Here is a 144179-nt window from a genome sequence, read left to right on the forward strand (position 1 = left end):
TGCACTCTACATATTTGCATTTATACTTCTTCCAAACTGAGCCTAAGGTTCTATTTGGAAGAAGTACAAATACAAATTTGTAGAGTGCAAAACCTTGTATTTTGTATTATTTTGTATGTATTTTGTATTTTGTATGTATTTACACTGTACATATCTGTATTTGTATTCTTTCCAAACTGAGCCTAAAAAAATTACCAGAGGATCGAAGTACAGGAATGTTTAGGCCCAAGCCTAGGAGGTTCAGCAATAGAGTGTTTAGGCCCAAGCCCAGACCTTGTTTTTTCACAGAGGCGCTGGACCTGGCCCAAGAAACTAGTGGTGTCCGACATACGATGATGGACCAACCCGGGGCTTCAAATATCAGACAACTCTCCCTTGAATGCCTATAAAAAATTGGAAGTAGGAATGGCGTTTAAGACTTCAAATACAAACGTATTTTTATCTTTAGTCACTCACTCTCTCTCTCTCACTTGACACCGGACCCTATCAAGGCTAAGACAGCATTCACATCTAAACCTGGGCTTTGGGCTTTGGCCCATTCAAATTTTATCAAAAACTAAACCTGAACTCAGCTCATGAACAAATCTATTAATGGTGGAATTGGTGCAGTGGTGGTGACCCAAGGCAGACAAATTTTTAGTTCCCAGATGTTGGGTAATTAGGATTTGGGTGGACTAGTGTTGGTGTTGGACCACCATTCAAACCGGTGAAGCGTAGCGACAGCGAGTGAACTGGAATAACGGATGCCTTCCTGTTTCTAGTTTTAACAAACAACAGAGACAGAGGGTGTGATTTCTATCAAAACCAGTTAATGAATGGGCACGGCACGTCTGTCCCCACTCCCCAATCAAATAAAAGATGAGGGATGGAGCACTTTTGATTGTTAGCAGTCAGTTTGTTTGTATAGCCAAGGATTTTTAAAGCAGAGAGAGAGAGAGCGCAAAGGCCAAAAAAAAAGCAACAACATCACGTGAACACACTCATTACAAGTAGAGAGCAGAGACACTCGGGTGGAACACGCAATCCTGCGTCGTCTCTTTCTACTCTTTAGGTCCCTCTCTCTCTCTACCCAACAGGCCAGCACTGAGAGTTGAGAGTTGTTTGTAAGAGTGGAGGACCGACCACCTTTGGCTTGATACATCATACGTGATGGTAGCAGTAGGAGGAGAGTTAACATCTGTGCCCCACAACGTTTCACAGTGTATCCCCGCCTTATATTGGAAACATCATCGTGTCTGATACTATCACTAAAATGTTTTCAATACATGGTGGGGATGCCCTATTGGACATTGTGGTGCGCAGATGTGAATTCGCAGTGTAGGATGTTATTTGTTAATTAATTGGGGTGTGGGGGACTCGGGCCTCTCCAATTCCCAATTCGCTTCTCACATCCAGATAGGGATTAAGGATTAAGGTGCATTTTCTATGTTTAGGGTCGGTCGAGATCGGGATATACTTAGAATTTGATCCTTATGGCATCTATCATACCATCTTATTGCTTTTAAGTAAACATCCTCATCTGAGACAGAGACTTAGAGGAACCTTGTCCTATCACCCACCACCCACAGATTCCACCCTACCTTATGTTTTGCTTAACTGTTTCTCAACAAATCAATAATATTCTTTTTGTTTTTAATTTTCTGTACTTATGGTATTTCACAGATAGGTAGATATCTGTGAGATTCCCGGGCCCCTAACTCTCAATATCTATAGTTTCACAATGAGGATATGTAATGTATGGATACTTTGGGAGTAGGATGGAGTTGATGGCCTCATAAAGTAGTGAACTATGTAATATTGGGCAAAAAATGACCAAGGAAGGAGGTGATTTGGCTATCAGTAACAACGGGAACTGAACTGGCTACTTTCTGTTGGCGATAATTTGCTCATATTTGTAAGCGGTGAGAGCTGAGGGACCTGTGAGAACTAAATCAGAGAACTCGGGGGTGTTTACTTGGCAAGGACACTCCGATGGCTAAGTTAGCACACAATGGAGAGCGGAGAATGATATTAGAGAATGAGAGAGCTAGAGAGTAGAGATTACCCATCCCTTTTTTTTTGCCTCTGGGGGGTGAAGTCTTTATATACTGGAGTCTTCGTGGGTTAAGTGGAGCAGTTCCTGGATTCCCGCTGTGATGGGACTTGCCTTCGTGTTAGGTGGGGATAAAGCTACCAACTGGTAAGGTTGCCCATTTCCGCCGGACTTGAGGAGTGGGTGAACTAATATAGCCGTTACAAGTCACAATCTCGTAAAATGTAGGGTATGTTGGTGAGCTCCTCGAGGTTGCCAGGTTGGTGCCTGTGTCAGGCCGCTAGGTCGCGCCTGGGCCAGGCCGCTAGCTCGTGCCAGGGCCAGGTTGCACCAAGGCCAAGTTGCCAGCTCGTGTCAGGGCCAGATCGCGCCAGGGCCAGGCTGCCAGCTCATGCCAAGGCCAGGTTGCGCCAGGGCTAGGCTGCCAGCTCGTGCCAGGGCCAGGCCACCAGGTCGCGCCTGGGCTAGACCGCACCTAGTGGGACACCATCAACTTAGCAAAGGCAAGGTGTTGCCAAAGTGGTCTCGGTGAGGGGAGGCACCCTTTTGTGGGCTGATTTCCTCGACAAGAACAACGATGCCCTTCGCTAACGCTATCTACAAGCCTATCTATGCTAGAACTCGACATAATTGGAAAATGGGAAAAAGCTAATGGAGAGTCACCGAAAACGAGGAACGAAGTGGGAAATGGAAAGAAAACCGAGCTGGAAGACTCTGACGCGACCTCGGGAGAGCTCAATCGCAGAATTTGTGGCGAGGAATAAGTCGCGGACCCTTCTATTTATAGCTTCTATGTCCGAGAACTAAGAATCGAGATTGAAGCAATCCTACGGCTCCTAGGAAAACCGGTTGCGCGACCCCCAAGGGTAAATTTGGTTTAGTGCATTTTTTGACGTCCGCGCGTAAACCAGACGTGACCTATGTTTTCCTGGTTGAGTCAGGTGGCCGAACAAGTTTGACCCGTGAGCCATCTGACTAGCTGGCCGGTCCTTGGACCAAATCCACTTGGCTTGTCATGAACTCCCCACACCAGGTCAGGACCCCTGGCCCGGGGAGTGGGGGGCAATTGATGTAGGGTGATTTGGCCCGACCTAATAATAGAGGGACACGTGGACACGACCTAGTTGACAGAACGACAGCTCATCCCAACGTACCCAAGTCTGCGATGGATCGAGTTCGGATAACCGAACTACCTCGGGGCAGGTTCACCTCAGAAGTCAGTTCACTTCGGGACAAGTTCGCTTCGGGGCACAATTGCATCAAGATCACCTCGGTTACCAGACACCTCGGCGTTCGTAATAGGTCGGACCCGGGGGCATCAGTTCGGGTAATATTGACCGACCTCCACTTGTTGACCCCGAAGATCTCGTCACCAGATTCCACATTTCACGGGATCATGCCTCATAACAGCTGGAATTATCTCCTTCGACCGATTCGGACGGCAGTGATATGCCTTATCGGCTGGTGACATTATCTCCTGCTAATACGGTAACGGGCCTCATCATGACAAGAATCCGAGAACCACTCCGAAGAACCCACGAGGACTCCAGTATATAAAGACCCCATCCCTTCGGGGGCAAATGTACGTGCAATCACTGCTTACTAGCTCTCTTGCTTTCTAAATTATATCCAGCTTGCACTTTACTGACTTAAACATTAGAGTAACCTCACCGGATAAGCAACCCTAGGTTCTCTGATTCTTTCTGTATAAATCAGTCGTCTCTGTGATGTAATGAAAGCCAAGTCATCTCTAGCTAGGAACAGCAAGATTGGGTCGCATCACAACAAAAAAAGATATATGTCTGAATTCTGATGGTAGCTTCTTTTATTCCATTTGTATTCTTCTTTCTTCAGCAGCCGTTCTAAAAAGGAGTTCATCAAAACCGCTCTTTGGTCCCTTAATTAATAATTTATTTACTAAAAGACAAATTAAAACCACCACAAGGTCTCTCGGTTCAGCCTCTTAAATAAATCTTAATGACAACCTCTTACTAACAACAATATTAAGAATAGACCCAAATTATCGATCATTATCACCCAAACCACAAGGAAACAAATTAAAATGAGATGAGAATTGAAGCAGCAGAGACCGGACTTTGACTCTTAAATTGGATAGTTAAAAGTCTTTACTCCTTTAATCGGCGGGCCGGGTAAACCACCCTGGACCCCTGGCTCTGAGCCTCTGACTGACTGGAAATTGAAAACAGGAAAAAAAAAATAAAAATAAATAAAGGCCCCAAATAGAAATAGCTTTTTAATTAATGGAAGGGATTGCCCAACCCCATATGGCCATACATACATATTGTCTGTGTTGTAGAAAGTTTGGAAAACAAATTAAATCAAACTTTGTTATTGTAGTTGTATTTGACCAGCTATTATTTTGTACAGCAGAACAGAACAAACAAATGTCTCCTCTCCTCGTCTTCTCTTCTGTAATGGCTGTCCTTTGTTGGCCTGGCTGGACCGAACCAGAGCTCCCAACCTCAACATGTGAGTGTGACATTCACATGGTCCGACTTAAAATGAAGAACAATTAGCGTGTGAGAGAGGCGTGGACGATTCAAACTGTCGATGCCACCGTTGTCCTTCCTGTCTGTCCATCAGATCAGGGGGTACATCACATCTGGTCCCAACCAGTCCCCAACGATTAGATACCCGGAAGCTTGGAGATGCCGATATGCCGACTTCGACTCCGGCGCCGAGCCCAAGGTCCAGGGATGATGCAAAGCCCAAACCCCCCAAAGGGTGAAACCCCATCCACTTTTAAGGTAATTACAACGCTATCTCACAACAATTTCCTCTTCTACCCACATAAGGCTGTCACCATTCACCAATAGCTACTGACCAGTAATGCTACATGAGCATAAGCAATTAAGCATAGTCTCTCTCTCTCTTCCTATTCTCCTTCTCTTCCTTACTATATTGTCAAACCACAGAAGGACTCGATTCAGGATTCTTGTCGAACCACAGACGCAACGGTTCTAGCCCAGAACCGGAGATGTTTCTTCATTTCGGCGGTGGCAGAAGCCCGTGGCAACCTCAGATTGAGGAGAGGTGAATCGGGTCTTTTTATCAACCACGCCTCGGATAGATACGGCCTTCTCACCCCTCTCTTCTCTTCTTTCTCCACTTCAATTTCCTCATCATCATTGTATTTCTTTTTTTCAGCTGCTTCCATTCCGCATCTGTAATCGTCTCCTTCATCTTCGTGGTCGTTGTACTTTCCAAGCCTCTGTAGGCCGGGAATGACACTCATCATTCGTGGGGTCAAGTATTCCTTATCAAACGTGAAGCCCAGATCCATGAACCCCTTCACCTCTTCGTATTCCAGCTCCCACAAACTCTTGCAGCTCGTGGTCTTCTGCAATATTCTTCTGCTTCTGTCATTGTTGGAGTATGTAAGATGTTTCTGGCCTTTCTTCATACAAGGAGATGATGAATGAGAGCGGCTTTGGCTTACGTCGAGATCCAACCTTGTGGGTCTCTTGTTGTTCGTCTCTGTACCGACCTTCATGCGGTGATTTATATTAGATATGGCAAGAGGAAGCATGATGAGTGAAAGAATTTCGCTGACTAAGCTTAAAGCTAAAATTGTTGTAAATAAGAGGAAAGGAAAGGAGAGAATTGATTACCTGGAGAGGGATAAGGGGCGAGTCTGATGAGATTTCTTCCTCCGAAGGAGGCGTGGAAGGGGGAGTTGATGAAATTGAAGGTGATTTCATTGGATGAGTTTCTGTAATGAGTTTGGAGAGTTGGCGCCGAAGTGACACGTGTTCTGAGAAAAGAATGGTGTGATGAAACCAGAGAAGTTCCATGACTTCTACGAGGTTTGGTAATTGATGGTTGTCGGCCATGGCGACGACACACACATACAGAAAGGAAGTAGTAGTAGTTCTTCGGTTTTCGGTCTGGAAAATCTTATATTTAAGATGGTGGATGACTGGATGTAGTAGTAGTGTTAGTGAGGTGTGAAAGAAGACTGGAAACGAATGAAAGAAAAATATAAAATGAGGATAGAAACGAGGGGTGGGTCCGGTGGGACAGGTAATCTTTGGGCCTTTGGGGGCCGGCTACACGGCCTACACTAGACTAGACTACAGACTAGGAATGGAGTGTTGACTGACCCAGACCCGCCCCTTCTTTTTTTCAGATCAGATGGTGATGGTCTACAAGATGGAGGGCAGTGATCTCCCTCTTAACCCTTAATCAACACCCGATTTAGCAGTTATAGTATTCTATTATTTGAACAGAGTAGTTGAGTATCTTGTCTATATCTGCTCTTAATTAGGGATGGGGGAACTCCACTTTATAAAAGCAAAAAGAGAGGACAAAAAGGAGGGGAGGGGAGGGAACGCCTGGTCTGTCCCCAATACCTGGCTTTGGAGGGGTGGCGTGGGAGGAATTGTGTCAGACTTGGTTTTCACCTTCCTGTGTGCGGAAAATGAGAGAAGAGGAGCGATCACCTCCTTTACTAGTATGGAGTATGGCCCCCAGCTTTCTGTTTCTCTCTTATTTTGCATATAAGAAAGCCAAACACTGCCTAATAAATTGCAGTTTTGAAGCATACCAGTAGTCTCAGTACCACTCGCCTAGTCTCAGGGTCTCAAATGGAACATGGCACAATTAAACACAGCTCTTGAGCCCTGTATTACATGAAATCACAGCGAAGCATCATTGTATCATATTTATAATGATCTGGACCAAGCATTTATAAATCATCATCATCATTTAAGCCTAGCTAGGGTCGGCTACTTGAATTCTATTTCATCATTCCGTCCTGTTATTTGCTGTTAAATTGTGGGTTTTTAAATCATTTCTCAGTACTTAGGTGGCCTGCCCTTGACTCTTCTACTCCCCTCAGTGAAGGTATAATATAAGATGTTGTAAATAGATCGAGGTTGCCTTGTGAATTAAGCCCCAGTGATTTCTTCTCTTTCTCTTGTAGTGCCAAGGGACTGAATTGTTTTGGTTTGGGAACTGTGGGTTTAGGTGGGGGGATAAGGGAGTAGAAAGTAGAAGCCTATGTGAGAGTGGCATCGTCGATGCTCCCAACTTCGGAGATTTGGCTGCAAGACCTTTACTGTACTGTTTCAGCAATGCAAGTACGATTGTGCTGTGAACCTCTTTCTAAACAACCACCCAAGTCATATCAGGTTTCACGCCTTTCTTTCTTCAAAAATTGCTCTAAACATTTAATAAAAATTTTAACTATTTCCACATCAAAACAGGGGTATTAATTTATTCATTTGTTTTTGGGGCTGAGAGATTCAACCAACATGATTTTAGCCCATATTACTTCTATCTAATAATAATAATAATAATAATAATAAAATAATAATAATAATAATAATAATAATAATAAAGAACAGGATATAGAAACAATCAGTTACGATGAAAGAGAGACCATAATTAGTTAATTAGAGACAACTGCTGAAGAGATCTCTTGTTTTTCACCATAAACAGGGTAAAATATAGAAGAGTCAAAAGACAAATTTGGGTTTTTTGAATATTCCTCTGATAATGGTGGTGTTGTCCTTTATTTGAATAGACGTTGGTACCTGCCGGGACTTAGCCCTATCTACAAACGTAATAAAATGTCATTCTGGGTGAAGTAGCTATGTCAGTAGATAAGTTTGAAAGACAAAAAGAATTCATGGCCACTTGGTGATACCCACAGATATACATTCCATCCTGCTTCAGTTCAACCAATTTCCTTCAAGAGAAATTTATGAAGATAATGAATGATAAGAACCCACTCTGTAGTCTGTAAGATGACAGCCATCTTCTGGCCCACTGGACCTGCGCTGAGGTCACGTCCACATTCTGGTCCAAAATCAGCGGGCTTGGAAGATTGGTTGTCCCAACTGGACAGCCCAATCCAAGGATCGCTTTATATACTTTGGAAATTGAAGACTACTTGTTATGTTTGTGTTGGAATTCCTTGTTGTGATCCGTTTCTTGACCCAATCCGAATGAAATCGAGAAAAACCGCAAAACTTTATAGTGGTTTGTGATGGAAATTATAGGGCCTTACGGCGGTTTGGACTTCAACCTAGGATCAGTTTGAAAGGAATACAATATAAATTTGTAGAATACAAAATCATACGTTTTATATTATTATTATTTTCTATATATTTATACTGTACATATTTCTATTTATACTCTTGAGCCTTAATGAAAATACAAAGAGTTATGTATTTAGAGTGCTTTATCTTCTATATACTGTTTTAATGAGAAGTCAAGTGACGTGGGTGTAATTTATTTTTGGTCAGAGTGATGTAGGTGTATTTGGGGTGGGGTTTAGGGTATTCTGTGTGTGTGTGAGAGAGGAGGTATGCATGATCACTAGAGAACAATAATGGCAGCCGAGTTAATAGCCCTTAAAGCCACTCAAACCTAGACACTGACTAACTTACCCAACAACAAATCAATTGTGAGTCGTAGATGGGTCTTCAAGGTAAAGACAAATCCTGACGATAGCATTGAACGCTACAAGGTGCGTCTAATTGCAAAGGGACACACCCAAGTTGAAGGCGTAGACTACACAGAAACATATGCATTGGTAGCAAAATTGGTAACTATGAGATGCTTATTAGCCCTTGTTGCAGCCCACCATTGGCATTTACATCAAATGGATGTAAATAATGCCTTTTTGCATGAACAGTTGCATGAAGAAGTGTACATGAATCCACCACCTGGACTACTCCCACCAGGAGATAACCGGGTCTACAAACTCAGCAAATCCATTTATAGCCTTAAGCAGGCCTTCCGCAATTGGTTCAACACATTGGATAGTGCCTTGAAGAAATGGGGTTTCAGTCAATCTAAGGCTGACAACACTCTGTTCACCCTCCACAAATCCGGTCATTCCCTCATAGTATTAGCCTATGTTGATGATCTTGTGCTAGTTGGTGATGATCTCAATGACATTGAGAGTCTTAAGAAATACCTCGACAACTATTTTCCTATTAAGGATCTTGGAGCCTTCCATTACTTCCTTGGAGTTGAGGTCATCAGTACACTTGAATTCATTTTTCTTAATCAACGAAAATATCTTAAAGGAATCCTTGAAGACACAGACATGACAGATTGTCGACTTAGTTCATTTTCTATGGAACAACACCACCATTTGCAGCCTAAAACTGGCCCTCCAATTAAAGATCCAACACAATATCGACGCCTTGTGGGCAGATTGTTGTATCTAACCATCAGCTATTCGGTCAACACACTCAGCCAGTTCATGTCTGATCCTCGACAACCACACCTCGATGCAGGAATGCACATCTTGTGATATCTCTGATCTTCTCCAAACCATGGGATATTATTGTCATCTTATAGTGATTTCACAATTAGAGCTTATTGTGATTTGGATTGGGTAGGATGCCCCACCTCTAAGCGCTTGACCACGGGATACTTCACCACCTTGGGCTCCTCTCCTCTGTCATGAAAATCCAAACGGCAATCCATTGTCTCTCGCTCCTCAACGGAAGCCGAACATCGATCCATGGTGGCCATAGCAAGTGAGCTGGTTTGGCTCAAACAATTATTCTTGAATCTTAGACTTGACCATTCACAACCTATGCAACTTTTCTATGATAACAAGGCAACGTTGCACATTGCGGCAAATCCATTTTTTCATGAATGGACCAAGCACATCGAAATAGATTGTCACTTCGTACGGGACCTGATTCAATCACAGTCCATTACTACAGCTCATATTTCTTCCAAGGGACAACTTGCACGCATATTCACCAAAGCATTTGGTCGCAATCAATTTCACTCCTTCTTACCCAAATTGGGCATCCATCCACCTCCTGCTCCAACTTGAAGGGCGCATGTTAAGGTCTAAACAAACAGATATTTGTACTTTGTTTAGACAGTTGCGAAATTGCTAAGTTAGTTAAAATCCAGTTGTTAGATCATTTTAAAAAATTAAAACCGATAAAACTACTTTGTAACCTCATCGCAAATAGAGGGATGTCACCTCATCACAGCTTGCACTTTGTCTATAAATATTTTTCATCACAAATTAATAGAGCAAACTTTTTCCCTTCATTCTGAAACTTCCCTTTTCACAGTCTCCCTACTTATATGCTTTATTTCTGGAGAGATATTTCTAATGTACTAAAGATTGCATTATTTATTGTTGTATTAGATGCCTTTGTATAAAGGAAAGCCCCACGCCCAATGCAAAAGTTCATTCATTTCGTCATCTATCTCCAACAATATTTTTGTGCTCCGTTTGGGAATTCAGAGGACTAAGCTTAACATTTAACTTAGCTGATGGTTCACCTGTTCTGAGGCGCTTCCCACAAACAGACAAACTATGTTAAAAGATGTCCAATTTTAGGCTATTGGGATTTCCCCCCGCAAATATAGCTCAAGATGATCCATTCATTTATAGCACTTCAGCTTAGGGGCGTAATCGAGCCGAATTAGCCTTCCAAAAAAAAGGTAGTTGAGCCAAACTGAATCGATGCATTGCACGAGCTCAATTCAAAAGCTTGTTACTTGAAACATGAGTATAACTCGATTAAGTTTTATTTTTCCTATCGAATTTGATTCGACGAGATACTTGACGTACTTGAATACCAACTTCACTCTATAATTATAGAAGATGGAGAACAACAGAGTGAGGGTGGATTTCTGGTTGCTGGTCGGAGATGGAGAAGTTTGGTGGAGGTGAAGATCAGCAACATTAGTTCAGAGAATAGAGGTGGCAGTAGAGATCGTAGAGTGAAAACTAGAATATCCTTATTTTTTAATTTGATTTCTCGCTAATTGTAAGGACGTATGTTTTATTTAAATAATTAGTTTTCTCTTCATTCAAATCTCTTTCATTGAACCTTATATTTAAGGTATTAATTCTCATTAACATTTATTGAATCCTGTTATTGATTAGAATACCATTATTTTTGAATTTGGCTTCTCCTTTGTGAGGGGCACAAAATGTAATTTAAAGTACATTTTTCTTCATTCAATTCCCTATCATTATGTCTTATATTCACAGTATTAATTCACATTCTCTTAATAGTGCTATATTAATTAACCATATTAAAGAAAAATAAATGTGACAAATAATATTTATTTTTAGGGTAAATTTCTTAAACTATCCCTGCTGTTTAGCTAATTGATAAACTGTATCCTTACTATTTAACTATTTTCTTAAACCACCCCTATTATTTATGAGAATTGACTAATTATATCATTGCCGTTAATGTTTCGTCAAAATTCGTATGCACATGACACCGCTCACCAAAAACAATGTTCCAAAGCTTGCCTGAAACTTGCTTAAAACCAGAGCTCGCCTGAAATAGGGTTGGCTGCATGCATCTCGGACCAAAATGGAATTATTGTTCACTAGTGACGACTTTGATGACTCAAACAAATCACACATTCTCTTCACAAACTCATCTTGGACTAGGAATGAGTAAGGCTTCTTTGGGGATCTCAAATGGAAGCAGAGACGGCGATCATCCAAACCTTTTCTCTTTCCCCTTCTTCTTCGAATGCAGCTCAGTTCCCCTGTTTTTTTTCCTCTATATCATTGGGTTGGGGGGAAAACAACCGCTATAGTTGCATCATTGGGTTGGGGGATAATGGTCGTCGGCTTGCATGCGAACCATGGAAACATTAACTAGGTTGCCGATGACGGAAGCTTGTTTGAGTGATTTTGATCCCAACAGAAATGGGGCCAACGTGCAGTGTTGGAGGTGATGGTGGTGGTGGGTGGATAGCAGTTTGGGCAACAACAGTATCAATCGACGGAACCTTTAATGGAACAAACGCAACAACATCTGCTCTCGTGCTCTATTACAATATCACGAATCCAGACAAGTTCAATCAACTCTACTGCTCCAATTCATCCCACATCTTACTCTTCCCTCCACCACCATTGAATACCCTCCACTACACCAACCTCTCTCTTAATCTCCCATTTACCTCAATCCCTGATTCACAACCATCGACAAGAAAGGAAGATGCACTAACGCAGAGAGAGACAAGAGGGAAGAGAGGAAGAAGAAGAAGAGAAAGAAGGAGGAGGAGGTGGCGGAGAAGAAGGAGAGAGAGACCAGAGGCAGAGGGGGTTGCTGCCAACAGCGCTCGTGATCGTGAATTCAAAGAAGATCAATAGTGATTTTATTTGAATTCGGAAAAATGGATTTCAGTTTGACCCTATTGCCACCATCATACAATGTTGTTGTTTTTTTTCTCTTTGTTTGCTTGTTCACCCTCATCAGAAGTTGTAGTGGTAAGTGGAGGGCAAAATTGACATTTTATTTTTTTGTTAGCGTTTTAACGATGATATCAGTTATTAGAAACAATATGGATACTTTAAGACAATATGTAAATAGTAAGCATAGAGTTAGTCAATTAACTAATAAACCATAGGGATAGTTTAAGAAATTTACCCTTATTTTTATTGGTGATAGAAATAAAATAAAAATTAAAGGCCCACCTCCAAAGTATCTATAATTTTTTTCCCAATTAAAAAGAAAATATTAAATGGAATATTCATTTTAACGTTAAACAATCGCGCAAATATGGTCTCAGCTGGCGTGATGGAACAAATAAATTAATATCACATGTATTCTAACATTTCATAACATACATCACAAATCAATAAAGCCAACTCTTTTCCTCCAATAACTTTTTGTTAGGTAATTACAAGAATAAGGATTATTTATTAAGAAATATAAATTATCTATTTATGTATTATAATTAAGGAATTTTAAGGGAAATGATGAGTGGTTGGCATAATTATATTATTTCATTGCTGGGATATAATTCCCAATTTCTGTACAATTTAGATACTAGCATGCATATAGAAATTTGATATATGAAGTAAAACAAATAATGAAGATATAACCAGTGAATTAAAAGAATAATAATAACAACGAGTATGCTCCATCATTGATTCATTGTGACTTGTGAGTGTATATATACGAGAAAGGGATACCGGATACAGATGCAATATTTGTACTGGAAAGACCAAAGACCAGCTGTTGGGTTGTTTCTCGTTCCGCCGAATATCGTTCTCCCTATTGGGTATTGGCCATTGCCGTCAGTCAATCCTCATCTTCATCATCCATCAGTCACTGCCGCCATCGATCGTGTCGGAACTGTATATGGTTGCTTTGCTTTTGCTATATATAATATTATTACTTCATTATGCAGATCTTTTGGCGAAAGAGAAATCGACGGAATCCATGTCGATTTCATGTTGAGTGCGGATAGGTGGAGGAGGGGGCGGACTCTGCTCATAGGCGTCTGGTTGCTGCTCATCCAAACGGTGTTCATGGTGATCAAAATAGTTTTGGTGCGAACTCCGTTCACCGTAATGGTAGTGGTAGGAGGGGGATGGTGTGTCTTCACCCTCCCATTGTTCGTTGTCGAAGTTGGAGAATCTTGGAGATGTCTGAACGCTGTCGTCATCACTTCGGCGTTGGTTCTGCAACAGAGAAACCGGGGAAAAGCCATGCCTAGGAGTTGTCGGCCTACTGGACATGGGCGTCACCGTTCCTGACTTCTGGTTCTGCTTTATCTGCTTTCTCGCCGTGTGGTGCCATTTTCGTAGAGCTATAGCCACCCTCTCGTTGAAGATGGTGGGCTTCATGGTCGAACCCATCTATATACATACCCAAAATAGTTATCAGAAAGCTAGAGCAGTAGCTATTCATTCATGAAGAATAATTAAGGAATTAATTAATGAAGTTGTTTCGGTTTGATTATTTTGTATCTAACCTGTGTTACCAAGGCGTAGAGAGGGAGAGTGACGTAGCTACAAAGAAACTGTATGATGACTCTGCTCAATCACCATCAGGCATCAGCAAGTTAATTTGAATTGCATTTATTAATTAGCAGCAGCTCAGCTATTATATCCTAGCTATATTTCAATTCGAAAATAACACCAACACCTACGTACCCCATTGTGATTTTGATGACCACGTCTTCAGTGTGCTCGTGAAAGCAAGATTTCATCCCGAATTCGAACTGAGAAACAGATCAGACCCATGCATACGGAGGGTTCAATTCATTAATTATACTAGATCTTTCAATTCGTGTTAAATTATTCAGATCAGATTAATAACAATCTAACATCTGTACGTAGTGTAATTAAACAAGTAATTAATATAATTGGCGGCACTGCAAGAGGAGGGATCACGTGGCTTACCCAAGTCCATGCAAAGAAAGCGAGTTGGAAGGCGTTCTACATTCATGGTGCAAAATAAAACAAAGGAATTAAGCGATCGAAGTAATTAAGCACAGCCGTAGTAGTAATAATCAAGGAAACTAATTAACTATGAGATTAAATTAAATGAAGGTAATTAATTAGTACCTGAAAGAGAACAAAGTGGATAAGATAGAGAATGAGGCGGGGGCGATTGAACCAGAAGAGGTCATCACCCGGTTCAACCACTGGGACACCTTTCACTACCTCTCCTCTGTCCTGAATTTTAAGCCCCATCTTTGTTATGATCACCTGTAGCTTTGTTCCTACCAATAGGACGATCTGCATGCATGGGTCCAGTCAGCGGTCCATAAGAGCTAGGTGTCATTTATATATCAACAAACTCAGATTTACGAATGGCACGTAGCTAGATAGAGAAATGAAACTTACAATCAATGGGAGGAAAGGAAGCCATAGATAAGAATACCAGCCTGTGTACATGCATGCATATGAGATCCAAATCAGTCTCGGTCAAAAATCAAAATTGATACAAAGTCAAAATCATATTTAGGGGTTTGGGTCATGACTCAACCCCTTAATTAATTAGCTTGCCTTTGGCCCAACCCCTTAATTAATTAGCTTGCCGGTGCATGTATGATGCCATCATATTCATACGATCACTATACATTCTAAGCGATGCACGGGTGAAAATAAATGAAAAAATAATAGTTAAAAATATAACAAAATTTATTAATGTAAATCAAATATCATAAAAAAATATATAATTTGGAATGAAAATATTGACTTGACCCTAAGTTGAAAAGAACTTGGATTTAGGCCATTAGAAAGTTGTTCGATTGATAATTGACAATTTATGATTATTTTTTTGCTATTACTTTCTCATCTGTTTGTATGTGTATTATCTAATATCTTTTATGACATTTTTTGTATTGTCTGTAATCTTCACTTTTCACTACTTCATCAGAAAATACAAAGTGGGTTGTGTCGTGCCAACACAACATGATTTTACAGGTTGTCTATGCTTTTAACAGGATGTGCCATGCCAACATGTGGTCCTGGGTGAGTCATGCCTTACCTTATGAATTTTGATGTATACAATTGTTTATATATGAAATTATATATATATATATATATATATATATATATATATATATATATATGCCTGTTCTGTGATGGGTTGCAGGTCTATACTAGCATGGTACATCTTTTTGTTCTATATAGTGCCGATGCACGAGCCTCAAAACCCAAGCCCAACATAACCCGGGTGTATGGGCTAGCCAAATTGCTACAGTGACCAGGTTGTGTTGGGTATAACCGACTTTCTAGTTTCACATTTACGAGAGATCAAACATTGGAATAGCAAAAAATGCTAAAGGTAAAAATGAAAGGATGCGATTAGTATCCATTTTTATTGAAAAAAAAAACTTTGTTTCATAGTGTACATCCCATTTAATGATAGGTTAAATAAATATTGGAATAACAAAAACATAGAGGTGAAAAGGGATCATGATTCAATCCGATCCAAAGTCTGATCCTATTTTATCAGATTTGGATATCTTCATTACGGATTTTCGGATCGGATTGGAAAATTGGATCCGATTAAAAACCGAATCAAATTCAGATCACCCCGATCCGATTCAAAAGAATCCAGTATGTTATTTATAATATATTTTTATAAAATTTTTATATTATTTATTTATTATAAAAGACATGTATATATGATGAAATAGTTGAAAAATACTTTCATTTTTTTATTATTTAAATTGTTATATTTTCTTTTTAATAATTTATTATTTAAAAAAACTAAATGTGATTGAATCATATTCAAATATCCAACATCCTTATCGAATTCAAATCTAAATGAATATTTGTGAGATCCAATTGGATTGGACCTATAATTTATTAGATCGGATTCAGTTATACCCTGATTTGAATATGATCTAATCCATTTGCATCCCTATAAAAAGGGAAAGTGTAATGAGGCTTTTTAACAAAACATTGTTGCCATCCTCATTTTTATTATAGAGACGATAAAAATATATAATGGTTATAGAAAAATTAGGATAACAATGGCTAAGGATGGATAATAATGAAAATATAAAATATTAATATAATATTATAAAATACAATTAGAATAACAATGACTAAAGGGGGCAATAATAAGAAGAGATATATAATTAGAATAGTAATGACTAAAGAGGGGTAATAATTGAAAAAGATAATCGGATTACCCATCTACTATTCTCATTTTTACATATGATAATAAAATGAAATAAAAACATCCTATCTTTGTTCCTCACTTTGAATTGTTGTGTGGTAAAAATCAGTCATAAAAATTAGGTGTAATGACTGAGTGGCAATAGTGGAATAGAAAAATCAGGTCTTTTGACGAAAACCTAACCATTCTCATTTTTATAAATGGTAGAGATTGTAGAATTTAGGACTTAAGGTACTCACCATGTGTATTGAATAATAAGAACACCACCGCGAAAAACCAGATCGTTGGACTGTTCACATTAATTTAAACCCGTTAGTCAATAGACTGACAAGCCACAGAGAGAGAGAGAGAGAGAGAGACGACCTTATACCAACAACCACCTTGAAATCCTCTTCAAGTGATCGGTTGATGTACTTCTGGAAGTTAAATTGAGCATGAGTTTGAGGTGACAAATGTGCCTGAGGTCAAAGAATAAGAGCTTGTTTAATAAATATTTGTGCCCGGCCGCATTGCCTTAATGGATACCATTCACAAGCTAGTTTTGCTGAAGTTCATTAATTAATTTTCTCTATATATATATGTGTAGTAACAAGTTAACAACTCCAAGCAGGTTGATCATGAAGAAATTAATCCAACTTAATTACCATGATGAACCCATGTCGCAGTGTCAGGTAATCAACCTTTGGAACCGATCTAACAAATTGTCTGAAAAAACAAACCTGAAAATAACAAAGGAGAGAAGCCATTAATATATATATATATATATATATATATATATTATGAATAAATTGATTTCTGCTGAATTTATCTTTTATTTCCATTTTATTGGGTGCTTGTGTGTGGAGTGGAGATGTAATTAAATAAGAACAAAGGATGCTGGGGCACTCTCTCTCTCTCTCTGTGTTGTGTGTGTGTTTGTGGCTCAAAGTATGATAATTGACGGTATAACTTTGGTTCAATTGTTTCCATTACATGGATGGTCCAGACTCCTAGAGAGTTCCGTGCCCACCCAACAACAAACAAAATATTCACTCGATTAACAATAATAATACTTGTTTGTAAACAATTGGTCGTAGCAATTCTTGACCCGTAAGCTAGCCTTATAATGTTGATTGACAGCAATTGAATATGAGAAAAAAAGGGATAGGTGGTTGTGTTTTAATTCTTACGATCCAGAGGAGAACAGGAGTCTTGCTCCAGAAATTCAAGTGCCTTCGACCGAAGGACGTGTCCCTTGCGAATCTGAACCTCTCCGGATCTGTATCCACATTCATTTCAATTTATCAAATAACAGTACTAATATCTAATTCACCGGAAGTTGACATTATTGTATGGACTCATCAACATTAATAGATTTAGATTATATCAGTACGAACCCACTATAGAGAGAGAGAGAGAGAGGGAGGGAGAGAGATACGTACCATGGGTGAACTGGTATTCCACCGTTCTTGTTTCTTTCTCCCACGCCTTCCATCTTCTCATCTGAACGGACCAAGCAATCATTCAACACGTTGATCAACGTTTTTATTATTTTATTCATAAGTCTTCTATTTTCTTGTTTAATTATTTGGGTGGAGAGAGAGAGAGAAAGAGACCTTAGCTCTACCCAGAGCCATGGTGATGATGCAGTAGAGCACATGGAAAACAGCCAAAACAAAGATGAAGATGTGAAGCTGGTGAATTCCATCGGCCGACACAAATGGTACTTTGCCCTGCAAAACCAGAATTCCGAGCAAACATTAATAACCAATTCGTTAGCCATTCCATTTTTTATTAATTTATTACATTAGTTCAGGACTGATCCGTTTGATCCGTTGCAAGAAAATTGTGGATGAAGGAAAATATCCCAAAAACTTAGGCTTATTTTATTATTTAAGTAATTTTATGCTTGATGACGATTACTACATATTTGTTTGCATTATAAAAATTAAAGAACCAGAAAAACACAAAAACAAAGAAGTATATATATATATATATGATAATGGGTTTTACCTTTTCTGCACATTTGTCGGTTCCTCCTCCTGCTAAGACACGACGGACACTTCCAACAGAATCTGGTATCGCTAGAAGTCTCCGGCGGTGCTCTTCCGAACTCTCTTCTTCCTTGGCTTCCTCTTGCTTCTTACTACATGGATGCCAAGTTCTTCCTACCTTCTCTGATATACAAATCTCAGAGATGTGTCCTTGTAATACCGTAAGCAGCAAGGATATGAACCCCAGCAGCATAAGCTCTTCAAAACCCAAATTGAAACCAAATAAACTCGTTAAGCTGACTCACGTATTCAATCAAATAAACCATCATATATAAACTTAAGATCCAACCTATATATATATATAAATATATATATATATTCATAGTCACAAACGTGAGAAAATTTCATACCAGATTTGATCTTTTCCAGCGATTCGTATAGGGCTCGCTTGTGTTTAGATGTTAACCACTGCAAAAGGTGCAAGAATAATTTTAATTGAGATTCTTAAAATTGAAACAGGGAGAAGAAAATTCAATCAAGTCTTGTTTTGTTTCGTTTTAAAGAGTTGGCCGGATTAACGGTGTCTTACTTTTCCAATGAGGTGAATGATATGCTCAATGATAACCGAAATGAGGACCAGCGCGAAGCAGACAACGGCAACTGCCCATGTCGGCGTTTCCTCCAAAGAACGACCACCTCCTGCTCCGGCCATCCTTTGGGATTTTTTCTATTTAAACCTTTCCTTGCCACTCCGTACACAGGTACTCAAGTCAACTTTCCGTGGAAGTCTTGAAAGTAGCGGAACTAGGGCACTGGCACTGGTTCGACGACTAAATCCAGAGAGAAATGGTTGCAGAGTAAGCTTTGGGACTGACTGCATGCAGTGGCAGTTGGAACATAAAAGAGGGGGAGGAAGATGTTTCTGTACTAGTAAGAAGGAGGTTAATGGCGGTAGACGAAAACTCTGAGTCTGTAACTGTTTATATACAAAAGGCAGAGTCGTATCATTTATGTGAGAGGAAGAGAATGGAGAGGAAGGCCAAATTTAAAAGTAGACGACCTTGACTTTTAAGCCGCGTTTGAGAATCGAATCGAGACTTGGCAGAGTAGACCACATTGGCAAATGACAAGATGCGGGCGATGCCTAGAACGCGATGGATCCCGGATCCCGATTGATGACTGAACTGATCAAAGAAGTGATGATCCTTGGATTTGGATATAACACGTGTGGGCCTGGCCTTTGTAACTTGTCAATAATTAGGTAGGTTTTCACCACCAATCATTTCTTCTTCAGGTCCACCCCTTCCAAAATTCAATATTAACAGGAAGAAAATCAAGTAATCAAAAGAAGAGTGATACCCTCCACGAGAATGGAACCCATCATATATGCCATGGGAATGGGATGTATGATGTGCGGACACAGATCAACACAGGATGCAGAATTCTGAATGCATGCATTCCCCTTGTACTTTGGGGTTAGAGAATTCTGATCTGGGCTGATTGGTACTTTTCTCTTTTTTTTTTTTTTTTTTTTTCTGAGCAGATTCGGCAGAACGGCAGGACTTCTATTTTCTAATTAAAATAAATAGTAAAATTATTAAAAACGAAATGAATAAATAATGGTTTTAAATTATCTATTAAACTTAGCTATTTTACATCAGAATAATAAATTTATAACAACAAATATCGGACAGAGGTTATGACTTGTATAACACCTATAAACATCTGAATCTGAGATAAGTTTGACCAAATCAAATACATTTTAGACAAACAAACAACCGGAGAACCCTTTTGACTGAAGCTCCCAATTCTATGTTGGAATTATATTGCATGATTTGCGTGCAAAATCCCTTTCGGATACCTCCTTTTATCACCTAAATTTCTACTACTTCTAATAATCATTATCTGTTTTTTTTTTGTCGGCGCCATTTCTCTGTTAAAATCAATCTTATAAAGGTATTTAATGTAAGTATATTTTTATATTGTTTTCTTTTTATAAATTTAATAATTCAACTATTTTGTCAAAAATATTTTAATGACGAGATATGTTTTTCATGGAAATTTTATGGATTTTTCCTTTCATAAATTTTTATTGGTTTTGTGATGTATTGTCCCAAATCCCATCTATGCTATAATACCTCCTTTGAATTTTGATAAATTCTTTCACATGTCACTGGTCTTAATTGTACAATTCTATAAAATTTTATGAAATGTAGAAATCTATAAAAGTCCATATCCATATCCAAAATTTCAAATTCTCTTTTTTCTATGGTTATAAATTTCATTTGCACTGGTGTAAATGCCTAGGAGTCCATATCCATGCAGTATAAACTTATCACGGGATAAGTTTGGATGCAAGAAGACATTGCCCCGACCTTGTATTAGAAACCGTTCAAATAAGACGAAGGTGATGCAAAATTGATATCAATTTTTGGGATGCAAAATTTGTGCTATTACTAATGGACATACACACACAAAAAAAAATGTATCACGTAGAAATGCAAAGCATAATTACAGACAAATAAAAGCAAAATTGAATGGGATAAAAATTTTGAACGAAGTCAAGATTTTAAGTGCAACCAAATGCAACTTAAGAACAAAAATACAAAATTCCCCGTGAGAACGATCAAACGTGAGAAAGAAAAAAAAAAAACATTAATAAGCATAATAGGAGCCTGGATGCAACAAGGTATACTTATCTAAGGAGGTTGACCTTCATTGCTTAACATTAATAAGCATATATATATTTAATAGGAACCAGAATATTTTGATAGTTTTCTGCATCTACAACTGATTTTTTTATCGAGCTTTACCTTTATCGTTTATTAAAATAAAAGAAGGAAAAGAAAAAAAAAGAGTTGCAGCCCCATAAGCCGGGTTCAGGTTTGATTTGACTCATTAAAACATAATTTGTTGAAGACTCAATTATTATGATAGAATAGCTTAGTTTGTGAGGATATTGAAATGGCTCTACCCGATTCAACGGAAGCCTTTGAATCCCGATGGGTTGTCCTGGTCAGTTCCGGTGGATGATTGGAGTTTAGACCCAACTCATGGCTATGAGCAAATTTTCGGTGGTCAAAGTTTCGATGCGGCCTGTGGGTACAGCGAAAGGTAGACCACAGAAATGAGTCGTTTATGACCGGCTCGACCCAATCCTCTGATTTGTGACTGCTACGGGTTTTGACTTTTGCGCCCTTGGTTTATTTGCCCTTTCCTTTATTAATTCTTCGGAATGGTAGTATGCTACATGGAGAGGATGTGGTCCTTTTTTTTCGGGAGGGGGGTAGCTTTTGTCTTTATTTGATCAATTGATAGAAAACATCGATCAGTGCCGTCTGATGTCTGAATGGATACCTACCACATATTTGGAGATCTTGTGGGACCCATCATATACAAAATGAAAGGGATTGTGCCTATTCTATCCCAAGCAATTATAAAAACCAGATTATTTGTCCGGTCATGGATCATATAAATAAACATAAAATATATTTTGTAAATTTTATCATTTGTCAATGTTAGTGGCGACTGCTAGAGTCGAAATGGTTAATTTCTTGATTTTAATACAATGATCGATTAGGTTTTAAGTCTCATGGTTATATATATGTGATGATGCGCAATTTGGTCGCTTCCTGTTAGGTTTCGGTATCAAACTACTATTTAATCGGGTTGAACCGTAAGACAAAAAGATTGGAGCTTTTAGGGTATTTTATCTGGTGTGGATATTTTGATGCTTAAATTAGTAAATGAAATTTTAGAGAGCTGATTGTTTGAGAGTAATGGTATGGGAGAGCTAAATCGCACGTACTTTGTGAGACTAGAGGTAAAGCTCTTATATAGGCGAACTGTCGTAGGCCTCATGATGCGTGTCCGATATCACCGGCCCACCTAACTCAGAGTTAGTCCCGCACCCGAAGATGAACTCCAAGTAAGTTGATAAGGCTTATCCAGGCCTGTCCGGTTCGGGTGAGATGAAAATAAGATCCGTTGGCATGCGGATTGATCCCAAGGGAATCAGAAACAATTGGCTCGTTTCTAGAAGGAGGCTATGTGGCACCTCGATAGGTCAATGAGTGTGGCAAACTACTTGGGCCCCGGTGTATTGGCTGAGTGACCCGAGGTGCCCAAAGTGACTAGGACTGCTAAGATATTCGGGGATGTTAAAATGTCGCCAAGTCAATGGGTCGCTCTGTGTATCATCATGTCATTACTCGGACCAAATTACCCCTCATCAATATGTATGTATATTTATTTATAAATCTATAAAAGGTCCAACCTGTCTTACAACATTTCAATAGGTTGTATTAGTTCGAAGTGTTACAAAGCCATGCCATGTCACCATTCCCTACAGGGAAGTTGCTTAGAGGCCTAGTCCGGTCAACTAGGTTTCTAAATAATGACGTGGCTAATCCAAATGTAGGGGAAACAGATGGGTTAGTGACGTGTCAAATACAATTAATACAATTGACTTGGGAGTTTTTATATTTCCCACTGTGATATCAACCATCGATTATACAAGGTAGGGGTGCACGTCGGGTACCCGATTCTAAGAGTTTGCATTGCATTGGGCTTGGGCCCATTCAAAATTTGACAAAATCCCTCCCCAAATCTGTCCAAGTTGCACCGCTAATAAGGCGCCTGTTTACCTCATAATAGGGGTGATCACGGACTGATCCAGACTGGGCATTGGGCTAGAGCAACAAAAATATAAACATCATGAAAATGTTGAAGTGCATGGTTGGATGCTTTCATCAAACCATGGTAGGAGTAAAACCCCTCATGAAAATCATGAGGTGCATCGAGGTCCTCTCATCCCCATGCTCTCACAACCTTAGTTTCTCATTTTCTCACACATGTGGATATTTATTTATAAGTTAAATTATTAAAATTATAAAAGGTGACAATGGAAATTCCTGTTAAGACTCAATTTTCTCTCTTTCTCTCTTGCTAAAGTTGATATTTGTGATAACTCCCCTCTCGTATTAAATCTTGTATTTCTTTATAGGGCCCGTTTGGTTTGTAGTCAGAATTGGAATAGTGTATTCCTCTTGCTCATTTGGTTTAAATGGGATCAAAATTAAAATTATGATTAGCTGACCAATAAATTAGAATCATAAACGTGGTACAAATAAGGTGCTATTTATCAATTTAAATTCAGGGTGGTTTTGATTGGTCAAAACTCTTTCTATGCCATATCCTTTCTGCATGATAGATTTTTCCTAAATTGTTATGTATCAACAGTATTTAAGCCATTTTTTGGGTTTAAAATCTTTCCGGTTTCCAATGCGTTGAAATTATACTACCTATTTTCAGGAAACCGGATTCAGTCGGTTCAAAACCCATTCGAACAGCCATTATAACCTTGCATTAAAAATATCTCCCTATGAAATAAAGCAAAGAAGAATGGAGATATTCCCACTGTTCGAACAGTATTCGAATGGGACTGAAGCCGATCACTATTTTCAGAAGTTAAAAAGCACGAGATTTCAATTGCTTTGCAACGAGCAACGGATTCAGATTGACTGGCGAAACTCTAGAACTAACTACTGAGTCTTACTGTAATATAATAAAAATCGTTTTCTTTTTATTGCCATGGAAATGTGGAATGAAATGACCGTCACTTTGAATTAAATTTGAAAATCTGCCACTATATTTTATTTGGGGCCCATGTTAGAGAAGGGTAGCTGATTTGGACTCTTATCATTTTTCACCAAACATGGAATTATGGAGGCCGTCCGAAGCCGTCCCAAATGGACACTTGGAGACAACAAATAATTTACTCGTTAGCCGTTACCTCAACGAATAAAGTGGTAAGCGAATTCGGATTTTCTATTAATAAAACACGTTCTAACCCTCTACCAATATCATTTCACACGATGCATCTTAACTTCATATTGACACCCACCATAAAAATTGCGACTCGCCATGTATGAGATGTATGCATGGCGTGAGATGATGGAAGAGGGCTTGAATATATTTTGGCGGTGATATTTTAGATAAATATTTATTATAAATAAATGTTTTGGAAATTGGAATACAATAAAAACGGGGTATATTGAGTTTTGAGACAGCGATAGAATCGACCCCCGGTCCCCAGCAATGCCGGCTTCAATAGCGGGATTTTTCAGTCTATTGGATTAGGCTTATGCATTGGCCAGGTCAAGCTGGGTGGGCTGACGGGGTTCCTTTCCATTTTCACTCCGTTGGGATGGGACATCAGGAAAAGCAAGTCAGTCAAGATTCGGCATTCATGTCACCTTAAAGATGGCCTGGCCGATATCTGAATCTGAGCTTTATATACATACATTGTATTTGTAGTCTGTTATCTGTATCCCTCAAACTCAAATCCATGTCAACTGTATAAGCCCATCTTGTGTTGGGCTTATAGAGGTTTTGAATTGAATTTGGTTGTGTGAATTGGGTGATAACCGAAGAGTCCACTATGGGCTGTTTTGGGCTCCAAACCATTTACATCATCAATGTTTTGTACACATTTCCTGAATCATGTAAACGTCTTTCTTGAACGAATTGACAAACAAACACATTGCTGTGAGTCTGTGACCCCATTTATATTTACGTGGCTTCATCAAATTCAAGTTGAGGACCACGTAAATACGTGGAGGGCTGTGAAGCTGATATTTGAACATTGTAGGTGCCAAGTTGGAGATGTAATCATCAATGACCACGGGTAGAAATTAGTATGAGGTGGACCTTATTCTCTCGTATTATGGCCGGGGAAAGGGACCAAAATAGAAAAACTGAGGGGGTGCGTCATTGCGTGAACATACAGAAGGGAAACCATCATGACTTAAAACACTCTTCTCTTCTGCATTAAAATCCCATATACATGATTTAATTTACACAAAATACACGCACCTGCAGAGAGACTGGAGTATTTGAATAAAAATTTGCTTCGTCAATAGTATTCCTCCAACGTAATCTTGAGGATGATACCCAACTATTTACGGTTTCGTCTGTCTCAATCAATTCACCAGCGGCAGCTAGCCGGCCATGGAATTTACGGATAAATCATTAAAGCAGTACGTTACGTAAGATTTGCAGAAATTTTTTCGACAGTACTACTTACGACATGGCGGGGAAATTAAAACGTTGGGAGAGAGGATGAACTCACAAGTCACAAGTGGTGATGGGTCCTCATGGCAGTTGGCGACGGTCCCCGACGAGTGATTTGGCCCGACCTGATAACTAGAGGATACGTGGATGCGACTTGTCAGCTAGACGATGACTCACCACCTCTAGCCACCTCGGATAGCATTGAAGTTTAGGTACCTCGATGATCAAATTTGTTGAAGTGACATGTAACCGATTCAAAAAACCCATTAATTGTCTTTGAGTGAGAAACTCGAGTTTGAAGGGAAAGATTTTCTTTCTATATCTTCTATCAGCCGATCATTACAAGATATATATATATATATATATATATATATATATATATATATAGGTAGAGTTAGCTCCCTCTTGCGATTAGGATACAAACTCCTAAATGAACAATGAAAACCAAAGCAAGAACAACTAAGATACATACACCCGATAGAACTCATACGGCAAGAGATAAGGCTACGCTAAAAGGGCGTAGGCTTAATACCCCCCCTCAAGTTGGAGCATGTAAACGGAAAATGCCCAACTTGGCAAGAAGATGCTCGAATGGTTGCCTGCACAGGGCCTTCGTAAACATATCGGCAAGTTGCTCGGAAGTCCTGATGTAGGAATGCCGTATATTCCCATTCTGAATTTCATTGCGGACAAAGTGACAGTCTACTTCAATGTGTTTAGTCCTCTCATGGAAGACCGGATTCACAGTGATATGCAAGGCTGCTTGACTATCACAGTGTAATCGCATAAGATCAGAATGACCAACTCCTAACGAATGCAACAATCCTTTTAACCATTTCAATTCACATGCAGCTGTTGCCATAGACCTGTATTCTGCCTCAGCCGATGATCTGGATACTGTAAGCTACTTCTTTGTCTTCCACGAGATAGGTACTTGTCCCAATAATACAAAGTATCCAGTGAGAGAGAGTCGTTTCAGTGACACCTAGCCCAGTCAGAATCACAGTAAGCATAAAATCAAAGATCATTGTCAGCCAGAAGGAAAATTCCCTATCCCGAGTTACCTTTCAAATATCGCACCACACGTAAAGCTGCGCCCCTGTGTTCTTCACGGGGGTTCTGCATAAATTGAGCAAGCACATGTACACAGTAGGACAATTCAGGACGGGTAATGGTTAAGTAATTTAAACGACCCACAAGCCTCCTGTAACTCTCTGGTTTCATCATCAGAGGACCATCTGCCAGAACTAGTTTATGATTTTGTTCGAAGGGAAGTCCAACTGGCTTAGATCCCAGCAATCCAATTTCTGATATGATATCCAAAGCATACTTCCGCTGACAAAGGACAATACCTTTTTGGCTTCTGGCGACCTCCACTCCTAAAAAATACTTCAAAGCTCCCAAGTCTTTCATGTGGAAGCATTGACTCAGATTCTTCTTGAATCCCCATATGGCATTGCCATTATTTTCAGAGATGACAAGATCGTCCACGTACACCAAGATATTCAATTGTTCCTGCTTCCGTCGAAGTGTAAACAAGGAGTAATTAGATTGTGACTGGGTAAAGCCATACTGTTTCAAGGCTGTCGTTAGTTTAGCAAACCAGCAATGAGGGGCCTGCTTCAAACCATAAAGCAACTTGTGCAGCTTGCACACCTTCCCAAGTAGTCTCGAAGCAAATCCAGGGGTCATCTTCATATACACTTCTTCTTGCAGATCTCTGTGAAGGAACGTGTTCTGCACATCCATCTGATGCAGTTCCCAATTTTTAGCCACAACCACTACAAGGAATGTACGGACTGTAACCATCTTTGCCACAGGCGCAAATGTTTCATTGTAGTCTATCCCTTCAACCTGTTTGTTTCCAAATATCACCAAACGCGCCTTGTACTACTCTACTGTGCCATCTGAGTGGTACTTTATCTTGTAGACCCATTTACTTCCGATAGCCTTTTTCCCTGGCGACAAGTCCACCACTATCCAGGTTCTATTGTTTTCTAAGGCTTCAATTTCCTTTCTCATTGCCTCTCTCCAACGAGAGTCTTTGACAGCCTCTGAAATGCTCTGGGGCTCATGATTAGCTATGACAACTGCTAAAAAAGAGCGATGTCACAAAGAGAATTTATCACAATTCACATAATGTGTTATAGGATAGGGAGTACCTGAGGAGTGAAATTAGCGAGATGAACTGGCAGAAGGGCTCAAACTGTGGTTGGAACACTATGTGGTGTGTATGATGTAATCCTTGAGACGGGTGGAAGGTTGCTTCACTCTATGGCCTCGTCCAAGTTGCTCATTCCCTGCATTCGTTTCTTCCATAGAACCCTCCCTTACTTCATGCTCCCCTTCATTATTTTCACACATGTCGCCTTGTTCTGTCTCTTTTATGATCTCACGAGTACCATTACCCCTTCCTCTCTCACTATCCTCTTTGCCATACTCTTCAGTCTCCTCCTGGTTATAAGCAAGATTACCATCATCGGGTTTGCGTTTGAATTGTTTTTCTTCAATAGCATAAGGAAACTCAGTTTCTGAAAGCACCACATCCCTAGAAACAAAGTATTCATTATTTTCTAAGTCATAAACTCTCCATCCCTTCTTGCCAAAGGGGTATCCCACAAAGACACAACGTTTGGCTCTACTGGCAAACTTGTCCCTGGTCCGATTCAGGCTTCGTGCATAACACAAACACCCAAATGTGCATATATGTTTGTAGCTTGGTTTCTGCCCATACAACATCTTATACGGTGATTTACCCAAAAGGAGAGTGGATGGGGTCCTGTTGATCGGATAACCAGCTATCATAACACATTCTCCCCAAAACTCAATAGGGAGATTGGCCTGAAATCTAAGAGCTCTGACAACATTTAGTATATGTCTATGCTTTCTCTCGACACACCCATTCTACTACGGTGTTTTAACACATGAGGTCTGATGTATTATACCTTGCTCAGAGAAATATTCCTTCAAGCAAGTAAATTCAGTACCATTGTCGCTTCTAACTATCTTCACCAATTTTTCATATTGGCATTTAACCATAGTGAAGAAGTTCCACAGTGTTTTTCCTACTTCACTTTTGTCATTAAGTAAGAATATCCAAATGGCTCTTGAGAAGTCATCAACAATGGTAAAAAAATACATGGCACCACAAGACGCCCGTACCAAGTACGGACCCCATAAATCACAATGAATCAAATCGAAAGTCCCTTTAGCATTGTTTTCACTAGAATCAAACGTACCTCTTGTCTGTTTGGCTTTTGAACAAACACCACATATCATATTTCCACCATCACATCTAATGTTCAAATCAGAAAGAAGTTTAATTACTTTCTCAGAGGGATGACCCATTCTCTTGTGCCATAACTCGTATGAAGCTTCAACATTTTCTTTGTGAACCTTGCTTGAGCACGCACCTTTGAAGCAGTAGAGCCCTCCGCGTAGTTCACCCGCACCAATCACCATCCTCGAAATGTGGTCCTGTATAACACAAAACTTATTAGTGAATTGGATATTACAATTTGACTCTTCTAATAATTGCGACACAGATATTAGGTTACAATTCAAACGAGAAACATAAAGCACATCAGTAAGCTTCATGTGCTCATTCAAAATGACGATCCCTTTCTTTATTGCCATGACATGCTTTCCATCGGGCAATCCAACCTGACAACCGGTCACGGTCTCGGTATTATGCAAGTGGTTCAGGTTTCCTGTCATATGGTGCGAAGCTCCTGTATCAATTATCCAATTCATACCTGTCAACTTCTTGTTTGTGATGGGTTTGCAAGAATTCAACAGACTAAGAAAGGTGGACCACTGTTCATTAGTCAATCCACCAAATGCAGTGCAATCTCCCTTTGTCGCGTGGGTCGGTTCAGAAGTTTGCCCTACCACTTGTGCAGCATTTGCTCTCTGTCCGCCTCTTCGTCCACGACCAGATTTACCTTGTGTTCCTCGGCCTCGAGCTTTCCCACTCCTAGTAGATCTCGGCCGGTAAGTTGGAAGCAACTCTCAACCTCATGTCCTGTTCGTCCGCAATTTGTGCACACTCCAGATTTCTCTTTTGTATCATGTTCCGTTCTTTTTGTGCCACCTCGTGCTTGCACAGCAAAGCTCATTGCCTCTTTTCTTTCTTCTTTGCCGCGGGTCATGGTTCTCAGCCGCTCCTCTTGTATCACCATGGCATAGGCTTTGTTCAAGTTTGGCAGCGGATCGGTGCCCAGAATATTGGAACGCACTGTTCCGTATACTAAGTCATCCAAACCCATTAGAAACTGATGAACTCTTTCTTCTTCTCGTCTCTTTTCCATTTTTGCAGTGATTTTGCAGTTGCAGCCCGCACAGACGCATGTCAGAATTTGCTCATAATTAGCAAGTTCTTCCCAGATTTGCTTTAGTTTGCCATAATATGTCATGATTGGGACACTGGCCTGTTTGCTGGTCGCAAGATTTGCCTTGAGTTGCTGAATTCTTGGCCCATTGCCCACTGAAAACCGTTCTTTGATGTCGTCCCACAGGTCCTTCACAACCTCCATGTACATGATTGTAGAGCGTAGGCTTGGTTCTATCGTGTTGAGGATCCATGAAACCAGCATCGAGTTTACAGTCCACCAGTCTTCCAACTCCGGTGAATCATTCGCATTGCTCGGGCCCATTCCTCGTAGTTATCTCCTTTCAATTGGACTTGGGTAATTATATTACCCGGATTGTCGTTGGCCGCCAGGTAGTATGGTGAGACTACCTTTCTGCTTCTGCCCTCACCTTCATTTTGCTTCTCTCTTCCATCTGCCATGATCGATCGGCCAAAGCAAGATGTCTCCATTTCCTTCTTGATTTCAGCGAAGAACAAATACCGGCTTTGACTGACTATCGTAAAGAGAACCCTGCAGAATCCTCAGAGATCTGCTTCACGAGCAATGATCCGAAAAAACATCAAATATCGCAGCCGCCAACTTTGACAATCGAAAGCAAATAAAGTTCTGCAAACTCTTCAGCGATCTGCTCCACGAACAGAGGTCAGAGAAGATCGAACGAGCAATGATCCGAAATAATCAAATATCGCAGCCACTAGCTTTGACAATCGAAAGCAAATAGAGTTTTGCAAACTCTTCAGCGGTCTACCCCACGAACAGAGGTCAGAAAAGATCGAATATTGCAGGCTCAAAAGGCAGTGTGAAAGTCGAACGAACCTGGCTCTGATACCATGAGAAACTCGAGTTTGAAGGGAAAGATTTTATCTTCTATCAGTCGATCATTACAAGATATATATATAGAGAGAGGTAGAGTTAGCTCCCTCTTGCGATTAGGATACACACTCCTAAATGAACAATGAAAAGCAAAACAAGAACAACTAAGATACATATATTGAGCCTTTTGGAATTATACCGTGCAATCGTAGATTTCATCCTCATCCGACCTGAATCGAATGGACATGATGAGCCTCATTAGCCAATACTTCATCCCCCTCCCAGAGTGGACCAGAGCGATAAATCTCAAAAAGATTTCGTAAGACATTCGACCATTCAACTAGCATCAGCCCCTGACATCAAGTACGTGCGATTAACTAAATTTGAGTTTTAATTTGGGGCGCTGAAATTGTAATTACTGGTGTTAATTTTATGCAGACACCGTTTCTAGTTTTCTTCCAAAGAAATCGAAATTTTCTTCGTCAGGAGGGGACGGTGAACGGGTGAAGAAGGAATGGTCTATGATAACTAGAAACTTCTTTCAAAAGACGACACCATTACGTACGTGGAAGTTGTATATTCCAGTTTAAGCGCCACGTACGAATCTGACCATTTCTTTGTCGTCGAGGACTTTAAAGTGCATGAGGGAGGTTTTACCTGAATTCTAGGTATATGACGATTGACGTCTAACCTCTCCCTCAATCATCACCATCTAATCATAATCACACTAGTTTATATATGAGGAAGATAATATATAATATAAAATAAAATACTTAATTATTTTAATCCATCTATTATTCTCAACAGACAACAGGGATAATAATAACTACTCAAACCCTGTTTTTAGAAAAATGTCAATACTACCTTAATCCAATCTAATCCGAATCCGATCCATTTTTGTTTTCTCAAACCGGGTTTGAATCGAAACTACAATAACAGCAAGCTTTTCACGTAGGATGACACACTTTATCCCAACTCGAGCCAGGTTTTATCGTATACATCAATCATCATTCCATATATGTATAATTATATGCATACAATATATATATATATATATATATATATATATAATATCTTTATATCAAATTTTAATATGGACTGATTGAATAATTCAAATCCAACCTGAACCTAACCTTGTGTATTCACTGTAGAGTAAGCCCAAATTAAAAGATTGAACTTTACCTTGGGTTTGGTTCATATTCATGCCTTTATGCCCAAATTTTAAGGTTAAACATAAGTTGAGTTTAAAACCGGTCCATCCCGCCTGACACGAACCCCTACCAAGTCATATGGATTTTAGGAATACCGTACTTGTAAAACATGAAACATTTTGTTTTGAGACTTAAAATTATTAATACAAATGCGTGCATATATATAAATTCGAGTTGGGTTGGGCTGCCCAACGTCTTAACCTTAACTCAACCCAAAGTCAAATCCAGTCAATCCCGACACTAACCCGATTGAACCTGACAGTAGAGAATCGAAAATAACTGCTCAAAAGTCCATCTAGGTAACATAGGACAGCTCCCACGGGAAGTCTGAAGATACGCAGAAGTCTCATTGATGCCCCAAATTAGAAATCCAGTCAGCTAGCTGTTTGGTTCCTCTTTCTCCACGTGTGGCTATTTCGAACATGAATTTGATGAGTTGTCTGGCTGTCTCCATGGTGAAATGGCAATCTTTAACTAGAACTTTTGACATCTGGGGAAGGTGGGGTAGCAATCATCTCTAGGTTGTCAACTGCGATCTTGGAATCACTTTCCATGCATCCAAAGTAAAAAGTCCAAACTATTCTGTATTCCTTCTGCGCTGCAATCTCATGGGCTTTTCTTTTCTGGCAGCCCATATTTCAGATTGACCCACCCTTGCATGAATGATACAAGAGTTCATCTGGGTTTTTTATGTTGAAGGAGTATTAGGAGAAAATATCAGCTGGTGCCTGGTGGAAGACAACCATCTTATCACGTAGTCAAGAGTCTCTCAAGCACGGTATCGTAAATTTGTTATATATCTATGGTTGAAAGTTATTTCATTATACCACTGGGATATTCTAAAAACGGATTCTGTGCTTTTTATATCTACATAAAAATTAATATGAATGTAATAGTTAAGTTGGTTTCGATGTTATCTGTATATACATTAATTTACTAATAATATACAATATGTATCTGAGTCCTAATTAGAGTCCAATGATCTGAATATAGCAGATGAAAATAAGCACAGTGTGATCAGACAAACATGCATTCATGACAAGGACACGGGACACCGGCTGTAGAGTGTTGAGCTTACCGCTTGCTGCTTGCAAATGAAATATAGTTTGGTTTTATTATTATTCATCCTTAATCTGGGCGAAGGATCCGAAACCCATGTCAGACCGTTGAAGGTTCTTCCTTTAAAATTTCTCCATCTCTCTCTATCTATATAATATATATAGGATCCAAGCTCGAATCAATTGACAACATATAATAGGGGCGATGAGGATCGAACAATATTCGAGTCAGGTCCCTGAATGTGTTTTATTTAGTTTTGCTTTCCACTTATTTCAACATCATAATTCCAAATCGGATGAATCATGCATGTGCAATAAGTTATTTCATGTACAAATTATATTTCAAAGCATAACCCGTGAAAAAAAATAAAAGAAAAGAAAAAAAGTGAGCTCTCGCTCTAAGTTCTAAAATTCAAGTGATCATGTTATACCTCAATAAGAACCTTCTATATATATTAATTGCGACTTGGCGTGCTCTAGCTGATAATATGTGAGAATTTGAATAATCAAAATAATTTATGTATATCCTTAATGACTAAGAATATTTAAGAAAACTTTTTCTAACCAAGTGGGAAGCGTGGATTGTGGCAATCCACACTGTAGTACTGGTACATTCTCTGCTTTGTTTTAAAGCATCCACCAATTTCATAAAGGTAGATAAAGATAAAGCAAGTTAAAGAATGTTGAAATAAAGCTAATTGCCTAGGAAAAAGAAGAGATAAAGTTAATTAAACCCTTTATTTACAAAAGAGAGAAAAAAAAATCTCTTCAAAACAAAAAACAAAAGAGTTAAAAAAAGATGGCCCAACGTCTAGACTATCAAGACTAGAAGCAGCAAGGATGCAGAAGTGAAAGACACAGAGAACTAGACCTAATAGAGCTGCTCTCTTCTGTCACGCAACCATCTCCACCTGAAAAAAAGAATAAACCAGAGGCATCTCTCAGTCTCGGCACTAAAAAGATCGAAACAACAAAGAATTAATGCAGAGCTGAAAAAAGATGTTTCAACTTTGTGTTTCAAGTAATTAAGGCGATGGCTGAGAGAAGGAATTAGAATTAGGTGGCACGCACGGAAGTCCACTTACCAGTAAAAGTCCCATCTTGGTCGGACTTTGCTCATCCGATTCTCTCCGTAGGGATAGTCAGTTTCGGATCTTCTGCTGTTGCGGAACGCGCAGCATCCGATGGAATAGATACAGATGAGCAAGACAAGCATTACGACATTAAGAACCGACAGTTTATGCCAATCTCTCCTCACTTCTTCCATAACCCCAGCCTTGCATGAGTCGCATTCATAGCAGAGCAAAGTGGCCACATTATTCCATCGATAGCAGTCTGGGTCTTGAGCCAACATGGTAGCTGTGCCATAGTTGCATGACGTCGGGGGCTTGCAGCAGCCAGACTGAATCCAAAATCACAAATAAAGTTGTAAGAAAAAACCTGCTTAATTTTGGTGAATCTCTGCTTATTGGGCAGTAGTAGTTGGGCACATTTCATTCATGTAAAAAACAAAACAAAACAATGGGAGTATTTAAATCATCTTCCTTATTCCTTAGAGTTTTTTGCAATTGAAGAACAAGCAAAAAGATTCTAGGTAACTTTACTATCTTTTTTTTTTTTTTTCTCTCTCTCTTAGAGACTAGAGAGGAAGTATTAATTCAAGAAAAGAATAAAAAAGGGAACCCCTTTACTTGATTAATTCTCAGCCCAACTGGGATTTTTTGCGACTAATAAATTGTCAACAAAAAAAAGCAAAAAGAGGAAAGAGAAAAAAATAAAAGAAATAGCTAGGTGAAGCAGAAAACGTACAGCAGGAGAAGAGAAGATAGAAGGAGGAGAGGATCGATGAACCTGTATGGGAGAGAGGTCCCTCTCTAGATAATCAAGAGGCGTCCAAAAGGCGAGCTTGGAGCAGGTCTTGGAACCCAAGATACAAGTCCTGATGGTGGTCCAGTAATGAGGATCCTTAACTCGGTTTCTCAACCAGGGTGAGTAGTCCTGGAGCCTATATTCTTTGTAAACCCGACCGGGCACCTGCACCCCTCCACCCTGGCTGGTGACGACGAAACCGAAGATGGTGAAGGAGAGTAAGGTGGCGATGAGAACCAGCATCACCACCAGGTACACCCACAGAGCCCAAGCCACGTTGAAGCAAGCCCCTATAAAGCCGGTCAGAGAGACGATGAGGACCACAAACCCGATAACCAGAAGCGGCGTCTGTAAGAACCCTTCGCAGCTGGTGCTATTTCTTGCCATCCACAGCCCTCCACCTATGATGGGTATGGAAGCCAAAAGCGTGAACAGGTTCAAGAAACCGATCACTGTATTACTGAACCGATACATCTCTTCCCTCTTTCTTTTGAGTTTTGTCTTCCTCCTTACACTAACAACAAGTACTTATATTCTCTTCTTCGATCGCCTATCTATCTTTTTCTTCTTAAAGGCTAAAGTTCTCCGGCTCTCTCTCTCTCTCTCTAAATGAAGGGCAGTGCTTGCTGCTAGCCTGCTGCTTCTTTTCCTTATTGAAGACCTCGCTCAATTATTCTAAATTGTATGGAACCTTTCTTTAGTCGACAGTCGCGACTGGCCGACTGCTGCTTTCCCTTCATTCATTCATCCACATACATTTAATTTTATATGCCGATAAGTGGGAATCATCAGTAATTTCATAAATTGCAATTTGCAACGTAGGAGATGTCAGAATGGACTAACAAGAAAGATGCAATTACCAAATGGCCCTTCCATCATTGTTCGGGACTTTGGGTTACGTTTGGCAGTAGTCACAAATTTGCTCTCTAGCTACTTTTATTGTTTGGGTAGGTTAGATCAGTGTTGTAATAAGACTCAGATCGGAGTACCGGACCTGATGGTTGGACCGTGAAAACCAGGAACTGGTGGCCTTTCTGAGTTTCGGTTAATATGATGGTTTTCACGATCGAGTTAAATGGATTAACCAGAGAAACCATGATCGATGGGGAATTCCAATTTGTAATCCAGTTCAACATTGGGTTAGATACAGGAAAAGCAACTGTTTTAACGTTTTACTTTAAGTGGACACGGGCTTAAAGATCCTTGAGTTATAACTGGTCTAGACCACAGAAGGCTTAAAAGGGTGGGATTCAGTTGGAGTTCCAAATGCAGATGGGGGTTTTGGATAAATTTAAATCCGAGTTGGTCAGTGGAGGAAATTGAAGCATAGTTGAGACTCGGGACAACTACACTAGGTATCAAATCAGCGGCGTCGTTCATAAATGAAGTTTGGAGTAGGACGTATGTGTAAGAATTAGAATGAGTGGTTGAATTGGTACATGATGAAGAATTAGAATTAGAATATGTGGACCTTTAATATTTATTTCCCCAATAGAATGGATTTGCATCTGTTAGGTTACTGAACCGAACAACCCTGGAAACCCTAATCTCCTAAATATGGGGCAACCAAAGTAGTGGGACACTTTGGTAAAAGAAGTGAGAATGGTGGGTACTCGGTGTGAAACAAAAGCAAGTTGCTTCTGGGGCTTCTGATTTGGTAGAGACTAGAGAGATATGTTATTTTCTTGGAAGGGGAAGTATAAGGAGGAGAATTTTTTTTCTTATCTCAAATTAATCTAACCTCTTTTAATTTCTTCAAAGTTGATGGCTTTGTTCAAGCTCGTGGTTTAATGTTGCAGCCCTGCAGGCGGATCCACTGAATTGTTTATTGAGCTCTTCCGGTATTATTCCTTTTCTGGCAGCATAGATATTGCCTTTTCCATCATCCATCCTTTTTTATTTATCACTTCTTCCCTTTTAACCCGTGTGTGTATTATTAAAAACTATATATGTAAAACAAATGGTAAATTACATATAGGCACATGTACTTTCCGGTAGTCACAAATAGATATCTTGAACTTTCAATTGCAATACTTGAATATTTTGAACTCTCAAAAATAGATATTTGGGACCATCTATTAGTGTGAGTGTGGTGGTAAGGTTACGTACGGGATCTCCTTGAAGGACGAATGAAGGCTAAAGGCTCCAATTGATAGAATGATATCCTCATTATGAATTAGACCTCTATTTATGGGAGAGATCCCAAGGTCCCGAAAGCAAGGAGCTAAAAAGGGTTTGATTCCCACTAAGAAATGGAATATTTAATTCAGTGTCAGTTATCAAGGAACACCGTTAGGGTTTCTCTATGTGTCTTATGAGATATCTCAAGGACAATGTTTCCTTTCTTCTGATGATTCTCATAATACATATATACTACTTTCTTTTGCGAGTCTCTTAGTCTTATGCCTAGACTTACTAGGCATTCTATCACACACAACATTGGTGAATCATATGTTTCTTTGCTCATCTCTGACCTGCAGTGAACGTGAGTTTATCGCAGTTTTGCTATGGCTTTGAGCTCATTGCTAGGGATCGCAATTTTCCCCATTTCCCCAATCCTCGTGGGGATCCACTATGAATCGGGTGAGGATGGGGATGACTTTCCCCCTCTAGGGACGAGGATGGGGAAATTTTCATCCCCGTTTGCAGGGACGAGGCCAGGATGGGGAGAACACTCCCTGCCTTGCAAGGACCCCAATCCCCACCCCATGGGATTCCCACTAATATATATGTACATATGTATGCATACGTTATATATGTATATATGTACATATACATCTATACATTAATATTTTTAAAAATATGGTTGAATATGTTTGAATTTTTTTCTAATAGGATTGTCAATATTAATTATTTTTACTTTTATTTTTATTTTTTAAATAAAATAAAAAACAAAAACAAATGGTTAACAATATAAAAAATCACAAGGAATGGGGATCCCCTCGGGGATGGGGATAACCTTGTCCCCATTAGCCGAACAGGGATAGGGATGGGGATGGGAAGAGGCTCCCCGTCCCCACCTCGCCCCGTTGCCTTTCCTACTCATCGCAAACTCGTGATGGCTCTGAGCTCATCGCAAGTATGGATCTGAGATCATCACAGCCTCACAATGGCTTTATGCTCATCACAAGCTCACAGTGGCACTGAGTTTGTCTTTGGTATTGCGGCTTTGGGTCTATTGTAGGCCTAAGGTGGCCTTGAACTCATCGTAAGCTTGTGCAAGCTCAAAGTTCATTGTTGGTTTGTGTTGAGTCCTGAACTCGTCACAGGTGCCTTTGCGCATTGGTTTAGCACCTCTGTGCTACCATGATTGTGGTGATCAACATGTACCTATTAGTATTCTATCAGTTAAACATTACATCATGTAAAAAATACCCTTCTTATGTATTTTTGTGATAATTCTAAGGAGTAAAATCATCACCTTTAACTCATGGAATACTAAGGAATGAACCCCAAGTGTCTATTTTTTAAAGTTCAGGGTACTCACGTGTTGCAATTAAAAGTTTAGAATACCTATATGTCATTATCCCTAAAGTACTGGATACCTATTTGTAATTTATGCATAGGATACAGTTTTACTTGTATATAAGTATGATCAGTATCTATATATTATATATAATAAAATTGGATGTGCTATGTCAACACATCTCTCCTTTGAGAGAAGCTATTTACCTATTTTTAGGGGTGTAAGTTGGGCGGGTTGGGCCAGGTTTATGATCAACCCAGGCCTGGCCCTAAAATTTGGATTTAAGGCCCGAGCCCAAGGTTAGGCCTGATTTTTCCAACCTGCACAATAATTTGATGAACTCGGGTTGGGCTCAGGTTGGTCAATGAACCCACTCTAAAATTATACATATATATGTATTTATGCAAATATGCATACATATATTTATGTATATATGCAAAATATGTATGTAAATAGATGAATATGTATACAAATGTATATATATATATATATATATATATATATATATATACATATACATATGTGTGTAGTTGGGCTAGGTTCAGGCTACCTAAGGGCTAGGCCTAGGCCTGAGCCAAAAAAATAGAAAAGCCTGATTTCTTGGGCTCGAGCCCAACCCAAGGACCGAAAATCCAAGCCCAGCCTGTGTAAAATTTCGGGTTGGGCCAGTTCGGGCTTAGGTTGGGCCCGCCTAAGTTACACCCCTACCTATTTTCTCCATTTTTTTTGCATTTTTCTATTTTCTTTTATTTTAAAAATATAAAAAAGTAATCATTGCTTATCTTGATTAGATCAATAAAGTTGCACACTATTAGAGAGAGAGAGAGAGAGAGAGAGAGAGAGAGATTTGGGTTTTCCAAGGCCTCTTATTTTAAAGCATGTTATTATTACATTTAAGAGAGAGAGAGAGATAAGTAATAATATAAATCAAATAATATAAATAAGTTGAGGTTAAACAATCAAAAAATTATTAATTTAAAAATCCACTAAACTTTCACTTAAAATTAATATTCACAAAACTTAGTTAATATTAAAAATGTGTTTCAATTCCACTTAAAAATAAAACTTAATAAACACTAATAAAAATAAGAAATTTAAATATAAAAATATAAATTGATAATTTTAATAATATTATTAGATAACTTTATATTAATGTATTTTTAATTAATTATTTATTTTTATGAGTTGAGACCGTTATTGTGCATAATGAACTCATTAAAAATGATAAAAATTAATGAAAGTTTAAAATATAGAACCCATTTTATTAACAATATTTTATTACAAAAATTACTCATATGCAAAAATTACTGAATAATAATGAAAAAATTACCAACAATTAATTAAAAATCTGAAAAATTCGGAAAAACCTAAAGTAATTAAAATACTGAAAGTAATTAAAAAAAATATTGAAAGTTAATAGTATTTTATGTTAATAAGGGTATTTATTAAAAATAATTAAAAAGTACAATTAATAGGATTTTATTATTAAAAAAATACCAAAATGTATTAAAAAAACTAACCAAGTGATTATTTTAAACAACATTGCATTCTTTCCTTAGTTATAAGTATTGTTTATTTTACTTTAGTTGATAAATCTAGGAATGGCAATGGGGCGAGGATCATATTCCCCGTTCCCAACCCTGATTATGAAATTAACCTTTGCCCTCATCCCCGTTCCTCGTCGGTGGTAAAATTTGTCCTCCATCCCCAATCCCCAAATTTTTTTAGATAACAATATATTATTTGAAAAATAAATTTACTTAAAATAAATAAAAAATAATTATTATAAATATTTTTTAAATATGTTTTGATATATATATAATATAAATAATATATATATATATATATATAGGGTCAAGGCGGGGTAGGGACCTCAATCCAAAACTGCCCACCTGACCGGTTCCCGGTTTTTCAGTCTGGTTTTGAAAACCATGGTATTTAGGGTACTGTGGACAGAATAAATTGAAAAGAGAAAAAAAAAATATGACGGGGCATTCCGAGAATTGAACTCGGGACCTCTCGCACCCTAAGCGAGAATCATACCACTAGACCAAATGCCCGTTTTGCTAAATTGGCTTTTGTTTATATTTTATTATATAATTCATCACAAAGCAATATTATTCCTAATTCTTATTTTCTGGAGGGCGAAGTACCGAAGTATAGGCTATTCGACCCTTTGTTTGGTCGTGACGTGATTGCCACACAAGGCACCAATGGATGCTAGCAATTTCTCAATCAACGTCTCGGTTTACAAAGAGAGGATATATACAGAGTTTATAACATCATGGATGAGAATCATGGGATGATGGGATGAGGAATAAAACATTTACAATTGCGTTACTTTCTTTCCTACTTCATCATCCTTCTCGGTTTAGGGATTTTTGGTGCATTTTGGTTTCGGATGATTTTTCAGGAACCCGAAAATAAGAAAGAAACAGAAAGTTGAGGGGGAGTTCTAAAGGATTTAAGGTCTGTTTCTCTCTTATTTTTCATCAAACCCTTTAAGGTCCGCAGCACTCGGCACAATTGAACAAATGGGGTTTGAGGGGAAGGTGGGGATCCTTGAGTTGGTGGTTCTGCACTTTCATCTCACGGAGATGCTTTCTTGTATAAATATTCAACATCAAAATGAAATTAAGCAATATGCATTTCAATGAAGCAGAGGCCTTGTAAAGAATCAATTTCATTAATATGTAGTATGACATTAACTAACCTCCAATGCTTCTCATGGTTGTGCCTTCTAACAATTTCTAATCATGGCAAAGCCTTGAGCAGTTCAAAATTTGTTCAGAGTGGACTATATTGGCTGAAAATTTTACATATGTATAGAATCATTAAACTACAAAGATAGTGGAAACCATGCGATTAAAGGAGATCAGAATCCTTGCATGAACGTAATGCTATCACCATGCATGAACTGGGTGTGCAGGTCCTTTATATCCTTTTATTTCTTTCTTCTGGAGCCCCCACTCGTTAACTCTTCTATAAATCAATCTTCCTTATTGTTGGGGGAACACGTACCAATCAGATTGAATGCGTCAGCTAGGCATTGGCTTATTCTCTAAGAAAGATTTAAATAATATAAAAGCTTCTCGAGGACGATGAAGTGGAACCTCATGCCCTGCACCTGTTACTGTCACAAAGGTCAGGCCTTTGTACACTTGGCTCCACCCACCAACCTACATCACACAGGACAGATATAAATACCATGACAAAAAAATGAAGGGACTGTAAGATGGGTGTAATGTAGCATCCCATATAAAAATGGAGATCCTGAGATTGCAGATTACAAGACTAACCTTTCCATTGTCATACCAGGGATACCAATTGATAACTGTTGGTAGTTTTAGAGCATCAATAGAGTATCTAGTTGCAGTCACAGGCACCACTGCATCGGTGTCTCCACTGCAGGATGTGTATAATCACGAGCCACAATCAGATACAGGAAGCATAAGAAATCCAAGAAATTAGGCAGCTGAGATTCTCTCCTGATATACTGGCCAACTATAAGAATTCCATGTTTCTACATTGTTTTTTTAGGGTTTTGTCATTTGGGCTTCATGCCAAAACAAAGTGAATAATGGGGAAAATCTTGCACCATACTGTCCACAACATGATTGAGACTCAATGTCATCAAAATTAGTCTTAAAATGTTGCTAAAAACAAAATTTACCAAATATGGATTCAGTACCTGTAAAAGCATTATAATGTGAAAACAATACTAAAAATAATGCCCATCAAAACGTCACTCAATCCATCAAAAAATGGCAGGTAAGGGGAAATCTTGAAAAAAAAAGGCATTGAATCCTGAAACTGTCAAGTAATTGAGTGAAATTCTCTAAGAAATTGAAGTCATGTGTTGCAGGGAAGTTTGAGCCGTGGAGCCAAAACCAATATTATAGTGATCAGACCAGATTATACTAATTCTTTTTTCAGGAATGAAGTCAAAATTTTCCCATTTGAGTTGGGGCTTGTTTTCTACAAGTTTCAAGCAATCCTCATCCATCCACTTCAATTTAAGGTTGTTGGTCCCTTGAGGGGAAGCATGGAGTTGCATTTAAAGACATTCTGAGCCTAAATCTGGAACATAAAATACAATCAACAATTCTTCTCATAAATCAAAGCACAAGGTGGATTATTTGGTTTGGAATTTTATTTACCCCCTCCCGAAAATCTTTGTGCATTAGAACTTCCGAAAAATCGATTGTTACATTAGTAAGGTAAACCCAACCTTAAATGTCTGATTTAACTCTAATGTATGCACTGCTGAATGTGCTAAACCTGTATATCTGCTCTACATTTGGTTGGAGTAGACATGCATATCTAACAGGATGTGGGTCTTGTGGCTCTTGGGAGAAGATTGTTTGGACCTATGTCAAATACAAAATAATGTGTATCACAGTTTACCTTCTCTCCAGTGAAGTTCGTGCTTAAAGCAATGCATTTATCAATGCCAGTCGCTATAGTTCCAAATGGACAAGAACCCTATTGTTTTGCACTCACCAAGAAGTCACTTGTACACTATAGGCACCCTCATGATACATGAACCCTCTCCACATAGATGGGTGAACAACCAATCAACCTGGATGTCATTATATTTGTCTTTTCTATCTCTACATTGTAATGGTAAATAACTAAAAGAAAGGAAGATGCAGTGAAAAAATGTAATAGAATTTGCCAATTCCTTACAAATAATCTTTTCTGCATATTGAGAAAATTAACATCATTTGATAATAGTTTTCCGAGCATCAATTAGTGTAACACAGTTCATGCTAAAAGTTCTTACTCACCAATAAAATTATCAACCAGTCTCAACATCAACCAGTCTCAATTATCAACATCACCAATAAAATTCAGATGAGTTAGATGCAAAACTTACTCTGCTCCAACAGCATACATGGTATTTTTGCACAAAGAAAAAGAACAATTGTCTTTTCTGATGTGGCAGTTGTTTTTGTTTTATGAAGCAATATGATACATATTAGCCAACACCCTCAAAATTAAACAGGATAAGAAAGGTACAGTAACCAAGGAGATTGTGGTCCACACATCCACCCAAAGCCTTTAAATCTTTTACCGGTTACCACATGTTTGGGAGTGTGTTAATATGCTCATTTATTTATGATGGGGTTTCTGCATTGAACTGGTAAAATGTGCAGAATGATTTTTTCCTCCCCTTCCTGCATGCTGGTGAATTTTTCAGAGATGCCAGAAATGAAAGAGACAGAGATGATGTGTATTGAACATATTGGAGTTTTATCCAAAAATTTGACTGTGGGGCTAACCACTTCTGGGAAAACGAAGTTTGCCATTCTTCAGTAAGATTACTATCCTGAGTTAATACAGTCATCACCCCTTTTAGGGAAGGTGGCACCTTGTGGGAAAAAAAGTTGGTGCATGATCATTCTCCAAAGGTTGAACTTTGAACCACTGGAGATGAACTAATTTTACCTATTCAGATGATGGGAGACAATTTGGGCCCTACAATAGATTTAAGTATGATTTGTATAAACCACAAACAGTATACCTGCATAATTTGAAACAAAATAAAGGAAAGAGACCAAGGTTTATTACTAAAAGTTATGCTAAGTTTAAGGTGTGTGAACTTCTGACATATGAGAATGACATTGTCACATGGATCAAGTGTGAGCTATCAATATTTATCAAGCATAATCAAAGTATCAAGGAGACCGTGAATTGTTAGAACTACCATCTTTTTCTTCCCAATTAAAAAAAAATATCCGATTGATAGCAAGTTACATTTTTTTTTGAAGTTCAAAAGTGGACCATGCAATGCATGATGTTTTAACAATGTTGATATGAGAAACAATGTCTATTCCAGTATTCATCTCTACACATATATAAACAGCTTGATTTTTCAGATTATTGGTATTTGTACCTATAAACCATTGAACTTGGTAAGGTAAGTATCAAATCACACCTCTTCTGTTTATCAGAATCATATATGATTCATGAAAACATAATATTTAAACATACCATGCTGCTTATTTCACAAGTGCCAGTCCAGATCTGGTAAGCACACTCAGTGAGCACTGAGCACACTGAGTAAGCACACAATAAGAGTGTGTCAAACCTGTCCCACTAGTGTGCCACCCAATCCACCTTTGTGACGACTTAAGCACACTTGCAGGGTTGGTGTCACACACTGATCATGTGCTTACTCAGTGTACTCACCAAGTGTGCCTACAAAATCTAGGCTCCACATGCACATCGACCAGCAGTTTTAGAAAAGCCAATATCTACACAAATATAGCTAACTCATATTCAGAGTTATAAAAATAAAGCAATTTTTTAAACAAAAGTTACGCAATCAGGTGATGTAATGGGAAAATAAATAACACCTTATCAGTTACAAGATATCATTTAAAAAGTAATTGAAAAAAGGGGGTTAAAAAATGCACCTGAATACCCAAATTCGGAGGCCAGCTGCAATAAGCTCTTGATAAATAGGAAGCATTGATAATGGAGAATCTGCCCAATAGTCCCCAACAATGTCACTGCAACAAAGACTCAATCAACTGTTTTATCACAAACTATTTTGCAAAAAAAAAAAGAATCCAGTCAACTTCTAAAATGAGACTGTACCTGCATGTTTTCCACGGATAGGAAATGCCAGTTACATTGGCATGTAGTGATTTTTGCACTTCTGGTTGATTAAAGTACATTGTAGAGTACCTTTCAGTGCAGGGATCGTATGCTCTGGTCATCCAAGGCTGAGATTGAACAAAACAGTGTTAATGTAGCCAAGAAACCACTAAGGAGTTTCTAACAGATGAAACCAAATAAAGAATTTTTAACTCCAATGGTGAAAAAAATATATATATGATCATCCCCCCAAGAGGGAAAAATATTGATTATTGGCATGCAATTCAAAGGGGAAGGACAATCAATATGACCTTTGGCCACCTATATCCAAGTAAAAAATGGACAGGATAACTGCTTCAGAGAAGGGTACATCTATGCCTGGATGATCCAGACCAAAAGCATGAAGTTTCTTTACTTCTTTTCCAACTATTCTTGGCATAAAGTAGACACGTTGCTTTCAATGACAGACATCCTTCCAAGAGCTCAACGTCTATCAAATATGTCTCTACAACGCAGATGTATAAAGTAAATACCCTCCTCTCCTTACCCCTTCTGCAAGTCCTGATCTGCTGACCACAACACATTGCCGGACACGTTTATTCAGCTGCACATCTGGAATATTGGTGATATAAAATACAAGAGAATTTCCCAACGTGCAGCTGGATGAACATGGCCAGCAATGTTTTGTGGTCAGTAGATTCAAACTCTGTTTCTTTACCACCACCTGAAAAGTTGAGTGGGATAAATTTATTGACAAAATAATTGGTTTGCACCTCCTGATCAAAGCCTAAACCAGTTTGTTGGTGTCTAGTCTTACACTACCAGGGAATATTTGTGGCAAAGTGTTACCATGGTTTGGGTGAGCTACAGGCATACTACTTTTTCTTGGAGATTGATAGTAGTCTCTTGACTCTCTCCCTATGAGCTATAGGGAAGGTGGCATGCCATATCAGCAGTAAATCACTAAAAAGAATCATTTGAAAGGAAGACTATCTATGTAGGTCAGGTCTGTCAAAATAAAGAAAGATGAGATGAAAGAAAATTTGCATTGCATGTCAACCCTTGCTTCTCTAAAGGTAGAAGTCAGCACAAGGGGATGGGACTTGCACAAGTTACACTCAAGAAACTAAAGGGTTTAAAAAATTTGTGCTTGTCTGTAAGTTTAAAGGTCCTGTACGGATAATTGCAGGCTACACTAAGAAATGGTGGCCAGCAAATAAACTGTCCAAGGAGAACCATGAATTAAGATATTCCGGTGAGAGATGATGTTGGCACAGGATTACTTCGGTTATGAAGAAACCCGTGTTACAGTAATGGCACAGAAAACAGCAACAATGTGTAGTTAAATGCAAGACATTCTTGGTTTAGATATCATAATGGTCATGAAGTAAATGCAGATAATGCTTAGACGAAGCCTTCAAGTAAATTACAGAAGTACGTGAGGGGGCTTACATAATGGCCCCTTAAGTTGTGCCTGAGAGATGCTGTGTTATTGCAAGGACGTGTAAATATGCTGTAAGGATCAATATCTCCGTCCTCTTTATCTGCAGCATCAAGAGCCTTGATGCATGCAACAGAAGGATGCTGTGATGATCCAAACTCACATGCAACTCTTAGATTTCGATAAGTAGCATCAGAAATCAAACCATGGGTCCACCAATACTCGAAAGTGCCCACATAATCGTGGTAATCATCAGTAACAGCATTTCCCACCTGAAAAGGCAGAAAGGAAACCAGCAAGCGCATAAATGTTTAACTGCAGTTAAGTACCAAAAGCCTAAGACATATCATGGAAAATTCTCACTGGCTTACCAAGAAACCTTTGAAATTAATAAAAGGATTCTGAATTCCCTTGTTTTTCTCGTAAACGAGTTTAGACAATTGAGGAACATAGTGACCTGAAACACGTAGAACAAAAGCAGCTCACTCTGCTACTCAAGGGATGAGTTTCAGGGACACCAAAACAAGAATTCATTAACTAATTAATCGATTTAAAAGGAGGTAAAAGATTTGAAATAATTATCAGACCTGCATAACTTTCTCCAGCAATGTAGAAGTCTCGGTGCTTATACTGGGGAAACCTTTCGATCCAATTGACAAGGAAAGCATATGCATCTTCAGCTGCAGATTCGACAAACAGAAATCCCAAAATTATCTAGAGATGCCCAAAAAGTAATTAACTTATCCTCCAAAATCCCAAAATTTGCAAAGGCCAATAACAGAAAAAGGTTCAAATTCAAACAGAAACAGAGAGAACTGAAAAGATATGCAGCACGAAGTAAAATGTATATTTATAAAAGCACCTGTTCTCTGGTCACCGGCAGTGTACAAGTCAGACGAAGTATTCGAATACGAGAAACCAACTCCTGCTGGAGATTCTAGGAAAAGCAGATTTGCCACTGTAAAAGAAAATTAAAGATAAAATAACTTGGATTGGAAAAGGCATCAAACGCGGCGGGAATGATCTCCCCGAAAGTTTTAACGAAAGAAGATGAGACAGTCTCAAATTTGACTTACAATTGTTCCAAGCGTAGGGGTTGAGGAAAAGGGTCTTTCCGTCCGAACGGATATGAAAAGGTCCGATCTCTTCGGCGGCTCCATAGGCCACCGATGAACACCCAGGCCCTCCATTGAGCCACAACACTAGTGGTCTCGACTCGGGCCGACGACTCGCCGGTGCCTCGACTAACCAGTAAAACAAGGCCCGGCCTGCCTGTTGATTAACTGTGACGTATCCTGAGTACTGAGAGAACCCAACATTGTTCGGCTGTCCCGGCAACTGGATGATCCTGTCTCTCTCTTGGTCTTGAAGTGGAGAAGAAAAACAAAAACAGGAATCCAGTAAAAGAAATGCAAAACCCAAAACAGGTAACAGAGAAAAATCCATAATCAATTAAACAATCGAAAGATAAGCAAAAGCCCAGAAACCCAGATCCCAAAACTTTTCTGTGTTTCTATAAATAACTTTTATTTACAGAGTCCAAGAAGATGGAACTTGCTGCAAGTAGTGCCTGTGTTTTCATCATAAATGAACGGAAGGGAAGAAAGAGAGGGATCAGACGGATGGGATGGGACTGGAGGATCAGTAAAGGACGGAAACTGAAGTTGCTCTTTGGTTGATATTTAACGCACATTAATCATACAGGGGCTGATACGCAGTCGGTGTGATGAGTTGTGATTGAGACCAGTAGCGCGAAGCATAATTCGTGTTCTTTTGTTGTGTGTTCCTCATTTTCTTATATTTATTAAAGTTTTTATCTGTTTTGGTAGTCGCTTTGAGATCGGCTTCAGTTCGAACAGAATTTACCACCTTACATTGGGAATATCTCCGTAGAGAATGCACTTGACTGAATCCGGTTTCAGTCGGTTTAGAGAGAGAATTGACTAGGTGATATAAAAAGGAAGGAAGAAGCACATGGGGTTGGGGTTTCAATCGCCATTGATTGCGTTTATTGCAGTAAAAGATAAGCTGGAGCCTGGAGCATGCATATGCAAAACAAAACACAAGCAAGCATTGCCTTTTTATTACAGATTTTTAAAAGAAGAAAGAAAATCGAGTTTTCAATAAGTCTAAACCGCTTAAAATCTTCATAATATTAGTCCAAGTAGTCAAACTCAATTCAACTGAGATACCAAAAAAGAAAGCTTTTAAGTTTTAACTGGAGTACTACTTTGACAACAATGAACTCCCCTGTCTGGTACCACAGTTCCTACTCACCTGGTTTAACCCCACGGGTTGGACCAATTTCCAAGGGATTATTAAGATTTCTCTCTCCGTGGTAGAGCCGGTTTTGTGGTGGTGGACGAGTTCCGACTTCCGAGTTGGGTAATGGGGTGGGTCATGGTTGTCCCCAGCATGTCTCTCTCTCAGCTTTCACTTTTCCTTTCAAAAGAAAAAGCCTTTCTTTCCAATGGGAATATTCAATATTCAATCCGGTCGTTTGGTAAGAGCTGAAGTGGCTCAACTCAATAACAACTATTATTACTTTGTCTTTTACTCGATATATCACTTGTGACAAGTGACAACCCTCCATTTTTTACTTTTCCCAGTGCCGACATGCTACCAACAAGGCAGTGTAGGATGATCAAACATAAATTTTGACACCTGACATTTAAAATACCCGACCGGGCTGGGCCCATGCTTATATTTTTAGGCCCATAATGCGGGTCGGGCCAGGCCTGGGCCAAACCTAAGCCCATTGTTATTAAGGCAAAGCCCGGCCCAGCCAATGATCACCCCTATCATCTTATCTTTTGAAAATTACTAGTAGAATGGTTTAAACCAGTGAACGATTAACCATAACTAATATAGAACTTACCAAGTTGGCTGTAGTCACTAGGGTGATTCTTGAGTGGTTGTGTTAGCATCAATTTGTTTGATTATTGAAGTTTTGACCCAAAACAAAACTAAACTTCAATTTCTTTAATTCTAATTAAAATTAAGAAAATAAAACTGACTAATGATTCCACTTGATATATTATAATGTAAATGTGCATATATAAAAGAATGCAAAAAGTGTAAACGGGTACCATAATTGATGCATCTGTATTTAGTTTGTGCCTGTTGTATATGCATAAGGAGGCAAATAAATTAACAAAAGCTTAACAAACCACCACGTGTAGTAAAAGATCATGCTTGCCATATTCATGGGTAATTCCAATAAGAGCAATTCCTCCACAATAACTTGTATGAACCATGTGAATGCTCAAAACAAAACACTTATGTGATATGTTTCAAAGCAAAAATAGTAAACAAAAGAAAAAGAAACTTCAATGTATTTTTATAGATCAAACAAAACCTTGAATGAAATTAATTTAACTTGATACATAGTTCAATTAATAGAATTATGTTCAAATAAAGAAATCAACCTTGAAGCATTGAAATTGATCTTTCCTACATCTCCTTTCCAATCAATGTGACCATAAAAACTACTAATTATTTCAATAATACTATCAATTGAAAAGAGAAAATTATTGATCCTGCAACTCACACATGCAATAAGCACTCTAAAAAATTCTCCTTTTAAGAAATCACCCGTTTACCAAGACTAAATAATCTAATTTTTAAGTTAATTAACTAAGTAATTTATATTTCAGAATAAATATTATTTCATTCAGTTAACAACTAAAACCATTGTTTTGAAAAATCAACTTGGAGGCTGAATAGTTTTTGCCTCTAGGTCATGGGTCAATGGTTCAAATGTCCGGGTTGGACAAATCAAACTATGACACATCTTTCATCTTTATATATAATACGATATAATATAATTACATTTTTTGTGTGTATTTATATCATTTTAGGTTCAATTTGTACATTTTTATTTTAGTTTTAATTTTTATAAATATAAAAATATGAATTAAAATTTGAAATTTGATATCACAAAATGAGTTATTTTTTTGTATAGTGGGGGTTGCAAAGATTATGAAAAGTAATCTTCTAGAAGTTTTCAATACATTGTATATTGTAACCCATGACTCAATGACTAGATCAAAGGGTCAATGGTTCAACCACCTAGGTAGAATGGTTTTTGACAAAATAATAGATTCTAGGAAACCCAAAATTAGAAAATAGGGTTGAGTGATGGTTCGAATAGTTTAACCGTTTGAGTCAACGAAGAATTGAATACATTGAATAAAAAATCATAAAAATTATAACCCATTTTATGTTTTCATTTAAATCAATTTAAACCCTATTTAAAAATAGAGAAAATTATAAAAACCTCTTTGGGTTTTCTAACAAACCTATGAACTTCCCCTACATATGTTCTGACCTTTACAAAAACCTTTCATATTGCTTTGAAAAAAGCTACAGATATTTTCATTTTGTTAGCATTCGTTCTTAAATACCAAATTTACCCTTAATCAACTTTATTCATAAATAAATACAAACCAAAAGATATGTTGGTAAACAAATATTTTTAAATAGGAATAATACAAAAATGATTACAAATTATAAAAAAAAACAAAAAATGACATGAAGATACAAAAAAAAATACAAATTTATCTAGAGCATTGTAAATTACCCACTCTCACTAAAGTGAGACTTAAAATTTGTGCTAGACATAAATAACCCCCTAAAAAAGCTTGAGTTAGACTTAAATTAACACCTTTAATTGGAAATGCCATAAAGCTGCTTTTCTCGATTTTTCATTTCTTCTAAATAAAACCACGCGTCCCAAACAGTACAATCTAATTTAGTATTCTCCTAAACAAAATCCTCCAGTAGTCAATCTCTTCTCACAACGTTTCACTTCAAATTCTAATCAGCTTTGCTTAAAGCCTTAAAATACAGATCCCAATTACCTAAAAGTCAGATTATTGTCCAATTCTCAAGCGGTTAAGCACTCCACAGGTTGGATATTGGGTTGGGGCATGATGTTTTTAATTTTATTAGTAGACCGACCTGAGCTGAGCCAAGTCAATTGACAGCTGGTTTAAATAGTCAATGGAAATCCGTCCTGGCGGGTAGGGCTATTTAAGAGAAAAAAAAAAATATTATCAGAGTTGGAATCGGACTGCAATTTCCAACCTCATGGGCCAAGAAATAGAATTGATGTCGGAGACACACATTATCGACGCATTAATGTTTCGGCTGCAATCTTCAATTGGTGCATTAATTTGAACTTTGAAAACCAGCTGTCGATTCATTGGGCCTGCTTTCAAGCTTCACCTGCCGGCAGACGATCGGCAGATCAATGTGACTTCATGCATGCATTTCTCTGTGATCAGCAAGTTAGTCCAGTCCAGTCCATGTATTCACTCTAGTGCCAAACTAGTCTGGCCGGTCACAGTCTAGACCAATTCTACAGGCTATAGATGGAGTTAATTAATACATAAAGATTAACAAGGCCAAAACAAATTGGCATGGGGTTTGGAGTTTTGTGGAAGTCCAACCAACAAGGCAATAATCATTCCACAAAGTTTTATTCCCTTCGGGTTTGGAGTTTGGACCCATAAAAGTAAAACGTCCCACCAAAAACGCCAATGGATTACGGATCCGGTGCTTAAAATCTACCCATGCATCATATTAGTGATAACAATGTCACTTCAGGTTCAGAAGGAAATATGCCCTTACTATACTACTGTTGAATTGGAACTTCCACTCTCTAGATCGTGGGTCGAGTGAATTGAGTCTGAATATCTGAGGCCTCAGCACTGTGAGAGTCATGGCTCCTATATTCTGATACAAGGGTTTTTTGAACAAATAAACTCATACGCCAATAAAATCTTAACCTTGCAATTGATTGTATTCTATTGGCCTCTTGATTAAAAAGCCTCAATCCAACAGTTCAGCATTAATTAAAAGAATGACATTGCCCATTGGGAATTTTCATAGATAAATCTAACAATTTTAGTTTATTAATAATAAAAAAAACAGCCAGATTTGAGCAATTAGTTTGCCCATCCTTATTAATAATTTTATATTTATTGTCCCCTAAATCTTGTATTTTAATTTTGGCCCTAGTAAATACCATTTAAAAGTATTTTAATTAATTATTCTCTTAATATTTTTATGTGTTATAAATTCACTCTTAAAATGTCTTAATTATAACATCATTCCCTTCTGACATTAGATAAACAAAATAAGCTGTGAGGCCCTTCATGTACTACCTTTGATTGTGGGGAGCTTCACTAGCTAGTAAATAAACAGATGGGTAACAACTTTGTGAGAATGCGCTTTTTTACCATAAAAAAAAATGGTTTTACCATAACAATGGTGCTACCATAAGTAGAGAATTGAAGTTCTCTTCTTGTGAGCAACCGTCAATCAAATTCAGCTTAAAAAGTTTGTATGCTACCAATAAAAAAGAAAAAGAAAGAAAGAAAGACTGGGCCCTGAGGCTCTTTTGAAGCTTTCATGTGTATGACATATTAGCATACATGGGGGTGGGGTAAAAGAGTAACTGCAGGAAGCTTCGAGCGAATGCCAGGAGATGCTGCTCGATGGAGGAGTGCAAGAAGAACGACCGAAGAAGATACAGGATTAAACATCGTTTACAATCACATTCACAGCGAGGAAACCAGGTAGCTGATTATTTGGTAAGCGAAGCCTTCTCATTTACAATCTACAATTAACGCATCTTGCTCGTGGAGAGATCGGATTCAGTTCTCACAAGACCGTGTTTACACCATACTAATAGTCAATTGCAGCCTTGTATTAGAAATATCTTCATACTTGTATGTTTTTATTCATAGGAAAATATTCTCAATGCATAGCTACAAGTGGCTGTGACCTGGACTGAATCAGAATTCTCTTATAGGCTATATTTCATTAATTAATAATTTTTCAAAAATATCTAATGTTATTGGTATGAACCATGTATCTAGACTAATCAATGCTTTGTTTTTCTTTTTTTTCTTTTTATTTTATTTTATTATTGTTGTTATATCTGGTTAGAATTGATGCCATGAAATAAATTTAATTATAAATAAATCATGCAAATATAAATATCCTTAATTGGGAAGGTCATGTAACTATAGTACATTTCGAATATTTGCTGTGCAAAAAAGAAAAGGTTAACAATAATCTGATGTTTAAATTAATTTTGAAGATAATACATTTTTACTTGATAGTTGAGAAGATGATTCAACATTTCTCCAAAAACAAACATGTGAGATCAAACCCGTGGAACTGCAAGGTCATTGGATATACGTGAATAGCCAATATGTATGGAAATACACATGGGTCACTTGTTGCTTGTCACAAATTGAACGATACGGAAGTGTAGGAATTGGGAAAATAGGTGCGGGCTTGGGCCAGTCCAGTCCTGAACAAAAAACCCTACGCCCAAGCCCACAATTTTCAGGCTGGGGATGGGCCGGGCTGAAAATGATTGCCATTAATAGTCCACATCTCCTGCACTTAACACACTCCTAAGTCTTAACCAACAAAAAAATTCATCAAAATTCGTGAGGTGGCAGATGGTTGAATTTGAGAGAAGATTGATTTGATCTCACATTTTAGTTTCCCCATTTTGATGAATTTTCATTGAATTGTAGAAACAAGGCAAGATGGTGCCAAGACCCAAGGAGCAGCATAGATGAAAAACCCTATGCGTTTGGGCAGGGAGATTGACATTGTATTGTAATTGGATTCTCACATTATTCATTCGTACGTGAATAGCTAGCAGAGGTGTAACTCAAAAGGAAATGATGGATGACACCCTCTTGGTGAGGTCTTTAATAAATTTTCAATTTTATGATTTTTTACAAATTTCGCAGCAAATGAATGGATTCGCATCTGCCCCCCACAATTTTGCACCCCAAATACGTCCCACGCGTTGTGGGCGCGCCACATGTCCGCTCACACGCGAAATAAGGAGACTCGTGCGGAGCTCATAGGACGGCCGTTAGTTTCACCCTGTTAGCTCCCTCTCGCCCAAAAGAGCGTCAGACCTGAAACTCTCTACCTTTCGTAATTCGCCAGAGATTGCTCTCTTCGAGTTCCGCCGATCGACGCCGATGACCGTTCCGGCAGGAGGTAAGTATCCCTCGACCTTCCGTAATCCATTCTCTTTCTCCAATTTCAGACCTGAAACCCTCCACCTTCCGTAACTCTACATCTATGTTTGATGTTTATGAGACGACTGAAACTGCATGTACACACTAGTGTGATCTCATGCTTTTATATATTTCAGTCAATCCACTTGGGATGCTGCTGCTAATTATTTATTGGGATACAGTCTTCAAGCAAGTAAGGACAGTTACAGCCAGCACCCGCACCTTCAATCTCCTCACTGTCTCTCGGTTTTCGTAGCGAAGGGCGGCCTTGATCTTCTGCACCGTGCAAGATATGAGGTTGTTGACGGTCTCAACCGATTCCACGGTGAGCTTAGCCGTCGGCAGATTATTGACTAGTATCTGAAACGTCACCGTCGTAGTCCGGTTTTCAAACATTTGGCATGCATGTGGAGTAGTCCGGCAGAGAAGCGTCATTAACTCAGAGATGTCTTTGCAAAACAGGTGTGGGTCTGCGGCAACTGAATCTTGATCTTCTCTATAGAAGCAGAGAGGATCAAGATCTTACAGTTTGACGGATCCCATTAGGGAAATACCGATTCCAAAAAATACTTTCAAAGGAAATGCCAGTTGAACCTTTATTCAGACTTCAGGAGTGTTCAGACATCAGACTACTCCACATGCATGCCAAATGTTTGAAGCAGGTGCAGAGAAAGAGTTCTCAATCCACATGGTGCTTCTCAGCTGGCGGAACTCGACCGGGTTAATTTCCGGTGGGTGGGTTACGAAAGGGCAGTGGTTTCAGGGTAAGTGAATGGAGAAGACTGGGAGAAGAAACCCTTTGGGCAAGAGAGGAATTAACGGGGAAGCCTGAAACGGCGTCAAATTGATTTCGCACGCATCTCGCGTAGTGCGTGTATTTCATGACACGCGTCGCGTTCCGGTTTTGTGGGACGTTTTTGGGGTCAAATCCGTGGGGAGCGGATGCGAACCAAATTAGAGAGTATGGGTAGTACATCCAAACTCATTACTAGTTTTTCTTCTCCTTTGATCCTTTCTCCTACTCTCTGTCAGCGAAGACCCATTTATTTTGACCTCGTAGCCGTGACGACCAAATTAGAGAGAGAGAGAGAGAGAGAGAGGGGGAGAGGAACTTTAATTTGGCTCTTTGAATAAAACAGTCCGGGTCTGTGTGAGGTGAAGAAGCAAAAAACATCGATGCTGCTTGGCCTTGTTTGTCTAGAGAGAACAACGAGAACACATAGGACGAAAATCAGCGAAGGAGATGGCGTCGGCAACGGCAGTAGGCTCACGCTCTCTCCAACAAACACCCACCTGGGCTCTGGCCACCGTTTGCTTCTGCTTCATCTTCGTCTCCATTTTCCTCGAGCACTCCATTCATCTCCTTACCAACGTAGGGAGTAGCGACATCGATCAAAAATACATCAAGAATTAATTATCTCTTATTAATGAATTCCTTACCTTTCCTTACCTAACCTGGAATCATATATCGTTGCAGTGGCTCAAGAGGCGTCAAAAGAAGGCACTGAACGAAGCTGTAGAGAAGCTTAAATCAGGTTAATTGGATTCATCATGTTCATGCCCATGACCCATCTTATTTATTTATTGACCAAATATATTATTTCCTTATCTATCAGTTTTCCTGTAACAAACATTAATCAAAAGCAACTAACAAAATTCTACTTAATTTTGTGGGGGATTCCGACTTCTGGATTATGGACTTGTGATGGATTGGTGGCTGTGGCAGAGTTGATGCTATTGGGGTTCATGTCTCTTCTATTAACAGTAATCCAAAGACCCATTTCTTCCATCTGCATACCCAACAGAGTTGCAGAGACCATGCTTCCATGCCATAAAACCATGAAAACTACTACAAGAATAAATGGGCACTTGAATAGTGAAAGTCATTCCTGGAATCAATTTTTGGGTGAACATAGTTTATGGCAATCCCAAAGACGATTAGCGGAGGATAGCAGTGAAATCTTAGATCATTGTTCTGCTAAGGTATGATCGAAGACTTCTCTCCGGTCGATTGCATATATATATATATATATATACAGATCACGAACGCAAATATATGTATAATTAATTAGCTAGTTTAGTGATCGGTTTTCCTATCAGATAACGATCGAGCATTCTTGCATGATTGCTGTAATGCAGGGAATGGTTTCTCTGATAAGCCAAGACGGGATCCATCAGCTTCATATATTCATCTTTGTTTTGGCTGTGATGCAGATTGTATACAGCCTTGTCACAATGGCTCTGGGAAGGGCTAAGGTGAATTTCATGTTAATCTTATGTTTTACTTTTACCCTTTTCCACAACCACAAGTACTACTTACTATATACCTATCCTGCTAAGTGCTCTATCCATGCATTAAAATGTTTCGTTTTCATTTCATTTATTTTTAGTTTACTATGTCGCCTGTCGTCGGTGGTGGTTGGCCACTTGGGCCTGGTCTATCGTATATATTGTAAAGGCTGTGAGTCCTTTCCGAGTAGCTAGTCGTAATTAATGAGGCCGCCCAACCTTTACCAACACTCTGTTACTTCCTTCTTAGATCTATGATTTATCTTCTTCGGTTCGCTCAACTCACTCTGTCTCTTTCTCTATCTGCCCCAGATGAAGAACTGGAAAGCATGGGAGAAAGAAACCCAGACAACTGAGTACCAAGTTGCTAATGGTATTGTATGCAATCTCTTTCTGCCACTAGCTTTCAGCCATCAGGTTGGAATTTAATAAGGGGATCCTGTGATATATACATAATACAATAATCCATCTTTCTTTAATTTTTCCCACTTAGCCGTTTGTGAGAAATATATAGTATATAGTCGGTTTGGGTCTGGTCCGATCGGACTTGGGTCATGCATGCTGTCAACAAATATAGAATTTGAATTCAACTTAGACTAGAACCGGCGACTCAACACGGCCCTTGATGCCTTGCAGGTTTAAATTAAAAATGAGCTAGGGAAGAAATGCTAGAAAAGTAGAAAACAGAATGGTTATTAGGTTTTTTTTTTCCAGAAAAAGGAATTCAAATCACCGCCCAAAACCACTACCTTTGGCTCTACGGTTTACTCTTTTGGCGACATGTTTTTCCGTTGACCCTATATTTTTATGCTTTAGACTTGATGGTTAGTACCTAATAGGCCAAGAATCCGGCTTGGCTTGGCAGGGCTGCAATATGGCCCGGCCCTGTTAGCCCAAACCCCAAAATGCTTCAGGTTTTGAACCCAGCCCACAATAATAAACATCAGTTTATTCACTCCTTATATTTTTTCTTCTAGGATCCCTGTATAAGTGGAAGAACCACATTGGGGACTTACAGTCTACATAATTTGATTGCAAACTTGAGGCAGATAACAAATATTTATAGACGGGATCGGATTTAGTAGGCACAATATAGTAAGTACATTCAATGAGCACTTGATAAAATATTCTAACAACTGTTATAAGTAGTTATAAATCTTTTTCAAAGGTAGTCTCGGGATATTTTAAGGGACAGGTGTAAAAATAAATTCTTGAGTGTTCATTAAGCATCCTTACAATATTGTGCCTACCTAATCCAAAACTGTTTATAGGCGTGTAAGGGGACAATCTAGATCACATAGGTACAGCATTGTAAACACGTTCAATGAGCACTTGGAAAAATTTTTGACACTTGCTCCTTAAAATACTCCCGGCCTATCCTTGAAAAATTAATAAACAACTTTTGACACTTGTCAACATATTTATTAAGTGTTCACTAAACATGCTTATTATGTTGTGCCTACTAGATCCAGTCTCGTAAAAGAGACACCAGTCACAACTGAACGGAAGTATAGGAGAACGTTGAGCTGAGGAAAAAAGTGTAGGAGATCCAGAGTCATAACAAGCAGGTTAGAAACAAACCCAATTTTCCATATAAGATTCTAGGTGCACCCCTCCATTTTGTCCATATCCTATTCTAATTCTATGGGTGAGAGTGACATCCTCTTCAATCTCTCTCTCTTATTATAAATCATCAAACAAGGTACTTGATGTAACAGGGTCGGGTCACGTACCAATATTTTGTGATGTAAAAACTTTTTGGCTAAGTACCTCATTATTTGACCCGGTGGTGACGTGCCTTAGTGATGAGCTACTTGGTGGTGAACTGCTTGGTGGCGAATTGCCTGGGAGCGAACTGCCTAGTGGCGAGCTCCCTCGTGGCGAACTACCTGGTGGCGAACTGCCTGGTGAAGAACTACCCCGTGACGAACTCCCTACTAGGCGGCCTGTAACTTAGAGAATGGTGGAGCTCCCTGGTGCAGCACAACCCGATTACCCTCAGCATGAGGTGGTCTTCTTTCCTTTGTAGGCAGTGGGAGCTAAGGGACCTGCGAGAACTCCATCTTTTCCTCCTCTTTGTAGGCAGCGACAGCTGAGGGACCTGCGAGAACTGAATCAGAGGACCCGGGGGTATTTTCCCAGCGGGGGCTCTCCGACGCTTAAGTTAGCACTCTGATTGTAGAGAGCTTTGAAGATAATATTAGAGAAACGAGAGAACTAGAGAGCAGGGATTACCTCCATTTTTTCCATCCCTCTCCCCTTTGGGGGGTGAGGTCTTTATATACTGGAGTCCTCGCGAGTTAGGTGGGTGGAAAGCCTCCGACTCGTCACATCCCGTCAGAACCGGGGTACGGTGGTGAACTCCTCGAGGTCGTCAGGCTGGCACTTGTGTCAGGCGGCCAGGTCGGCGCCTGGGCCAAGTTGTCAGGGCAGTGCCTGCGTCATTCGGTGGTCGGTGTCTGGGCCAAGTTGTCAGGTCGACACCTGTGTCAGTCGGCGGGTCGGTGTCTGGGCCAGGTTGTCATGCAGGAGATCTTCCTGCGATACTACTGTACCGAGCTTCTCTACAAGTGACAAGCTGCCTATGGCAAGCTGCCTGTGGCAAGCTGCTTGTGGCGAGTTGCCTACAGCGAGCTCCCTGTTTATAGCAAACTGCCTATGGCGAGCTGCCTGTGGCGAGCTACTTCAGGCGAGCTGCCTATAGGCCATACTTAGTTGGCATGAGATGCCACGTGTCACCATTCCACTGGAGGGCCAAATCTGCCCTCATCAGTAATGAAACCCAAACCCAATGTGATAATTAATATACTTATCCTGGCCTAGGTCTCTTTAATTGTGATATACAATATCTAAAACCAACCCAAGTATATATAATTCAATTGGAATTGAATTTGAATGGAGGTATATCCGATTCAAATCCATTTGCAGTCTCATTGGAACATCTTTGAACGTCTTCCTTGTGGAGAAAAGGGAGAAAGACTAGAAGAGTAATTTGACGCTTTGAAAGTCTCTAGTCTTTGTCAATGTCGGTTGAAGGTTTTAGTATTTGGTCTTTCGGCCGTAGAAAATGGGAATTGAGTAGGTTTTGTGCTAGCGAGTCTGATCAGTCGGTCTTTACAAATTTTTATTCATGTAGTGGAGGTGATGAATTTGAGAGTTTGAATCAAATTTTGAATTGACTAGGTTTTGCAATAGTTTGTTGACGTGCTTTCAAAGGGAAGGTGAGAGAATGACTGTTAGGGGTGGCAATTGGGCAATTTGGATTTGGGTTGAATTTCAATCCAATCCATTTAACCCATTAACATGCTAATAATTAATTTGTAAAATTAAGTGGGTTGGGTTTACCCAATCCATTAACCTTATATAAAATTGATGATGCACGATCTGAATGCCCCTAGTTAGAGGGTTGTCTAGATGTGTTTCACGTGGCGAGCTGGATCAATCTGTGAAACAGGGATCAGAGAGATCGGAGTGGAAGACCCGATGAGGTCGCTTTGATGCTTAAATTAGTAATATGCTATGGTTGCGAATTAAAGTTTTGGATATTAAGGAATTTGAATGTAAACAATCGCCCATACCTGGGCTTTAGAGTGGTTGCAACCTTTATATAGCTGAGTTGCCGTCGATCTTACGAAACAGTCCCGAGATCTTCGGCCTAAGTAGATGAGGTCCGTTTCCACTTTAGTTGGGGAGTAACATACCAATTAAGGAGGTCTACCGTCTCTGCCCGATTTGGACGGGGATAAGATAAGGCCTTCCGTTATGCGGTGTGATCCGTGAGGTCCAGAGTTCATTGGATAGCTTATGGAGTTGATGACGTGTCACTCTGGGTTTTAAGCCCGAACTGGATTAGGTGTTGAGATGCCTTTATGCTGAGGTGACTCTACGTCGAGGTGGTTTTGTACCGAGGTGACCGAACACCCGAGCTCTAACTATTGCTGGCTAGGCTCTTTTCGTTGAGTTGTCATCCTTCGGGCATATCACGTCCACGTGACCTCTACTTAATAAGTCATGCCAAATCACCCTCCATCAACAATAATTTTAAGCGTATGTCTTAAAAACTAAAACCAACTCACTTTTAATAATTTGGTTATATACTGGTACCATTTGTTTAATGCAAGTGCTCTAAGATCAAACCATATCACATGCACATAATTTTTATAAAAAAATTAATCGCGATAATTATGAGTTAATGAAGGGATGATAGGAATTAATTAAAAAAATAGCTAGACAACTTAACACTTGTAGTCTTGTATCATTATCAGCTAATTTATTGGTTACCCGCAACTTAACCCAACCCAACACATTTAAGTTGACCCAATAGACGATTCAACCCACCACTAAGTAAAATGGACAGATTATAAATAAATCGGTTTGGCAGGTCTAATGGGTTGGGTATAAGATTGCCACCCCTACCAAATACATTTGATTGTAACAAATCCATTTAGACAAGGAGACTAGCTTGGGAAAAACACAAAATGCTATAAAAATTAAAAGGGTAAAATACAAAAACTTTTTTCTAAAGTTTCTAACAATCATAAAAATCTCCCCTATAATTTCATTTTAACAAATACCTTCCCTGAACTTTTGAGAAATTCAATAAAAATTTCCCTTCTGTCACTTTCTTAGACAGAAAACATTAGACTGATGTAGCAGTTTCTTCCAAATACCCATTTTACCCTTTTATAAATTATTTTACATACAAAATTACTGAATAACCATGTTTTAATTCAACAAAACATTAGAAGATGTTCGTTAAAAGGAGATTTTTGTCAAGTAAAAAAACAGGGTTATTGCAGTAATTTTGTATCTAAAATAATTTATAAAAGGTAGAATGAGTATTTAGAAAAAAATTGATGCATCAGTCTAACATTTTCTGAGGTTTTTGTCAAATTTCTCAAAAGTTCAAGAAAGGTATTTGTTAAAAACCTAAAATTAAACTAGAATCTAAAAATTAGGTTTTTATGATTGTCAGAAACTTCAGGATAGATTTTTGTATTTTACCTAAACTAAAATGAAGGTACCAGCTTTTGCCAAATCTCTTAGCTGGTTGTGCACGTGGGGGTCAAGTACCGTCTTCAGTCTTCACCTGGGTGCATTTAAGGGTTTGGGCCTTGAGGTGGGCTACCACTGCTGTGTAGCCCATTACCAAAAAATTCTAAAATTAAATGTCTTTCATTCCCTTTCCAGATATAAAGTGTTTATATATTGTTTCTTTCTTTTCTTTTCTTTTCTTTTGGTTTAAATGAAATTCAGATTCTAGACGTTTTAGATTTATAAGGGCAACGACATTTGGGAGAAGACATATGAAATCTTTCACAGGGACTTCAGTTCTGCTTTGGACTGTGAGTTCACCATGCCCATTTTCTTTTCTCTTCAAAATAGGTTTTCAATTTTGTTTCTTTTGTTTTTCGTTTTTTCCAAGGAAATATTGTGATTAAGTAATTACGTTTGCCTTTTTCGGGAAACGTATACAAAATGGAACAGAAATGCTTCTTCCGGCAATTCTTCAATTCAGTAGCAAAAGTCGACTATCTCACCTTGCGCCATGGATTCATTGCAGTAAGATTAATATCGTTAATTTGTAATCGTAAAATTTCCTGTTTCAAAAAAAAAAAAAAAAGTAAATAAAGTATCTACTTCTGCGATTAAATATAACTTGTGCAAATTAATCTGATAGGCTCATATCTCCACCAACAAGGCCTTCAACTTTCAAAGGTACATAAAGCGATCCTTGGAGGATGATTTCAAATTGGTAGTCGGAGTCAGGTAATAAATCTTGCAACTTAACATTCTGCTTGAAAGTTTTTCTTTTTCTTTTTGGTTCCATGCAATTTGACAGTGCTACACAACGGGAGTAGCCTCCCATCCCCTTAAAAACCCCAACCTTGGTGAGAAATCTTGAATTTCGGTATGAGAAAGTCTTTTAGACTCAGTTTGGAAGAAGTATAAATACAAATATGTAGAGTACAAAATCTTACATTTTATATTATTTTACAAGTAATTGTACTGTACATATTTGTATTTGTATTCCTTCCAAATTGAGCCTTTAAGAGTTATCATCAACATTTACCAAGCCCATTTAGGGTTGTTTATAAATAAAAAAAAAACATTTAGGGTCATTAAATTTAATTGTCATGTAATTGAAAATCTGGTTTGTCCCTCCTTTTCCCTAATTAGAAAATGTTTTCACCACAACCACCTAAATGTAATGGCGATGATTGCGTGAATTTGATTTGAGTTTCAACCCATTTAAATAAAATTAAATGGATTAAGTTCAACACAAATTGATATAACTTTAGTTTTATGAGAATGCATTAAAAGTTAATATCAACTTATTTTTAACAACTTGGCTAGACATGACATATTGGTAAGAACGCTTGTATTTCATATAGGTGTTATAACTTATTAGTAGCAAACTGTACCCATTAGCTGTCTGGAAAACTGATTGGATCAGTCCATACTGGTTATGGGTTGGACCATTTTATGTGCCAAATCCAATTGTCACCACCTCTACTCTTTTTTTTGGTCACCACCCCTACTCTACTGAATTAATTAGGTACATCGATTGATTACAAGTTGAGTTAATGTTAGGTTTTAGTAGTTTGAGTTAATAATTATTTTCAACAATTAATCATAAGTTAATGCATTAATGAATGAGGTTAAGGGGCAATGGCAAATAATGAAAAAAAAAGTCAGGCAATTTAAACTTATCATTCATATACGTGTGCTATAAGGCAGTCCAATCCAATCCATTTAAATTGATCTAATGGATGATTAACTAGCAAGTAAATGAATAGATCTGAATAGGTTGTAAATGAGTGGGTTGGGTCTGAATTTGACACTCCTACACCTCGTCAAAACGATTGTTAAATTCAAGGGTTCGACCATGATACCATAAAGACAACGCTGGAAAAACTAGTAAACGATCAACCGGTGTTAATAACAGTGATAACCAATCAGGTGGTATATACACAGGGTTTTGATTGATCAAAGCTCTTCGGTATCATGTCTTTCTCGTAGCATATTTTCTTTCCTAATTCAACAACGTGAAACAATCAACATACTTAGGCTGCATTTGGAATGCTTTTAAAGAACTAATTCTGTTAAATTCTGCGATTCTAAGAATCACCTCTACATTTGAATTTATGAAAAAGTGTTAGTATTAATTGTTTTCTGGGCTTAAAGGTCATTCTAAGAATTAAATCTTTTGAAACTAAAAAAGTATGCTAGGATAAGCTGCTTTTGTGCTTTGTGCTATGGAGGCAAAAATGTGACAAAAAGTGTTGTAATTGCTAAGCATTTCTTTGGTTACAATCAAAATACTTTTAACTCCAGAAACACAGAGCCTAAAGTTGGGGCTTTGTACTTTTTGGGACTTAAAAAAATTAACACAAATGCTGAAACTTATCTAACCGTAGCGTTAAGAAAATAATATTTTTTGGCTCAGAATTCGTTCTTTAGGTAGTCATTCTTTCTTTGTGGCTTAAAAAAAGTAATTATTCTTTAAAACGGAGTTTTAATTAATTAATTAATTAAAAGCTAAAGGCATCTGGCATGTTTATTTTCCTCTACCGTAAGTCCTGTTGTTAATCAGATTTCTTTTAATTTGCCACAACAGTCCCGTCATGTGGTTTCTTGTCATCGTCTTCATACTCGTTGACGTGCATGGTAAGCACCATTAATTAATTCATTATTTCTTTCATAGTTTTGGTTTCAGTGTTCAGTTTTTTCTTTACTCCTCAAACCCGGTTAGTTTACTGAACTGCAGGATGGAACGTGTATCTTTGGGTTTCCTTTCTCCCATTGATTGTAAGTATTAATTATATAAAAATAATAATAATAAAAAGAAGACCACTTTGTTTCTCATCACTTTTTCATTTCGAAATCATAGTAATCTAAAACTTACCCCAGCAAACCATTATTTGATCATGGCTGTAGATAGTATTAGTTCTTGGAACCAAACTTGAAGTCATTATCACAAGAATGGCTCTTCAGCTAAAGGACCAGAACACCGTCATCAAAGGGGCTCCTACTGTGAAACCCAACGACAATCTTTTCTGGTTCAAGGATCCAAGATTTGTCTTGACTCTTCTACATTTCACCCTATTTATGGTAACCCCTTCTTGACTCGCCAATACACAAGAGATCTTCTCACATCCTTTAACGATCTTTTCACTCCAAATTGACTGATTCTATCTTGTTGAATCCTTTTAGAATGCGTTTCAGCTTTCATTCTTCATTTGGGTTACGGTAAGCTTTCTGGTCTGATCCCCTTGTCAAAAAATTAGTTAAAATTATCGGTACAAGTATATATATAATGACCTGATGTCTCTCGTATCATATTTACAGATAGAATATGGACTGAAATCTTGTTACCATGAGAATATTGAGATCATCATCACAAGGGTTGTGTTAGCGTAAGGATCCACAGCTAGCTCTAATTAATCTCTTTTCTATAATTAATTAATTGTCGATTAGTGTTTCGTCATCTCTTTTGTCGGTATTTTTTGTAAGGCTACAACTCGGGCCGGGTTAAGTTAGGTTGAGGCCAACTCTAAGTTCTAAACCCCAACCCTAATTCAATTCAAACTCAATTTCGGGTTGGGCCCAACCCAACCTTCTTCTAATCCCTTAAAATCTCATAGAATTTCTTGATTTTAAATTTTTACTCAATTTTCACTACATATATTAATCCTATGTTTCATTAGTATTTGTTTGTTGACGGATTTTTTTTTTTTTTTTGTTCTTTTGGTACAAATTCCAAAAAAGCAGGTGTTAGAAATGACTATAGTTTATTATGAGTTATGACTTATGATAGATTTTTCTTGGGCAGCAAACAACTTAGAAGAGATGAAGAATAAAATTTTCAAAAAAACATAAAATAATATTATTAAAGTGGTGGGGGCTATACAAATATCGTGCATCTAAACAAATCAATGTATACTATATATATTACATGTACTATAGAGTCGGGTTCAGGTTGGCTAAGGGGTCAACCCTAACCCAACCCAAAGTAAAATCAGATTCATGAATTTCAAGCCTAATCCTAACCCAAACATCAACCCAACCCAACTCTTTCGGGTTAGGTTCGGGCCAACCCGGCCCAAGTTGCAGCCTTAATTTTTTGTGCATAGATAACAGCGATCTTTCCGCATTTCTGCAGTTGATAATTAAACTTCTTCTAAAATCTGGTTAATTTCTTTATATTTCTTACTTCCTAGGGTGACCGTGCAAGTCCTTTGCAGTTACATTACTCTCCCTCTCTATGCACTCGTAACACAGGTAAGGTGAAAGGGTATATTTATTCAATGTACAAACAACAATCAACAAAGAACAAAGCAAAAAGTATGACCCAAATTACTAAATTCGATGGAGCTCTCTCAGTGTCTGGTATCCAGATAAAATCGCCAACTCTGGTTAAGTAATGGGTCGTTATTTAAAAATTAATGGTCAAGATATCTATGCAGAAATGCATGAGAGGAGGAGTGGATATGACTTGGGTGGTTGTGGTTGTGTTGGACGCAGATGGGTTCACATTTCAAGAGCGCATTGCTTCAAGAGCAAACAGAAAAATTCATAAAGCAGTGGCATGCTGGAGGGAGGAAGAAGAAGAGAAAAGAACAATCGTCACATTCTCAATCTCATCCAAGTTGTGATCAGCCCAAAACTGAAAGCACCAACGAGGAGGCTATCCCTACCCCCGCCCAGGTTCAGGTTTCTTCCCCTTTATCCCCACAGTCCACAACCAGAGTTTCCGAAGCAATTCAATTCCCTGGCAGAGATGGCATCACTGAACAACTTGAAGAGGAAACAAGTTTGGGTAATTCAAACTCGGGGATAGTGGTGATAGAGTTGCCACCGTCAAGGCGTCACCCACAATATATTTAGAAGGCCAGCGTTGAGTTGATACCATTTCCATATATCCGAGCAATCTCCTCAGCTTACAGTAGATGTCAAGGTCTGATGTTCTTAATCCCACTTATATGTAACCAACAGATCAGTAGTGGCTTCGGGGACCCGCTGAGGTCGCCAATTCATGCGCATTCAGGAAATGAAGGCTCATGGGTTTTCTAAGGACGACTTTGTTTGCTATACAATTTCATTTGTATGGTGGTGCAAATGAGTGAATACCTAGTAGCTGTGTGACACCTGTCCTAACTAATGTGTCTTTGTTCCATTAGACAGGAATTATCTGTTATCTTATTATTTGTGTCAAAATAATTAAAAATCAAAATAAAAAAAAAAAAACCTAAACGTGTTGGGAGTTGAGACTCATTGGACTCTCTCCAGCCTTCTTCCATTTAGGATTCTCTCTCTCTGATACCAACCTTCAACAACTGCCAAGTTCTCTCATACCACAGCTTTTCCTAGTCATTTTCTTCCCCATCAACTGTTTGCAATTGAAAAGAGGGTTCTGAACCAATTTGAGAGGCCTAGCATCATTCCTCTCTAAAGATTCATCTTCTTCGCTTTATTGGAAGAAAGGGAACTTTTAAAGGTTGGAGTTGGAATTTTGTGGTTGAAGGTTGAAGTTGGATAGAACTTGGTTGCAGTGGCCGAAGATTGGAGTTGAGAGAACCCTAAATGGCAAAAAGTTGGAGTTGGAGAGAATCTAATGAGTTCCAACACGTTTAGGTTTGGTTGTGTGACACTAATCCGGGTTAATGTGCTTCTCATCCAAACATTTTTGTTCTATTAGACAGGAATTATCTGTTATCTTATTATCTTAGTTAAAATAATTAAAAATAAAAAAACAATAAAAAGAAAAACCTAAACGGATTGGGACTCATTGCATTCTCTCCAACCTTCGGCCCTTAAGGGTTCTCCCAACCCTGTTTCAAGGCATATTCCATAGGGCCTTGCCTCAGTGCCCTTTAAAAGTATATGATAAATATATCTTGGCAAATTAGTCTTATAGGCTCATTTGTCAACTAATATGTTGCGCAAAACCTAGAATTAAAATTTTGAATAATACCCAAAAAATAAATAAATAGAGATAAAGAGAAGTTAATAGAGAGAATACATAGATTTTTTTTGTTTAACTTATAGGCTATAGGAGCAGAAATCCATTATAGAATGAACAATAGTGAAGAATACATACCTATGAAAGTGCAAGCTGCGATGAGGTGACGTCCCTCTATCCGCGATGAGGTTACAAATCAGTTTTAACAGTTTTAATTGTTTAAAACGATCTATAACAACTGGACCTTAACTAAGTTAACAGCGTCCGTTTGTTTAGACCTTAACAGAGGCATTATTAATAGGAGGCTGTAATGGCTGTTAGAACGGGTTTTATAAGGACCGCTAGCCGACCTCCAAAGTCCAAACCCTAACCATGTGGGCCTCCAAGGTATGGCATGGCATCTCGATATTCTAATCTGAGGACTGTCACCGAGTATCCTCCTCCACTTGCCGTACATCACTTCGTATCCAACGGATTAAACATTTACTACACTAGAGAATTTATCAAAGCAGTTAGCAGGTGAAGTGAAGAGACCCAAACAACTACCAGGTCCAGAATCGATCCTCCCCTCTCTCACCAGAACCAGCAGGCAGCAGCACTCAAATACCCAACCTCCCTCTCTCCCTCTCTCGCTGTTTCGTTTCGGGAATCCAACTTCCACGACAAGAAGAATTAACAACCAAAATGGCGCGGGGTGCATCTCAGTCTCAGGCTTCGTCTTCATCATCGGCTCGGCCAGGCACCGTCGGCATAGCGCCGCGCGGATCTGCTGCCGCAACGGCAGGGATGCGGCGCAGGAGGCTCGGAGGTACTTCTGGAGGCAGCTCCGGCGGGTTTAGCGCTGGCGGGAGCGGAAGCAACATGCTGAGGTTCTACACTGACGACGCCCCTGGCTTGAAGATAACTCCCACCGTCGTCCTCGTGATGAGCCTCTGCTTCATCGGCTTCGTCACCGCTCTCCACGTCTTTGGTAAGCTCTACCGCTACAGATCTGGTGCCGGAGCTTGATTCAAGATTCGAACATCTTATCTTCTCCATCTTAAAACAGCTGCGATTAGTCCTCTCTTGGTTTTTGGATAATACGGATTTTTTGCACTGTAAAGTTCCTTCTTGTTTCAAGCTTATTTGCGTACGGTAGTTGGCTGTTTTTAGAGCTGTTCTATTTTGTTCTTCTGTTTTTTTTTTTTTTTTTCCTTTCATTTTCTTGAATTTGTTTTTGGCTGATTAAATGATGTAGGATGTATGGCCGAAGCCCTTCAATTTGCGTTTGTTGATCGTCTTGCTTTTACTTGTTGTATTCAACTTGAGCGAGTCACCTCTATATCCGAAATTTTGGTCATGATTGTAGGTCTTGGTTGGCCTTTGTAGATGATTCCTAATTTCCCTTTTGATCTTTTATGCTTTTCTTTTTTGCTGGAGGATCCTGGTTTATGTTTTCTTTTTTTTTTTTTTTCTTGTTTTCTTTATTGATAACGGATTGGTTCGGGAACTCATCTTTGATAACGATTTTGAATAGTTGAGTGGAAAAATCAACTTCGCTGATTTTCTCAGTGCAATGAGACTATGACAATGTAAAATAGAGGGATGCTCTCCAAGAAATCGACAATTCTTATTTGAATATTTAGATTTAAGTTTATCCAGCCAATGTTCTCTTTAGGCTCTTTTTCAAGTTTAATAGTCACAATTACTTGGCCTGCTTCTTCATTGATTTGCCGCCCCGTAGATGTTTCCTTTTCTTTACTCAAGGGCTTCTGTAATCCACCTGCCGGGGCTATTCAAATTTCTCCTGCCTAAAATGAATATCGTGATGCATTCGGTTAGTAGGGAATTCTTTTTCTTTTCCTCTTCTATCCACGCGCTTTTATAAAGGGAATGCTTATATATATATATATATATATATATATACACACATGTTTTTTTTATTTTTGTAATTATTGTATTACTTTGTGTTGTTGAGGATTACACACACACACACAGAGAACATACTAGCAAAAGTGAATAAAATTTATAACATTTGATCTTGTGATAGAACATACTACCAGAAGCTGAGAATAATTTCCAAGTGAATAAAATTGAACTAGTAAAAAATAGCGACAAAGCATTGATTAATGATCTTTTGAGTTTATATTAAGAGAGAGCAAAAGCAGTGGGAGTGGTAGGTTTAGGGGATGTAAGGTAAGCTGCTGACTGGGCACATATAACAGCAAAACCAAGATCAATTAATTGCAGCCGCAGAAATAACAAAGGGAAGTAGGGAGAAAGGTGCATTTGTGTGTAAGCCAGGAGTTGGATCATCAGTTTAAGGATCTCAATTCCCATGTGGACCAGGCAAACATTACTGCATGTTATAAGTTTTAGAACACTGGATAAAAGTTTAATTGTTGGTGTTCAATATTTGGTATTCAAAAGTTTAGATGTCTTATGCAAGTTCAAATTCTGAATAGGCTCTATTGGTCTTATAATAGTCCCGAGATCAAAAAAAAGGAAAAAAGGAAAAATATGTTCTTGCCCAGATATGTCAAGGATATGGCATGTATATGGAAGTTAGACTGCTAAGGAGTCAGTATCGTTCACATCAAGGAATATATATTCAAGCATCTGGCAACATTGATTTTCTGGAATTTCTTGAAGCTCCATGTCATACAACAAGATCTCTAACTGTTTTTCATTTGTGGCTACTAGTTATGAGCTACAACTCATGTGCAGCAACACCCTCCTGAATCTAGGTAGTGTATTGGTGCAAATATGATGTTACAATGACAAAATAAGAGCCTGAGTGAATAAATGATGTTTTGTAGTAAGAGGTTCTAATTTTGAAAAATGCGTAGTATGTTTCTTAACATTAATGAATTGGACTTTTGATACACCTCAGTTAATGCACAGAAATAGAGATAGTCAACATTGATGGATATACTAAATAGAGATCTATAGATGACAGCATATAATCTTGATTCGCTTTAATTTAGATTCATTTATTTTCTTGGCTGTTTCTTTTTTTCTTCCCAACGAGTTTTGGTATAAATGCTTCACAAGTATTGCAGTGGGCAACTTAAAGTAATGATCTGATTGTATGTCTTCAGACTTCAGTTACTTGAATGTTCAGTTACTGTGACCATACTTCAGATTTTAAAGCCGGAGAAAGGATAAGCTTGAGAATGTTGCACAAGCTAACTTATGCCTATTTTACCTCAATAGTAGAGGCAAGTGGTTTCACTATTACATCTGAGAGTTGAAGTGGCCTTAGAATAGAGTATGCACTAAGTTTCTATCTCATATTTACCAAAAAATGTCTTTATCATCGACTTGTGGGAGTTTGGATGGACTATATTTTTGACTGGTATTTGGATGGAGTATATATGAAATTTTAGTTTTTAATTGACTGGAAGCTTTAGTAATTTCTGGTCAGCGATTCCAGGATTTATGGCAGGATAAAAGTAAATTCTAGAATTAATAGCTAGAATCAAATTTCGATCTGTACAGCTAACAAGGTGGCATTGGTGTGAAATAGGATGTGACTTAATTCCTTTCAAATCATTCTATTGCTTTCACTAATCATAGTTCAGTCGTAATAGCTTTTACTTGTTTGCTGAAGATATTGAGTTGAGAGTAGATGCTCCTTCCTCAGGTGAGATATGTTATGTGTTTCGTGCTGATAAAAAAGAAGATATGTTATGTGTTTCTATCTTTTTTATGTGAATACATGGAGCTATAAGTTTTATCATTGTGTACCTCTGATTATCTTGAAGTAAAGGTATGGTGATGCTTTATATGAGCAATGGCATGAGCACTAGGGGTTTCAGGTGGCGGTTACCATAGTCATGGCTTTGCTTTGACAGGTTGTTATTACAGTAGAGTGGATAGATAAAATTTCTTTTTGTTAGGGAGGTCATGAGCCATTGATTGGGCAATTAAAGTAGCCATCATGCATGATGCCTGTTACTGATTGCTAATAGAGTGATTAATGTCACTGACTGTGCCATTGGAGGAGGATTAGCTTTCAAGAATAAATTTGTAGAAAACAGAGGATGTCTTTTTGATTCACTACTTAGTAAAAAATTTGAGACTGCCTCTTCGAGATACAGATTAGAATAAATAAATTTTAGTGCATTGTCATAAAGCCATAACAACAACTTTACTCAGCCTTAGTCCACACCATTTGAGGTTGGATAACGAATCCCGTCCTGCCACTGTGCTCTAGGATACCACTATCAAGAGCCATGTTTTCTGTCAAATTATAAATCCTTAAATCTTTTTTATTTCTTTTTAGAAGATGAATCCTTGAATGATAAATCATTTTTTACCACTTCACACCATCTTTACAAAGAATTTTTTTAATTGGTGCTTTGGTTAGGCTTATTTACTTGCCTATTGTTGAAACTATTGACTCAAGATGCTGTTTGTGGATATTGCTAAGCAGGAAGGAATGACCAATCCGTAGTGCTTGTTGCATGCCATTTATTTGGTCCGTTTCATCTCTTCTTTGATGTGGAGGGTAGTTTTTGCATGGTTTAATTGGTGTATTTAGTATCTTATTCACTGAGGTTTCTAAGAGAAAGAAGTCAAACTTGTAAAACCATGTCATGATCTAGTTGTTTTCTATGGACTCGTATTTCGTGTTATTCCAACCTTGTGGTTTCCCGTTTCCTTTTAGAGACGAGGACATCAAATTGTGGGTGTGGTAACTTGACTCTTTTGCTGAAGTCCAGAAATACTGCTAAACTATGCTACTTATGCGGTCACACCATGAAGACCTACTTTGCACTTTTTTAGTCATCATATCTATTTCAAAATCTGTCACCGATAGGATGAAAAGGAAACTTTTTTTCTTTTTTTTTCCTTATATCTAGTATTAGTAAGAAAGCAAGCTCAAGGTGTTAGAGACAAGATTAATTTAGTTGATACTTTAGGGTTGGGTGGAGGTTTGAATAACGTTCGTTAGTTCTTATCTTTGATCCGTTGAGCTTGATAACTGGAGGAGCTGTGAGTCATGTGCTAACTGTTGATTTGTTTGCAAAATTGAGAAAAGTAATAGTGAAACCGTTTATTGACAATTAGGTGTCATTAAGCAAGCACCACATCATTATAACAGCAATAAATGCCTAATCGTTGGGGAAGTGTTAAAATGAAGCTTTCTCAAGTCTTAAGCGTGCATATAAATCAATGTCAGCTTTTGTGAGTCTGTGTATGGATTAGCATAATAGGTTAAATGCTGAAGTGGTGCCTATATGACAGCATTTATTGAAAAAACACCTATGCCTATGGTTCCAAACACCACTAATATAAGTATGGCTAGGTGGACCTGATACCACAATACATATAAGGTGTATTATTTGTTTTTATTTCAAATTTCTGATTGGAAATATTAGTTAAGTGGCAGGTGCGAACGACATGACATGATTAAAAAAAGATGAGGAAAGAGCGGCAAGAGACAAACTGTGAATGAAGTTAAGCGCATTTTTCATTCTTAAAGGCTAAACTGTGAATACATGTTTACCAACTATTGTCCTAACTTGATTTAAGCAATGATGAACTAAAGGTTTGTGAGAATTTGCATAAGATGAGTCTTGAACTACTAACTGAAATTTGAACTGATATTGATTTGTTGATTATCTTATTGATGACAGTATGAAACTAAGCTAAAAATGAGTGTTTTTATTCATATATTTATTTGGATAATTAGGGTTCTTTGATTTTATATTCTCAAAAAGGATTCGTATTCTTGGGTCTTCGTAGCTCGTTCTATACGGTACAGCAGATGGCATTACGCATTTGAATCGATCAATTTCCCTGATCCATCACAAAAAATTTACAGGGTAAATTATAAAGACCCCCCGTACTATGGGTATGTGACAGATTTCTTGTATTTTGTTTTGCGACAAAGACCCCGTGTATTATAACTGTGAGACCTATTAACTTTTTAGCTATTCGAACAAGTGGGAGAAAAAACACTGTTCATCTTTCTCATTTCACGATACACAAACAGTAGCAGCAATAGTCTCTTCTATCTGAAATTTTTTCACATTTCCTTCTCTCCTCCGATCTCTCTTCCCCTTCTCCTTTCTTTTTCCCGTTTTCCTCTGGGGGCATAGATGTAGATATCGATCGAATTGACAGATGCATTAGCCTGATTCATGGCGTAATTGCACTATTCAGACTGATAACTGGCATAGCAGTAACTATTAATAGCGTTATTGGTCTGATCAGAAATACAGCATGTGTCTAATGGTAGTCATATATGCCCCTCATGTCGGTTTCCCCATTGATCAATGGATTGCCAATCTGCAAACAGAATATGACCCATTGATCAGATAGACAGATACCATAAAACCAATTTTCTATCCTCGTTTTAACCCAGGAGAAAGAGAAAGTGAGAGACTCAGACCATGATCCCTCTAAGATTGATATTGTTCATTCCTGCATTATTGTTTTGAAGAATTGCATTGGCAAGCTGAGGCACATATTGCCCAACATAGCTCTCTCCAACAACATAGAAATCTCTACTCGGGGAATTTCTCTAGCCAATTTACCAGAAACACAATTATCCTCAGCTGTACTTTGATCTCCTCTTGTACTGTAATTGGAACTTGTGTTGGAGTAGGAAAAATGCACACCAGTAAGAGACTCCAGGAACAAAACATTGGCCACTCAACCACAACAAGAATAAGATTAGTTAACAGAAATGGGAAACTAACTAAGATCAGGTTAGAATCTCCAAAAGGAAGAGAGACCAAAAGAGAAAAATGATCAACTGAATTATTCAACAACTTTGATTCCATGCGTACGGGTTTCAATAAAGTGTTCTGCCATCGCTTTGCACTCTGAACGGGCCAAGCTCCGTCATTGCCCCATCTCCAAGTGAAGAACACCCAGGACCTTGAAAATGGTTAAAACAATGAAGTAGTAGAAAAGAAATGTTTATAGCATGAGCCCAGAAAATTAAACTCATTAAAAAGTTGATATCAAAAACCCCTCCATTGAGCCAAAGAACAAGAGGTCTGGACATGGCATCCGGAGCTTCAACAAAGTAGTAGAAAAGAGCCCAACCAGCAGATCCATCCACCGTGACATAACCTCCATACTGATTGAAGTTAACCGACGGCTGCCCGAGCAACATGCTTATCCGATCACTTTCCTTCGAGCTTGTCTATGGTAGCACTCAAGCAGCATCCGATGGATTAGCAGTTTTTTTCTCAGAATTTCTCCCTCAATATTACCACTTTTTATCCAATATAATGAGAGAATTGGAATCTGCTCCTCAACAACAAATTAGCCGCTGCAATGAGTTGTGGCAGCTATGTCAAGAGGAACAGAAAACAGAGGAAAGCGGGAGAGAGAGAGAAATGTGAAGGAATCTGAGGTAGAAAGGATTATTGCCACTGTTGTTCGTGTATCTGAAGTCAAGGAAGATGAACAGTATTTTCTCCCACTTATCTGAATAGTTATTACAAGGGTAGTATGAATAATGCAATGACAGATGTCAATGGAAATCTAATGGAAATGAGTCTTTGTCTCACGGTCATAGTACAGTGGAGATCATTGTCCAAAACAAAGTACAGGGGATCTTTGTCACAGACCCGTAAAAGGGGGTCTTTGTAATTTACCCAAAGAAATAACTAATTAATAAAAATAAATAAAAAATAAAAAATAAAAAGTTCCTAGTGACAGCATCCTCATATCCCTGTGAAAAGGGTCTGGTTTTTTCAGCATTCTGGATTCGCAATGGCTGCTATGCTATGCTTTGCTTGGCCTATTCAGAAACCATTCTTGAAAAAAGTTGATCCTTCTGTGATCAACAGGGGTGCTTCGCAAATTCCTTTTTAACAAATATTCTGAACTTCTATGGCCCAGGACTTGACACGGTAGCAAGATGCATTTCTCTTTCAATTTTAAGGCCTTTCAAGTGTAGAGGGCAAGTTACACAAATCTATGAATATGCCCATTGTTGTTTGTTACAATCGTCTTTCCAGCAAATCTAGACTCGAGTTGGTCCCAAGGAAAAAGGAGATAGATTTGTGTATTTTGCATACTAGATTTTGCCGTTTAGGCTGCATTTGGAAGGAGTTCAAATATAAATCTGTAGAATGCAAAACAAAAATGTTTGGTTCATATGAGTGCAAAGTGGTTCAAGATTTACACACCCACTTTGAACTCAGCTCATTTGTTTTCAAAGATGCAAATAAGAATATGATTTTTGTGGATGTTTGGCACATCAGTGCAAATACAACTGTCTTGCTACCCAGTGGTGTTTCAACTACTCCTGCCGTTAAACAAATATAAAAAATAACAGATTCATTAACAAATCATAAAAAATAACAGATTCATTAACAAATTATAAAAAATAAAAGCTGGGCAGAGCTGAACTGGCTGAACTAAACGGCTTATTGAAGAAATCCTTGTTACATGTAGCTATTAGTTTTCTCCCAGCCACAAAACCAAAAATTTAACACCTATGGTTAACACATACATTAGAGGCCATGGAAATCACAAACGCTCCGAAGCAATCACTTCCTAATTCAGCTCAACACAGAAGGTTGCTCTTTTCCATATTTGACAGATGATGAGCTAATATGGTACTTTCTTCAGGCGCCTTCAACTCAACATTCAACAAATTAATGATAAAGGTCTACTACAAGCATCATTTTCATCTCTCATTTTATTAGTTACCAATTACAAATATATATACATCAAACAAAAAAATGTTTTTCTAATTTCCCCTTCCAATTTGGGCTTTATTATGAGAAGAATGACAGGAGAATATATATATATATATATATATATATATATATATACATCAAACAAAAAAATGTTTTTCTAATTTCACCTTCCAATTTGGGCTTTATTATGAGAAGAATGACAGGAGAACCCCATTCAATACATAACGACCCATATCATTCTACTTAGCGGGAAAAGGATCATGGATTAGGTTCTCATTCTTCCAGAGTTTGAGGTGGCTACAAAAGGGTAAGTTGTATATTAGTACCCTGTGCTATGGGGCTAGTCTATTTTAGTGAATGTTTGACCCCCGATCCCCTTAGCTCTGTTGCTATTAGTCCAATACAGAAAATTCTCTGTACCAAGGGTACAGAGGATGTGAACTCAACCAATCATCGCCTACATCTCCATATGAAGTAGAAAAAGGCAAAGAATCATAGCATGCAAGGAAGAATAGTGATTTTAATTCTTGTTTATGCAGAAAGGAATTTAAAATCCACATATTTATACACAAGAATATTAGGCTAAACTCATTACATTGAGACCTTGGTGATTATAGTCATCAAGCTGAATCATAGAAATAAATCATTAATCAAATAACCAATCAGTCACAACAAGGCATTCTAATCAAGGCTATGAAAAGGAGGCTCCCCAGGTATGCCAAAAGCCTTTTACATTGTATCCCAAAAACCCTTTTAACTCTAGCTTCATACGGCTATGACACAAGTGTAATTCACAAAGCATAAAGACCATTGACCTGTTTGAGTTCTAAACAATACACTCCTCTTGTTTTTGGTTTTGATTCATAGTCCATACAGGTTGTCTTAGTTTTATTTGTGCATGTCCTTTTGTGGGCAGATTATAGAACACATAACATATAACATAAGAAAAAAAAATTAAAAAGCAGCTACTGCATGACAGATATCTTATAGAACATATAACATAATTAGAGAAAAATTAAAAAAAAATAATGATACAAGTGATAAACATTGAAGTTGAACAACCAACTTATGGTTCAGATTATCTATTATTTATTAGTAGGTCTAGGTGCTAATTTTTTATAGTTTTTATTTCGATTTTCCTAGAACATAAACCTAGTTCAATATTCCCATTCAAGATGCACACTGCATCTTTAATTACTTCAGATTCTTAAAGATACACTAACAAGTCTATGAGGAATTCAATGTGTAAATAATCTACAGGTACACCAACTGCTAAATAATGTCTTTGTATACCTTCTAATTGTTGCAGCTAATATATGCATTTCTTTTTACCTTTTGCTTTTAACTACAGGTAGAGAAGAATCAACTTCATGAAGAGGAACTCCTACTAGACAGATGAATGAAAGATTAAGCAAACTAAAAGTTCTGAAATTTGCTTGATAGTTTGTCATATTTTATGTGCTTTCCGCAATCACCCATAATGTTTCTATAGTTTTATTTTTAGGGAGGTTTTCAAGGGAATGATAAGTGTTTTATTTTTAGTGAGGTTCTAAAATAATTGGCAATTTCTACAATCTCCAATCTTAAGTTGATTCTTGTGGGAGCTTTATCATTTCACTAGTAAACTTTTCATCTCATATTTATCAAATGATTAATATAGACTGCTAACTTATTTGTCTGACACATGTAATTTATAAGCTTAGGCATTGGTGTTCACAGATATATAGCAAGCATTGGTTTACTTGGGGTCAGCTACCATTCTTAACTCTCATGTATAGAGGACCCAGAACATGCTTTATCTTCTTTTCCTTGTTCGATCTAGGAAGTAAAGCTAGTGGACATTAATTCATGTTCCAAACTTCCAATTCCTGAAATTTATCCTACTCCCTACCTTCTAATTGTTATTATATTTTGAATTGGCATGGACGTTAATTTGCACTAATCCAATTAATGTTTTCTGTTATCAGGGAACTGAAGCAGTTGAAGGCATCATTCTATCAAGGATAATAGATGAGCCTCTGAGTACTAAAGCATTTGAAAAAATGCATAATCTAAGATTGCTCCAGCTTAACCAAACACATCTCAAGGGAAGCTATGAATATTTCCCCAAGAACTTAAGGTGGCTCTGTTGGCATGGATTCCCTCTGAAATATATACCTACCAATATTCATCTGGAGAGATTCAATACTTCTCTCTGAGGTTTGCTGTCCGACTTTTGTGATCTTAATATTTGCAGTTAAGGGTACCAGGGTTTTTAGCAGGATAAAATTGGGTTTTTAGCAGTTTCGAGTATATGTAGCTAGCTTATATTTAAAGCATTTTTCTTCAAGGTTATGGTACACAGACACAATGGCAAGAGTTAGATGGTCCATGATGTGTATTGGGAGAAATATACATGTTGATGTATGTAAAATTGTGCATGAAGTAATGTCATAGAAGATGGCAAGATACTACATTATAGCAAATGGTTGTCTTATGGAATGGTGTTTCCTGTTCTCTTATGTTTTTTCTTGTTGAATGAATGTTATGATTTTGTGTATTGCTGAATAGCAAAATAGGTGTGCTTCTTAATCCTTTGTTTTCTTATGCATTACTTCTTACTTTAGGGGATATCTTCAATTCCAAGCTCGGTGGGATTGAAGAGGAAAGCACCATCCAGCAACCTCCAATCCTTGCCACCACTACCACACCTGGTTCATAGTTGCCAACCCCATCAAAACTCACCTATTAACAACCCATCTAATAATCTTCAATGTTCCCACCACAACAACCTCAACCCTCTTCTAGTTGCCAACCGCATGAAAACCCACCTGCCCACCCATCCAGTAACCTTAAATGATTGCCACCACAACAACCTCGACCATCACAAACCCTATCAAAATCAATCGAGCAACCTTTTCTGTAAGGTCTGCTAGGTGCAATTCTCAGGTGCATTTAATCTCAAGCAGCACTTTGAAGGTAGTAAACATAAAGCCAAACTAAAAGAGTTGGAGGAAAGTCGGGAGTGGTGGAGGGAAAGGTGACCAGATATTGTGGTGCAAGTTGTGTAGTGTCCCATGCATGAATGAATTGTGCTTCAGGCAACATCTTAGAGGCAAGAAGCATACTGTTCAGATCCAAGCAATTGAATATGAAAAGAAACTTGACTAGGAGATACTTGGATGAAGAAACAACAGAGAGAAAAAAAAGTTTGGAGGAATGGGTAATCAATTGCTATATTTATCCACTTTAAGTCCAATATGATAAACACTGTCCAATTTTCTTTCACTTGAAATTAGCTGATTATATTACCAAAAAAGAAAAAAAAAAAAGAAATTACCTGATACGATATTGATGTTTTACCTGAGTCAGCTACAAAATGTCAAAAAATTAAAAAAGGACATGAAAGGGTGTATTCTGTACAGAACTACGGACATAATGTTCTGAAAAAAAATTGTCCAAATACTTGAAATATATATAAAAGTGTCAGGCATAACATTACTAATCATTGAAGCTTTTCATTGTTGCAGCCACTGTGCCTTGGTTGATAAGAGAATTAATGTTTAGGAAGTGTACTGTTACTAGTTTCTCCATTCAATTGTATTGATTATTTCAACTCTTAGATTCTCATGGATTGCCCAAGGCTTTAATCTTGAAATCTGGAATTCCCTGCTGTTATACGCCTTGACTGACAACAGAGCTACTGAAGGTTATCCACTAATTAAGATCTCAATTTTATCTGCATGGATGAATTTCCTTCTTTTAGCTTTCTTATGTGTTATAAACAGAGCCACTTAGAATTACTAGTTGATCCACTAAGAACAATGATGAAAGACCCATTCTTATGCATTGGAATATGTGAACAATGGATTTGGAGAAGTCATTGTTCAGCAGATTCATGGAGAAGATCTCTAAAAACGAAGGTAGATGAGCTACCAATCCAAATATGCAACCAAGAAATGAAGGTAGATCAGATTACCTCTCTAAAAACGAAGGCAAACAATGGATTTTGAGAAGCTCTCTCTTCTAATGAGGTAATGACCTGAAAACGGAAAAAAAAAAATGAGAAACAAAATATCAAAATGGGAACAAATTCGTGGAGATCAACAGAGCTACCTTTCCCGCTCGAAGTCCAGAGTCATTCCTTCTCCTCTCTCTCTCTCTCTCTCTCTCTCTGTTCGTCGTTCTCCTGTCACTCTCTCTTCGAGGTTTTTGGAGAAAAACCCTCAAAATTGATACAACCACAATACCTATTTCGTTGGTCGAGAGGAGCAAAATTTTTCTTTCATTTTGAGAAAACAGTATTTTCTCCCGTTTTCGATTCAAACCCAAGCCTACATACAATTTTGCATAAAAAATCGATGCTTTTGTGAAGCCTAACCAAACGGATGCAAATCTGAACCAGATTACAAATTTGTAACGGTTCAGCATTTGCACTCCAACCCAACGCAGCCTTAGGTCCAGAGAACATTTTGGAGTTGTTCTCTGATGTCAATTATATTTTTTGTTGCAGGTTTTGAAAAACAAAAAAAAAAAAAAAAAACATATGATTTGAAAACAAATTGGTTGTCAGAACAAGAATACAGAAAATATATTCTTGGTGTCATATGAATTTTTTGTTTCTAAAACTAAAACAAAAATTATGTTCTAAGAGCTTATTTTGAAAAGAGTATACGTACAAGTCTATAAAAACAATATACAAGGTTGTGCACTGTACACATTTGTATTTATACGTATTCGAGAAGATTGGTTCAAACGGATCACGTAACTTCACATGCAAACAGCATGTTTTAAGTCGATTTAGAAAAATCGGGAGTCATTAGTGAAACTGAAACCTTGGCGTACGTTTAAGGATTTTACCCAACATCCCATCCAAGATCTTTCCTCACTCATTCCAAAATTTCGTGAAGGCAAGAAAAAGATTATATCCTAAAAAGTTATCATCCTTCCCAGAAAGCAACCTGTATTTTTGTTTATATACATGACCACCAACACAACCGAGAGGGAGGAAACTCATGGAAAAGGAAAATAGACAACAAAATAAAAAAAATAAAAATAAAAAAACTGGCTACCATGGTAATGCACTTATAATCTTTCATCGAAATTGAGAATCTCCTGTACAAATTTTGCCTAAAAGAATGTTTTTTATCCCTTGGAAAACTCTTTTTCAGTCCAAACATATTTACAATTGAACAGATATGCAGATAAATGAGTCATTTCTCCTTCAAGTTATCCGGTAGTGCAGGTGCCTTACAGATGGGACAGACATTCTTTATCGACAACCATTTCTTGATGCAGCTCACATGGTAATCATGTCTGCAATTCTTCAGTGTTCCAACCTCTTCCTTGTTCTTATACTCTTCCTGTCAAATTAATATCCAGAATAGGTAAGTTACAAATCCGATCAGCAATTCAAACTGATTTCTAAATTCTAATTGGAATTAGAAAGGATTCTAGTGGTCCTGGTTGAAATTTTAATCAAGTTTACCAGACAGATTACACATGTTCCTTCATCCTGGTTCTCATCAGAAGAACAATATATCATCTCTATCAAACACTTGGAAATCATGTCTTGAGACAAGCCTGTGCTCACATTCCCAATTCTCTCCCCTAAAGCAAGTAGTTCCTGCTCCAAGCCGAAAGTTTTTTAAAATGAGTTAAATTATATGAACCGGCAAATTAGTTCAAAACATGTGATGGAGAAAATTATAATAACCTCGTAAGTCATATTGTCTATGTCCAACCTCATCTCCCTATGCTGATCAAACAAATTTCTGGAACCATACAAGGTTGATCGACCCACCATCATAAGACCCTGCCAAGAAATGACAATCACTAGTGATTAAACAATTACTGACATGGAACCAAGAATCTTCTAATTGCCTGATAGCATTATAAGGGTCGAACAAGTCATTTTCATCTACAAAGTTGTGGACCAGTGAGATCAGAGAGAGAGAGAGAGAGATTAGGTAGCTGCTCCTAAAAATATCACAGTAGAGAAAATTACTAAATGGATCATCCCATTAAAGTCTGTATTACGGCTGAGAATTTTCCACAGTGGGGCCATGAAAAGCAGGGTTTCTGCCTCTATACATGCAAGGTATACTGGGGTTTAATGTCTGAGCTAGAATTTATCAGCAATGCATCACAAAAGTAGTTCTATCACATACCTCAGATACCATTCTATCATGGGCATCACCATCATCAGAAAGTGACCGTAATCTCTCATGAGATATCCTTGACCTCCCATTCCTATCAGTGTTACGCCAACCCACGGTAGATGGCAGTCTTGAATGTCTAGCGCTGTAGGTTTCTGGAGTCAATTGTAGACTGTCCTCTGAAGCTGTGGCATATCCCAAGCGTGGGTAGCTTGAACCAGCACTGTAAGTAGGCATTGCCCTTTGAGAATAGCCTCTGCGACCTCTTGCAGCTTGAGTAATTGTACCATGAAGACTTTGAGGAGGAACAACAGAATTTCGGCTCAAAATGGAATCGCGGTGATACCTACCAAGCTCTATAGGACCATTAGTTGTATGGCTTCCAAGGAACTGGTTCACACCATGACCTAAGCCACTGGTATCTGTAAATTTCATTAAAAAGTCTCAGAAACGCAAAACAGATATGAATACTAAAAGGAAATACGTTCTCTAACTAACCTGAAGACACAATCCTTCCATGAGCAGTAGGACAGACAGGAAGGTTGTTCCACTCCCAATTGGTTGCACCAGCACTAGAGCTAAAACCAGTGAGGTCCATCGTCCCAGAATGGTCTACCAGACAAGCTGTAGAATGGGGATAGTGAGAAGTGTTACTTGATAAATGCGTCCTCGCTATGTTGGCTTCCAAGTTAAGTGCAGATCGGCTTCTCACATTCCTTTGAGAGCCTTCACTTGCAATTGACAGATTGCTGCTTCTGTACGAGGTTATGCCAACAGGTTCCTGGGGTAAATGTTGAGCAAGTAAATTTGGCTTCTCTTGCTGTAGGCCAGATGAAATAGAAAGACCAGAGGAACTTCCAGAACCATAGTGTCTGCTACCATCTCTATCACAGGCTATAGAAATAGCTGGGCTTTTCCTTTTGCATGACCCCCTTCCATTGCCCATATTAGGAATAAGAGTACTGGGTTCTATTCCATGAGTTGCATGCCTGTAATACCCAGAAGAAGATGCGTGATGAGGATAATTCTGTGGAATTGGACAGACACTTCCAGCAACTGAGGTATGCGGGAAAGGATCATAAGAGGGGCCTGAAATAGCTGGTCGATGAAGTGGTGTTTCCATGCTGAGACTTGAGGAAGAATGCTCGTTTGATCTCAGAGATGAATTCAAATGAGATGCAAAATTTGCTACTCCTGTTGGCAAATTCTCCACTGGAAAAGCATAAGATACATTTTCTGAAGCACTGGCCCTTCCTGCAATACAGACTTGAGAATATGTTAACCATGACAAAGCAAATCTACAGACCAAGTGTAGGAGATGGTTATTAAATGTAATGCGCGTGGGTTTTAATCTCCCAGGTGAACCATCAAAGGCAGGTTCCAAGTCCCACATGTACCACATATTCTGAATATTCCCTTATAGATGTAAGCATCTTAAGTGTAGTCCATAGATTTTGTCTTACAAACCCAACTACAGGAAGATTAATAATTGAATGCACATAACAAGGATTTAAAGCTATGGTACCCAGGTGGATATAAGGTTGTTCAATGTGCATATGATTCCAGTTCTGGTCGTGGTCCATCTCAAAAGTTTGCGATGTACCATATATGTGTCTATGCCCCATAACAATGTTTCTTTACGGATCAGCTCTGAAGTCAAAAGAGCAAAAGAGAACCTGCACAGAAGGGAAAAAGTACAATGAAACTTAAATAAATACTTGAAAACATGAAAGATTTCGTACACAAGAAACTTTTCTCCAAACTGCTATTAATCTATTGTTGCATTAACCAGATATATATTATTCCTGTCACATTTTTAAGTAAATATTAGGTCCATCTCCACTATAATCAGAAAAGTCCACCAGACAGCTATCTGATTTTAAAACCCAAATAATCAACCAAATTCATTGCATAGTCAGAAAAATATTTACACTTAAAACAGTCTATGTCAGTGACCCAAATAGAGAAAGCTTCACTGCATCACATCCGCTGGTATCCTGCAACACTCTTGGGTTTGGTTGGATCAATTGTGGTCAGTTCTGTGTGGCTACTGTGGTTTGGGGCCTTTTCCCTAAGGCTTGGTGGGGCACCATTAGGTTACTGTGGTTGGACCACTTGATTAATAAAACTTGAATCTTACCAATCAATAAAAGAACAATGCTGATTTCCATAACCATACTTTATAGGAATGGAGGTACTTATTGTAGGATGAGAAAATTGGATCAAACTCATCACTAATCATGTTTAAAGTAGCATGCCTATCCAATGTAGTTGCAGAGGATATGGGTAACCAGCAACTATACCCTGTATTAACTTAATGAACATGTTAACTTGCAGTTACCAAATACTCTGTGTATCTTTTTTTTTCTTGGGTCATAATACCCAGTGTGATCACTGTGGTGAAGCAATAGACTGCATTGTTTTGGCCTCTCTAGTCAATGCAATGACTAGACAGTGCCTAGGTGGCTGTCTAGTTGATTAAAAAGAAGATATGTTCTAAATTTGAGATATAGATGCAATCTCATAAACTGATATAGACTACAATTATGCAAGAAAAGAATGATACTAAAATTTAGTTCATAGTCTTTGCTTTGCAAACAAAGCACACGTTAAGCTGGAAAAAATGGGATAATGAATCACAGCCTTTGGATGAGATAACAATGATGATAAGTGCTTTAAACGTTTGTGAAGCCAACTTTCAATGTTCCCTTGATCCTATATCTTAATAGGCATTCGCATATCTACATCCATCATTTGACTCAAGAAATATATACCTTATTGGGTTCCCCCAACTAAGGTAACTGATCATTTTTCGCATTGGCCAAAATGTAAGTTGGGAAGCAAAGATAATCTTTTTTGGAGCTCTATTTTGCATGCTGATCTGTGGTGCTTATGGGAAGAGTGATAAAAAGGAATTTTTGAAAATAAGTACTCCCCGTGGGAAGCCTTAAAAAACCATGTCCTGCATACCGTGTGTTCTTGGCTTCTTACTGCAATCAGTTCAGAGGCACATCTTTTGATTAGTTGAACAGAAACTTTGGTAAAGTTCTTCTCTCTTCTGGAACACAGCACCCACCTCTCTGCCCAGAATCAACCCCCCCCCTCCCCCTTCCTCTTCTCTTTGAAATTTGATGGAAGTTGCAAAGTCAGAGTAGGTAGTCATGGGGCTTCTGGGACTGGAGGCCTTGTCTCAGAAGCTAATGGTGGCATTCTTTGGGTTTACTGTGGGTCTATTGGTGAGACTGAAATCAGAGTCTGAAATCAGGGCTCTCCTTTTGGATTTAAGAGCTGAAAAAGCTATATGTGCTAGGCTTTTATTGGTTGAAGGTGATGATGATTCCAAAAATGTCATTGGCTGGGCTTCAGGGTTGCAGCCTTTAAATTTTCTCTCTTGAAAATTTGAACCAAAGTGGTTAGTTATTTTGTTAATGCACTGCATGACAGTACCCTTGGTAAATAAGCTAGTAATCTTAACCTTACAATTAACATACGAAAAAAACAAAATGACTAAAACTGGGGCTGTAAGGATGGCACTATTAAGCTCTAGTACTTCAAAAGAAGAGCATGCTGATATGAATCAGCACCCTCTGTCATTGCAACAAATTAGGATAAATAATTAAGATAAACATCAAACAAGTCACGCCACATAGCTAATGCCTTGTCAAATAGTCTAATTAGGGATGGACACAATGGTAACTGGGAATCTTGATACAAGTATCAATTGCATATATTACACTGAAAGGAAATATTATGTATGTCCATAAAATAACTGACTTCATAATGACATCCATTTGTGGATAACCAAAACACCTGTTTACCATGAAAAGATCATATTAAGAAAAAAATAACTACCAAGAGTCTTGTCAACAGATAAAGATTGTATCTCTAGACACAGGTCCTTTAAAGATAACCCATATATCAAAGCCAAAACGTGTACAAGTGTAACTCATATACAGTGCTTGAAGTACCCTACCCAGAATAATCATACAGATGCTTACAATTTGAGGAAGGTCCCTCATAATAAAGGAGGGTGTTCATGGCTAACAACCAAAAAGATGATTAGCTTCCTGTTAGAAGCTTCATGGAATTGTTTGACATTGACCATAATGGCAAAGTCCAGGGACGTTCTTGAAACACTAATAGAGGGATCAGATGTGAAAACTTGAGCAGCACAATGAAGCTTTAAAGGCATATAGTGTTCATGAAACAGCCCAATAGAGAAGTTGTCAATACTCTCTCCTGATTTCATCTTCCAGTGAATATTTTTATCCCCCCAAGTCTCAGCTTAGGGTTCTGATGCTAGCCAATGAATCCACTGTTCAACATATAAGTTATGGTAATCAATATTCATATATTGATCAGCAATAAAAGCCTTGATCCAAAGACACTAATTCTCCACCATCTTCTTAGTTACAGTCGTTCTTTGTAGCAGATATCAGTCCCAACAATCATGTAACATCCATCTTTTCCTCTCCCTATTATGATCTTCAGTAGCATTCTCCGAAATGAGTTATCTCCACCTTGCCAATTAATCACACTCTTCTCTCATTGGCAATATACAACATGCACTAAATCCAAATTAGTGCTTTCTGAAACCCATGCTTTATCCATATTATCTGAAAAGCATAATCTGCTTTCAAGCATCACCTTGTCTACTATGCATTATGAACTACAGGCATGATCATGAATGTCCAGAATTTCAGTTTTCATTAGGGAATAGCCCTCCTGAAGGAGAACCAGAGAGCAAGTTAGCACAAGAGCTCATCCCACAAAACATACATCTTATACAGTGGGCTCATTTACTGTCCTGCCCCTCTATTTTTGCCACTTACTTCAGCTAAAGTTGAGAGAACTCCCAATGCCAAGAAAGCAATATAAGCCTTAGCAGAAATGTCTGAAAGCATGGAAATGCTTTCATTCAAGTAGTCGACCCACCACACTGTAAATGAAAACGCAGGTTCTCAAATGAAAATTTGCAGCAAATAAGGTGATCCATCACATTAAAGCAGCATGACCACAACAATGGGAAATCATGGGTATGCCTGGACCTTTGATGCCACAAATGCTCTTTGCATGTTCAATATTCAACTCCCTGAATCTATAAACACTAGTTCTAAGGACCCTACCATCCTCAGAAAATACTGGAGAGGCACAAAATTAAAATCCCAGTCTCAACACAGCCTCAATTCATTGGAGTAGCATGGCTGTGTTCTGATTTGTAATAATGAATTTCATAGAACAGGGAGAGAGATAAGATGAATCAGGAAATCATGTAATGCAGTCTCCTGAAATTTCTACAGTCTGCATCCCAATACAAAGGTTAGAGCCTTCAAATTGCAGCTGTGCACAAATAATTCATCTCGATGGATAAAAAGGACTTTCAGGAATGGAGATCCTTCATTCCATTGCCAAATTGAGGTGCTTGCAACACCATCCATGATTCAGTCGAAGGCTGTAGCGGTGAAAGGTTAAACAAGTCATCTACCAAATTTGGCTATCCTGTAGATGGGCAAGTAACTAACTGTAGCCAAAGAAAAGTTCCTGTTAACAGTGAGAATAATGAAAACTAATTAACCAAACATTTGTCCTATATGAAAAGCTAAGATAGGCTTCAAAGAAAGATGGTTAGGTCCTTATAAAGTTACTAAGGAAAACTTAGTGGCAAGCAAAATGGTTTAGACAACTTAATGAACCACAGTATTCCCAAAAAAGCTGGTGCTTTCAATGCACAAATTTTTGAGAAAAGCTTTCCAAAGGTATAAAAGGACCAACAGAAAAAATAGATAGAACAAACAACTGAACAAACAACTGACCAATAGACAGAATACAGAGAGAGAGAGAGAGAGAGGGGGGGGGGGAAGAGCACCATACCAATACTACTTACCTTCCAAGCAAATACGCCCATTATAAAGCTTCTATAAGAACTTTGGTAAAACACTTCAGAGAGGAAACACATGAAGCAGGAAAGCTATTATCATCACCATCATCATCATCCCTGAACCTGCATATTCTAACCCACCTAAACCTAGGAAGGGTAAGGAAATCAATGACAAAACAATTAACTTCTTGGATTCTTCAAGGAACTCCTTTGAGGAAAAGATGTGACAAGACAAACAAATGGCTGTTAACACGTAAGATGCTTTAACTCTGATTGAACCTTTCCCTGTAATAAAGATAGGTGTTTTTTATCCTCTTTGTCTAATTAAATTTCAATCTAGATAATCTGACTGTGCTGTGCTAAGTTCAAGTACTGTTAAACCCACAATTACACATTGATAGTGTATGGTATGATATTGGTGCATATGCCTTGGCGCTGGAGCATATTTGGCAAGGTAAATGGACTGTATGTTGAATAGGTGCCCCCTTCTTTCACCACCTCCTGCCTAAATAAAGTTCCAGTCCAGTTGCTCAAGTGGCCCCTAGCATGAACACAAAGGCATTGCCAAATACTTGATTGGGAAACCTCCACCCTCCACCTTATAACCCAAAATTCCTTTAAAGCTCAACATGACCTCTAACAAAAACCTCTTACTACTCAGTAACTTTCCACCTCTCTTCATAAACTAAAAACAAAAAGGATAAATGGTCATGGGATAAGTTCAATTGGCTCTAAAATCCTCAATGCAGATCTAACTGTGGAAATAAGTGTATCCCTTTCTAATGGCATTGCCACTTGGATCATCCGTACAACTATGACCCTTAAGGAAAACAAATCCTTCCAATTCTAAAAATATACAAGAAGATAAAGCTTGACATTCTCATACTCTATGATGTGCAGATAAAGGTTTAGCTTTTAATTTTAAGCTTGCCAAACTGTTTGTAGTTGTCCCTTAAAATACTTTAGGATTGTGCATCTCACTAACAACAGAAATTTAGGAGAAAAGTAATAAAAGGATACTAAAGAAAAAGTTAATATATTCCTTCCTATCATCTTATTTGCTCCCGGTGTGGATTGTAAGGACTTCAAAAGTGCAGGTAGTAATAATTTCCTGATATAGATAAAAGAGTGGCAGCATGAGTTACCCACTTCCATGACTTCCAAGTAAAGCAGACCCCTCTGAGCAAAGACATAATCAAGTTTTTCATCCATGAATCCACGACAGTCAACCTGGTCCTTTGGAATCAACAGCTTGTTCCAGGCACAAAGAAAACAATCCCCATGTACTTTTAAGGTTCAATTGGAATTTGCTGTTTTTACAAGCCCAAAGCATTAGTACTTGCAGAAAGCACTGTGGTTGAAAGCAACTGTAACATTGGACTCCTTTCAGAGAACCTTCCCCTTTAAAACCATGTTTCCTTTCATGCCTAGTTTGGCAACTTTAGTTGGATCTATTAGCAACCAAGAAGTTTATAGGATTGTTTTGTACAAATGATAAGATCATGCTCTTCTAATGTTGTCCCGTTTCTCTCATTTTGCATCTTGTACTACTCTTTGTTTTCTTGATAAGGAACATGCCATGTTTGGCATGCGATATTTGGCCATGTTAAAAGCTCCATTTAATATATTATGCTCTTTAACACACGTCAATGGTTCTTCATTTAGTGGCAGGGTTTCTGTTGTTTCAGTTAAGTACCATCTCTAATTCTACAAGGATCTTTCAACTGAACCAGGATTCAAGACATAGATATAGGAATAAAGATTACCAGGTAAATTTCATGGTATTCTGTTTCTGTTACTACAACATCATTTAGCATCTACGTTGACTAGTGTTATTGTATAACATGGCAGGCTTTCATCTGATAAAATTTGCCATTAAGACAGTTCCTAACTTTAGATTAATTTATTTAACTTTGGTATTTTAAGTCTTCAAGTCAAAGAACATTATAGGTTAATTGGAATATGGTAGTAAATGAAAAACTATAGCTATTATGTACTGAATAAAATAGTTTTGCAAGGACGAACTTTGACTTGATACAGATATGTTCCTCTTACTGAAATTAAGATAACAATTAATGTGGAACATCATTCCCCACTAGTTGTCTGTTCCTACTTGCATAACTGGAAATGACTGCCCAGAAAGTTCATTTGCTTATGGAGATATCATAGTACTTGTCAATAAGTTCATGAAGATATCATAAGTGCTACTCAAAATATATAAGAAATATATGCAAGTTGTATGTTCTTGTTTACTTCTTCATCTTCATTATGAGACTTTATTTAAAACAAATAAATATTGTACAAAAAGGCTAGGGAAGAAAAATCCCTGTATGTAGTATCTATGTACACAAGTTTGGGCAATGAATCTTCTTCCATTCCATTCGCACTTTAAGTACGAAAGAACAATAGAACATTCCTACATACTAACAAGTAGGGCCACCATTATCAATTAAAAAAAGAAAAGAAAAGAAACAGAATGAGTATGGCCACCGCAAAACATGACCATCCATTGACCACCTTCACTTGAACTCAAGGTATTGTGCTGGAAGAACCAACTACGTTCTCATCCCCCAAGGATCCAAATTCTTCAACAATGTTCCATTATATTTGTCGTTTTGCGAATATTTAGAAAAACAAGATTGAGTCAGCGAAGTGAACATGAAAGGGTGATTATGCTCCTACTCCACTTTCACTCATCTCCTTCCAACCTCGTGCAATTGCGTTAGCTTTTTTTACTTATCTCATTTTGATTTCCTGTGCAGCCTAGAAGGGATGATCTTTAAATGATCAGTGACAATCAAGATAAAAGCCAACTGAAATCAAAACTTACAAAAAAAAACAAGGCAATGGCTACAAGCCAGAAAACAACAGTTGTTCACCAAAATTCCTCCACATTCTCAAGTGTTAATAAGCCATCAATGTGCTATTATGATGATGCTAGGCATCAATAAAATCCTGCAGCTTACTCATTCAAATAACCGCAAATAATAACTGGTAAAAGAGGACTAATGGAACACTTAATTATTATGAAGATATTCACCATTCATCTTTGTAAAACTTAAATCCATTAAAAAGGGAACAGAGAGGGGGAAGAAAGGAAGGATGGAAGATTATATAGTAGATTTGCCAATTTTTGGCCAATAAAAATTAAAATATAAACCCAAATCTAAAGGTCTTACACTCAAAACTATGCAAGATGAGCTCAGTGATGCTAACCTTAACCCAGATGGTGTAGATCTTATTACCAATATCTTATCAAAGATTACAAAGAGTTAGATAGCTATACAAGTTACGACTAAATAGCAAGCCTACATTAATCCGTTGAGGATGGTTCTGTCTATTTACCAAAATTACTTGCCTTGGAATGAGTTCTACTTGTAGATGTCTGGAAGACCTGTTTTTCATGTAAGTCATACAAGGCAAAAAAAATAAATAAATAAATTTGCAATTATGAGCAGATAAATATTTTAGCACCAAATATGAGATCCTAGCTACAAGAAGATAAATTCCCAGAAGGCTACCAACTCAAATTTTTCTCTTTTCTTTGCTCAAAAGATATAAGTGTGATTTCCTGCACAAGCGGGCAGTCTCTTTAATTAATCCATCAAAAGTCTCATCAGCACACTCTACAAAGTATGTCTATATACCGTAAGTCAAACAACCGCAATGTGAAGATGATATTGTTTATAAACCTGCTCCAACTTGGACATTTTTCTAAAACCAAATTCCTCCAAAAAATTACCTAGAACTTACAATCATTTAATCCAACCAAATGAGAATAAGGTGTTTCAGTTGAATAGACCATGTACACCCAACTTGCTCATTCTGAATCCAACAATGGCACACATAATAGTTACATGAGAAATCAGGCACCCATCAATTCACCATCCAGAAGATCAGACAACATCTTTATACCTTTTTTATCTATTTACTTCTCTCTTTCTTTTCTTTCTTTTTTTTTTCGGGTGGGGAGATAGGACTTTAAAAATCATATCCTTTTATGAGCAACTCTAGCATTTCTGGGGTCCATGCTGGCAACTGAGCTCTGTAATACATATTTGTATCAGAAGACACTTGTACAACAACATGAAATTGGAAAAACCAGAGGATTCCCTGCAACTGTCAGCCCAAATTAAAAAAAAAAAAAAAAAAACCACCACTAACCACAAATAATTTCATGCTAGGGCTTAGATAAATAAGTAGTTGACCTCATGGCATACCATAGAAAAGATCCAAAAATGTTACATAGGCTCCTTGGTATTACCAGCATACTAATATCTTGCATCATTGCAAACATACTCTTCACAATGATGTGCAGATGAAATGTCAATTAAGAAGATCCACAACTTAGCAATACCTCTGTTGAGCAGTACCATATGGCAGGAATAACAGTCCATGTGAACAAGGTAAAATGAGATCATTCAGTGAACTGTAATGGCAACTTGAATGATCTCTATTGTTCACATTCTCCTAGCCAAGTACAGTTTTGAGAATCCTCATCACCAAAAAAAAATATATGAGAAGATGAGGATCATAGGCAAGCAAATAATTATTGTCATTTGATGGAGGTCGTCAGCAAAGTGCCTGAACCCTATTTTAACCTCAGCTGGGATGCAAATAAGAGAGCAATCAACCAAGCTATTCTTTAAATAAAGAATAACCTATTGATAGGTCATAAAGTATCTCCCATTTAAGATGAAACAAACATTTGGGAGTCAGAATAGGTTCATGCCAATAGAATTGAGCCTTCATCTGTTCCAGAACAGAAGGTAAAATATATTGCAAATAGAAAGGATTAGATTTGGGGTAGCTAGTGAAGATAAAGCTAATAAAATTCAAGCTGATAGGGAAACTCTACATCCAATCAGGCTACTAATAAATAAATTCCAAGAGAGTATTCTTTAAAACAACAAAACAATTCTGGATATTCTGACCATGAGAAGAGTATGCCATTTTTTTTCTTTGGGGAGAGGGATGGCAGAGAAGGCAGGATTGAGGAGATAGATGGAAACAGAGAAAAAAGAGAAGAGGTTCAATGTTAAACCAATCCTTCTTTACCTGCACAAACAGGCATTATTCCAGTCTACAACTAAGCACTTCCAAATCACCATAGTCATCGTTGTTTATACATCATGCAGAACAAATAAGCTAAAAGAAGGCTGTGCCCAAGCAATATATAAACCATTGTTGCCATAAACTTAACACAGCAAAATAAAGAGTTTAAGAACATGTCATTAGAACAAACCTGTCTACCAATTGACAAACTGAGAAATTTATGGTGAAATTGTTTGTTTTTCCACAAAAATACAGAGTACCTGAAAGAATGCAAAAGATGGCATCCAAAAAGTACTGTGCTTAGACCACATGAACCCTATCAAACTCTCAGACTTGAACTGTATCCATCACTATGTTCCCATACCTTTTATAAGTTATTTTCAGAAATGGATCAGGAGTAGAATAAAGACAAGACAGATCAGTCTAATAGTATAATTTTAGAATAGAAACAGAGTAAGTTGTTTTAGTTTTGACACTGGTTGACATTAGAAATCAAATTTGCGCATGTCCTCCCTCTCATTCTCTAAGAGATTAATCAGATCATTTCTTCTTTATACTTTCGGTTCTTCCCCTTTTTGTATGTGTGCAAGTGTCAAACAATAGAAGCACTGAATATCACACAAAAAAAACAAGATAGATATATGGAAGTACTGGACGGGTAGCAAGATTTAAAGCAAGAGATTGGAAGACAACATCGAGCAACTGAGCTGAGAAGAAATTATATAATTATCAAAGAATCGGATATGATCCATATGAATTTAGCTAATACCCCAGCCCCACCCAACCCAAGAAACACTGTTCTTTTTGTAATTATGTGATCTTCAAAGGGCAATCCGTACTTCAATTTCCATTCTAAATACACATTACGTTAAGTGTCTTATAACGAGAAGGACGATGCTGAAAGAGAAAACAGGACCTTTGGTGGATAACGTTTAAGACCATGCAAAACTCGACCAGTCTAAATTGTGAAAGAAAACAATAGCAACCAAGCTTCCGGATTCTTTCTTCTTTTGCGTATTTTGAAACTTTGGAAATCATCTACAAAACGTTCATCGTGTTCAATCATTGGGTAAATTCCCCACCCAGAAACCGAGATTGAGAACTTTTAAATTGATACTTGGAAAAAAATAATACGGCCAGATAAATCCCTTGATAATCAACCAAAAAGGTAAACTCCTCCAGGCCTGAGGATGAAAATAACTTCCAGAAACCAAACTGCGTGACTATGCAAGAGACTTTCGTTCTACAGACATCAAAAGCCGCCGATCGCATACAAAAAACAACGAAAATTGTAGAAATACTAAAAATTTACAGAACAATGGAAATTAGAGTAATAATTCCAATAACAGAATATACATAAATTCTAACGATCCATGACAAGTAAAGCATAAACCATGTACGTTACAGTGATCAACGGCCAATAGGAAAAAAAGTTTCGCCGGAAACGCATACCTTTAATGTAAATTACACGTTAGCGCCGGCCGGTCGATCAATCGGACGGCTGGAAACGATCGAGAGAAAAAGGCACCAGAAGAAAGAGAATGAAATCGAATGGAAATTGGATAAATTGATTACCAAAGAAACGGAGGAGAGATTGGTTTGACGCCCGCAACAGTACCGAATACCGATAAAAGGCAAAGCAAAGAAAAACAGAAGGTTGTATATTTATAACAACCAAAATATTAATTTAATTAATAAAACCACCAATAATAAACCTTCGGTGCACACCGTGCACTTCCTCCGCCCGCCACCGTACCAGAAATCCTTCCTAACGCGGGTTTTGTAGTTTGTACTGCTATTTTTCAGTAACTGTGATTTTTGGGAACCCATTTTTTGACACGTGGACAATTGCACTTTGCTCACGCGAATGTGGCGACATTGTAGCAGCATTTTTCTTGTCCGCCTGCGCCTAGGGGTTTGGGGTTTTTTGGGGGGTTTGCCTTTTGTTTGGGAAAAAGCTGGAAACGTTGAGTAACCAAACAGGAAACCTTTTACGGTTTTAGCGGTAGAATATTTTATTTTTCTTCCTCTTTTTTAATTGTAATAATACCTTACTTGTAGTGGATACAAAAGTGTGTAACAAAGCTGCGCCCCACCAAATGGCGCCCCAAAAACGTGCAACGCAATAAGCCTTCGCCACGTGTTCTCTCACACGCTTTTCGCTTTGAGTTCGTGCGGAGCTAACGGACGTCCGTTAGCTCGTCCGGTTACTCCAAAATACCGCGTGCCCTCCGTTCCCTCTCCTCTCGACCTTCCTGTTGAATCTGGATGTTCTGCCCACGAGAATTCTTCCCACGTTTATCACAGTCATATACGAAGAACATCTCCTCCTGTATACAGGGGAGATATTTCCAATTCACGGGGTAGTGTATTATGAATAAGCGTGTGTAGAGTTTTTGTGTGCAGAGATCCGAAGTCCTTTCTGTTCCTGTAACCCTCCACCTCCTCCTCTTCTTCTATCCTCGGCTTCGACGCCGACGACCACTCCAGCAACGACCGTCTTTCTCATCTCCTCTGTTCACATTTTTTTTCTTTTTTCAAGACAAAATCAGAAGGGAAGGCTCACCGGCGACCACCCGACCATTGTTCAAGTGTGTTTTTTTTTTTTTCTTTCATTCTCGTTTATTTTATTTTTATTTTGTATTTTTCTCCAACCTGTGCTATGTGTGGGAATCTAAAACTTTTTATGATGTATTTGGCTCCAGATATGTTGTGGCCGATGTTGCACCCAAGGTTAAATGGATTCCTGAGAATTGTAATTTGTAACCGATAGTGGATTACAGGTATATTTGGTTTCAGTTACATTTCAAATGTATCAAAAATGTTCTCTCAGGAGACGACTACTGATTTACCGAATGCTCAAAAAAATAATGGAGATCCAGTGCAATGAAATGAAACAATTCATGTATTATTTCGCATGCCAACAATTCCAAGTTATTATAAACTTCAATGGCATGAGTTTGGTACAGTTTATGTTTATTGAATAAAAAAAGTTAGTATTTGATTTACCGATAAAATTGAGAAGTGCAATAATTGTAATTAGTTAGGCGTCATTAGACGTCAGTATGCACATAAATTAAAGTTCATTTTTTATATTTTCAGAGTAAGAAGAGAAAATGATGTGATATCGCCTATGTGGCACCATCAATAAATGTTTACTGAATAACTTAAACGGTACCAAATTTCACCTTGATGCACACAACATGTATGAATAACTGCGAAAAAAATAAAAAATATAATAATAATCAAAGAAATGATACACCTGTTCTCGGCTGAATCTCCCCTATTTCGGCGGGAAACGAAAAATTCATTACAGTGTAAAATCCCCTAATGTCATATGCGCTGTGGAAAATAGCACCGGTTGGAGAAAATTACAAAATAAAAATAAAATAAACGAGAATGAAGATAAAAAACGCACTTGAACAATGGTCGGGTGGTTGCCGGTGAGCCTTTCCTTCTATGATTTTGTTTTGAAAAAAAAAAAAGGTTAAAATATGAATAGAAGAGATGAAAAAACGGTCGTCCGCGGAATGGTCATCGCCGGAATGATCATCGGCATCGGCGCTGGGGATGAAGGAGGAGGGAAGTGCAGGGTTTAGGTAGAGTTGCAAGATAGAAGAGAGGAATCAGAGGACACGCGGTATTTTGGAGTAACGGGACAAGCTAACGGACGTCCCGTTAGTTCCGCACGAACCCAAAGTGAGATGCATGTGAGAAGACACGCGGCGAGGCCTTATTGTGTGGAACGTTTTTGGGCGCCATCCCGTGAGTGCAGATTCGAACTCTCAACTCACACCATACGTTTGGAACATTGTCTCGTCTAAGTAGACTCCACACGCAGTGATCCAGCTGTGTGGTGTTATGTTTTGGAATCCTCTATACAGATTAGTACCACAGGCACGCAGCTACGCAAGCAAATACCTGAGTGAATATCGTTTCTTTCTTCCTTGTAACATCCGTTATTCATTTATTTGAGTCTTTGACTCTTAACTTGATACGTAATGATGGTTCAGGCTATTTTAAGTGCCGTCATCGGACCGGGATTGGACGAAAAATCGGAAAGCTCGTTGGTTGAAATCACCGATTTAACCAGCATGTCAATGGTTCAACCAGTAAAAATGTCAAAACAGAATAAAAAAAAAAAAATTACTGGTTCATCAGTTCGACCGTCCTATGGGTCTGACCAGACTCTCTCTTGAGTAATGAGAAATCCAACAAGCACATGTCTTCCAATATCTCCAATTAAATTCTCGTTTATTTTTTATTGGCAGGAACTTGTGAGAGAAGGTTCCATGGGTGCTTGTGCTTCGTGTCGTGTTACTTCCATGCAAATAGCCAAATACCATATTTCGTGTCGTGTTACTTCTTTGCCCTTGCCCCTTGATGGCTTGTGTTTAGTTGTTTCATCGGTAGTAATGCCCCTACGACAGTCATACCCACTCCAATATCTTACTTCATGGGCATGACTGATGTGAAATGTTGTTATTGGTTCAGGAGCCCCATCTACAGTCATCAAATGCAGTTCAACCGGTCTCATCGGTTAGTATGTTACATTTGTTTAAGACTTTTTGTGGGGTTGCAAAATGGATATCGAGTCATGTATTGGGTTGGATTGCAATTGTATATTGAGTGGTATAAATAATTAAAATAAAAAAAATAAAATGGTCCAATCATTCGGTTTGAATGGGTGCATGGCCCGTTTTGATTTAAAAAACATTAGAAATGGAAAAAAAAATCATTATCTGAATCAATAGTCCAATGGTTCGACCATTTGAGTCAATAAATTAATAATCGACTTAATATCTTTACACCAAAAAACGGTTTTAAGATGAAACAAAACTAATTACCTGAGTGACAGTATATTTCCTTCCGTGGTAAACACTTTGGACCAACCATGGCCTCATGAGTCAAAATTTCCATCTATTATGTTGTGACATGAAGACACAAACAGAAGAAACAGAACATGAGCGATGGGGTGGTGCATCTTCCCCCTCCCCCAACCACATCAGAATCAGAGATCTACTGATGATGTAAGTTTTCAACGATGTTTCAGAGTTTGGACCACAAGATATTGGATCGGCAACGAGGGAACGACAGCAAGCGTGGTCTTAACAAAGAGTTGCAGTCGTTTTATGATTCTGCTCATAATAATGGGGCCTGGGCCAATAGTATAATACTGGTGGCGGTAGTATTGCTATTCACGCAGCCTCCATCCATGTTTAGTTCAAATTTTCGCATCCACCCATGGCAATGACTCGGTCAATCTAACTATCACATTTAATAAGGACTATTGATTATCCATTTATCCATATATGTGTACTTCCTTTCACCACGTAGGTCGCCTATGTTCGGTATGTTTGGTTTGATAGAAAATGGTAGAGACGTCTGAATTGGAATTGAAATTGGAATCTAAGTCAAAATTCTTTAAAATTGAAATTGGAATATTCTATTTTCATAATCTGTTTGATTCAGACAGGAATGTGAATGAAAATCGGAATCAATAAGAATAGGATTTCATTCCCAAGAAAGAAGGAGAGAATAGGAATGGATTTTCGATTCCACCCAAACAAACAAACATATCTTATAACTTCAGATAAGATCTTTTTACAAGATAAAAAAAAAGTAAAGCCTTGAGCTATATTTGGCGAAAAACCAGTCCCTAAAAAGTTTGGTTAAGTAATTATTTATAAGGGTGCAAGTCAGGTGGGTTGGGTCGGGTTTTAGTTCAATCCAGATCCAACCCTGAAAATTGGGCCTAAAGTCCGAGGTCAAGCCTAAACTATTCAGTCCATGCTTAGTCTGTACTAAAATTTGGGGTTGGTCAATTAGCCCACACTAAAAATTGATATGCATGTGTGTATGTATGCATGTACACATATATGTAGAGATTATCTATACTATTTTAAAAGGCACAAATAGCTTCAAGAATATTTCTGGAATTTTTTGCTTGAGGACAAAATTTATCCCTCTATATTTAAATTTATTGATAAAAATAAGGACAAATTGGGTAATTTGTTATTGATATTAAATGAGTTGAAAAGAGTTAATTTTAAGATATTCAATATACAATTCCCTCTCATTAAATTCAACATTCAATGTATTAACTTGCATTCACCTTCACTTGATCATATATTTAAGGTATTTTTGTTTATTCTCATCATTAAATTCTATTAATTAAATCCATACATAATAAACTAATAATTTCAATAACATAAAAACTTGTACTTTTAAAATCTATCTAGAAAAAATAGTGTTTTCGTCTAGGTGGTAGTAAGAAATTAAACCATTTTGGGTCAAATGGGTCAATCTATGTTGTCACAATTAAATAATAAATTTCAATAATATATAAAATGCAAAAAAAAATTGAAATTAAAAAAATATAAACATTTTTAACATCATATATTCGACGTATTAAACAATAATAAGTATAAAAAATAATAAATGTTTTTATTAATGATGGAAATGGAATGTAAAATTTAAAGGAAATTTTTCTTAAAGGACCACTATGGTTTAAATAATTGACTAACTCTATCCTTATTGTTACATATTATCTTAAAATTAATCAGAAAGCAAAGCTATTTTATTATCTAGATGGTGGGTCAATGATCCAACTTTACAAAGAAACTCATGATGTTATAATTGAATAATAAATATTAAAAAAAAGATAGAACACAAAAAAATGAAAAAGTACAGAATTTTATCAAAAATATTTGGGAACAGTTCTAATGTTATATATTCATCATATGAAATAAAAATAATTTTTATCTATGCAAGAAATGGAATACAAAATTTAATAGTAATAATAATAATAATAATATTATTATTATTATTATTATTATTATTAATTGTTTTTATCATTTAAAATTTCCATGTGCAAATACAAATTCTTAATTTCTAAAAAATATGCATATATGCATGTATGCATGCAGATATGTATCCACATATGCACATATAGATGTATATAATCTGAGCTCAGGTTGGGATAAGGTCAGGACACGTTTGGGCTTCCTAAGGGCTATACTCAAGCCCAGTCCAAAAATTTAAAAGCTCAAAATTTTGGGCCGCCCCAGGCCCAGCCCGTTTTAAAATTGCATGTTAGGTTCAGGCTCAAATTAGGTCTGCCCAAGTTGCACTCCTAATTATTTCAGCTAAAAAATCCACTTTCCCACGAATCAGGTTTGGATTCTTTAAAACAGTGATAAGTCAGCCTCACAAGTGGGATCAATTCTTAATTTCGTCTTGAAGTGCGTCTTCTCAAGCAGTCCCACCATATAAAATACTTTGAAGTTGAAAGAAACGTGTAGGCATATGCAATGAATACTTGAGAGTAATGAGAAATGAATTTGTGCAATTGACAAATTAAACAAAGTCTTCTCCTAAGGATGACATTTTTCCTTAATTTAAGAGTGGATTAGTCGGGACCCATGCGATGCATGGTATTTGTTTATCAAATTTAAAGCAAAAGGAGTTATTGGACATTTACACTAGGTAGTGCAATTCTTACTCCAATTGAAGCCTTAATAAGGGCACTATGGTGATAAGATAATTAAATTGATTTAGTAATTAATATAATCATTATAATCATTTTACACCAAATTTCAAGAGAGGTTTGTGGAGGTCAAATTATATGAATTGTTTAAGTAGTTTACCCATAAATATAAGTTAATTCTTTTAATTGATAGTAATTTTTATTAAATATTATTTTTCATAATTTTTATTAATTTTAGTGGTAATAATTAATAGTGATTATTAAATATCATTAACAGTAGTTATCTAAAGAATGACTAGCAATTATGTAGGGCATCCCCTCCCCATCCCCCCCCCCCCCCCTAGATGGGGAATCATAAATTTTCCTTGCCCTAAAGCAACCACCTAAAATATATGTAATTTGGGGGTGTTTTAGAAATAGGATTGTGAAAATTTATGGGTATTTTAGGAATTAGATAGACAATTTGGGAGTATTTTAGAAATTGAATTATGGGACCATAGGGTTTTAGGGATTTGAGAGAAAGTTAGGGATATTTTATAAATTAATATTAAATATAGGGGTAATTTTTCTAATTTACCATCAAGTTTGGGGTAGGGATGGCAATTTTCCATATCCTTATTGAGTACCCAACTTGGGGTCAATGATAGAGATTGCCTTGGCAGGGGTGGAGATTGGTAGTGATACTCAACTGGGGATGAGGGCAATGATGGGGAGTGAATTCCCTGCCCCACCCCAACCCCAATAGAGGTGTAAATCGAGCGGCCCAGCCTAGCACAACACGACAGCCCATGGGCCATGTCAGGCTCGGCACGACAGTCCGTGTTTTGCTGGGCTAGGGGTTCGAAGTCCACAGGCCAGCACAATTGTTCGTGTCGTGCTACCTGCAGCCTGTGTGCCGACACGGCCCACAGGGCCCATAGCGGGCCACGCTCAACTCGTCCGAAAACTAACTGTTAGGCCCCCCACCCCAACGGCTAGTTTCAACTTTTTGGGGGGATTTTCATTCATCCAAGTATCCAATGATCCAATCATTGTATTTGTAATTTGTACCATTCAAATTTAAATGAAATAAAATTCCTATTTTTCTTCCAATTTGTTATTCCATCATTCTTATTTCAATTTGGTTAAGTATTTTTTTTCATTTATGTGTTAGATAACTTAAATTTCTCATTTCTTAATAGTTCCCAAAGTTCAAAGGAAAGTTAAATATTTTAGTTTTACACTTTTACTTTGAAAAGAAATAGAAAATTTCAGAAGAAAAAAACAAAAAAGTAAAAAAAATCAGTCTAGCCCGGTTCGGCCTAGGCCCAAGGCCCACCCTGACACGGCCCAAGCCCATGACATGGCCTACAGCCCGGCCCGGCTTGGGCCCATAGCATGGCATGACACGGGCCTGGGCCGTGGGCTGTGCCGAGTCGACCCCCAAATTTTCATCGGGGAGGGCGGCATGGCTCGTGACGACCCGTGGGCTAGCATGGCACAACCCACTTTACACCTCTAAATCCCAATTATGTATATAATATTATTTTATATTATATATCAAAATATATTTAAAATATTTTTTTATTTTAAAAAATGCTCCTTTTTTAAGTAAATATATTTTCTAAAAGGAATTTAATTTAAAAATCTCAGGGATTTGGGTCCCTAATTAATGGGAAAACCGTCTCCATCAATGATTAGGGGTGGAGGGTCATTTTCACCCCCAACATGGATCAAGGTCAGAGATGGATCTGTATGGTCCCCACCTCATTGCCATTCCTAGTTTGGGGTGGATTCGAGGAATTATATACAAAACCCATCCCTGCTCCATCCCCAACTCGGGGAAAAAATGTTTTCCCCATCCTTGGTTTTACGAAAAAATTTGTCACCCCTAATCTAAATTAATATTATCTAAATTAACTTATCCAAATTAACATAAGCCAAATCACTTGCCCATAAATATTAATTAATTATCCGAATTTAAGTATTTTATCTATAAATTTAAATTAAGTAATTAATAGATATGCGGTATTCTTCTTTTAATTCTTGAACAATGGATATGAGGATTTCTTCTTTATCAAGTACCTTATTTTTACTTAAATTTAAATAAAGTTATTTAAGTATAATTAATTAATATTTAAATTAATTAAATTGACATAATCAAAGTTATAACTAATATTTCTATTATTGAAAATAAATTGTGTTAAATTTAAATTCATAAATATGTAATCTAATTTAAATTTTATTATTGTAATTAAATATAATTAAATTTCACTTAATGTAATCAAAATAATACTTTCAAAATTAAGGTTGGTAGCTTAAAGAAATCACTGTTATTTAAATCAAATTAATAGTATCGAAATTAATGTTTTACCCTAATTCCATTTTAGTTATACCTTAGTAGATGAATGGATGATAGGGTAGGTTGAGATGGTGGTGAATGGAATTGTCAAATGGGAAAAGATGAAGAAGGGTAGGGAGAGAAATAAAAAAGAGCATGTAGGATATGGACGTTAGAATGTAGAAAATTTAGGTTTTGAGAGATTGAGAGAGGGATTTTATGAAGAATTTTAGGTAATTGGAAAGTGGATGGGAATTTTAGGAAAGTGGGGATTAAGAGATTAAGAGTGAGATTTTAGGTAAATGGGAAGTGGGTGGGAATATTAGGAAAGTTGGGATTTAGAAATTAAAAAAGAGATGTTAAGAAGAATTTTAACCTTGCTGACATGGCAGCTTGAAAGAGTTGGAAACGGTATAAGGTAGATAGGCAAGAAATGCAATGCTGGGGTAAAGGAGAAAGGAGAGGCCACTTGACATGGTCATCTTTGTTTTAATATATCAATTTCTAGAAAAAATATTCATGATAAGTTTGAGAAGTTCTAGTAATTTCTATTAATATAATTTTTTCAATAAAAAGATTTGTAGTTTATGTTTTTAGATATTTTTACTATTTTATGTTAATTTGTGCTAATTTCTAAAAAATCTACTATTTTATGATATTATTATTATTATTATTGATAATGGTAAGTAATGGTAATTTATTTTGGTTATATTATTTGAAGATTTATGGTTATTTATTAATAATTTATGGACATTTTTACTATTTTATGTTCTGCATATCTCATTAACTATATGCCATCTCAGTTGTTAGAGTATAAGACCCCACATTAATTCTTGTTTCCAAAAGCTCCCTTATTTTGTAGTCCTATCCGTGTGTTCTGTTGTCATTGTTTTGTCTAGGATCTTCCATTCTTAGTAAACTTAATCATCGCACTATTCCATGTGTTTTCTTGGATTACTATTCTCAAAAGGATTACCATTGTTCCAATCACTTTTTTAGGAAATAGTATGTCTCATTACATGTGTCCTTTTTTTTTTTTTGAAAATGACCCCATTTTCTTTGTTTCTCCCCAAGGGGAGTGTAGGGTTAAGGAGAAACAAGTTTATACTCAAGCTAAGTTCTTTCCTCTCCCCGATCCTCTTCCATTCCTTGTATTCATTCGCCATTGTAAGGGCCAAAAATAAGTTCAAGAACAATTGAGCAACTTGAAATTGTACCACCAATGCCATCATATTCATTGAAGGTAGATCTTATTCAACCAAGTACTCTTATTCCCATATATATGTCTGATCCCATTGCTATTGACTCTTATAGTGTTAATAACCTAAACATCTTTATTGCACAAAGAAATTGCACCACTAACTCCCATTTTGTTTCCTGTGAGAATATTTCATAATCTTTTCATGCTTTTCTCTCCTCCATTGATAATATTCCTATCCATAAGAATGTGGTAGATGCTCTATCAATACTTAGATAAATGCAATGAAAGAGAAGATCAATGCTTTGTATAAAAATGGTATATGAGAGTTCGTGGACCTTTTCGAAGGAAAGGAACCTATAATGTGTAACTAGGTGTTTACAATGAAGTATATAATTAATGGCACCATGGAAAGGTTAAAGCCTTATTAGTGGCAACAAGTTTTACTCAAGTGTATGGAGTTGATTATGCATAGAACTTTTGCCCTTATTGCTAAGATGAATTCTATCATAGTTTTCTTTTCTCTACATGCTAACCTTGATAGTCCCATGTCCTTGTATTGTAACACCAAGGCTACTATCAATATTGCAGCTAATCCAATTCTCTATGATAAAACTAAACATATTGAAGTGGGCAAACACTTGTTACTGGGGAACTGTGTCCTCATTGTGGCACAATGACTTATGTGACAAGTTAGGCATAATTGACCTCTAAGTCCCAACTTGAGTGAAAGTGTTAGAATTGTTAGAACTATTATTAGTTTTATTATTTATTGCTGCAAGGGCACTATTGTAGTTTTTTTATCTTTTTTATAATGTTTTGGGTTGCCTTAGTATAAATACAATAGCTAGCACCACCAGCCTAGCTATTTTTTTGCTCTCCAAAATTGTCTTCTATCTCTCTCTCTCTCCCCCTCGTCTTTGACTGTTTTTCTTCCAAGATTACAAATATATTTAAAAACATAGAAACATAAAAAATTAAAAAAAAAAGTATAGAAATTATTTTTGTGGAAAACATTTTAGCACATGTCTAATATTATATGTTCATCATATTAAACACAATAAGTATGAAAAATAAGATTTGTTTTTTACCAAAAAAGAAAATGGAATATGACAAAATTGATTCAAATAGGGCATCACATGACATCATAACTAAATAATAAAAATTAAAAACAAAGATAAAAATACAATAAATTATAAAAAACATAAAAATTTTGTAGAAAAATATAGGCATATATATAATATTATATATTCATCATATTGAGACTATAAGTATGATAAATAAAAATTATTTTTATTAATGATAAAAATAGAACACAAAAATAAAAAAAAAAAGAAAATTAATGTCTAACTTATAACACCACTAACTAGGTAAAATATTACAATGATTTAGATAGTTAGGTCAACATGTTGTTGATCAAGCTAGTGGTTTTTTACAAGCAAGTAAGTTGATGATAAATGAACTCAAAATATTGGTCTAATGTTGGGTCAGCTTAGGATTGGTTAGTTTAACCAATAGATAAAAAAGTGATAAAAACCAATGTTCTAAAAATCAAATGAAACCACCTTTCAGACAGGCTAATTTGTGATGTCATAAATTAAACAATAAAAATAAAAATATATAAATATTATAAAATTTAAAAAAAGATTTAAGCATACCCTTAATATTATATATTTATGTATTCATTATATTAAATAGAAATATGTGATAAATATGAGAATAATTAATGATGGAAATAACTAAAATACAAAAACGGAAAGAAAACTAATGTCTCGTCAATAGCTCATTAACCTAATCAAAGATGTCAACAATTCCTCCAACACATACCATGCATTGATAATTTATCTTTGTTAAAACAAGAACCCTGAAATTGTTAATGATATTATTGTTGTTTTTGTTACTGTGTTATTGTGTTATTGTTATTATTGTCATGTGCAGCACACGTGCACATTTATTAGTATGTATACAGTTATACACACATACACACATATTATTATGATCTAGCTTTTAATAATTTAACAATTTATTATTTCTTGCATAGAAGAGACTTTTGTCCACTTGTCTTTTACACAAGCATTACAATTTTCACCACTAAGAAGGGAAAATTTTGGTTGTCTAATAAACAATTAGTTGTTCACTAGGCTCTATAGGGGTGCAACTTTGGGCATGAGTCTTCAGAGGAAGCCCATGAGCCCACCTGGTCACCCTTACCTTGGCAAATTATATGTGGAAAGTTGTTGTTGTTATTATTATTATAGTGTTACATAGATTACATGGAATAAAGGCCCATTGCTCATACATGTACTCTTATTTTGGAGGGATTTTGATTGGCCATCTCAATTATTAGGTCATTAGAGTGAAAAAAAACTATTTAATAAGTTTTGAGTTGGAGTAGACTGGGTAGTGAATTAGTGATTTAATGATCCTGTGACATTTTTTTATCCCTACTAAAGATTTTCAGTTTTCACAACCAAAATGAAATAATAGTTTTTTTTTTAAGAAATCAATTAGTTGGTTTTTAAAGTCATAACCTTTTTTGTGCAGTTTAATTTAGGGAAAATTGCACATTAGTACTCTAAACTTTGGGGGGTAGTGTCAAGTTAGTACCCGGACTTTAAAACGTGTCACTGCAGTGCTTAAACTTTTAAAAAATGTCAAGTTGATCATTGTTTTTAATCGATTGTTAGTTATCTGCTGAAAATGTCAAAGCTACCCTTCAAAAGAAGACGCTATTTATTGTCTTCTACCTTGAAAATGAACCAATTATCTTTAAAAAAAATGAGAGAGAAAAACATGAAATATGACAAGGAAACAATAACTGAAAGCAAAGAAAAAACTAGACAAGAATGTGCTTCAAATCTAAAGGTAGAAGACAATGACTTCATTAGTCTAGAATCTCAAACACTTCAATGGGTTCAACCTCAAGGTAGAAGACAATGAAAAATGTTTTCTTTTGAATGGTAGTTTTGACATTTTCAATAGATAACGGTCGATTAGCGGCAGGAACCAACTTGACACTTTTTGAAAATTTAGATACTGCAATAACACATTTAAAAGTAAGATACTAACTTGACATTACCCCAAAGTTCAGGGGATTAAAATAGAAAATTTCCTTTAATTTTTATTTGATTTTACATAGTTAAATCAAGCATGGGAAAATAACAAGATGGGATTCAGTCCTCACAAAACCATGCAAAGCTGCATGTGGCTGTGAATACGATGTGAGTAGACTGAATCCGAGTTCAGAAAGAGCAAGTTTAGCCATTCCACGGTAATTTATTTATTTTTATTTTTTTAATTCGACAGAAGCTAATCCACAGGGTTTACTCCCACGCATCCTATTTTGGTGGATGCCGATTGACCACCTCAACTATTGGGTCATTTGGCATTTTTTGTTTGGTTCCGATCTAATACCATCGATTCTAATTTGCTCTTAAAAATGATAAAATTGGTTTAAATCCTCCATAAAAGTAGGGATGAAAGGAACTCGGATTTGCTCCTCACGGAATGCGCCTCATATCAACCTATACACTTTTTCATGAATGACAACATCGAAGATATTTGTAGAACCGTAGAGGATATTTGAACTCTTTGAGAAATGATGGCCATACCGATACCATACCGATTGCACTCGGGATTAGAATGAACAAACGCATTAAATAAAATAGGGTGTAGGCTGTCAATAGTAGTTTGGTTTGGTCAATGCCATCTAGACTCCAGATCAGAACTCTTAAGATGCACCTATTTTTTAAATCAAACACTGTAGAATCTGGATACACACCTACACCACAAGAGGTTGGCAGATCTTGAGGATCAGACCCTCCATTGGTGGTCAACCACTTAACGTCCCTAAGATTAAAAAATCAATGTAGTCGCAGCGAGCTTAGTCAACTTCTTCATGTTGCTCCATTCAAATCCCCTACGGTTCTACACGTAACGCCTGGTCAATCCCCCATTTCCTTGATGAATCGTGACTCACCACATCAGTTCCCATCAGTTCGGGTTAATCGACTCGGGGCGGGGGCCTGCCGGCCTGTTAATTTATTTTACATTTTCTTAATTTTAATTTTCTAATAATTTTTTTTTTTTTGCAATTCAAGTTTCCACTGCGGTAACCGGATGCAACGCTGCGCGGCTCATTCAGCGCTGCGACGCAATCAGGGGAGAAAGAACAAACGCATTTTCATTGATTTTAACCTTTTTTGTTATTCTCCCCCCGACCTTCTTCATCGTCCCTGCGTCTGAATTAAAATTGGAGTTTAGATTAGCGAGAAAGGGAAAAAACAATGAGCGTGATCGACCTTCTGACTCGCGTAGACGAGATCTGCAAGAGATATGACAAATATGACGTTGACAAGCAGAGGGACCTCAACGTCTCCGGCGACGATGCCTTTGCTCGTCTCTATGCCGTTGTCGAGGCCGACATTGAATCTGCTCTTCAGGTTTCTCTATTTCTTATTCCCTACCTCGTATCTATCTGCTTCACTTCAGATCACACCAGATAAAACATCCAATTCTATATAATGACATTTAACGTCTTCTGACAGAAAGCCGAAGCCGCTTCCAAGGAGAAGAACAGGGCCGCTGCTGTTGCTATGAATGCAGAGATTCGTCGAACCAAGGCTCGGTTGCTGGAAGAGGTCCCTAAATTGCAGAGATTAGCGGTTAAGAAGGTCATTATTCTCTTAAACCCCACTAATTTAATTTACTAATCAATGGATGCCTCCAAAACATCACAATTATTTCGCTTAAAAAGTCGTCCCTTTCCGTTTCCTTTTCTGTAATTTTACTTTTGAAATTTATAATTTACAGCGATTTGTTATACTGCTAAATTATAGAAATATACCGAGTTATTTGCAAATGCAGAACGAAGAAACTAGAAGATAATGATCGTCAAAATAAAAATAACGGATACAAGTGGTAATTTTTTTTTAATGTATTGTTTTCCTATTTTTGAGTGGAGAGAATTTTGTGAACCTATGCAATGAGTAGATATGATTAAGGATCTTATATTATATCTTAATTGATCACCGTGTCTTGAAATTGGTTCTGTGGCGTGAAATCTGCGAGAAAAATATCTCCTATCTAAAGTGCTTTTATTTTATTTATCTGAAACATAATTTGTCATTATCGTGGAGTATTTTAAAAAACGATGAATTTAGCAACAATGTTTGATAGTTTTTTGTGATCATAACAAAAAGAAACTAATCACAGGTCAAAGGGCTGACGAAAGAAGAACTTGCCACCCGTAATGATTTAGTTCTTGCACTTCCTGAGAGGATTCAAGCGATATCAGATGGTACTTCTGCTCCAGGCAAGAAAACTGGAGGAAGGTCAACTTCAGTTTCTCGTAAAGAAATCAAATTTGACTCAGGTGACCAATCCAACTTATTGATGCTCAATCGTTTGTTCTTCTTGGGGAGTTTATTATAACCTTATGATTAAGAGGCTTTAATCTCTTAATGATTTCTTATTTATCTTGTATCAACAATCTATTGCAGATGGAAATTTTGAAAGTGAGTTCTTTCAACAAACTGAAGAGTCGAGCCAATTTAGGCAAGAGTATGAGATGCGGAAAATGAAACAGGTGGGTATCATCTCCTGATCCATACTGTTCAATGTTCATGTCTAGCTGATAACCTGAAGAACATAGTGCACATGGTTTGACTACTATTAGACTGTGTGCTGTGGCCCATGATGCATTGTCTTGTGATGTAATATTACACTCTTTCAGGATCAAGGACTCGATATTATATCAGAGGGGTTGGATACACTTAAAAATTTGGCACATGACATGAATGAGGTTGGTTACCTTAATGTTACACAGAGAACTCCATGCAATGAGATAAAGATAGAATTTCATCATCTCTCTGTAACATGTGCAGGAATTGGATAGGCAAGTGCCTTTGATGGATGAGATCGAAGCCAAGGTTAGAAATTGAAAGGTTCCTTGTGTTTGATTCTTGTCAGATACAATGGGGAGAATGCAGTGTCAAAAATAATATTGTTATTCAATATTCATCACCCAGATTGATTTTGATCCTGTTACCCTGTTACAGGTTGATAAGGCGAATGCTGATCTCAGAAATACTAATGTTAGGCTTAAGGAGACAATTACACAAGTAAATGAGTTGCACCTAATTTTATTTTTGAATTGCCCTGTGTATTTGAGTTAGTTCACTTGCTGTTTGTTTTTCTTTGTAGCACAGTTCTAAGAAATGGTTCATTTGGTTTTCTTTCAGCTGAGGTCTAGTCGAAACTTTTGCATTGATATTGTCCTGTTGTGTATAATTCTAGGAATTGCTGCCTATTTATATAAGTAAGTTCCTCATCTCTCTATCTGGTAGCTTAGAACCTTATGTAAAGATGTGCTTTATGTGTTTCTTCATCAGTTTCTTTGATTTCTAAGAATATTTTGGGCAAACCAAATGTCCTGTGTAAGTTTCTTTATCTTTTTTGCCCATAAGCATCTCTTTGAGTCTCAGTTCCCAATCAACCTTGAAAGAAATGCTAATATATGCTTGGGTGAGGGAATACTTGAACTTATATTTGTCAATGTGCTTTGACCTGAAAGATGTGGATGAATACAAAGTGAATTTCACATTTTTGTCCCACTTGGTTGAATGTTTTCTGTTAATAGTGAAAGATGTTACTTGAAATGCTTTTGGCAGTGGTCAGAACTTCCATTAAAGGTTCAGAAAACTGCGAGCAAAGCTTTTAGCAGCAGTTGTCATTCATAGCTGGTAATAGTGTTGTCTGTAAAGGTTTTGGTGGCATTCAGGATGGTCTCTGATAAAAGCACTATTTGGTGGCATTTGGGATGATGTCTGTAAAAGCACTATATGGATGTGGCAATAGCTGTTCTTCTCCTTCTTGTTTCTGTCAAGATCTTTTTTTGGCCCACACTGTCACAAAATTGATTATAGCCTCTGGGGCTTGTAATATAGCTTATATCAAGAGAAATGCCTCTTTATGGCTTAATGCACTCAACATGTCTACACTGGCTTTGTTTAGCTTAATCTGTATTAGGGTATGAAGTAGGAAAAGATCTTAAACGCCAAAGAAGGTTTTTTTGCTTCTATGGATGCATTTACTGCTGTAGTTAGGACTGGAGGTGAGAGTCTGGTGAGTTTCCACTCACCTCGAGGGAGTCTTGACCTCCTGAAACGGAAGATGGAGAGAAAGAGAAGGGAAGGAAGGAATAAACTGGACTCAGGGAGAAGAAAATTAAAGGAGAATCATTCATTGCTTTCATTATATGATGATGGCCTTATATAGCTGGCCTACAGATGTAATATCAGAGGGAATATCCTCTGATTTCTGGGTAACTAACTCTGGCAGATAACATGGATGGAATATCCTCCGGCGGCAGAGTAATCAACTCTGAGTGTAACTAATTCTGGGGCTCTGTCGCCTATCTTCTCTGTCTCCTTGTGAATGTCTGATGGGTGGTGGCTTGCTCCACTCCCCTAGTGGGTTAAGGAAGGAGTGTTTGGGTCTCAACAGTTCCTCCCCCCTTAGCACTGACCTTGCCCTCAAGGTCTAGGTTGGGAAACCTCTCATTCAGCCTTAGATAAGGTTCCCAAGTGGCCTCTCCTGGAGGCAATCCGGCCCATTCAACCTTGGCTTCAGGCACAACCTGTCCTTCTCTTCGAACCCATCGGAAATCCACAATCTTGATAGGCTCCGTGTAAACGTCCCCTTCCTCTGTAAATTGGGGTAAGTTGGGTGAGATAGGGGTATGATTTCCCACAGCTTTCCTGAGAAGTGAGATGTGAAACACCGGGTGAAGCTTCGAGGTAGCAGGGAGGTCCAATTTGTAAGCAACAAGGCCCACTCTCTCCAGCATCGTATAGGGCCCATAATATCTGGGAGCTAGCTTGTGCCAAGCCCGTCTAATCACTGAGACCTGGTGGTAAGGTTGGAGCTTAAGGTAGACAAAATCACCTACCTAAAACTCTAGTGGGCAGTGGTGAGAGTCATAGTAGACCTTCATCCGTTGCTGGGCTTTAATCAAATTGGTCTTGAGTAGTCTAAGGATCTCGTCTCTTGCCAGTAGGCGAGTCTCTACTTTTGCCACCTTAGCCGACCCAAATTCATAATGTAATATGGGAGGAGGTTCTCTGCCATATAGAGCCTTGAAGGGTGTCATTCCTGCCGCTAACTGATAAGTCGTGTTGTACCAGTATTCTACCCACGGAAGCCAGTGGGCCCACTGTTTGGGCTTCTCCCCTATGAAGCATCTCAGGTAGGCTTCTAAGCACCGATTAAGAACTTCAGTCTGTCCATCCGTCTGGGGGTGGTAACTTGTGGATGGGTGCAGTTGGGTTCCTTGCAATCGAAAGTATTCCTTCCAAAATGAACTCAGGAAGGCAAGGTCACGGTTCGAGACAAGGATCTTGGTGTCTCATGCAATTTTGCGACGTCCCGTATGAAGATGTCAGCCATCGTTGCTGCAGTGTAAGGGTGAGGCAGGGTAGAGAAATGGCTATACTTGGTGAGACAGTCAACTACTACCATGATAACCTCCTCCCCTAAAGAACGAGGAAGTCCGTGATGAAGTCCATGGAGAGGTCTTCCGATACTTGCTCTGGAATCTTGAGGGGTTGTAGAAGGCCCGTGGGAGACTATGAGGAGTATTTCTACTGTTGACAGGTTTGGCATTCGGATACATAGTGTAACACGTCCTTGCGCATTCCTACCCAATGGTAGTGGCTGCTGAGCCTCTTTAGAGTCCTTAGCACTCCTGAATGTCCCCCCAAAGTGGAATCATGAAACAACTTCAATAGTTCAGTTTTGTGGCTGGAGTTTGGAGCAATCACGAACCTGCCCTTAAAGAAGAGGTCTGGTCCTACAATTTGGTAACCTGCAGCCTGGGAAGGGTCCTGCCTCAATTTTTCCCTAATGTCCTGCAACTGCGGGTCAGACCTTGCCTCTTGTCGTATGGCTTCAAACAAGGGAAAACTGGGCTAAGAGTAGGTTAGTTGGGCCAGCTCCTCTACCCGCGATAAGGCATCATCTACCCTGTTGGCGGGCCCAGGTTTATACTCTATTCGGTAGTCGAAGCCCATTAGTTTACTAAGCCACTTTTGCTGCTCCGGGGTGTGCACTCTTTGTTCTTCTATATACTTCAGACTTCGTTGGTCTGATCTTATGATAAATTGGCATCCCAATAGGTATGTACGCCATTTCTGGACTGCCATTACCACTGCCATCATCTCCTTGACATAAGTGGACTAGTTCTGGTGAGTGGCTGATAGGGCCTTGCTGAAGTAAGCAATGGGCTGCCCCTTCTGAATCAGGACGGCCCCTACCCCTGCACTTGAGGCATCACACTCTATCTCAAAGGGCTGGGTGAAGTTCGGAAGAGTAAGGATTGGAGGGCTTGAAACTGTTGTCTTTAAGTCTTCAAAGGCCTGTTGGGCTTCATCAGCTCAGCTAAAAGAATCCTTCTTCAACAACGTGTTAGAGGGGCGGCCATCAGCCCATACCCCTTATTGAAGCGCCTATAATACCCGGTAAGCCCAAGGAAACCTCTGAGAGCCTTTACAGTAGTGGGCTTGGGCCATTTTTGGATGGCATCTATCTTTTCTGTGTCTGCCATGACCCGCCCTGCTGCAACCACATGGCCTAAGTATTGTATCTGTTTTTGTCCAAAAGAACACTTGGTCATTTTGGCATGTAACTGATGTTCCCTTGGAGTGGTGAGGGTAAGTTTTAGATGTTCCATATGGGTGTCCCAATCCTTGTTGTAAACCAGAATGTCATCAAAGAATACTAAAATAAATTGCCTTAAGAATGGCCTGAAAATCTCATTCATGAGGGCTTGGAAGGTGGAGGGGGCGTTTGTGAGTTCAAACGGCATAACCAGAAACTCATAATGGCCATCATGGGTTCTGAAGGCTGTCTTGTGGATGCCAGCCTGGTGAACCCGGATTTGATGATACCCGGATCGCAGGTCAAGTTTGGAGAACACCTGTGCTTCTCCTAACTCGTCCAACAGTTCATCAATGAGGGGTATCGGGAACTTGTACTTCACTGTAATTTGATTCAGGGCCCGGTAATCTACACAAAACTGCCAACTACCATCCTTCTTTTTTACTAGGAGTACAGGGGATGAAAATGGGCTGGTGCTAGTCTGTATATGCCCCTTGTTCATTAGCTCTCTTACCGCCTTCTCAATTTCTAGCTTCTGGAAATAGGGGTATCTATATGGCCTCACATTGGCCGGTTTAGAATCTGGTAAGAGGGGTATCTGATGGTCATGGGCCCGGGGTGGAGGTAATTGGCTTGGTTCCTTGAACACATCACCAAACTGATCGAGTATCGATCGTAGTGCCTCGTGTTGGGCTTCCGTGGGTTTGTCACAGCCTTGATTGTTTAAAGTTGGAACCGTGGGCTGCATGCCTAAGTGCATAAATAAGGGCTGTCCAGTATCCTTGGAGGCTCATAACATGGAAGCTACAGTATCACCTTGGGGACTCGGAGGCCGCACCCCTTGTAGATGGCAAGTCTGACCATCCTGATAAAAGTCCATTGTCATTTTGGCCCAATCCCAAAGTGCAGGCCCTAGGCCACGTAACCAATGAATTCCCAGAATAATATCAGCCCCTGAGAAATCTAATGGGTGGAGATCTACCACGAAATAGTGGCCTTGTATAAGGATCTTTTCCTTCTTGCACACACCATCACATAACATCTGACTTCCATTAGCCACATAGATCGAAAAGAGTGGAGTGGGTTGTATAGTCATACCTAGTTGCCATGCTAATCGACAAGCGATGAAATTCAGGGTAGAGCCACTGTCAATCAAGATCATCACAGATTGGCCGACCAACCTTCCTTCTACTCGCATGGACTGAAGAGTGTTGAGGCCCATGAGGGCATGTAAGGAGATCTCGGCTCCAACAGGTTCAGGTTCATCTGAGATCAGCTCACTGTCTTCTACGTGTTCTGGGATGGTCCGTTCCGGTTCTTCCTCTGTCTGAAGGAGAAACACTCACTGGACTCTGCACTTATGGCCCGGTCCAAACTTGTCATCACAATTGTAACAGAGGCCCTTCTCGCGTCGGGCCTGCATCTCAGCCCACGAGAGGCGTTTGAAGGGCACAGTGGGCCTGGGAAAAATGGGCTTTTGAGAATCCCCAACTTGTTTCATGGGTTGCTGTTTGGCCCGCTGGGGAACCCTCACATTCGGGTAGGATAGCTTGCTAGTTCTGCGCATACTATCGATCTTCTCTTCTTGCAGGCGAGCCATACCCATCGCCGCCATGACTGTCGCCAGTCGAAGAGCTCTCACTTCCAGGCAGATGTCTTCTCTGAGACCTCCCACAAAACACCCCACCAAGGCCTTCTCCGGCCATCCATGTACCCTGGTCGCTATTCTTTCGAACTCGAGCTGGTAGTCTGCTACCGTCCCAGTCTGTTTTAGTCGAGTGAGGAGTTCGTCGTAATCCACGAACGCCGTCGGCCCAAAACGGATGCACAGAGCTTCCGTCAACTCCGCCCAAGTTACCTGAGGATGGATTTGTCGATACCACTGGAGCCAGAGAATAGCGTCTCCTTCTAGGTGAATGGAGGCGATGGCGACGCGCTGGGTGTGCAGGGGTTTCATGGTACTCAAAGAATCTCTCTGCTCTGAAAATCCAAGGAATGGGATCTCCACCGGAATAGTTGGAAAAATTGATTTTAGTGACCTTTCCGGTGGGGGAATACCCAGTTCCTTGGCTACCGGAAGCAGAGGCTTCAGCCCCTGCTGGATGACTGGTCTCGCCAGACTGTTGTTGAGAGGCGAGGTTAGAGATGACCACCTTGAGGTCCCTGAGTTCGTTCAGTACCTGGTGGAACCCAATCTCAAGTTGGTCGACTCTATCTTCCATGGTAGAAGATCTTGTCTGCGGCATAGCTGGTCTGCGACTAGGCTCTGATACCAACTTGGTGAGTTTCCGCTCACCTCGGAAAGCTCTTCGAGGGAGGCTTGACCTCCTGAAACAGAAGATGGAGAGAAAGAGAAGGGAAGGAAGGAAAAAACTGGACTCAGGGAGAAGAAAATTAAAGGAGAATCATTCATTGCTTTCATTATATGATGATGGCCTTATATAGCTGGCCTACAGGTGTAATATCAGAGGGAATATCCTCTGATTTCTGGGTAACCAACTCTGGCAGATAACATGGATGGAATATCCTCTGGCGGCAGAGTAACCAACTCTGAGTGCAACTAATTCTGGGGCTCTGTCGCCTGTCTTCTCTGTCTCCTTGTGAATGTCTGATGGGTGGTGGCCTGCTCCACTCCCCTAGTGGGTTCTGGAAGGAGTGTTTGGGTCTCAACAGAGTCCAAAATTTATTAATTAATGAACAAATTCAGGAGTGATGGATTAACCATGTGAATGAGAGATCAGCATTGAAGTGAGCACCATTGCTAAGTAATGATAAAAAATTTCTTCATTGTTAAGGAAGTTTATTTCCTTGTTAAAGAGGAAATGAGAAAATGCAATGTCTTGTATATATGTAGCTATGAAAACCCCAACTTTTATAACAATTAATCTAGAAAATTACAACAAAAATGTCTTGACAGTTTTAAGGTGACAGTTTCATTTAACAAACACAACTCATTCAAGGTTGATGAAGGTAATAAAATGTGGTTTTGGATAGATAAATGGTGTGGTGGAAACTTCTTGTGCAGACTTTCTGCAATGCACAAGTTGGTTGTGGATAGACTTGTCAATGGATTAGATCATGTTCTGGATCCTATTTGAATACTATTTTGGTTGAGCGAAAATGTTAACCTTATATGGTAGTTTCTTTATGATTGGATCTAGTTTAGATCTGTACCTGTCCAATTGGATTAAGAGTTTTTATTTGCTATTTTTATCATAATATTTTGCATTTATTAGTGCATCATCTTACATGATCATGTTTGTAGGTTTTTATTTTTCAATAACTGATAAGATAGCCTGGGCATTTGCCCAATCGCCAAGAAGCCTGTCACTGGGGTAGCTAGCTTTCTAGGAATTTTTGTTAACCTTGGGGGTGATTCATTGAAGTATTGAAAAATCCAATGTGACATTGATCATCATGGGATGGTCATATTGAAATACAGAGAGCATAAGGATATTTAAAACAGATACCTTTTTTCCCCCTTATTTAGGTAGCCTCTACTCTTGATGCTAAGACTGAGAAATACTATTGGACTGTAATACGTGAATATTGTGGTGATTGTCATGTTAGCCAAGTCCTTGAAGTATCTTCAGTGGTTGTTGTTGTTACTGTTATCAGCTACATGTAGGCAATGGTTACTACTCAGTGGTTAGAATGGTGCATATGATAGTACCACCTACCTGGTTTAAACTACAAGAAGAGTTGGGATTTGTTTTTTCCTTCTTGAGAGGCAGATGGTGCCTCAAATAGATATGAAGAGCAACGGGATATCAAATTTGTGTCTTCTGACTAATATAAACTCTAATAAACATAGAAACTTTGTCCCAACCAAGCTAAATGAAGCCTTTTGTTGATAGGAACTCAATATAAACTCTTATAATATATGTTTTAGTGTCAGCAGCAGAATATGTATGAAACAACCAACCTTGATTCGAAGCCATTGTAAACACTACACATCTTATACATTAATAATGTGAAGCAAGAAAAGGACATTATAGGGGCATAGATGGCATAATGCAGTTGGGTTGGGTAACCCATTTATTGCTTCTTCCTGGAGATTTGAGCTAGGGTAGACCTATCATGATGTATTGATTTTTTTTATCATGATGCATCAAAATCTTTTGATTGTTGGATAATCTACTTAAAGGCATCTCAAATAATGTGCTGCTATGATGCTGTTGCAGCTTCATATTGTTGATCTGAAAATCATTGTAGCTTAGTATCTTTCTTTTTCTCTTTAATGAACTGACATAATAAGAGAGAATGATTCACTATCCTGTACAATCTGCTGTTCATTAACAATGGAAATTTGATTAATATGCTGTACATGAATGGATAAATGAATGCTTAGAATACTGAATTATTGACTGACTGAAATAGAATATGCCTGTAAACATATTTAATCTGCTAGAATATATCCTCAAAGCTTTAGATTGGTTCATCAGTATATTTTTCCTCAAACAGGCCTCTAAAATTTTGAAAAATCAATATATCCTTTTGCTTGTTTCCATGGTGCACCAATTTCTTTTATTGCTTTAGGCAGATGCAGCAAGCTAGGAAATGCTTTAATTATATTTTGATGTTGAGTTTCTTAATTGCTTTTGCTCCACTTCATTGAGTTTCCTAATCGACTTTGCTTTACTTTCTGCAAAATTTGTTCTTACCAAGCTCTGCTTGTTTGTTGCAGTGTGCTGAAGTAATGAAATGATTCAAACGGATGCGGTTTCTGCTTGTTTTATCATGGTTGTCTGGTTGTCTTTTTTCTATCATTTGAGGGCTTGCTATGTATACTTGATTTGACTTCATTTTTACCCTGTCCCCTGTATTCAATGTTCTTGTACACTTGTGGAAAACCATAACCAGTTTCCTCTGTCAGCCCCCGACTGATACATTGAGCATCTTTGTATTCATAATATTTTGATTCATCTAGATTGATGATGCGGCTACTATCTGTATAAGACAGATATATAAAAATGTTGCTTCAAAGAGTATAATTTTGGGGTCCTCTTACAACTATACATAGCTCGGCCTTAATCACAACTATTTAGGGTGGTTAGATGAATCCTCTCCTGCCATTATGCTCTATCAAGAGCTGCGTTTTACTGTCAAATACTGATCCTTTAAATAATGTTTTACCACTTAAGACCACATTTTCTTTTGTCACTAGTCATATATACACATGACAAAATCATCTCAATCAACATTACATTCCCTCATTTTGCCATTAATTGAATATACTCCCAAGTCTTATCTAATGCTCTAATTTCTGATTGTATTTTGTGGTCTTGCCACTCGTCCATCTCAACATCCTCATCTTAGTTATATGATCATTTTTAGAACACGTTTGTTGATTGCTTTGTGCTTTGTCCCATATAGAAATGGAGGTCTTAGGACTGTCTTATAAAATTTTCCATTGGTTTATGCTGGTGCCCACCCAACAGTATGTGTGTCAATCGAATTCGGATATGGCCTGATTCGATTTGATAAATATCCGAATTTGATCGATTATTTAATTTTTATATATAACATATAAACATGTATTTTACACCCCTAACCCAGCAAGATGCATCTCTCCACTTCAACCACTTTGGTTTAATTCTATGATTCTATCTACATCACGTTTACTAATATTTTTACTAAAATTGCATTACATGTATTCTTTTTTTTTTTTTTTTGATATCTTTTGCTACACAACGTGGGTAGCCTATCACCCATCCCATAACCCCCCAACCCACGAGCAGGCGAAATTTGATCTCAAAGTCTGCCACGATCAGCAGGAGACCTTACCAGCCAGCTGGTTGGTATTTTGCATGTATTTAGTCTTTGTTCAGCTTGCCTTGACCCGTTTGATTTTAAAACATCCCTAGTTCGCATTCTATCCGTCTTTTAGTCTAATTAAGCAAAACATATCATCACAAATAACATGCACCATGTTGGTTAATCCATGACCGGCGCAGAAAAGGTACAGATCGATCAAATATAGATCATTAGTGCAAATCCATCGTGATTGGAAATGATGAAGGAAGATTTGGCTCGACCTCACAGTTATGCAACACGTGTCCAAGGCAACAATTCGGTACAAAAGCAAGCCTAAGGCGCAGGTACCAAGGGGAGAAACCAGCGGTCCGAACTCACCCTTGGCCCCAAACCAGAAAGTAATCCAAACTGGTCTGCCTTGTAACAGTTCGGGACATACTTCGCCAAACTAGCTTGCCTTGTAACAGTTCGGGATACACCTCACCGAACTGGCTTGCCTTGTAACAGTTCGGGATACACCTTGCCATACTGGCCTGCCTTGTAACAGCTCGGGATACCCCTCGCCGAACTGGCCTTCCCTATACATACCTCCGAATTCAAGACTTCGCCTCACTCACCACTCCATCACATCACCTTCAGGGCACAAAAACCAAACAAACCGTACTATGCCTAACACCGAGGAAGTCCGTACCCGAGGGCGCCGCACCCGACTGACTTAGGATCTGACGCTTGACGGCCGCACTCTAAACGGCCACCTGCCACCGCCTCCTGACACCGCCATCTCCGGTTAGAGAGACGGTTAGGCAATGACGATTCTGTCCCAGTAGAAAGGACAATGCCTGAATTGATAGACGCAAGGGTAATCATACCCGACCTGACAAGGGCCTCGGAGCAAGTGCGCGAGGTGATTATAAAAGGCCCCCTGCCCCCAACAAACAAGGTATGTGAACTTTGCGCTATTTGGTCTACACTTTGCCTTTGAGAAATTACTGACTTGAGCTTCGGAGTTATCACACCGGGTTCCCCTCCGGAGTTCTCTCATCTTTCTCGTTTCAGGCTCCCCGACTCTCCAGCTCAGAGGCGAATTCGTTGGTGCCATCTATGGGAACACTTCTAAAAGCCTCCCTCTAAATCTCTTTTACCTACCCTTCTCTCAAAAACTCCAACACCCACTCCAACACCAAAATGGCCTCTTCCAGCAGTGCCGGACGTGGAACCGAAACAGTCACTACCGGAGAACAACTTCATGTTCCGACAGTGTGCATTGGGCAGTTCACCATCCCCCTTTCAGTGGATGGGATCCCAAGTTTGAATGTGCCACTGGCGCGGTGGCACCTCTGAACACTCCCTCGCTGAACATTCCTCTTCCACTCCCCATCGAAACCAACTTCGCGGAACCAACTGCTGTCCCACTAGCAGCCCGCCAAAACCAGCTAGATGATCTGATGCAATGCATGCGGGCAATGCAGGCCCAAATGCAGCAATTCCAGCAGCACCAACTTCAGCAACACCAGGTGTTGCACCACCTCTCCCAACACCATTATCAACAATAGTTCCCTCAGCTACCCTTGAACCAACCACTACTCCCCCCCAGCACCCTGTTTCAAAGCCGTTCAAGGCCTCCCCTCAAGGTGGACGACCTCACCAAGGAGAGGCTTCCCAACCACAGAACCCACCTAACAGTCAGGCCTCATCCCCGGGCCGAAAGCAAAGAAAGATCACTCCCGCCTCGCAGCTCGCGGGTGGGTCAAGAACCTCGCCAACAAAGTCACCTCGGTGCTCCAAGCCCGAGTTCCCACACGGAGAACCGCTTTAGCGCCTTAGCAGCAGGCCAGCATTCCGGGCCCATCGAGCTTGGCAACACGGAGGCAAGCAACGCCAGCACCAGGCCCACTCAAAGAAGGCGCCGGCGAAGTCGCTGAACTGCTACCCGCGTGCTACCTAAGCTTAGAGGCAAGGAAGAAATGAGCTCGGGCGAGGTAAAAACCATCCCTATTCTCTCAATTCCTTCCCCCTTTCAGCAAAACTTCTAGCAGTCCCTTTGCCTAGAGATTTTAAACTCCCATCTCTGGACAAGTATGATGGGTCCTTTGACCCCAACGACCACATCGACCCGCTCTAGTCGCAAATGCACCTCGCTAGGGCCAGCGAGTCGTGTATGTGCGTGGCCTTCACCACCACCTTAAGAGGGGTGGTCTGCACCTGGTACCGGAACCTAGCTTCTGGGTCAATAAGAAGCTGGGCCCAGTTCGTGCAGATCTTCACTGTGCACTTTGTTACCAGCAAGAGGTGCCTCAAAACTGAGAAAGCATATTCGGGGTAATCCAAAGAGAGGTAGAATCGATCCGGAGCTACATCAAGCGGTTCAATGAAGCATGCTTGCAGATCCCTCGGTTAGACCCCGCGGTACAGCTCACCGCGGCCAAAAGAGGGGTGACGCACAAAGAATTCAAATGGCACATGGTGGCCAGCCAGCCAGCAACCGTGGCTGACTTCCTCAAGCTCACAGACAAGTTTATGAGAACAGAGGAAGAGATCAACCAGAGAAACGAAGGCGGGGTTGAAAAAAGAAAAAGAGAAGGCGAGCCCTCCAACCCCAGCGACATAAGAGGCCAGAACCAAGAGGCGAAGCCAAGCCAGTCGTCCCGAGCTCCCTTAGCAGTTTGGACGGATTACACGCCATTGAACACAAGGCAGACCGAGATCCTGATGACGATTAAGGACGCCCCTTACGTAAAGTGGCCACCTCGCCTGAAGAGCAATCCCAACGAGAGGAACAAAAATTTATATTGTAGTTTTCATAAAGATCACGGTCATAGCACCGAGTAATGTAATAATCTCCGCGACGAGATAGAAGGACTCATCCGTCGCGAGTACTTAAGAAATTTTGTACATTATGACAATAGTAATAAAGTAGGTCGGCAAGGGGAACACAAGAAGGATATCCTCGAGCTGAGCAATAGACCGGCCGAAGCCTTGCAGCGACCTCCCCCAGAAGAAAGGCCAGTCCAGGGAACCATCCACGTGATAGTGGGCGGTTCGGTGGTGGCAGGATGCACTTCGGCTGCAGCAAGGACGTCAGTTCGCGAAGCAGCCCGAGAAGAGCAGAACCCTCCCAAGAGGCCGAAGAAGGAAGAACCGATATTTTTTATAGAAGACGATGCGTGAGGTGTTCACTACCCTCATGACGACACGCTCGTCATAAAGCTAAGGATCAGCAACTTCGAAGTCCGGTGCGTACTGGTAGACTCGGGCAGTACGTCGGACATCCTTTTCAAATCGGCGTTTGACCAATTGCAGTCGCAGAAAAGCGAGTTGAAACCCGCGCACACTCCTCTGGTGGGCTTCAGTGGAGAGGAAGTTAGGCCCCTAGGGAAGATAACAATACTTGTGGAAGTCGGCACATGGCCATGCGGTAAGACTCAACCACGATTTTCTAGTGGTCGCGATCCCTCCCCATACAACGCCATAATAGGGCGACCAATTACTAATATTCTGCGTGTTGTAGTCTCCACCTATTATCTGGCAATGAAGTTCCCAACGGACTTCGGTGTGGGGGTAGCGCGGGGCGACCAACTTGAGTCCCGCAAATGCTATGTTGCCGCCCTAAAGGGAAAAACCAAGGTAGCCGACGACCTCGAACTGGAGCGGCCTACGGAGCAGAGCGAGGAACGAGCTTCGCCCACTGAGGAAATAGTCATAGTCCCGACCTCGGCTATAGATCCGACGTGAACACTCCAGATCGGTGCCTCCATCAAGGAGCCTTTGCGAACTGAACTGGTGAGTTTCTTACTCCAAAATTTAGATATTTTTGCATGGTCCACGACAGATATGCCCGGTATTGACCCTGACCTTATAACTCACAAGCTTAACACTGACCCTGTAGTCAGACCCATTAGACAGAAGAAACGCAACTTAGCCCCGGAGCACTGGAGGGCGATCGACGAAGAAGTCGAAAAGCTCCTCGCAGCGGACTTCATAAGGGAAGTTCATTACCCGAGCTGGGTAGCCAACCCAGTGTTGGTGAAAAAAGTCAACGACAAGTGGCGCATGTGCGTCGACTATACCAACCTGAACCGAGCTTGCCTAGAAGACTGCTTCCCCTGCCCCGAATTGACCACCTAGTGGATGCGACCTCGGGACATGAGCTGCTAAGCTTCCTGGGCACCTACTTAGGCTACAACCAGGTCAAGATGGACCAGTCTGAACAAGAAAAAACCAACTTCATTACCGAGTTCGGCCTGTACTGTTACAAGGTCATGCCCTTCAGGTTAAAGAATGCTGGCGCGACCTTTCAAAGACTTGTAAATAAACTTTTTCGGCCATTAATTGGCACGAAAATCGAATGTTATGTAGACGACATGGTCGTCAAAATACAGTTTTCGCGAGAATTAATAAAAGACTTGGATTCTGTCTTCCAAATTCTGCATCAATATAACATGAGACTAAACCCAAACAAGTGTGTCTTCGGTGTCACATTGGGTAAATTTCTAGGGTACATTGTCAACCGGCGCGGTATTGAGGCCAACCCGGATAAAATAAAGGCCATCCTTGATATGAGACCACCTCGGAAAGTAAAAGAAGTTCAAAGGCTAAACGGCCACATAGCCGCTCTAAGCCGCTTCATGTCCAAGTCGGAAGACCGCTGCCTGCCTTTCTTTAAGGCAATCAAAGGCAAAGGGTTCGAATGGACCCGAGATTGCCAGCTCGCGTTCGATGACTAAAGACCTACCTCGCCTCAATGCCAACCTTAGCCAGACCCGAGGAGGGTGAGGTCTTAGAACTGTACCTCTCGGCGAGCGACGAGGTGGTCAGTTCGGTATTAGTAAAACAAGTAGATCGGGTCCAATGACCCGTCTATTATGTTAGTAAAATTCTGTAGGGAGCAGAAACGAGGTACCCACAAATAGAGAAAATAGCCTACGCACTAGTGATATCAGCTCGGAAACTCCGCCCGTACTTCCAAGCTCACACCGTCGTTGTCTTAACCGGCAAACCCCCAAGGCAAGTCTTGCTGAAGCCCGAGGTCTCCGGTAGGCTGACGAAGTGGGCCATCGAACTCAGCGAGTACGATCTCCAGTACAAACCAAGGACCACAATTAAAGCCCAAGCTTTGGTAGATTTTATCGCCGAGTGCACTTTCAGCCACGAAGCCCAACAGGTTGAGCCTGAGGTCCCCAGTTCGGGCGAACCCGGAGCTCCCGAGCCAATAGAGTCTGAACCCCGTGAAGTAGTAGCTAGTGTGGCATCTCTCCTGGTCAAGCGAAACGTGAACTGGGATGAGGAGCCCTGGATCGTTCACGTGGATGGTTCCTCGAACCAGCAAGGCAGCGAGGCTGGAATAGTCTTATGCGGCCCGAGCGGCACAAAATTGGAATACGCACTACGCTTTGAGTTTGCGGCATCCAACAACGAGGCAGAGTACGAAGCACTGATAGCTGGGCTGAACTTAGCGCAAAAGGTAAGAACAAAGCACTTGGTCATCTGCAGCGATTCCCGGGTAAAAACCTACTCGAACTCAGGCCGGCCGCAATAAGCTTGACCTCCGTCAAGTACTGATGGCACTTTAAACCTTGCCGTGCCCATTGTCGAAGGCCCTTCACCGTCTCTTTGTCGAGAGTGACACCAGAATCAGGAGCGGCCTCACCCCACCCGGTCTAAAAGGGCCATCCTTGTGCACTTCGCACACCGAAGTAGTCCCGCTTCCACGCTGGGACCTTATTAGGAAGATCGTGCAGAAGCTTAAAGCCCGGGCAAGGAGAAAGGTAATACGTCCGTCTTCCCCCAGGAAGAGAACCCGCTTGTCTCTTGAGCATCAAAATGGAGGAGAATATCACCAAGTCTAAAGGGAAATTCTGCTCGCAAAAAGGGAGACAGTCCCCACTAGGTTCCGAATAGAGTTCGGATGAAGCTGGCCAATGGTAACACCGATGTGGTTTATAGCTTCGACGAGAAGAGGGTGGAAAGGCAGTCGCAACCCCGCAGCGAGCTACTCTCGAAAAAAAAAATCACGATCTCATCAGGACCGTGTTCCCAAGGAAAGCTACCCGAAGGAATGAAATAAGTATAGATTGGAGCCCCTCGGGCGTCATGGTTGAGGGACCAAACCTGTCTAGCATCCGACCTCGGCGAGAGGTAGATGCCAAACTGCCCGAAGCGGCTCGGCCTACGGGTTCATAGTTATCAAATTCCACATCAGGATCACTAAGGCAGTCAGGGGACACGACACGGTTTGTAGAACCTACATTAGTCCTATCTGAAGAGTCGTCTGAGCTATCGAAGCTAGACATCGAGGAAAATGGGTGGATTCAGGAAAGTACTCACCGGAAAGTTTTGAAGGCTCCGGAGACGGGAACAAGCCAAAAACCTTGAAGGCTAAGTAACCAGCCTAGACGCGAGCTGAAAAGTTGGACGCGAGCTCAAGAGGCAAACCGCAGAAGTGACAAATCGACTGGGGTCCCCCACTATTTATAGCTACAGCAACCAAGAATCGACAGTGCAGATCAAAGACAATCCAACGGCCCGCATTCGCGCTGACTGCACGTCCCTTGAGATCGAGACGTGATTGGCGCACGTCTTTTCGAAAAGAGCAAAATGTTAGTGCACGTCTTTTTGAAACCGACGTCGTGTCGGTGCACATCTTTCTGAAACTGACAACACGCCACACATCTCCCTGCAACTAACAACCACCAGCGCACGTCCCTTCAGAACGGCAGTGGTGCACTTTTTTCAAATTTAAATGACTCGCTGTCACGTCCCAGCGGCGCAAATTTTTGAAACTTAAACGCGCCTGTCACGTCCGTCAACATTTATGAGCAGTAGTCATGTTTCCCGCCTTCTCGGACACCCCAGAAAATCGAAGAACCCTAGCAAAAGCAACTCGCGCAGTCAAGATTCGAAGAACGGGACAAATCCACCTACCATCAGGGCAAGACCCTTGGCGTGAGGAGTGGGGGGCAATTGATGAAGGAAGATTTGGCCCGACCTCACGGTTATGCGACATGTGGCAAAGGCAACAACTCGACACAAAAGCAAGCCTAAGGCACGGGCACCAAGGGGAGAAACCAGCGGTCCGAACTCACCCTTGGCCCCAAACCAGAAAGTAATCCGAACTGGCCTGCCTTGTAACAGTTCGGGACATACTTCGCCAAACTGGCCTGCCTTGTAACAGTTCGAAATACACCTCGCCGAACTGGCCTGCCTTGTAACAGTTCGGGATACACCTCGCCGAACTGGCCTGCCTTGTAACAGCTCGGGATACCCCTCACCGAACTGACCTTCCCTATACATACCTCCGAACTCAAGACTTCGCCTCGCTCACCACTCCACCACATCACCTTCAGGGCATCAAAACCAAACAAACCGTACTACGCCTGACACCGAGGAAGTCCGTACCTGAGGGCGCCGCACTCGACTGACTTGGGATCTGATGCTTGACGGTCGCACTCTAAACGGCCACCTGCCACCGCCTCCTGACACCGCCATCTTTGGTTAGAGAGATGGTTAGGCAGTGACGGTCTGTCCCAGCAGAAAGGACGGCGCCCGAATTGACAGACGCAAGGATAATCATACCCGACCTGACAAGGGCGTCGGAGCAAGTGCGCGAGGTGATTATAAAAGGCCCCCTACCCCCAACAAACAAGGTATGTGAACTTTGCGATATCTGGTCTACACTTTGCATTTGAGAAATTACTCACTTGAGATTCGGAGTTATCACACCGGGTTCCCCCCGGAATTCTCTCATCTTTCCCGTTTCAGGCTCCCCGACGCTCCAACTCAGAGGCGAATTCGTTGGCAGCTAAGACCAGCTGGATTGCGCTCCATGAGGAAATCTTATTGTCTCCCCTTCTCGAGTCTTTAATCTGGTTATTGTTCCTTCATGCATACCCTAATGATATAAATTAACCCACTTGATTTCCCTAGCATGACCCTTGGTATTCTGACATACCAATTTCATCATGTCTTAGTGATTATTCAATCATCTTTTCCCGAGTTATGGTCTATAAGCTTGATCTTACAATAACCAGCATAACTTCGTATATCATTTTTTATCTTATTTAAGAACCCTTGTACTTTTGTATCAGATTCTGGTCATAGGACAAACTGAAATTAAGTAATTTACCACTTCTGCATGCCCGTCTGTGTGTAGCTTTGTATGTATTGGATCCTTCGCTTTATCCCTTACTGGATATGTTTGCTTTTACTTTCTTTATATCCGCATGAATAATATGCCAGTGGGATGTGGATGTATCGGAGTCTTAATACTCAATGAACCTTACATCATCTTACGGAGCCAAAAGAGATCTCTCGTTACATAAATAATCAATAATATAGCTATTCTTTCCTTAATTAATAATGAGGACCGAGGAGATTGGGTTTAAGGCAAAGTTCAAGCATTGTTTGTTTTGATAGAATTAAACAGAAAGTTGTTACAATACGAGATATGGGAGTCTTAAATATGGTTGTTTCAAAACACTTGGTGACGACGGAAAAGAGGTTCTACTTGTACTTAATTGGCTCTACTCTGGTCTTAAATTCTTAAGGCGGTTAGTTACCCAGTGCCCACGGATTGTGGCAAATCATCTACTCTCAGGTCAGGGCAAATAAACTAAATTAAATTACAATTCAAATGGGTCAAGGCGCGTAATAGCTCTCCATATAATTGTATGAAGCGGCGCATATTAATGTGGATCGGGGAAAACTGTTTCATCACTCCCATGTCCCATCCAAGGGGGTTAATTGGGCTAAAAGCCAGGACAATCCATGGGTTTTGTAACACTATGAACTACCAAAAGTTCTCCAAACCAAACCCATATCGTTGATTCCGGATCTGCCACCCACAAGACTCTATCCTCACCCTAACCACAAGAAACTACAACCGCTTGTGTGGGGTACCCGTCATGTGGCTAGAAGATCCGAGATCCATATCAATTTGGTCTTCCTGTCTCAAAGAAAATCAATGGTCAATATTGCTTGAAAATTTTTTGGTGGGGTTGTATAGGTATTATACGAGCTAGCGCCTAAGGGAATCAACATATGGCTAGTCCAAAGGATTGTGTCCCGTCTCGTATGTGTCATATATTCTTATTTGATTTGACAGAATGTCAACAAAATATTATTGACAATAAGATGTTACCATTGTTATTTTACAAGCTAATGGGGCCACTGTTATAGTGGATAATTACAATTTTACACAATTTAATATAATTATTTATTTGAAAAATAGAATAAATATGTTGAATATGCTCTTAGCTCTAGGCAGAAGAGCTGAATATGACGTCTTACCAATCTTGAGACAGACACACATGCCTACACTTTAATAATATTTTTTATTAGACATTGATCCTATTAGGGAGCTAGCGGTGCAAATTGGGCCGATCCTTGTTGTGTAGCTAGTGGTGCATATTGGGCCAGATTAGCTCGAATTTACGATGTGTTATGGACTTATGGTTGAAGATTCGATCCACCCAAACTTAACACATCTATCCATCTTTGCATAATTACCATTGTTATCATTTAGGCCATGTCTTTGGTTACATGTTTTTCTTTTTCTTTTTTTTAATTCGCTACCAATCATATTCATATAGTGCATACTACTTTTTTTTTTTCTAGGTGTAATTTAATGTTGAAGGCTTGAAGCTGAATCAAAGTCAGAGTCTACGAATTGGGAACATAATTTTAAGAGCAAAAAGAAGTGGAAATTATATACTGGACCGACCTGACCCAACGCATAAAGGTGAAATTTGGGGGGCCTCGGTCTGAGGGTTTGTTAAAATTTGAATGGCCGGGCCCCCAGCTCTGATCGATGCGATGTAAATTCTTTAAATCGCGTACCTGAATTGATTTGCACTCTTACCAAGTACCAATCCAACCTGATTGAGGAATTGTAAATTGGGTTGGATTAGGGTTAAGGTTGGTGGTTCAACACCTCAGATCAGACTATAGTATTATTAGCATGTAAATTGAACGAAATCATCTAGAAAATACCTTTAGCTGAATGAAAATGTTTAAGAATTATGGAGTGATTGCATTTGCATTCCACCTGGTTTCAAAATTTTCCCTTTGGTATGAGTATTTTGTCTTTTGCAATTATAGATGAAAAAGTTGATTGAAGGCCATCGTAGCTTATCTGCTAAGTAATTTGATCTCTTCAAATTCAAAGCTAGGTTCTCTTATCTCTACTTGAACTTATAAGAAAGAACAATTGCAGTTGTGAAGTCACAACTAGCTACTGCATCCTTCTCTTTCTACTCTATAATTTATTTTTAAATTTTGATAAAATATTTCGATATTAAAAATATATATATATATATATATATATATATATATATATATATATTAGAAATCCAAAATGTGCATTTCATTAAATTTCCTTGTTAATTATGCATCACAAAAGTTTTATTTATATTGCAGAGAAAATATTCAGAAACATTTCAATAACATTTTAGAGTTTAGTTTGTGAAATAATGAATCCTGTTTTTTTCTTTTTTTTGGGTTCTTTATTTCTGAAAAATCACACTTTTAAATTATATGAAATTCATTCATTGGAATTTCTCTTAACTGGGAATGATTCCAAATTGTACTTGGGATTTTCTGAAACTAGCTAGAATGGAGAAATAGAAGCATGCGTCATAGTAGTTAGGGTTTGCTGCGATTGAGTGTTACTTTTTTGCATGACTAGGACTATGAAGTATGGACTAGGTAGGAAAGTAACTCCTCACGAGGATCTCTAATTAGAATAGATTCACAAATATAAAGGGTTTCATGATATGGTTCACGTCTGAATACATCAAGTAATTCAGTAGTGCAACAAGGTATAGTGGATTCATAATATGGAAAAATTGCAAATTAGTATCTTGTACTTTGGGCCTAGCGTCACTTTGGTCATCAGACTTTAAAATGCGATAGTTCAGTATCCAAACTTTTAAAACATGATAATCCAATACCTCCCGTTAATTAACTGTTAACCACCTGTTAGGTGGCATTTGAAAAAGGCACAAATGCCCTTCAAATGTTATTTAATTTTCTTTATCAAACATCTAAATGTTGACAATAAATTAACAGTCTCAAATCCTTGCCTTTTCCATTCAAGAAAGTTGGGGTCACGTTTGAGTGGACATTTTGGTCACTCAAACTTTCTTGAATAGAAAAGGTAAGGATTTGAGACTTTAAATTTTTTGTCAATGTTTGGATGGTTGATGAAGAAAATTAGATGACACTCGAAGGGTATTCGTGTCTTTTCCAAATGCCGCTTAATGACTGGTTAGTAGCTAGTGAACAACAGGTAGTAGATTGTCGTGTTTTAAAAGTTTGGATACTGAATTGTTGCATTTTAAAGTTCGAGAACCAAAGTGGCACTAGGCCCAAAGTACAAAGTACTAATAAGGAATTTTCTCTATTACTTACTAACCTTTAACTAATAGCTCTTGGGAACGTTGCCTTTTCGCCTAACTACTCCACATGACATGATATATAGTACCCAGTCATCCATTTGTATTAACAAGACAATGGGCTGTTTTTTTTTTTTGGATTTTGAGAGGGGGAAAGTTGGTTAATGAGATTTTGTTTCCCATTCACCAAGAATACCATGTTCTTTTTCCAGATTAATGTGGGGACCAGGAAAAGTTTATTTTCCTGGGTTCATTTACTCGGCATCTCCTAGGTGGATAAATAACTTTTCAACATGGGGGGAAAGATTCTGATAATTAAATAGGACATAAATGCCATATTTAATAATGAATTTTTATAACTAAAATGGTCATTTTCTTTTCTACTTGGGAAATACAAGAATATGAATAAATATACTTATCTAGGTAAGTATTTCCTCAAAAAAGACTTATCTAGGAAATTGCATTTACTCAGATAAATAACTTATAAAAAAACAAATGGGACCTACATATTTGAGATTTTTCGTCCCAATGCTCTTCTAAAATTCTCAAAGGTTACTCTCTCTCTCTCTCTCTCTCTCTATCTATCTATCTATCTATCTATCTATCTATCTATATATCTATATATATATATATATATATATATATATATATAAACTTGAGCTCTCCAGTTTATATATAATATGGATAGAAGTAATACTTGAGCTCTCCAGTCTCCAGTCTCCACCAAACAAATTAATTAAGCCTTTTTGCGGTCTTTTGCTCTGAATAAAAAACAAGGGAAAAGAAATGTAGTTTCTTTAATCGTTGATTAATCATTAATTAATGAAGGCAACAAAAATTATAAATTTATCCATGCATGCAATACAAATTAAGTTAATGGGTGGCTGCTCCCATGGATTATATAAAAATATCCACTTCATCGTCAATTATTGCTGCTGTGCATGGTTGAACACTTGAACCATGAAACCTGAATGAAAGAAGCCGGGAGGAAAAGTTGAATGTTTTGATTAATTTGTCTCCATGATACAAGCTAGCTACTGAGCTAGGCTCCGCTTCATCCTCTGATCATGATCAGGAAATGGATGATCACGATAAACACTGGTATAGGCGGTAGCAACAATTAAATATATTAATTAAACAGTACATGCAGTACTGACCCAAATTAATATCCATCATCAAATCAAAATGGCCGGTTTTAATTAATTAATTTTGGAGATCAAACGGATAATAAACAAGCAAGAAATTAATTAACTGGCCGCCGATTGTTTCACGTTGCCTTTCAAGATCATCCAAAATAGATTCTGAAAGCAACCCATTTTTTGTCTTTCTTGATGAAGTCAACACACATTGCTTCACACCTCAAATAACCTTTTGTTCTCACTTCTGAGGTGATAATTGAAATGCTTCACTTCATCTCATCATCATCATCATCATCAATTTCGATTTATCAGTACCTTATCTATTAGCTTCCACACTTATTCCAACTCGATCGATCACTAGTACCGTTTAATTAATATGTCAAAATAAGCCCCAGAATTAATTGTTCATTCTTCAATATTTCACACTCAAATATATATATATATATATGATCATTAATTAAGTTGAAGAAATTGAATTTGATTTGAAGGTACTTCCGGGAATCAAAAGCAATAATTGTTGCTTTGAATACAAATTTAAAGAAGCTGATCAGAATGGATTACAGATGACTTGCTGGCTCAAGTAGCTAGGTAGGTCACAGTAGACGTAAGCCTCTTAACTACTTGGTGCGTGGAAGGCTTCTCTAGAGGCCATCCAACTAGCTTGATCATCAGCGATTAATTCGACCGGCCGGTGGCATGCTTTTTTTCTTTTTTTTTCTTTTTTAATTTACAGTAGTCTTAAATTTTAATAAATTCCAAACAATTGAGTGTCAATTAATTAACCCATTCCAACCATGCATATATAGACAAAGAAAAATCCAATAGGGTACGTAGATGGTTAGAATGAATCAGATTGATTGGTTAATTAAGCGATTGTATTAAGTATCACATATTGCATGCTTCATGCAATTAGTTAATTGATTAACAAAAAAAATAACAGAGCTATTAATTGCTAATTATTAACATCAACAAACAGAATTAATAATTTAATATATAAATAGATGGAAGGGCGGAGGGTAGCAGGTGGAGATATGAGATGCTTTGGGTGTATTGGATGTATTCCCCTTGTGACTACTTATGCATGATGACTTGGTTTTATCTCAGCAGCGCGCGCCAAGGTGCATGCATGCATGCATGACAAAGAGAAGACATATGCGGTTGCTAAGACGAGCCCAGATCCATAAAAAGCAACGCTCGCGACAGGAATACAGAATTACAGATTAGAGAGAGAGAGAGAGAAAGAGATGAGGGGAACATGACAACCAGGATTTGGTTGCCCGGAGATGTTTCTTCTGCTTGGAATCTTATTGTTTTCTCATTTTCATTGTCACTTTCTTCTCATACTTTCTTTCGACTTTTTCCACATGCATCCATCCCTTCCTCTCCTCCCATTATGACTGGCCCCCCCCCTCTCTCTCCTCTTCCTGTTTGTGTAATTCAAATTTCAAAGTACTTGTACGGATTTTGTAGAGTTCTAATCTTTCACTCATCCCTTTATTTATTTATTTTTATTTTTACAGAGATTGCACTACCTTTTTCAAGTTTAAAAATGAATTGTTACACAATCTGTTCAAAGATAAGTAGGGTTGGGAATTATCAAGCATTAAAGGTAGAAAAAGGGGGTGATGAGCTTCTTTCGAAGAATACAACCGTTGAAAGTTGAAACCCAATTAAGTTTAATTTTTTATTTTTATCTTTAATCTTGAAAATGGGTTGGTTATTGATTAGTACAAAGACAAAGGGCGTGTGTTGGATGGGCCTGGGTTCAGAGCGATGGTCCCTCTTGCCATGTTGGAAAGAAAACGATATAGAATCCAAGGAAGTATTAATATTAGGTGTGTCCTTACTCCTTATATAATGTTTAATTACAATTAATGCCTTTGCCCATCAAGTGAGGAGGGCTGGCACCCCTCTCACTTGTCATTTTATCTCTATTATAACAAGTTCCACAATTGGAATTGGGTGGAAATTCTCCTTCAATTCTCTCCACCGCCCCCTCCGGTTATCTCCAGCCCCACGTTTCACATATAAAATTATAAATTCACTCCACTGCAGGCACAAAACCCAGCTCTCGACTCGACTCAGTGCCACACTTTTGTTGGGACCCCAATGTAGCGAAAAGCAGAAAGCATTCAATGAATGAAACACCTGGAAATCGGATGGATTTAAATAAAATATTTTTATTGCTGATAGTTGTTTGTTTATCCTCTCGCATCATATGCTTATTATTCCAATTTAGTCGGTAGCTATCCATAGGTATTCTTTATTAACACTACTTCAAGAGTAAGTGCATTGTATTATTGTATTTTTTTTTAAATTAATGTTTAAATAATTATTAACTATATATATGATATATGATATTTGAATTTAACTTTTATGATTTATATCAAATCCAAGGCTAAAACTATCTACTTTATATAATAATAATAATCTTATTTTTGTAGAAATTAAAATGGTGAGCTTCACTCTACCAGCTAGACCATACAATTATACACTAAATGATATGATTACTAATGGTTACAAAACGACAACAAAAATCAAAATTCCCCACTTTATTTTGGGCTTTTGGCTTTCCTCTTGTCCCTTTGGCTCTATTTGGGAAGAGTGAAAATTAAAATATATCCACCAGCAAAACCTTGTATGTCGTATTTCTAAACTCTGTATTTATACTATATATATTTGTATTTGCAGTCTTCCCAAACTGAGCCTTTGGTCACTTCAGCTTGCAACAAAATCCCACTTGTAGTTATGGCACATGACAGAAGGTGTTCAAAAAAAAAAATGGTACATATCTCGGTTTATCAAATTTTGACCAAACATATTGATGCAATTGAAGATCTCTACCTTAAAATTTGATAACCATATTTTTTTCAGGGGCACTCTACAATATCAGTGTTTTTGTTTTCAAGATTGCCACATTAGCGAAAAACAAAAAACATGTTCTCGAATTGAGTTGTTGTTTCAAAAAGCAAAAACACGTTAGTCTTGTATCAAAAAACAACATTTGTTTTAATTTGAAACCATTAGAATGGTGGGTTTTAAAACAAAAACATATTTTTTAGTGTGGAAATTATATAACTTATGGAATATGATATTAAATAACCACATAAAAACATGTTCTAGAGCAGAAATTGAAGAGCATGTTTTCGGCTTTAATTTTGATAACAAATTCATATTCGAGAGCACCCCCTAAAAGTCTAAAACTTTTATTTTAGAAGGATGTCTTAGGTGGTATTTAGTAAAACTGAACTCTTATCTTCGAGAAAAAGCGAAAAAAAAAAACAAAAGATTTGAGTGTGTGGCTCTATACACTAAATGGTAAAAGTTTGCGATGAAGCGCATTTCGGCAGCTCTCGGCTGGTAGATGATTCAGATGCCTAACTGAATAATCCCTACATGGAATGTGTCTTGAATGCTTGGCTGAATGGTTCCTACCTGGAAGGTGGCTCTGATGTCTAACTAAATGGTGACGAGCTGGAGAAGTGGCTCTGATGCTTAACTGAATGGTGACGAGCTGGAGAAATGGCTCTGATGCTTAACTGAATGGTGACGAGCTGGAGAGATGGCTCTGATACTTAGCTGAATGGTGACGAGCTGGAGAGGTGGCTCTGACGCTTAACTGAATGGCGATGAACTGGAGAGGTGGCTCAGGTGTCTAGCTGAGTGGTGACGAGCTGGAGAGGTGGCTCTGATGCAACCTGCAAGGACACAGTGTCAGAGTGCCGGGGTTGCTTTACCCGAGGTGGGCACTCCGATGCTTAAGTTAGCGAATCAGAGATTTTAAGATAGCTAAATGTGAGAGAGCTGTAGAGCTGCGAGAACTAAATTGCGCCTCCGCCCTGAGGTTGGAGGTAAGGCCTTTATATAGGCATTGTTTGGCGTGAGTATCAGGCAACACGTCCGGGATCTCCAGGAGGACGTGCCTAACTGCTCCAAAGTCCTCGGAGGTAGTCGTGCACGTAGGCCAATCTTTGTGCTTTACTCGGTTTCTCCCATAACATTCGGTGTGAGAGCTGACTTCTGAGAAACCTGGGAGTGATGGAATGCATGCAGAAATCGATGGCAAGCACGTCTCATAGGTCGCTAGGTCGGCGCTAGAGGCAAGTCACCAGGTCGGCGCTAGAGGCAGGTCGCCAAGTCGGCACCAGAGGCATGTCACCAGGTCGCTAGTTGGGACTCATTCATTTTGGCTAAGGCAAGTTGTCGCCTAGGTGGTTTTGGGTGTCACCCAGTTATTCCAAGATGCCATGTGTCATGATGTTAGTGGAGGGCCAAATCTATCATCATGAGTTTAATTTCTTGCTTTTCTATCCTCTAAATGCAATTGAAATGTTTGAATATCTGCAAATATATAGATTGCTTTACATATTTAATTACCTCTGTGAATTTATGAGATTTTATGGTAAATGAAGAGAAAAAAAAATCGAAAGTGGTTTAGTAGTAACACTTACTCTACCAAATAAAGAGAAGCAAAAGAGAGAAAATGATGTTAGAGAGAAGTGTGGTTTTATGTAAAAGACATGATCATTCCAATCATAGAATAAGGTTATTTTTAGAATAAAAAGTTATAAAACACTATTAGCTGATTAAGAGGCAGATGCAGTCTGAGTACCAAAGGGTCTGCAGGTATGTTTAAAAGTCATTTTTCAGACCTCGACATCCATTCAGTGCAAACAAACAAACCCCTAATAGCAGAGTTGTGGACCTGGATCAGGCGTAAAACTGGAAAGCTGACTGATTACCACTTTAACAGTTTAACTGCAGATTAATATATCTGTCAACATGTAATAGTTGCCAAAAACCCGGGACCCAGAAAGTTTACTTGCTCAATGATTCATCGGTTGGACCATCTGATGTGATAAGATCCGATCTGGGTCTGGTGAGTCTGGTCTGACTACACTGATTGAAGATGCTATCACTGCTCCGAGTTGGCCTAGGCCCTAGGCAAATTAAATTTTAATCTATTCTATGAGGTTGGACTGTTGGATGGATGTGAACATTAGGTGGGTTATGCTTTGAGTTGGCTTAGTTAGGCAAATCTGTTTTCATCAGGTGGATGTGTTGGGTGGGTTGTGCGGACATATATAGATAGGTGGCTTGAACAATAGGAATAAAAACAAAAGCGCTGATTTGAAATGTAGTGTCGACTAGATCTGTGCGACCAGACCACCAGCTGACTGACTACTTTGGTTCCATGTAATAGTCTAATTAAATGCATACTAACTTATATGTTGGAATGTTTTGGGTCCTAGGTTGTCCATCATCAATTCTGCTCAAGTTAAAAGATTGCTATGAACTCCACCCATGGAGGGTCCAAAGTCAAAACAAAAATCTGGTCTAACTATTTACACTCGACTGCTCTTGACTCTCGTAAGGTCTAAACTATCAGTAACAACTGTGTTTGGATCCATAACTTAGGAATTGGCCCTGCTCTCACCCAACAAACAGCCCTAGACTGGTCTTAGACTCTTGCAACATTTCCATATCTTATGCTTGAAGTAACATTTAGCCCAAAGTTTTTAAAATCGATCTGGTTAGAGGTCCGGCTCCCAGGTAATGGTCTGACTGTTCGAATTGAACAGATGGTCCGTTCTGACAAAAAAAAATTAAAAATAAAAATCAATCAAATCGTTGAATGGTTTGAATAGTTCGATCACTCAGGTCAACGGTTTGTTGACCAAATCAATGATTTTGGGGGAAAACGGTTCTGGGGTAAAATAAAACCGGTCACCTGACCAGTTCCTAGTTTTTTTGGTCTGATTTTGAAAACCATGATTTAGCCTATCATGGATCATGCCTTAGAATTAGAGGCATCGTCTCTTTTGTTTCATAGACATCAAAGTTTTTTTTTTTTGTTTTTATTATTATTATTATGTAAAAAGTCAAAATTGATGTAGTAAAGAAGAAAAGAATGCACAAAGATATGTACAAGAGGGTCTCTCTTAACATTTTTTTATTGTCCAAATTATGCATACTGCTACCATTTATACAAGAGGTTGGTATCACAGTTAGCAAGTCGACAAATGGCCAGCAAACAATGCAGAAGTAGTTCATGTATAGTTCTATCCCAATTCCCAAGTACAAAATGAAGGGCTGTATGAAAAAGAGATTGGCTGATAAAGGTATATTGTACCTTCTCTCATTTAAAAATTAATTAATTCAATATGAGAATAAGTTTTGCATTTTTAATTAATTTTAAGTAAATCATCAAATGGTTTTATAATAAATTGTATTATTTGCATGCATGTTGACATTTTTCTTCAAAATATATACAAAAATCACATTTTATTCAAGTAATTAATGTGGTTTTGTCATTATATATTTGAATGATTTGATAAGATACATATATATATATATATGGTACTTGATATGATATTTCTGATCAGCTTTCAAAAATCACGTTCATGAATAGAGTTTTCCATTGTCAACTTTTCAAAAAACCAAAAACCATCCAAGATGCTACGAATATATTCTTTTGTTTTGGAAAACTAAAAGAAAATTGTAGCTTTCTAAACTGAAAACACTTCTTCTAAGGTACATTGCATAGAAAAGTAAACTGATGATGAAATCAGATTTCAATTCAACAACAGCCTTTTTCTTGTTGCAATTTGGAAATTAGCTCTCAGCTTCAGGAACGCCCATATCTTGGTGAGTTCAAATCAGCCCCCACGAGATTTTTTTGGCCGTGTATTAAGTGTATCTTTCAATGATGACATCATTAAGTGTATTTTTTTGAAACCCTACCAGCTTACCTACCAAATTTACAAAAATCAAGCATGTCATGTAACGGTATCCATCTAGCCACGGGGTTTGGTAAACGCGTATGGAAACGGGCAGAGAGGTCCAGGTGTGCAGTGGTGGATATTCGAGAAATGTGGGTTCCACCTCCACGCGCTTTGAAGTTGAAGGCATGATAGGCCTTGCTATGGCTAGTAGTCCAATTTTAAATTTGGGTGCAATACAGAACGAAAGCAACCTTCCAAATTCCAACAGGAAGTCAGAAGCAAAAGAATAAGAGGCCAAGACTAGTACTGATTAATGGGGTCGACACTCATGACTCAACAACCCAAACCCAAAGCTTAAGCTTGTGAAACCAAAAGCATGGCCCCCACGCGACTGAAAGCCGAATATCGCGCGATCAGTGTAACGGTTCACGTGGAATTCATGACTCATGAGAAAAGAAACTAATTTGATAGTGAAAACTGAATATTCCCATATGGTGAGCCAGCCGTACAGGGATCCTATTCTGGACGGATGGAGCTTTTAAGTTTTAACTTTGTGGAAGAGCCAAGCCCAAGATAAGAAGATAGATGGCCGATTGGATGATGCCAATGCCACATTGCCATTTGCAAGTTTGTGCACGGTCAAGTACTTAATTTGTTTACGCGGATTCAAAGCTGATGGGGTTTTGAATTTGGGCCGGACATAGGGGATCTAGGACCTGGACGTCCATTTATTTGTTGAGGGACCCCCACCCCCCTCCCCCCTCCCCCGGCTGGGTCAGTGGGTCAGGCCTTCTCCAAGTCCAACCCAACTCTTAACTCTGCCAACTGCCATGCCATGATTTTATTTTAACCTTTTTAATGTTCCCTCTGTAACCTCTGTTTTTGTTTAGATGACCATCTAAAGGTCATTTTGTCTTTACCCTACCATAAACTGTTTAGTCCACACAAACACAAAACGTCAATCAGCTGCCAATCCCACCTCCCAAGCCTCCTATAGAGAGCAGCACCACCACCACCGGTTAATGGGTTACTTTTTATTACTTGGTTATACATAAAAATAAAATGACTGTAAAAAGAAAATATTACTCATTAATGTTATATTCAAAATTAAGAAAAAAAAGGTTAGCCAGTTTTCTTTCAATTTACACATTATGCAATCAAATGCAGGGTAAAGACGTGCAGTGGGAAATCTTTACGTGGGCTTATTTTTGAAACCAAATCGATATCACTGGTTTTTGAAAAATTGGTAACTAAAATTAAACCGAAACCAATCGATTAATTGGTTGATTTGAAATTTTTGAAAGAATGCAGCAATTTAGGCGTTAACACCTTAATTTGGTAGTGTTGTTCAATTTGCTGGGTCGGTCAGTTTCCAGTATAATTGGGTATATATGATTCTTTCTGCTCATTATACGACTCAAATAATTAATAATTAAAAGTCAAATTGGCAATCATGCATCAACCTTTTCTGATTAATTGGCAGGCACCTAACTTGGTTGGAAGTTGGATTAGACATTCCATGACATTGCATTTTAACTCTTTTTAGGTCATTTTCGTCCACCACAGCTACTTTAAATCTCTTAAATCTTTATATATATATATATATATTTCAATCCTAACACGTAGGCTTTATATCCACCTAACAAAGAATGTAGAATATTTATTCAGTCTTCACATTTTCAATTACATTCACTTATAAATGGTGGAAAGCAACAGTAGTCCACATTCTCTTGAAATGTTAAAATAGCTACAAATTTCGTTTTCTCAAATTCTAGAATATATTAGTAGAATTTCATCTCTCTCTCTTTCATCTTGGTTCTTGGAACACACTTGATTAAACAAGTCATACCAGCCAACTTTAAATTAGAATTTAAGCTTTTCCCTCTTATAATAAGCTTTAAAATAATATTAAAAAGTTCATTCTCCTACAGATATATTCCATAATTATGTTTACCGCATGGTAAAAACTACACTTTTCTTCAAGGAAAGAATAATTTCATCCCAAAAACATTGTACATCTTTTTCAATATTTTTGAGTACTGAAGCTTAATTTGTTTATGAAATTCAACACGATATAATATGTTACACTGAACAAAAAAAAAAAACAAAAAAAGAATCTTCTGATATTTGGGAATTTGAATACTATTTTTCTCTAAAATAAAAACATGCATGCTTTAAAGTAAAATTGTTTGAACTGTTTTCCGAAAACTCTGATCATGTGGTGTACTTCAGTTTATTTGTTTGGGTAAATATAATATCATGTGTAGTTAATATGGGCTAAAGACAACACTTTTGACTGGTTGCTCGTATATATGTTTCAAGGGATAAAATTTTCATTGAACAAATTCGAGTCTTCAAGGGTATGCCCAAGGAGATCACATCTGCATCCCACAAACGTTATACATGCACATCTCAATGTGTATTGGGAAAATCTCTTAAAGTTGTTGGTGTGAAATGTTCCTAATACATGATTGGAATATACTGCATGTGAGGCGTTTGTTGGGTGCCTTATGTTGGGCATAGATGTGAATTCCTGCCCAACTGCCCAACATGAATTTTAAAAATAAACTCTAGTTTTATAAGTAGAAAAACTATAGGAGAGATATTTTAATTGTACATGAGCATAGTTTAGGGGAGAATGGAATTTGCCCTAAAAGTAATTCTCATTTAAACTTTTACATTTTTAATACAAGAGTTCTTCCTTTTTCTTTTTACATATAGTTATGATTTTTCTCGTTTTTGTTGTCAACAAAAGTCCAGTGAACTGATCTCCATTGTTTTTCTTTTTCTTCTGAGGTAATAGAATTGACCTCCAATTGAAATTTTAAGTTCGAAAACAACTGAATTCTTTAGACAACAATCAAACTACGTACTATTATTTTAATTTGGGATATGGGCAATGTTTTGTGATAACGCTTTTACTAGTCCATGATATTCAATTTGTACTCATCTTTTAAATGGGAATTAGTAGTTTTTATGCCACCAAACACTAGCAATTGTCAGGAAATTATTTATTTCCTCTCATTTTACATGGGGTAATTGGTGATTTTGAGGCAAGAACCTAGAATGTTGGAAATTTCCAGCTTTTTTACTCATATTATTATTGACCCATATAAGCTATAATTTCATTTCGCCTGTTTGGTATGGAAACAAGGTTGAGAAAAGAAATAGTTTTCTGAAAAAAGCCATTTTCAGGAAAACATTTCCTAAGACATTAATTTCTTATGCTTGGATAAATATATAAAAAATTGATTGGAAAAACCATTTCTATTTTGGATAGTGACCACCGACAGCAAGGTAGGAATCAAAGTGAGGTTGGTCACCTTGAAACAACAACATCAAAAATGATTTGATGGTCTTAGAAAAAGAGGGAGACAAGTTGGAAATTAGATTTTCGGTGGCCTTCCGCTACTTGGATACCAGAGGGAAAATGCCATTTTTTTTTTTTTTTTTGTGGGAACCAACTTTTTGGACATCTGGAAAATTTTTTCTATTCTTCTCTATTTTTAAGCCTCGAGCTTTATATATTACTCTAGGACGGGCACCCACCTTAAAATTTTATTAAAATTTAGACCACCAAGATCAAACCCAGGGGAGAATATAGTCCACTTAATTTACTCCTAATTAACCCAAGATATAAAGTATCTCACCCTTATCTTAACTGGATGGATTTTCAGTTTTCGAAAAAGGATTCAACTATGATATCGAAAAGATATGATATTTGAAAAATGTTTGACTAAATGTTTTTTAAGTTTTTCAGTTTTTGAACACTCCTACAGTCTTACTTATCTACTCAATCTTTACAAAATAAAAAACTAAGAAAACTTGGGAACATGAGTTGCAGGTATTTCATTACTAATAACAACTTTAATGTGATTTGGAAGATCAAAGAGAACTAAATGAATTTTAATAGTACCTAGACATGTGTATAATACATGCATGGAAAAATACAGAATTACAAACATACACCTAATTGAAAAATAAAATAAAAATCACAAGGCATGCACTCATCATCATTCGCCTTATCACAACTATGCAGGTTGGATACATAAAATCCGTTTTGTGTAGTTCCATTTTATTTATATCCATATCCATTATTACTAAATTATGAATGCTAGAAATGATGTGGATATTGGACCTAAAACTTCATTTCTAAGCTTCAAAACGGATATCTAAATTACTAATGTTAAAATTTTGGTAAGAGGAATCTTGTAGATACTGGAAAAGGTGGGTTTTAATCTTCTAGCTAGTTGGTAAATTGGTCTATGGTCACTAGAGTTATGGTTGTATTATTTTGGATCGAACCTTTTGCAAAATTATTGGTAACAAGATTCTAGTTACAGGTGTCCTTGCAAAAAGCTGGAGCTAATAATAATAATGTTATTCTCCTTTTCATTTTCTTTTGCAATGTATTTCCTTAAATATTATGGATCCGTTATTATTATTATTTTTTCTTTTGGGGGAGGAGGGGGGAAGTTGGTTAATGGGAACCAAGATATCCATATTTTTTTTATGTTCAGATTTATGTGGGGTTTATGAAAATTTTATTTTCTCTGAGTATCACTTTTACTCAAACAAGTGATACCCATCTCCTAGGTGACTAAACAACTTTCCCATTGCCAACATTTGCATGGGACAAAATTGCCCATTTTAATAATGACTTTTTATGACTAAAAATATTCACTTTCTTATTTACCTGAGAAATAAAAGAACATGAATAAATACACATACACAGATAATATTTCCTATGAAACACTTACCCACATAAGTAACTTCCTAAAATGCAATTCATGACAATTTTTTAAGTTTATTGGTTTTTGACGTTTGTTATCTAGAGAATATGCAGCCTTAGAGGGGATGATTAAATTATTTTAGTATTCTGATTTTTTTTCATTATTTTAAGCAATGTTATTTAATCTTCAAACTTTTTAATTAACGACTTTTGGTTGTTTATATGGGAATTAATAAGAATCAATTTAATCTTCTACAAATTGAAAAAAAAAATAAAACTAATTATAAAGTATTAAAGTTTGCCTTGTTCTTTATCAACTAGTCTCAAGAAAGCGGTCATTCCTTGAATATAAATTCTTTTCTTGTATCCAAACTTTAATCCCAGATTCAAGACACCGAAGAACTAT

The 144179-nt window shown here is 38.4% G+C and overlaps 7 protein-coding genes, 4 long non-coding RNA genes and 1 other non-coding gene across 34 annotated transcripts; 4 read left to right on the plus strand and 8 right to left on the minus strand.

Moving 5' to 3' along the window:
- Positions 1-4273: 4273 nt before the first annotated feature.
- On the minus strand, positions 4274-6686 carry LOC148868362 (uncharacterized). Its single transcript, XR_016106587.1, has 2 exons — positions 5665-6686; positions 4274-5540 (listed from the first exon to the last, which is right to left on the minus strand). It is a non-coding gene; the product is annotated as an uncharacterized LOC148868362 (long non-coding RNA).
- A 6192-nt stretch (positions 6687-12878) lies between these two features.
- LOC148868363 (MLO-like protein 6) lies at positions 12879-19457 on the minus strand. 2 transcript variants are annotated; one of them, XM_088967787.1, is made up of 15 exons: positions 19006-19457; positions 18827-18884; positions 18436-18674; positions 18039-18155; positions 17865-17925; positions 17613-17701; positions 17088-17162; positions 16807-16901; positions 16683-16732; positions 14655-14695; positions 14373-14546; positions 14208-14243; positions 13959-14026; positions 13778-13838; positions 12879-13661 (listed from the first exon to the last, which is right to left on the minus strand). In XM_088967787.1, the coding sequence occupies exons 1-15, from the start codon at positions 19126-19128 to the stop codon at positions 13203-13205; spliced, it is 1746 nt and encodes a 581-aa protein (XP_088823913.1). In that variant the 5' UTR covers positions 19129-19457; the 3' UTR covers positions 12879-13202. The 2 variants fall into 2 exon arrangements, with proteins under 2 accessions (XP_088823913.1, XP_088823914.1); XM_088967788.1 differs by lacking the exon at positions 17088-17162.
- A 14207-nt stretch (positions 19458-33664) lies between these two features.
- Positions 33665-35584, minus strand: LOC148868364 (tetraspanin-6-like). Its single transcript, XM_088967996.1, has 3 exons — positions 34797-35584; positions 34031-34347; positions 33665-33856 (listed from the first exon to the last, which is right to left on the minus strand). Exons 1-3 carry the CDS (start codon positions 35286-35288, stop codon positions 33817-33819), a joined length of 849 nt encoding a protein of 282 aa, XP_088824122.1. The 5' UTR covers positions 35289-35584; the 3' UTR covers positions 33665-33816.
- A 4684-nt stretch (positions 35585-40268) lies between these two features.
- TRNAP-AGG (transfer RNA proline (anticodon AGG)) lies at positions 40269-40340 on the minus strand. Its single transcript has one exon. It is a non-coding gene; the product is annotated as a tRNA-Pro (tRNA).
- Positions 40341-40947: 607 nt separating this feature from the next.
- On the minus strand, positions 40948-48476 carry LOC148868366 (serine carboxypeptidase-like 27). The gene is made up of 9 exons (XM_088972748.1): positions 47404-48476; positions 47190-47285; positions 46915-47007; positions 46699-46784; positions 46339-46599; positions 44887-45014; positions 44703-44798; positions 41580-41685; positions 40948-41459 (listed from the first exon to the last, which is right to left on the minus strand). Exons 1-9 carry the CDS (start codon positions 47771-47773, stop codon positions 41319-41321), a joined length of 1377 nt encoding a protein of 458 aa, XP_088828874.1. The 5' UTR covers positions 47774-48476; the 3' UTR covers positions 40948-41318.
- A 5545-nt stretch (positions 48477-54021) lies between these two features.
- On the plus strand, positions 54022-66882 carry LOC148868367 (MLO-like protein 3). 4 transcript variants are annotated; one of them, XM_088972745.1, is made up of 16 exons: positions 54022-54367; positions 54570-54712; positions 55865-55922; positions 56114-56370; positions 56527-56643; positions 56989-57049; positions 61933-62021; positions 62164-62238; positions 62357-62445; positions 64298-64347; positions 64448-64488; positions 64618-64791; positions 64894-64929; positions 65029-65096; positions 65901-65961; positions 66205-66882. In XM_088972745.1, exons 2-16 carry the CDS (start codon positions 54680-54682, stop codon positions 66565-66567), a joined length of 1572 nt encoding a protein of 523 aa, XP_088828871.1. In that variant the 5' UTR covers positions 54022-54367; positions 54570-54679; the 3' UTR covers positions 66568-66882. The 4 variants fall into 4 exon arrangements, with proteins under 4 accessions (XP_088828871.1, XP_088828873.1, XP_088828872.1 ...); XM_088972747.1 differs by lacking the exon at positions 54570-54712 and having other exon boundaries at positions 54242-54367; XM_088972746.1 differs by lacking the exon at positions 54022-54367 and having other exon boundaries at positions 54531-54712.
- Positions 66883-67972: 1090 nt separating this feature from the next.
- On the plus strand, positions 67973-68944 carry LOC148868368 (Preprotein translocase Sec, Sec61-beta subunit protein). The gene has a single exon (XM_088972749.1). The coding sequence runs from the start codon at positions 68327-68329 to the stop codon at positions 68648-68650; it is 324 nt and encodes a 107-aa protein (XP_088828875.1). The 5' UTR covers positions 67973-68326; the 3' UTR covers positions 68651-68944.
- Positions 68945-75885: 6941 nt separating this feature from the next.
- On the minus strand, positions 75886-80818 carry LOC148868369 (uncharacterized). 2 transcript variants are annotated; one of them, XR_016107907.1, is made up of 3 exons: positions 80392-80818; positions 80255-80317; positions 75886-80014 (listed from the first exon to the last, which is right to left on the minus strand). It is a non-coding gene; the product is annotated as an uncharacterized LOC148868369 (long non-coding RNA). The 2 variants fall into 2 exon arrangements; XR_016107908.1 differs by having other exon boundaries at positions 75886-76229; positions 80392-80744.
- A 526-nt stretch (positions 80819-81344) lies between these two features.
- On the minus strand, positions 81345-95129 carry LOC148868370 (uncharacterized). Of its 17 annotated transcripts, none has more exons than XM_088972752.1 (11): positions 94819-95025; positions 93557-93626; positions 89332-89422; positions 88318-88458; positions 86407-87885; positions 83959-84109; positions 82932-83687; positions 82446-82855; positions 81992-82090; positions 81764-81901; positions 81345-81638 (listed from the first exon to the last, which is right to left on the minus strand). In XM_088972752.1, the coding sequence occupies exons 6-11, from the start codon at positions 84056-84058 to the stop codon at positions 81489-81491; spliced, it is 1653 nt and encodes a 550-aa protein (XP_088828878.1). In that variant the 5' UTR covers positions 84059-84109; positions 86407-87885; positions 88318-88458; positions 89332-89422; positions 93557-93626; positions 94819-95025; the 3' UTR covers positions 81345-81488. The 17 variants fall into 17 exon arrangements, with proteins under 17 accessions (XP_088828878.1, XP_088828877.1, XP_088828888.1 ...); XM_088972751.1 differs by having other exon boundaries at positions 86432-87974; XM_088972762.1 differs by lacking the exons at positions 86407-87885; positions 88318-88458; positions 89332-89422 and adding exons at positions 91670-91705; positions 91833-91882.
- Positions 95130-95606: 477 nt separating this feature from the next.
- On the plus strand, positions 95607-96383 carry LOC148868371 (uncharacterized). The gene is made up of 2 exons (XR_016107909.1): positions 95607-95957; positions 96072-96383. It is a non-coding gene; the product is annotated as an uncharacterized LOC148868371 (long non-coding RNA).
- Positions 96384-96628: 245 nt separating this feature from the next.
- Positions 96629-96922, minus strand: LOC148868372 (uncharacterized). The gene is made up of 2 exons (XR_016107910.1): positions 96785-96922; positions 96629-96708 (listed from the first exon to the last, which is right to left on the minus strand). It is a non-coding gene; the product is annotated as an uncharacterized LOC148868372 (long non-coding RNA).
- An 11340-nt stretch (positions 96923-108262) lies between these two features.
- LOC148868373 (syntaxin-71-like) lies at positions 108263-119024 on the plus strand. 2 transcript variants are annotated; one of them, XM_088973962.1, is made up of 9 exons: positions 108263-108815; positions 108921-109046; positions 109588-109747; positions 109875-109960; positions 110108-110176; positions 110259-110303; positions 110433-110495; positions 110616-110692; positions 118718-119024. In XM_088973962.1, exons 1-9 carry the CDS (start codon positions 108660-108662, stop codon positions 118728-118730), a joined length of 795 nt encoding a protein of 264 aa, XP_088830088.1. In that variant the 5' UTR covers positions 108263-108659; the 3' UTR covers positions 118731-119024. The 2 variants fall into 2 exon arrangements, with proteins under 2 accessions (XP_088830088.1, XP_088830089.1); XM_088973963.1 differs by lacking the exon at positions 118718-119024 and having other exon boundaries at positions 108451-108815; positions 110616-110696.
- The last annotated feature ends 25155 nt before the right edge of the window (positions 119025-144179 follow it).

Source organism: Nelumbo lutea, chromosome 2 (assembly GCF_056320005.1).
Source record: "Nelumbo lutea isolate HS-2025 chromosome 2, American lotus-T2T, whole genome shotgun sequence".
NCBI lineage: Eukaryota > Viridiplantae > Streptophyta > Magnoliopsida > Proteales > Nelumbonaceae > Nelumbo > Nelumbo lutea.

What these genes read in the sequence shown, in the direction of transcription:
- LOC148868373 (XM_088973962.1), top strand. Translation starts at nt 108,660, where the DNA reads ATGAGCGTGATCGACCTTCTGACTCGCGTAGACGAGATCTGCAAGAGA. An exon ending in ACATTGAATCTGCTCTTCAG is followed by an intron (nt 108,816 to 108,920) that starts GTTTCTCTATTT and finishes GTCTTCTGACAG; the next exon opens with AAAGCCGAAGCCGCTTCCAA. An exon ending in TGGCACATGACATGAATGAG is followed by an intron (nt 110,177 to 110,258) that starts GTTGGTTACCTT and finishes TAACATGTGCAG; the next exon opens with GAATTGGATAGGCAAGTGCC.
- LOC148868370 (XM_088972758.1), bottom strand. Translation starts at nt 84,058, where the DNA reads ATGGGGCATAGACACATATATGGTACATCGCAAACTTTTGAGATGGAC. An exon ending in ACAACCTTATATCCACCTGG is followed by an intron (nt 83,688 to 83,958) that starts GTACCATAGCTT and finishes TCTGTATTGCAG; the next exon opens with GAAGGGCCAGTGCTTCAGAA. An exon ending in GAACATGTGTAATCTGTCTG is followed by an intron (nt 81,639 to 81,763) that starts GTAAACTTGATT and finishes TTAATTTGACAG; the next exon opens with GAAGAGTATAAGAACAAGGA.
- LOC148868363 (XM_088967787.1), bottom strand. Translation starts at nt 19,128, where the DNA reads ATGGCCGGAGCAGGAGGTGGTCGTTCTTTGGAGGAAACGCCGACATGG. An exon ending in TGGCTCTGGGTAGAGCTAAG is followed by an intron (nt 17,926 to 18,038) that starts GTCTCTTTCTCT and finishes TGGTCCGTTCAG; the next exon opens with ATGAGAAGATGGAAGGCGTG. An exon ending in TTCCTTTCCTCCCATTGATT is followed by an intron (nt 14,547 to 14,654) that starts GTAAGTTTCATT and finishes CCATGCATGCAG; the next exon opens with ATCGTCCTATTGGTAGGAAC.
- LOC148868367 (XM_088972744.1), top strand. Translation starts at nt 55,631, where the DNA reads ATGGCGTCGGCAACGGCAGTAGGCTCACGCTCTCTCCAACAAACACCC. An exon ending in CTTCAGTTCTGCTTTGGACT is followed by an intron (nt 62,022 to 62,163) that starts GTGAGTTCACCA and finishes AAAATGGAACAG; the next exon opens with AAATGCTTCTTCCGGCAATT. An exon ending in TGCGCCATGGATTCATTGCA is followed by an intron (nt 62,239 to 62,356) that starts GTAAGATTAATA and finishes TTAATCTGATAG; the next exon opens with GCTCATATCTCCACCAACAA.
- LOC148868366 (XM_088972748.1), bottom strand. Translation starts at nt 47,773, where the DNA reads ATGGATTTTTCTCTGTTACCTGTTTTGGGTTTTGCATTTCTTTTACTG. An exon ending in CCCCTACGCTTGGAACAATT is followed by an intron (nt 47,286 to 47,403) that starts GTAAGTCAAATT and finishes TTTCTTTTACAG; the next exon opens with TGGCAAATCTGCTTTTCCTA. An exon ending in TTAATTTCAAAGGTTTCTTG is followed by an intron (nt 46,600 to 46,698) that starts GTAAGCCAGTGA and finishes CTGCCTTTTCAG; the next exon opens with GTGGGAAATGCTGTTACTGA.
- LOC148868364 (XM_088967996.1), bottom strand. Translation starts at nt 35,288, where the DNA reads ATGTATCGGTTCAGTAATACAGTGATCGGTTTCTTGAACCTGTTCACG. An exon ending in GGGACCTCTCTCCCATACAG is followed by an intron (nt 34,348 to 34,796) that starts GTTCATCGATCC and finishes TTTTGGATTCAG; the next exon opens with TCTGGCTGCTGCAAGCCCCC. An exon ending in CCAAGATGGGACTTTTACTG is followed by an intron (nt 33,857 to 34,030) that starts GTAAGTGGACTT and finishes TCTTTTTTTCAG; the next exon opens with GTGGAGATGGTTGCGTGACA.
- LOC148868368 (XM_088972749.1), top strand. Translation starts at nt 68,327, where the DNA reads ATGGCGCGGGGTGCATCTCAGTCTCAGGCTTCGTCTTCATCATCGGCT.